At 38.0% G+C, this 114247-nt stretch overlaps 4 protein-coding genes across 11 annotated transcripts; 2 read left to right on the top strand and 2 right to left on the bottom strand.

Moving 5' to 3' along the window:
• Positions 1 to 5112: 5112 nt before the first annotated feature.
• On the bottom strand, positions 5113 to 46544 carry LOC311289370 (fatty acyl-CoA reductase 1). The gene is made up of 12 exons (XM_084407329.1): positions 46419 to 46544; positions 33306 to 33531; positions 22909 to 23084; positions 21422 to 21601; positions 20100 to 20277; positions 19188 to 19232; positions 11801 to 11919; positions 11543 to 11610; positions 10070 to 10241; positions 8792 to 8921; positions 8427 to 8554; positions 5113 to 7573 (listed from the first exon to the last, which is right to left on the bottom strand). The coding sequence occupies exons 2-12, from the start codon at positions 33492 to 33494 to the stop codon at positions 7411 to 7413; spliced, it is 1548 nt and encodes a 515-aa protein (XP_084263455.1). The 5' UTR covers positions 33495 to 33531; positions 46419 to 46544; the 3' UTR covers positions 5113 to 7410.
• Positions 46545 to 52230: 5686 nt separating this feature from the next.
• Positions 52231 to 73019, bottom strand: cpsf6 (cleavage and polyadenylation specific factor 6). Of its 8 annotated transcripts, none has more exons than XM_084407324.1 (11): positions 72890 to 73019; positions 71899 to 72108; positions 69887 to 69990; positions 66805 to 66950; positions 66455 to 66625; positions 63952 to 64441; positions 62983 to 63087; positions 62304 to 62419; positions 61261 to 61414; positions 60577 to 60778; positions 52231 to 60356 (listed from the first exon to the last, which is right to left on the bottom strand). In XM_084407324.1, the coding sequence occupies exons 1-10, from the start codon at positions 72947 to 72949 to the stop codon at positions 60589 to 60591; spliced, it is 1746 nt and encodes a 581-aa protein (XP_084263450.1). In that variant the 5' UTR covers positions 72950 to 73019; the 3' UTR covers positions 52231 to 60356; positions 60577 to 60588. The 8 variants fall into 8 exon arrangements, with proteins under 8 accessions (XP_084263450.1, XP_084263449.1, XP_084263448.1 ...); XM_084407323.1 differs by having other exon boundaries at positions 52231 to 53958; XM_084407322.1 differs by having other exon boundaries at positions 66455 to 66640; positions 72890 to 73011.
• Positions 73020 to 73584: 565 nt separating this feature from the next.
• Positions 73585 to 75645, top strand: yeats4 (YEATS domain containing 4). Its single transcript, XM_084407320.1, has 7 exons — positions 73585 to 73805; positions 73905 to 74024; positions 74127 to 74193; positions 74295 to 74389; positions 74921 to 75010; positions 75090 to 75177; positions 75312 to 75645. Exons 1-7 carry the CDS (start codon positions 73755 to 73757, stop codon positions 75479 to 75481), a joined length of 681 nt encoding a protein of 226 aa, XP_084263446.1. The 5' UTR covers positions 73585 to 73754; the 3' UTR covers positions 75482 to 75645.
• Positions 75646 to 76528: 883 nt separating this feature from the next.
• Positions 76529 to 96206, top strand: frs2a (fibroblast growth factor receptor substrate 2a). Its single transcript, XM_084407319.1, has 7 exons — positions 76529 to 76912; positions 91083 to 91171; positions 91350 to 91441; positions 92804 to 92990; positions 93102 to 93239; positions 93316 to 93479; positions 93941 to 96206. Exons 3-7 carry the CDS (start codon positions 91376 to 91378, stop codon positions 94901 to 94903), a joined length of 1518 nt encoding a protein of 505 aa, XP_084263445.1. The 5' UTR covers positions 76529 to 76912; positions 91083 to 91171; positions 91350 to 91375; the 3' UTR covers positions 94904 to 96206.
• Positions 96207 to 114247: the final 18041 nt, after the last annotated feature.

Raw genomic sequence — 114247 nt, 5'->3', positions numbered from 1 at the left:
ACGTGGTTTAATGTACCTAAACAACGATCAATGATCCCCAAATTTCTCTCTCATATTGCTCCTCATAACCACTGAAAACTGTCAAAAGATCTAACCCAAAGTCCAATTATTATGGACGTTATCTGACATTAAGCGTTTCTGCTTCACATTTTCAGCAGGGCAGCGGAGCGGCTGTGGGTTGACTCCCCACGGTTCTCATGGGCTTTATATATAAGTCCTAACGTGAAAAAGCTTTACGTGGTTTAATGTACCTAAACAATGATCACCAAATTTCTCTCTCATATTGCTCCTCATAACCACTGAAAACTGTCAAAAAATTTAACCCAAAGTCCAATTATTATGGACGTTAAGTTAAAAGTGGAGGGTACAAAATGACTCATGACGAAATCTGGTGGGTGCGCCTATTACCGTCCCCACCGAAATCGGCGCCTATGCTTCCCTGCTATACAGTATGCGAAAAAGTAGTATCATGTCCGAATACATAGTATTGAAAAAACAGTAGGCTAAACGTACCCAGGATGACCTACTACTTCTCAAGTGCGCATTCAATGAACACTTTATTATCCCAATTAGGCCCCGGGAGAGGAGTTGTGAATGGCAGTGAAGTGACGCAGCTGACGCTGTAGGTCACATGACCGTGACAACAGGTCACATGATAGTACCAACTCGGACAGAATGCAATTTTACCGTTGGTCAGTGCAGATGTTGTTGAACAGTGAAGGCCTGTTTAGACCAATAACTATAACGAAAACCTCAACGATACGAAAGATAAACGACTTTTAAAAGAAAACATCCAGCTGATGAACGCTAAAAACATTGACAGCCAATCAGAATCCATCCTGCTGTAAAGAGCTCGAGCATTTAAAGCAGTAGACGACAAAACTGCAGAGCGCACTTATAATAAACAGAACGATAATGTTCGTTGGTGTGACTGTGGACGATATTATTGTTATGATTTTATAGTTATCATTGTTGGTGTGAACGAGCCTTTAGAATGAACTGAAACCTTCAAATCTTTATGCATAACTCAAACACCACAAATGGATTTTTCGAGCAAATTTTCACCAACAAATTGCAATTCTATCATTCCAAACCTGTAGGACTTTCTTTCTTCTGTTGAACATAAAAGAAGATATTTTGAAAAATGTTCCAGTGTTTTTTTCCCTTCAGTGTTAATGGAGTCCAATGATGGGTTTGGTTGCCAATGTTCTTCAAAATATCTTCTTTTACGAACTATCCATATACAATATGAATGAACTAACATTATGATGGACAGAAATTAGCTACTTAATGGCAAATTACTTGAAATAATCAGTAACACTTAAAGTCCCCCTGTATTTTATCCCTTAAAACTCATCCAAAATTACATATTTAAACGTTTTTTTTTTCCTTTAAAATGCCTTAAAATAGTTTGAATATAACTCTATGCAAATTAGCCCCGCCCCCACTCACTCACAGCAGCTCAGAGATCCACTCGTTGACCTGATTGGTTACAAGTTTGTGACGTCAGAAACACCAGCGAATTCAAACTGTATTTTTGAGACTGTCTTTGAACTGCAGTTTCAACCTATTTGTACTACTGTATAAGTTTGGTACCATTCTAGGCATTATTAGTGGGGTAATTTACGAGATACATCCTTGGATCTGTTAGCGCCTGCAATAAGCCATCCGGCTGGTTTCTCTAAAATAAGCTCTAACTTTAATAATGTTCAACCAAGGGAAAAAAAGCTTCTGGGGGGGTGTTTGGCTCGAGGTCAAGGTGCAAAGGACCCTAGGTTGATTTTACTCCGAACCATCCCTTTAACATTAGGTAATGCAAAATTTGTTTAGTAAATGTTGAAATTAACATTAACTAATATTAACAAAGCATTGTTCATCGTTCGTTCGTGTTTACTAATGATAACAATTAAAGCATTACCTAATGACCTTTGTGACCTTTGGTCAGAGATCTTACAGAAAATATAGGGGTCAGAAGTTCATTTCTGTAAAATAGCATGAGTTTGAACAAGAATTTCTTTTCTTACCAGATCAGCAGTGGGAAACGTACTTGACCTCAGTGTGCTGTTTATGTTGCACATTATTTGTGATTGAGAACACAGTCAGCTTCTTCTGGTGTCACACTTTCAGACAGAAACTCCTTTAAAAATAGTTGCTCCTTCTGGAGGGATAAAACACATTACATTTTAAAACATTATTTTTATAATAATGATAATAATTATTTTTACATCAGTGTCTTCATTTTCTATTCAAAATGTATTATTATTTTTTTTCTTTTAAAAAAAGATTATAATTGTAATCAGCTTCATCCAGTGTTTATGAAAAAAAAATGCATATAGTACAATCTCTAGAAAAAGCTGAAGATAAGTGTTTTCAGAAATATCTGAGATGAAATATTGACAAAGAACAATGCTGTTAAATTAACCTCTTCTATTTAGGTCATTAGTAATATTTCAATTAAAAATATTTATATTTCTGTTTTTGTTTTAAGTTTAATATATATTTTAATAAGTCATTTAGGCCTGGTTTCACAGACAGGGCTTAGATTAAGCCAGGTTTGGGCCTTTGTTCAATTCTGACATTTATGTAGCTTTTATATTATGTGCAAGTTGCTTTCCATTAAAACAGCTCAGATTTGCCAGTCTGACTGGGACTAGACTTAAGCCCTAATGGTAATGTCATTACTTTGATAAAGAAAATATAAATGGCACATTTGTGTTCAGAACATATTGCTCTTTCAAAACTAAAGACACGTAAAATTGCAGGCCATTTTGTAGCATGTCTCATGAAGTAGCACTCGAAATAAAGGCAAAAAAAAAAACCCAGCTAAGAGGATGTGAAACACACATTATATATATTTTAACAAGAAATAAATACAAGAGAAGTGTGAAATGGGAAACACTTAAAAAGTTCTGACTACGTGACCACATAGTTGCGTCTGCAATGCATGCTTTTACATGTACATGCTTTCCAGTTATGTTTCACACAGCACATGTATTTTGAAACTGTTGATTCATGCAGCTGCCATTTTAAATAGACGTGTCACAGCCGTAATAGAGTTGATGTTAACACATTAATTATAGAAACAGAGCAGCAGAATCTAAAATTCATTCTGACAGAACTTAGATTCGGCTTGATGTATAGTCTATATCCGAGCAAAACCTGGTTTAATAAGAACGTTTATTAATAACACCATCTCTGATTCGAGCTAAATTAATTCTCGAACAAGAACAAATGTAATGGTTTTAGTCCATGGGGAACTGATTGGATGGTTGTGGTTTGCTATTGGTCGATCTCAAGTGCCCAGCAAACACATTTACGTTGTGGCAGTCTGTGGCACGTTGTTGCATTTCTGCTATGGCAAAGTCACTGTCTACGTGCTCGCAACATAACAACGTATGACGCAACAGGGCTGTAGCAACGTTGTTGCGCTACATTCAGCAACTGAGAGACGACGTTCTGACAATTTTTTTGTTTTTATGCTAGATAGGCCTATAGATATATCCCCCATTTAGCATTTTATATTTTGAGGTTAATTTTTAATTAGTATGTTAGATAATTATATCGTTTTTTTTTTAAATATTGTTTATCCTTATTATTATTTAATGGGGCTATCAGTAGATTAGCCAAATTTTAATCAACACCTGCAAGTGTACACTTTGAAGAGTAAAAATTACAGAAGGTTACGTTAATTCAACTTTATTAAAACTAGCTGCATATGGTAATCATCAAATTGCACTTCCAACAGTCAAACATTTGTGAAAAAAATAAAAGAAAAATAAATGAATATACAAATTTCTTTTAAGTATAATAAATAAAACATAAAAAGCAAAGATCAGAACATTTAATGAACAAAACCGGTTCTGTACATGGCAGACAGTAAGTTAGTCGAAAGTCGGACGATAAAGTTCGGTAAACGGAATCAGTCCAGGAAACATCCACAAATCCAGAGGAGCAAAGAAACGAATGAGACTAAATAGCAGACAAATTAAATGAAAAACTAAACAGTGCGAGCGAGGCTACATTAGTCACAATAGAAAATGAAGTAGGTTGTGTTTGAATAATTACGTGTTATTTAGCTGAGGTAAATAAAACGCAACACTCACCTATCCTTGCTCGATGAAGAACGGGACAACACAATGAGCCCAACGGGCGGTTGAAATTTAAAATGCTGATTTTCGCGCTTCAGGGCAGTGACGAGTACATATGTAGTCCAGTGGTTGTCAAGACACCGTTGGCACAACCCTGAACGGTGGTTTAATGTCAACATTGTGACAACGATGTAACAACCTTCACCACACAACGTATGGCAGCAGCCTTTTGGCCATGTTGATAAAACGTTGTTAGAAGGTTGGGTACGTTGTGCCAACGTTCAGTGGTGTTTGCTGGGGAACCAATTCAAGCCACTTCCTTCACAACCAGTTCATGGTTGGGATTGCGATTGGGCAATACAATTCATCCGTTTGCACAGCTGGAGACGCACAGGACATTCTCATACTATTTAAAGCATTTGAATTTACTGTGCAGTGAATCAACAATATTAGGCTAGTATGTCTTTAGTAGCCTACATGTGCTAAACTTTAATTTGGTCAAAAGTATACAGAAAGATGAGTTCAAGAGCTACAGACATGGACTACAACCAGCAAAAACAGCCATTTTCATTTCATGGGACCATTAAGTTTAAGCTTCTTAACCCTTGTATTATGTTAAACATCTGGGTAAGATAATTTTTCCGATTAAATCATTGTTATTTTTTAATTGTCTGTGCACCTGCCTTTTACCATGAAAATGGCTGGCAAAAAAAAAAAAAACTGACCCATAATATCCAAATCATAATAGGAGTTTCATACAATATCTCAGGGTGTTGCAACTTTGCAGGCATCTTCATGATCCTAAATAAGAAATAGTCACACAAAGAAAAACATGCTAGTATTTTCGACAACTCAAAAATGTGTTGCAGGTCAAATTAAATAGACAGCAAGTGTCACATGCCAATTCTGAGAAAGCATCAACTCTTTATCACAACATTATTTCATGTTTGTGTTGTTTCATGTATGGTGAAATAAAAACTCAAACTGTTGTGTTTAAGTGTGATGAAGACATTCACACATGAACTTGGGTCATTTCAGTTTATTTTCTCATAAACTCTTTCCAACGGTCAAGCACAGAATTTATCAAAGAACAGTTTTCCATTCAAAGACCTCAACCGTACACGTTTGACAGCACAACATGGAGACAAATGTTGAGTAGAGAAAGGTCAGAATCCATGTCAGCCACTTCACTGCTTGTGAACATCTCGTGTGTAAAAAGCAAACATGCACTTGTTACAAGGAAGGAAGAAAGAAACATTTTCAATAGGGGACTTTATTTTTCATTAAAAAACATTTTTACTGCAATCCAGCTGATCAAACCCAATACTGCTGAATCGCATCAGGATTTCACCACACAAACGGCGCTGTAAAAACGTCGGCCATGTTTCCGTGGCAGAGCAGAAACGCTTGAGATTGTAAAGATCACGTTGGCAGTAGAAGCTTCATTTGAAAGCTCAGCTTGGCTCAAAATTAAGGGTTGCTATTATTAAGACACCAAGGTGTTCGATTCTAGTAGAAAAATGGCTGTGTACGGTAGCCTATTTCACGTCTGGAATGATTTTAGTGTGCATGTGCTTCTCTACTGATACAGAGGAGCTTAAATGTTTCTGACGTGCAGGAGAATCCTCTACAATAATCTCTCTACTATTGATAAGTAAGCTGAGGAAGACATGTGGGTGTTAAACATTAATACTGTGTGAAACATACAAAAGACCAGATGACGGAAGGCAGACACGTCTTAAAACGGCAATCTAAAAATACAATTTGGCAAAAGACCACCAGGGGGCAGTCAGTGTAGAAAAACGAAAGCTCATGATGTCCTCAAATAGTGCTGTCAATTGATCATCATGAGGCCGTATGAAAGTCACGAATATTAGCCGTCAATTTTACCTCTGGCAGGGTTGTAGATTCATAAAACTATAAATACACACATATTTGGTTCATCTTCAAAGCAAACGTAAATAAATACGCTTCAGAAAATGAGCAAAGGTTAAAAAGCAAAGGGTAACAGAGCTACAAAACGTATCTAAGGAAGAAGCACAGGCTGCATAGACGCCACAAGAACTTGAAAAGTCATTGATTTAAAAGCTTGTGAGGGATGTTCTCTCCTGAAATACGTTAATTTGTAGGTCCTTTTAGATTCAGAGCACTTTAAATAGTGGTTAATAACAAATAAAACAACATTAAAACAGAGACTCGACACTTTTTTTCTCCACTTTTTCGCTTTTCATCAAAAAATATGGGAAGCCCTCAGTCATTTCCGGAAATAGATGTTCTAACCAGTCATTTGATTCACCCTCGCAAAATATACATTTGTACATTTTTTGGTATGTATATATAATCGGAAAAGGAATATATGTATATACTTTGAATATTTACAGACCGATGAACCGCTCTTATGCCCGTCTGCAGACAGAAATATCCTCATTTAACGCTCACAAAAAGAGACTGACGTTAAACTCATTGTTTTCTGCTGTACAAACAGACAAAATAACAAAACAAAAAACCTGTCGAGAACATGTCGTAAAGTATATATATATATATAATAATTAATATATTCATTATATACAATTTTATTTAAATGTAATAATGGATGCATTAAAGTTGAGGGTAATGTGCTTAATTGTAATAAAAATAATGTTAAACAAATCCCTTTTTGGTTCCTAAATACAGGCAAAATTATTCTTCATGAATAGATATTTTTTTCTTTTGGGTGTTTATGTTAATACATAAACATAAACCACACAGGTGAAGAAAAATGTGTTATGTTAAATATGCATCAGATCTGTGGCCTTTCCCTCTGAATGCACCAAACAAAACATTGAAGAAAAAAAGACAAAACCCAAACCAAAAACACAGGGAAAACGCTTTAGGCTTTAGTACCACACGGTACAAGAGTTTTCCGGCTTGATGAAATGATATTAGACAGGACACAAACAAACCGTCAAAAGATAAAAAAAGCTTTGAGCTCCATCAGTGACGAAGATCTGTAGTCCTGTGACGAAACACTGTCTTTAGTCGAGAAGGCTAAAATCATCCGAAGACACAAAGGCAGCTTCTCCGGATTTTGGACGGCGACAAGAATGTAAAGGAGAAACACTGTAAAATGTGGTTGCATATATAAATGTTATTAAGAAGAGTCGTTATAAAAGAGGACACCTTTAAAAATAGCACTCGCATCAATCATGAAGGAGGGGGTCGGGGCGAGCGGCCGGTGAGGAAAGCTAAAGAAACACCTGTGTGTGTGTGGGATGGCTGAAGACACCTGTCTGGAAGAGGAAGTGTTCGGAGGACGGGGACACACACTTCCTGTCCGCTCCGGTCATTGGGTCAGTGTGCTGGAAGCTCTGAAGTACGACAGGAACTTGAAGCACAAACTCACGACGAAGTACCAGATGTTCCTGGCCATCTGAGAGCGAGCGATGAAGACGCGCCAGATGAAGACGAGCAGAACGGTGTTGAACGTGTATCGGATGTTTCTCAGCCTGAGAACGGGAGGAAGAGAGTTAATAATTCAGCAATTTGATTAAATGAAACACCCAACACACTTACTGACTATCAACTTGCAGACTGAACTCCTGTTTAATCAACCTTCCTCTTCTCTATGGACAGGATTCAGTGTTTTAGGAGTTTTAACAAAGAATTTTTTTTTTTTTTTTTAAATAATTATACATTTTAATTATTATATCAGTTGTAGTTATTTTAGTTCATCAAGTTAAACTAAGTAGAAATGAGAAATGTTGCCTTGGCAAATAGCTAAAATAAAATAAGTTCAAGTTTTTGAAGTTTATTCAAAGTTGAACTATTTTTATGGTTTTAATTGTACTTTTACTTATAATAACCCTGATAGCTGTATATGTTTTGGCTACACTATTTAAAGGTGACGTACTGAGTGATATTAACTACATGTGCTTACTATTGAGTTACAGCAGGGGTTTGGTTTAGTTACTTGTAATTATGCATAATTTACTGTTATTACATGTAGTAACGTGTTACACCTTAAATTAAAGTGTTACCTATATGTTTACTGTAATACTATATTATAGTAATGAGAATCACCTTTGAGAATATTCTGGATGCAATAAATAAATGCAAAAAAAAAAAGTTTGTGATGAAAATACCAAACACAATGCCTTTAGGAAATACTTTACGTTGCTAAAAATAAGCTTTATTTTCTTTTCTTTATTTTCTTTATTCGTCTTTAGATGTAGGTTTTGTTTATGTTTAAACTGTTGGATATAATATATATATATATATATATATATATATATATATATATAGGTGGTGTGAGCTTCTAAAGACTGAAGCACATAAATGTTATTTTGCAGGTGGACGTACTTTCTCAAGTGCTGTCTGGCGGCAGGAATGTCTGACATGTCCTCGTTCAGAACGTACTTCTTGGTGCCGATACAGTAATTCTCGATGTACTCCGGCCAGTTCAGCTGGCGAACGTCAAAGTTGAAGGTCTGAAAGATCACAACGGTGAATTCAACACAGTATCTCCTCTCTAAATGTTAGTATTTGCATCTCATTGATCCTAAAGCTGTGTGTGTGCGTGTGTGTGTGTGTGTGCGTGCCTGCGTGCGTGTGTGTGTGTGTGTGTGTGTGTGCGTGTGCCTGCGTGCGTGTGTGTGCGTGTGCGTGTGTGTGTGTGTGTGGGTGGGTGTGGGTGTGCGTGCCTACGTGTGTGTGTGTGTGTGTACCTTCCTGTCCTCTGCGCTCAGGTGACTCATCAGCATGTTCAGGTTGTCAGAGTTCCACTCCCAGTCCTGACTGCTGAAGTATTCCAGAAGACCGATGGCTTTGTGCAAACGGTTGAAAATACGCATCATTCTGAATGAAAACACACAGACACACTCAACACCTCTCTGAACAACCAATGACAATTACTCTATTATTGTGTGTGTGTGTGTGTGTGTGTGTGTGTATGTATAAGTATAATACAAATAATTATAGTTATGATTATATTATAAGAAATATAATTATATAAATATTATAATTGTATGTATATACAGTATATATATTTTATATATATATATATATATATATATATATATATATATATATATATATATATATATACACACACACACACACACACACACACACACGTTTTTATATTAACAATATTTCTATTTCAACATTAACAATACATGCTGTTTTATTTTACATTTTCAAATTTTACCTTTTTTTCTTTAGGGTCGGGGTTATATTAATAATCATAATATATAGTATTATATAACAGTATAGTGATTAATAATAATATTTATATTTCAATATTAACAATACATGCCTTTTTTCTATAGATATTTTATTTTCTAATAATGTAATAATACATTTTTTTATTACTAAAACATTTTGTTTATTTTTTCTCATTTTTATATTTCCTGTAAATAATAAATTTTGCATGTATTTATGTAATATAATATAATATTGTATTAAATACTGTTGATATTTATTCATATTAAAAATATATTTATAGTATAATAATGAATGATAATTAATTATATTTCTATTTCAGTATTAACAATAAGCACCATTTTTTCTTCTAATTTCAATTTTTTTCTATAGATATTACATTTTTCTACATAATATAATATTATAAAATAATATATTGTTTCTATATATTTTTTATATAATATATATATAATATTCAACATCATTAAAAAGTTTGGAATCATTAAGATTTTAAAATAAATAATACTTGTATTCAGCAAGAATGTATTGAATTGATCAAAAGTGATAGTACAGACATTTATAATGTTACAAAAGATTTCCATTTCAAATAAATGCTGTTCTTTTGAACTTTCTATTCTATATCATGTGACACTGAAGACTGGAGTAATTATGCTGAAAATTCAGCTTTGATCACAGGAATAAATTACATTTTACAACACATCCACATAGAAAACTAATTTTATACCACCGATAGATGCTCTTTTATCAGAACAGAACAGAAATGATTATGTAATTGTCCTCACTGTGGTTTCTGCCCAGACAGTCTGAGGAAGAGGTCATAGATGAGCGCTGGGAACTTGTGACTGACGAGGATCCAGTACTGGTTGATCAGATAGTTGGAGGTGATGTTGGCGTTGGGCCGACGGAAAGCCTGTTCTAGAGGATTCCTTTTGAACGAGGACATCACGTGATGCTCTGCAACGCAAATATGTGTTCAGTCATACTTACTGGAGCTTGAGTTATTATGTAATGTCTTAATGGCACTGCAGATATGATATTTTACTGCTGTCACATGGCAGCGTTCCACACTATGACGGAAGCATGAGATTAGTTACAATTAACTGTTTTTTAATCATGATCACGATTTTCTTCTCTAATAATTATGCATAATCACCATGATCGTGCAGGCCTACGGCTGAGAAATGCTTACAGGAAGAGGAAGATCCTCACTGGAATCTGCTTCTACCTGTTGGCATGGTGATGTTGGCAGCCAGATGTTGCTCATGGTAACCGCACACTCTGCTGTTACCATGGCAATGCCAGACTCCAGCTGCTCTGCCCTCCGGCATCAACATACACCGCGCATACAGTGGCTATGATCCGAATGATATACTATGTGCAATCGTTTAAACAAAGTAGTGCATTTGTTAAAATGTTACGTATACAACCTAAACACTGAGAGGAATACTGTTTCCCACAATGCAATGTCCTCAACTTAAACATTCCACTTCCAGTGTGATATAATATAATATTTCTATTCCTTTTAGACATTTTAGTTTAATATAATAATAATACACATAATAATAAACATAATAAAATAACACGTGCGCTTGTTCTAATTTCTATAGCAAATTTATTTCTATAATATAATATAATCATGTAATATAATCATGTATTATTTATTGTAAATGTAAAATGTAAAACATGCTGTTTTTTTTTATTTGATCATTTCCATTTTTTCTATAGCTAATTTTTTCTATAATATAATCATATAATATATTTTTTCTATACATATTTTATTTATATATCAATAAAAAAAGAAAAAAAATTACATAGCTAATTTATTTCTATAATAAAGTAAAATATAATATATTTTTTTTCTACAGATGTTTTAATTTTACTTCTATAAAATAATATACACTACCCTTCAGAAGTTTAGGGTCAGTAAGAGATACTTTAAATCAGCAAGGATGCATTCAATTTATCAAAAGTGACTATAAACATTTATAATGTTACAATTGACGTGACGAATAAACATGGAACGTTATCAAATATGATTTTTAAACTCCCCTTTGACTCTTTAGTAGTTGATCATGCTGCCAAAAGTTAAAGACCTTTGTGCTCAGAGCTGGATTAGAAATGCAAAATAACTATTCATGCATTTGACTCGACCTCCCAAATGCAATGTAAATGAGCCTGCAGTTAAGTAATTACATTTTTACAGTGCATGTAGATTACAGTATATACAGTACAGGTTAGAAAAGCATGTAACGCACCGATCTCTCCCCAGTGGAAGGGGTTAATGCCTCCTGTTGTGCAGTTGTACACAAGTGCAGTTTTCGGTCTGAAATGTAAAGATAAAAACAAGGAAATCACAGTGTGCTGCATGTTAACATCATCATATTTTCCCCAATGTAAATATATAAACGCAGAGGGATTATCCAAGCCAATCTTCCACGTCTCTCTCCGTTTAATCACCTGCAGGTCTAACATAAGCAAATGAAAGCGGCTTGGAGAGAAAGCTGCAGGTGTACCTGTGCACCGCGGTGTACCAGCCAGCAGTCAGTGTCAGGTTTATAACCATGTCTACGGGAATCAGATCCGCCACAGCGTCATTACTGGCTCTTATGGTGCGCAGGATGCCCTTCCCAGCCTGCATCCAAACACAGAAAACACACGCTCGTTCAAAGAGGATGACACTGGAGCCAGAAGCACCATATGCTTTAGTTTAGCTGTGAGGTCCACAGAGGCGTTTAGGAGGCTAATGAAATGCAGACTAATTAAAAAGAAGAGCAGATTGTTTTCATTGCTTAGGTCAATGAGAGATGTGAGGAGGTGAATTGTGCCAAGAGTGTCATGTTTTTGGATGTTAAAGTGAGCCTTGATTTTGTTTTCGGGCTCTACTAGAATAGGTTTACATGCTTGAATGTTAAAAAAACACACATAATTTTTCCAATATTCTCCATTGTTGCAGCACATCTCTTTCAACGCTCTGTTTAGTTCCTGTCTCTATGAAGCCCCTCCTTCTGAAAAGCACACTGTGCTCTGATTGGTCGGATGGAGCAGTGTGTTGTGATTGGTCAAGTGCTTTGAGTGTATTTGGGAAATGTCCCGCCCCTTACCATAACCGCCAGTTTCAACACATGTTACGGCCAGAGTTATGTTTGTTTGTGTGTGTCTTTTTCGTTGATCCGGTTCTCTCTTTCCTAATAGGCTCCGCCCCTGCGCACCTGCAGCCGGTTTTGTATTTGGGCTGGATAGCTTATTTAACATCGGAGTGAAGAGAGAAGGTGGCGGAAATATGGATACGTTTGTCTTCTACAGCGGCGTGATCGTTACGATCACTGTTTTAGCTCTATAAAGAGCTTGACGTTCACTGAGGGAGAAGGGCTTGAGAGGATTGACGAGGAGTCCTGTGTGCGTCATGAGGTTTCCGCCAGCCGCTGTTCAGCTGTGTTTGAATGTTGTTTGTTTATATGTTGCGTTGGTCTACGTCTGTCTATCTTTGTTCTTTATCAGTTGCCTGCTGATACGTGAGTTTTGATTCCATAATAAACTACTTCAAATTGCTATTTTGTTATCGCGTGTCTTTATGTTGCTTACCCCTTATAACGAGCACTTTAATAACGGGGTTCGTAACATAAATGGGGGCTCGTCCCGGATCGTTGATAGCTGTAAGTAAGTTACTTTGTTCTGAGAATTGAGCTGTGAGTAATTAACTTGATTTGCGTTGTGTGGATCAGGTTTATCCTACGCATTTTCCGGTTAGTTAGAGTAAGCCAACAGGGCTGTGCTTAGCACCAGTTCTGGCTACGGTTTACTGTTTGTTGTTTTCTTTTTTTTATGTTAGTTTGTTGTTTTTGGAGGTACTCCGGGGGAGAGAGAAATCTCTTAATCGGTACCCTCTGAAGACTAGCTAGGTTGTAGCTAGTTTTTTGGGTAGGTAGGTCCGGGTTTTGCGTATGGATTTTCCTTATTTAAATTACTCCGCTTAATAAAAGCAAAATTATAGAATGGCAACTTTTGATTTGGACAGATTTATAGATCAACCTAGTGTTGAGGGGTTAGATGCATGTCGAAAAAATGACTTGTTTTTGATAGCTCAGCACTATGAGATTTCAGTTTCTAAAACGCAGCGCAAAGAGGAAATAAAACGTTGTGTATTGTCTTATTTGACTGATCAGGGGGTATTTCCTTCTGTTCCTCGACAAGTACCTGATCCAGTGACGACAAGTGCTGCGGGAAGTTTTTCGTCACGAGGGCTGGTTGGTTTGCAGGCTACTCCAGGCATAGTAACTGCTGAGGTAGGACCACCTTTTTCAATTCCTAGATTTGAACCGATTTCACTGTCTACTGAAGCATCACCCGATTTTCGTTCTGATGTGCGGTTAAAGATTCGGCTGGCTCGTTTGCAGTTGGAGACTCAAGATCGTGCTCAGGCAAGACAGAATGATTTAAAACGTGAGTTAGAAATGTATCGAATCGATGCTGATACAAAAGTACGACTGCGGGAGTTGGAGTTGCAGGCCGCTTCAGACTCACGAACGATTGTTCAAACAGCAAGTAGTTCGGATGATGGTTCTCAGACAGCTCCTGGGTTGTTAAATTCGAGTACTGTGTCTGTTAGTCCTGGTTCAGCTGGTGCTGAATCCGAGTCTGTAGCTGTGTCGTCATCTATACATTTTGACGTGGCTAAAAATATTGCTATAGTTCCACCTTTCCGTGAAAGAGAAGTAGAGGCATATTTTCAAGCATTTGAACGAATCGCGAGTGCTTTAAGATGGCCAACTGAAGTTTGGGCGTTAATGTTGCAGTGTAAATTAGTCGGCAAGGCGCAAGAAGTGTGTGCATCGCTTTCGTTGGAAGAAAGTGTGCAGTATGATGCTGTGAAAATTGCGATTCTTCGAGCGTATGAATTAGTCCCTGAGCATTACAGACAGCGGTTTCGTACTACGAAAAAACCTGCGTCTCAAACCTATGTCGAGTTTGCTCGTGAGAAAGGCATATTGTTTGATCGATGGATTAAAGCGTGTAAAGTGACAGATTATAATTCTTTGCGTGAGCTCATGTTGATTGAAGAGTTTAAGAACTGTGTGCCTGAGCGTACTGCTCTGTATTTAAACGAACAAAAAGTCAGTGCAGTGCAGCAGGCTGCGGTATTAGCAGACGAGTATGCTTTGATGCACAAAACAGTGTTTGTTAAACCTTCAAGTGATTTTGGAGGCCCTGTACGTAAAGAGAATGAGAATATCTCTGAATTTAAAAACAAATGGGTTCCGTTTAGCTCAAAAACTCGCAAGGAATGTAATTACTGTCATAAATTGGGACATGTAATGACTGAGTGTCATGTACTTAAACGAAAGCAAGAGCGACATGAGTCTTCTATTCAGCCTCGAGGGACTGTTTTGGTCAAAACTTTATCTTCGCCACCTGTTATTTCTTCTACCGCACCTGATGTATGTTTCCAACCGTTTGTGTTCGACGGATTTGTGTCTTTGAACGAGGGTGTTGAAAATCGCAAACCTGTACGAATTTTGCGTGACACCGGAGGATCTCAATCCTTTATTTTATCAGACATTTTAGATTTTTGCGCCGATTCTGCGTGTAACACCAGTACGATTGTACAAGGTATTGAGATGGGGTTTTTAACCGTTCCTCTTCATCGCGTATGGGTTACGTCTGATCTGGCATCTGGGTGTTTTGAAGTAGCAGTTCGTCCTTCTCTACCAGTGACCGGTATTGATTTTATAATGGGGAACGATATTGCTGGTGGTAAGGTCATGCCGGTCGTGCATGTGACCGATGAACCGCACATTGAGCCGCATTCTGATGTACTAATGAATAGTTTTCCAGATGTGTTTTCAGCTAGCGCTGTTACTACACGAGCACAAGAAGAACGTGAGATGCAAGAGAATAACCTCAGTGATTCTGTTTTCCCAGAAATCTTGAGAGACAATACGTTTCCGGAGTCTTTGAATGATGCTGAAATGACTGCGAGGTTACCTGTTTGTTTTGATCTCGTTTCAGATGTATCCATTTCACGGGAGACTTTAATTGACGCTCAGAAGAATGACCAGACGTTAGAAAAATGTCGCGTGAGTGCTGAGAGTGGTTTGTCGTCTTCGCGTAATCAACAGTTTTACTGGAATGAAAATGTTTTGATGCGCAAGTGGAGTAGAACTATAAATGTTGAGCAGGCAGAGGATTGGAATGTGGTGCAGCAGATAGTGGTGCCTTTACAATTTCGACAACATGTTTTGAGTTTAGCCCATGACCATTCTTGGTCTGGACACCTTGGGATAAATAAGACTTATGACCGGGTACTCCAGCATTTTTTCTGGCCAGGGTTAAAAACTGATGTCTCTAGGTACTGTAAAACATGCCACCTCTGTCAGGTGGGTGGAAAACCTAGCCGGCTCGTGCCGCCTGCTCCGCTTTGCCCAATACCTGCGGTAGGTGAACCGTTTGAACGTGTTCTCGTAGATTGTGTGGGTCCACTTCCTCGCGCAAAATCTGGTTGTCAGTATTTACTGACGATAATGTGCGTTGCTACTCGATATCCAGAAGCTATTCCATTAAGGAATATAACTGCTAAAACTGTGACAAAAGCGCTTACGAAATTTTTTACGACTTTCGGCTTACCGAAGACGGTCCAAACAGACCAGGGATCAAATTTTTTATCTCGAGTATTTCGTAATTCATTAAAGGCTCTCAAAGTTTCACATGTAGTGTCAAGTGCTTTTCACCCCCAGTCTCAAGGAGCGTTGGAGCGCTGGCACCAGACCTTAAAATCTTCACTGCGCAAGTACTGTGTTGATACTGCGAACGAGTGGGATGAAGGAGTTCCTCTAGTTTTATTCGCGTTGCGTGAGGCGCGACAGGAGTCGCTTGGTTTTAGCCCTTCAGAGTTGGTGTTTGGTCACAATGTTCGAGGACCTTTAAAAATGCTGAAGGAAGAATTTCTCGATTCAGGTCCTTCTGAGAAGACCAACACTCTTGATTTTATCTCTCGCTCTCATGAACGTTTACAAAAGGCTTGCGCAGTAGCAAAAGAAGCTCTTTCTCTTTCACAGGAGAAAATGAAACGTGGTTTTGATAAGAAGGCAGTTGTGCGTAATTTTTTACCTGGGGAAAAAGTTTTAGTATTGATTCCTAACCCTGGATCTGCTCTTGCTGCACGTTTTTCCGGTCCTTATCTAGTTCAAAACAAGGTGAGCGACACAAACTACATCATACATACTCCGGAACGTAGGCGAAAAACTCGTTTATGTCACGTAAACATGCTGAAGTCATATTTAAATCGTGATCATAAAGACGAGATCGTTAACGTTCCTGAAACAGTGGTGCCGGTGGAAGAGCGAGTTTCATTGCTTACTTATACTTTGCCTACCGATGTGGATGATGGGTTAAACGTATCTATGGAGGTTTTAAATGGTGGTTGTTTGAAGAACTCTGAGGTGTTGTCAACTCTTTCCTCTCAACTGTCATATTTGTCTAGTGACCAGCTGAAGGATATAAGGAAACTGTTAGACAGTTTCCCGAGTCTTTTCAGGGATGTCCCTCCTGGTACTTCTGTCATTCGACATGACATTGATGTCGGTAATGCACGGCCCATAAAGCAGCATGCATATCGCTGCCCGGTGAGTAAGAGAGAGGCAATGAAACTTGAAGTAGAGTATCTACTGAAAAACCGATTTGCTGTTCCGAGTGGTAGCCCATGGAGCTCACCATGTATTTTAGTGCCAAAGGCGGATGGATCTTCTCGTTTTTGCACTGATTTTAGGAAAGTTAATTCCGTTACTGTACCTGACGCTTTTCCTCTTCCACGTATCGATGACTGTATTGACACTCTTGGGGCAGCGAAATACATTACGAAGTTAGATCTGCTGAAGGGTTACTGGCAGGTGCCTCTAACCAAGCGCGCTTCTGAGATTTCTGCATTTGTAACTCCTGATTCTTTTCTTCAGTATACACGTATGGCGTTTGGTCTCCGGAACGCCCCAGCAACGTTTCAGAGATTGATGTCCATGGTTTTAGGTGATGTTTCTAATTGTAATGTCTATTTGGATGATGTAGTCATTTACTCATCTACATGGGCTGAACATCTGTCAACGCTATATGATGTTTTGTCGTTTAGCTGCTGCGTCTTTAACATTGAATTTGAGGAAATGTGAATTCGCTAAGGCCTCGGTTACATACCTGGGAAAGCAGGTAGGGAACGGTCATGTACGGCCATTAGAGGGAAAGGTGTCTGTAGTACTGGAATACCCAGTACCTTCTACAAGGCGAGAACTGCGTAGATTTCTCGGAATGGTAGGATACTACCGATGTTTTTGTAGAAATTTTTCGAGTGTTGTAGCTCCCTTGACTCGATTATGTAGTCCGAAAGTTGATTTTACTTGGACTAATGAGTGCCAACAGGCCTTCTTGTCTGCCAAGTCTCTGCTTTGCAGTGCTCCAGTGTTGTCTGCCCCGGACGTTCTCTCTCCGTTCCAGATGGAGGTAGATGCCAGTGCTGTGGGAGCGGGAGCTGTTCTTCTACAGGAGGGTGCTGACGGAATACCTCATCCTGTGTCTTACTTCTCTGCTAAGTTCAATCGTCATCAGTTCAACTACTCTACAATAGAGAAGGAAACGTTAGCTCTTTTGCTGGCACTACAGCATTTTGATGTTTATGTGGGGGCCAGTATGTTTCCTGTTATTGTGTATACGGACCACAATCCGTTAATTTTTTTGAGTAAGATGTATAATCACAATCAACGTCTGATGCGATGGGCACTAATTGTGCAACCATATAACTTAGAGATCCGTTACAAGAAAGGATCTGAGAATGTAGTGGCCGATGCATTGTCGAGGGTTTAGGTCTATATACTTCTCTCTGATTTTCAGAATCAGTTTTTCACTTATCACCTATACGTTTCTCACTTATCTCAAGTATGAGGAAAGGGGAGAATGAAAAAAAACTGTTTCTGTTTTCAGGGGGGGAAGTGTTACGGCCAGAGTTATGTTTGTTTGTGTGTGTCTTTTTCGTTGATCCGGTTCTCTCTTTCCTAATAGGCTCCGCCCCTGCGCACCTGCAGCCGGTTTTGTATTTGGGCTGGATAGCTTATTTAACATCGGAGTGAAGAGAGAAGGTGGCGGAAATATGGATACGTTTGTCTTCTACAGCGGCGTGATCGTTACGATCACTGTTTTAGCTCTATAAAGAGCTTGACGTTCACTGAGGGAGAAGGGCTTGAGAGGATTGACGAGGAGTCCTGTGTGCGTCATGAGGTTTCCGCCAGCCGCTGTTCAGCTGTGTTTGAATGTTGTTTGTTTATATGTTGCGTTGGTCTACGTCTGTCTATCTTTGTTCTTTATCAGTTGCCTGCTGATACGTGAGTTTTGATTCCATAATAAACTACTTCAAATTGCTATTTTGTTATCGCGTGTCTTTATGTTGCTTACCCCTTATAACGAGCACTTTAATAACGGGGTTCGTAACACACACTACTAACTAACTAAACCAGGCCCCGCCCCTTTATTCTGCGTATGAATTATTTAAATTAGGAATGTTGTGACGTGTTTGTTCCCGTAAGAAAACTCAAGACTACAATGGAGGCGGTTCAGGGAGTTCAGAAACAGTGATTCTGATATAGAGAAGAACTCCCGCTGCAGGGACTTTGTGCTTTGCAGAGCTTTTCAGGCTTAAACAGCAACATTACAAAATAGAAAATTGAACATGCAAAAAGACTCATGAAAAAGTTTACATGATTAAGTATAAACTAGCAATCAGACGACAGAAGGCATGTAGTAGATTGTGTGCAGTCATGTTGATCAAGAGGCCTTAGATATTCACATCTCAAATATGATACAATATGTTTCTGTACTGCTCTGTTCTACTGTAACACATCATGAAGCAGAAAATATGACAATACTTACAGCAATGAAAACACCACTTGGTCCATTAAAATTATCTATCCAACCCTGAAAAAAAAAAAAAACAGAAAGAGGCAATTGTGAGTTTTATTTATATTATTTATAATATTATTTATATTATTATTACTTATATATTATAATTTGTTATAGTATTTTATTTGTGTTTTTGTGATTTTAATTTGTTTTTTATATATAAATACGTCTATATAATTATGAGTTTTTGTTTTTGTAATTTTAGGACTTCAACTTAAATTAAACGGAAAAGAGAAACAATAAGTTTACGTTTAAATTTTTTATTTAAGTTCATTTTTAAAAGCTATTATAGGTTTTGTTAATATTCCGAATTAGATTTATCTTAATTTTTTGTTTTATATTAATTTTAGTTAGTTTTTAGTAATATTGTTGTGTTTTTCTTTTTAAATATTTTTTACAATTTTGATTTAGTTTTTAGTTATTTTAGTACTTACATTTTTCTTAAGATTTTTCTTTATATTTTCTGTTTTAATTTGAGTAAAATGTTGGTACTTTTGATGTGTTTTTTTTATTTTTATTAGGGTTTTTAAATATGTCTATATAATTAGATTTTGTTTTTAGTTATACAATAAACAGAAATCAATTTCTGAAATAAAATAAGTTTATATATACACACAAGCATATATATATATATATATATATATATATAAAATAAAATTTAAATTTTCTCCAAGTAATTAACTGTTTTATAACCCTGCCTCAAAAGTCTTTATGATATTCTGCTATGTAGAAATGCCTATGTTTTATGCAATCATTACCTACAACCTCTGAGTTACCAGCCCAGATCTTTAACCATTAAGCCACATCGCTCAGAAAAGTCCCAGAGCTCTCAAAGTTGTAAACTATTCCGGTGTAGCGTCTGACAGCAGATCCATCACTCACGGGGAATGGCTCCTGCCAGCTGGCTCCGACGATGGATGGTCGTATGATGCCGATGTGGAGTTTGCCGCTCTCCTGCTGGACCACGCTCTCCGCCAGCGCTTTGGTGTAGGTGTATGTGTTGGGTCGGTCACCTATCAGGCGCGGTGTGATGTCACAGATGATATTATCATCCATCCACCTACACACACACACACACACACACGTCAGTTAAGGACGACAGGCAGATAAATCACTGCTCTGCTTCAGGGTCAGTACAGCGTGTCAGACAAAACATCAGCGTTCAGATGCAATATGGCTTGTCAGAGTCAAATAACGTGGAAAATCAGACATGCAATGACCAGTGGGGTTTCAAACAAGAGTCCGAGGAAAAATTCAGAGGGGGAAAAAAAACAAAGACAGATAAATAAAATCTAGTTTTTTTTTTATTTCAGCTAGTTGCATAGGACACATTTCTCATTTTAAAGGATTAGTTCACCTCAAAATGAAAATTTCCTGATAATTTACTCACCCCAATGCCATCCAAGATGGTCATGTCTTTCTTTCTTCAGTGGAAAATAAATGAAGTATTTTGAGGAAAACATTTCAGGATTTTTCTCCACACAATGGACTTCAATGGCAACCAGAATGTTGAAGATCAAATCAATGCCGTTTCAAAGGGCTCTGAAGTGCTTCAAAGGGCTCTGCACGATCCCAGCTGAGGAATGGGGTCGCAGACCAGCACAAGACGAACAATTGTGGTTAAAAAGTATATAAATTTTTTTTTTTTTTTGAAATTGACAGATCGTTTCACTAGATAAGACCCCATTCCTCAGCTGGGATCGTGCAGAGCCCTTTGAAGCACTTCAGAGCCCTTTGAAACGGCATTGATTTGATCTTCAACATTCTGGTTGCCATTGAAGTCCATTGTGTGGAGAAAAATCCTGAAATGTTTTCCTCAAAATACTTCATTTATTTTCCACTGAAGAAAGAAAGACATGAACATCTTGGATGGCATTGGGGTGAGTAAATTATCAGGAAATTTTCATTTTGAGGTGAACTAATCCTTTAATTTAGTTTAAATTGATGTACTAAAATAAACTAAAGCTGAAATAGAATCTAATAAAAACTATATAGGCAATTAGGCATATTAAAAAAAATGCTAAAAAAAGTACTAAAGCTTTAAATTCTAATACAAAATACAAAAACTTATTCAATATATTAAAACCATAAAAGTACCTCAAGGATACTAAAATTTCAGTGCAGTAAACTTTGATATTGAATACACTGTGGTTTCAGTAATTCAGTTTTATATGATGATGATGATGATGATGAACTGAACTCACTCCAGAGAGTCGATGAGCTTCTTGGGCTCGACCGGAGGAGGGTAGATGACCTCATCGATGTGTCTGCGGTTGCAGTTGGCGTAGGCCGTGGAGATGTGGATGAAGGCCTGCAGGTTCTGCATCTGCTGAGCCAGAGAGAGGAGCTGCTGAGTGGCGATGACGTTCAGCTGCAAGGCATGCCTGCGGGACACATGAGCGTTACAAACTCAGCTCGCGGAACAACAGCTTCTATATGGAACCTTCAAGGGTTCCGTGACGTCAGGCGCTTCATATATGGAACCTTTTAGGGGTTCCAATCATGGGATCATTTTATGCATTAAGTTTTGATTCATTTTTAAGTACATTTTATGAATTAAGCAGCACGTAAACAAACTTTTTTGGCTAAAAGGGTTCTTTAAAATTGAGTCAAGAACACTAGAGTTCTATAAAGAACCTCACTGAAGCTTTTTTCCAAGAGTGTGACATTTAAGAGCAAAATTGACACAATAATCATTATTGTACAGTCTGTGACAAATTAAATGACAGTAAACTCATTTACAAAAAATATTTATAAAAACTACAATAGTATATCAATGATGCTAAAATAACAGAGGGCCTTTATGCTGCTAAAGACTAATTAAAACTACTGCATTCTTAAAACACATTCTGTTACTAATGCTGTTTTTATTTTCCTTAAAATAAAAATGATGCAAAAGGTCCCTGGGAACAGATGTGTGAGTAGAGGAGGATCTGTGGGTTCGATGAAACCTTTCATGCTCTTGAGTCAGCGGTTCACTAATAAATCCCTCGTTCTTCCAGCAGTGTGAACATCTGTTCCTCAGCCGGAGATACACGACTCAGCAGAAGTATGTGCTCTCTCTCTGCATCTTTTTCCTCTGATTCTCTCATTCCTGAACCGTCTTTAACAAGTGTCGCTTTCATGTGCCATCATACACTACCATCCAAAAGTTTGGAGTCAGTAAGATTTATTAATGTTTTTGAAAGAAGTCTCTTATGCTCACCAAGGCTGCATCTATTTGATCAAAAACACAGTTAAAATTATAAAATATTATTAAAAGCTAAAATAACTGTTTTCTATGTGAATATGTGTTAAAAAGTCATTTATTCCTGCGATCAAAGCTGAATTTTCAGCATCATTACTCCAGAAAACAAATCTTAATGACGCCAAACTTTTGTCTAAGGATTAATATCTATCTATCTATCTATCTATCTATCTATCTATCTATCTATCTATCTATCTATCTATCTATCTATCTACCTGTCTGTTTGTCTGTCTGTCTGTATGTCTGTCTGTCTGTCTGTCTGTCTGTCTGTCTGTCTACCTGTCTGTCCATCCATCCATCCATCTATCTATCCATCTAAACTCCAAGTTGACGTCCTCATGTAAGCTGATTGTCAATCCCTCTCTGAATGATGACTCCCTTCAGACACACGGTGCAAATATTCTGGAAATGTTGTGGCATGTCTGTAAGGCTCCTGTCACTCACTTCAGTGGTTCGTCGAAGCGTATGGTGGCGGCGCAGTGGAAGACGATGTTGATACGTGAAGTGAGTGTCTGTACATCCTCTGGACTGATGGCCAGGCCGGGCTGTGTGAGCTCGCTGCTGATGGGTATGATCTTCTGATGAAACTCAGGATTATCTTCACGCACCCGGTCAAACAGCTGCAAAACCAACACACACACACTCATGTCAATGCTGATACATCATTATATCACCACAAAGCATGACAATAACAAATTGAAATTAAATTATCAATCATTACATTCACTGGAGTACTCATACAGTTAAAAAAAATACTGTAAAAAAATTTAAATACTGTATTATTTGAAAACCTAATGAGGGTCAACATTGAGAATAATTTGAATAAATACAAAAAATAAGTAAAAAATTTGATTGAATTAATAAAAAAAATAGGTAAATAAATTAAAAAAATAGGTTAAATAAAAATTGTATTCTTTGAAAAATGAGAATCACCATTGAGAATACATAAATACATACTGTATTATTTGAAAACCAAATAAGGGTCAACATTGAGAATAATTTGAATAAATACAAATAAAAAATGTAAATTGAGTGAATGAATAAATAATCACCCAATCACCATTGAGAATAACTAAAATAAATAAACAAATAAATAAATACTGTATTATTTGAAAACCAAGTGCGAATCACCATTGAGATAACTAGATTAAATAAATAAATACTGTAAATATTTGAAAAGCTAATGAGAATCAACATTGAGAATAAGGGGAATCAATAAAAAAAAGATTAAAGATATCACAACACATTTCAATAATGGGAATCTGGGTAGTAAATGAAAACCTTATGATGCACGGTCCTAAAAACAGGCATCATTTTCTTTACACTTCATACAATTTCTCACCTAGTTTGTTTTGATTTTGTGGTAAAATGCGATCTGTACATGTTTTTGAGAGAATTCACCCTTTCAGAAGATATTATGTAATTTTGAGTTGGTCAAACCACAAGATGCAAATAACAAGTCTCATCATATTATGTCACAAATTTCAGCGTTTATGTAACGAAGAAAACTGCAGGCTGAAAAAATAAGATATTCATTCACCGCCTTTTGCATGCGATTTCAGTCAGCGTATAATCTGATATCAAAAGAGGATTTGCAGAGGCTCTGTGTCCTCTCGGCTCGAGCTGACACACATGTGCTGACTTATGCTACCCACAATTCCAAGCGTCTGGCAGTGGCACATTCCCGACAGCCACAGCCAATCAGAATCCTTTCTCCGTAACCCCACCAGCAGGCACCAGCCGAGGGCCGGACAGATGCTGTGTGATGCCTCTGACAGCTGTTTGTCTCTCACACTCTCTCCAGCACAGCCAGTGTGGCGCTTTTTACATATTTATCCAACAGCAGATTTGCATTTCCTAAAGGAAACAGTGTTTGCACGGCATCAAAATAATAGTTCGAGGTGAGTTGCAGTGTAAATGAAACGGCTATTTTGTAATGCAGTTTATGATGCCATTTTTGTGATAATTTAAATGTCTTTTCCCTTCTTTTTGTCTTTTGGATAAATAAAGAAAAAGAAAAAGAAAAAGAAACAGCGGATCAGAGCTACTTTACTGTCATCAGTGTTGAACCAATCAGCATTTAGTATGCACATAAGCACCAAAAAGAAGATCAACTGTAATTTGAAACACTCTTAAAATAAAGGTTCTTTATTGGCATCAATAGCCACTTTTCCACCTTCGAGTCAAACCGTTCAGTCATCTAAAGCTACATTAATATAATTTTGTGGATATTAAGTATTAACGTCATCATGCCTTTAATGTCCGCTTGAAAAATGTTCATTTGCACTGTTGTCCTGAATGTTTCTTTTTCACTGCATGTACTGTTTATGTTTAAATCAAACGTATATGTTAATTAGATTACTTTTATATAGGCCACATAGGTGTATTTTTTATATTTTTGTAATATATTTAAATATATGTGTATTTTTTTTTATATTTTTATCAATTTAAATTTATGTAAATGTATTTAAATTGGTGCTGTCAAATCTAACACACATGGACACAGATATATATACACACACACACACATACTATGTGAACAAAAACTTGTTAAGTTCTCCACTGACTTTCAAAGCGTTTCTAATGATGCTGATTTTTCGAAGGCAACTGTCTGACTCTGAGATGGCGAACGGCAACATGGCATGCGTAACATTAGCAATTCTGACTTAATAACTCACAATTGCGACTTTATCTTGCAATTCTGAGCTTATAACATGCAATCGCGACTTTATATCTCGCAATTCTGACCTTATCACATGCAATTGCGACTTTATATCACATAATTCGCAATTGCGAGCAAAAAAGTCCGAATTGTGAGATAAAAAGTCGCAAATACCTTTTTTATTTTTTATTCAGTGGTGGAAACAAGCTTCCATAGTTTCTGGTTCAAACAAATATGACTGAATTAAACCAATATTTCCGCTTGCCGTTGTATAGCATTTAGTACAGTTGAGCGAGCGGATCAGGAAATCTGAGCTGGTGTGAGTGAGTGGAGGCGGGGCTAATTTGCATATCTGCATATGCACATCCGCATATACTAAATGAAGCATGGGTGTAGAGTTACATTCAAGCTATTTTAATGCATGATTAAAGGAAATAACTTTTGTCATTTTGATTATTAAAGATGGGAATCTTTCCATTCCACAAAAGTTTCTTTATAGTGCAAAAAGGCTCTTTAGATTTTTGGAATGTTCTTCAAAATAAGAAAATATATATTATTTTTTTTCACTGTACACTTTTTCTATTACCTCGCTGTGAAAACCCTCTTTTGGAAGTGCATGCAAGTACTGACCATAATATAAAATGGCATCATTATAGTAGGATTTTGAATTCTAGATTAGATTTTGAAATTTAGGTCAATGGAGATTTAACACTGTAATGAGCACAGCTGTCCTTTTTACTGTAGTTAACCTAACTGTTAAACACCACATCAAAACCTTCCTGAAGGACGAGAACTAGCAATACACGTCACAATCCAGTTCTTCCTGTCTTTTGCCCAGGAATAACTGGGAAATTCTCTGGAAGTACATGACGCCTTATTGTAAAGTCTGCTTGCATGTCAGGACACAGGATGATTTTATTTGCTTTTGCAATGAGTTGGTTCAGTCATGCTGAAGATGTTGTCAAAGGCGTGAGATGTACAAGTTCATTCGTTTCACAAACTCTTTCTTGCACAATTAACAGGAAATTTCAAGATTTCAGTTAGAACAGTTGCTATAGGAGTTTTTTTAATATATATTAAACTATAATGCTTATGGTAAATCTGGCAATATACATATGACTGTCTTAATGTGATCCACAACACATTAAGAGAAAGATGAATAAAAAACAATAATAAAAACAAAATATTCAGCATTTAGACAGCGCATAAACTATTTAGATACCATAACATGACATAACACAGTTTTTGCACCATCTCGTCTTTGACATCAAGAGAATTTCCGGTTACACTTTGTTTTAAGCTGTCCGTGTTACAGTGTAATTATCCATTTAAGTACTGAGTAATAATAAACTACATTTACTTACTATAGGGTTAGGAATAGGGGTTTGTTTAGGGTTAATTGCATGTAATTATGCATAATGTATCATTTATAGTTATTACTACAGTAACTACATGTGACGTGTGTAACAAGGACACTGTAAAATAAAGTGAATTTTCAAATGCAAAAACAAAATCATTGTGAAAATGATTATGGTCAAATATCCCACAGCTGCTGAATCCTCACACACTTAAACATGCAAATACTATGGGAATAAAGCCCAATAATATAATCTGAATGCATAAGTGTGGTCATAAATGCCATTAACTCAGATTACTAGAGAGATCAGACAGCATATGGGCCATGAGTGCAGTCTAGCCAACACACACACACACACAGATTTGGAGAGAATTCAGAGGATGCTGGGCAGAAAAGCATTTAGAAGGTCAAGATGAAGGTAAAACTACAGAGGAAAGCTCTGCTCAACTCAAACTCGAGGGAATGCGAGGCACTGGATCACTCAGACACGTGAAAGTGTTTCAAAAATGCACTAAGTGAAGGAAACGGAGCGCAGCCAAACTTCCTGCTGCGGTGTGTGTCGCCGGGCAACATAAACACAACACACCCCGTCTCCGCATGCATGCTGGCATGATGAAGCTCTATATGAGGAGAGATACAACCACTAGAGATGCTGTTCTTCAACAAGGACGGATCTTTCTATCAACTGTTTACAATTCTTATGTGCAATACTCGCTCTCTCAGAAGCTTTAACATCCTCGCATATGTTTAAATGCACATATACAGTCATCTAAAGCTACATTAACATCATTTTGTGTATATTAAGTATTGACGTCATCATGCCTTTACTGTCCTCTTGAAAAATGTTCATTTGCACTGTTGTCCTGAATGTTTCTTTTTCACCGCATGTACTGTTTATGTTTAAATCAAACGTATATGTTCATTAGGTTACTTTTATATAGGCCACATAGGTGTATTTCTTTAATATTTTTGTAATATATTTAAATATATGTGTATTTTTTAAATATTTTTATAAATTGAAATTTATTTAAAGGTATTTAAATTGGTGCTGGCAAATCTAACACACACGGACACACACAGGAACTATACTCTCATTCCTGCGTAATAATCAAGAAACTTTGCTGCCGTACCATGGGTGCAGCAGGCGTAGTGATATGACGCAGCGCCTGAAAATAGTCCCCAGCTCAGTAACTTCCAACATGACCGGGACTAAGTTTGTCTAACCTATTAGACCTATTTTCAGGCGCTGCGTCATATCATTACGCCTGCTGGACTCATGGTACGGCAGCAAAGTTTCTTGATTATTACGCAGGAATGAGAGTATAGTTCCTAGCCATATCAGCCTAGAAAATCGCAACTTTACATTTTCCGTCGGTCTTAGTACACGATGTAACTACAGAAGAGTCAAGTTTTAAATAGGAAAAATATCGAAACTCTTTGGTCATTTTTTTTGAGAGAGATGCTAATGGTCTTGTCCGATTCAATGATCTATGCTAAGCTATGCTAAAAGTGGTACCGCCAGACCCGGAGATCGGCTGAATGGATTCGAAACCGGTAAAACTCAACTGTTTAACTCTGGGGAAGTTGGAAAATGAGCCTATTTCCAAAAAAAGTGGAGTATCCCTTTATTAAATCATTATCTTGAGCCATTCAGATTCATTAAAAGTAGTTATTACTCCTATTACCAACGTGGTTGAACTACCAATTTGCGACAATATGGTTTCGGGAAACAGTCGTGACTAGCTAGCATCGTACTACGGTAGTGAAGCAGCGAGTTACGTCGTTGAACGGGAAACACACCCCAGACTGTTACTAGAGTCACACTAGGACAAAGTGCATTCAGAAAAATCCTCCAACAGTTTAGACTCATTATTTTAAAACTGGGTTGTAAGAGAAAGGAAGTGGCATGTAGAGAAAGCACAGCACAGCACACGTTCAGCGTACTGAGGTCAGGGGTTCACCGAGGTCGACCACTGCAAACATTTGCTTTCTCTGTGGTGAAAATAGCAAATAGTGCATTGTGGGATGGTGGTATTCTGTGCCAGTCCACCACCAGGCCCTCTGGCACAAATAATCCAATTGTGTGTAAGTGAGGGAGAGAGAGAGAGAGATAATACTCCTTCAGTTGCTTTACTGTTGTGCCCTTGGGTGAGTGGTAAATGTACACAAATGTCCTCAAACTACACACACAAATGGGTCCATTAATTCTCTCTTTCTTATGTGTTTGAAGAAATATAAAGCAGGATCACATTAGACTAGGAATGAAACAGCCTAATGACTAAAAGAAGGATGAAGGTTAGTGACCGAATGAGCTGAAAAGAAAGAAAGAAGTGTGTGTGTGTGTGTGTGTGTGTGTGAGGAACAGGACGATCTGATTGCAGAAGAGGCTTATGATCCTGTAGAGCTAATGTAAGAGAGCCACTTTATCACAGGTAGATCAATATCCCTTCCTGGATGAGACTAATGCATTAATAATTAATTATAAGACTAAAAATGCAGACAACACACATCAAACTCTCCAAAACATGTTCTACAAACATAAGAGCAATTCAAATGAGAACTAAAGTTAGTGTGTCTTGATTCATTGTCTCGCCACAGACGACCACTGTACGTGCACTACTGTAAACACAGTTTTACAAGCTCAGGGACGAGTCAAGATGATTGTCTGTGGTAAATGAACACTACAAGCTACTAATATAGCAGTGTTGTAGTACCCGAGTCTGACATATTTTCATGTTTATGTCTTTGTCTTGTCAAGGATGTACTGTATGTAATTATCTGGCCTCGACTACAACACTGAAGAGTTGTGAAAACTACCTTGAAGCGCTATTTGATTATATTATCAGTATCATTTTAAAAACCAAAGCTGGAACAAAAACAAAGCAAAGTTAGTGAGACAGCATGTGTTTTACCATAAATTACCATTAATATATATATATATATATATATATATATATATATATATATATATATATATATTATATATAAACCATAAACACTAAATATAATTAAACATACCTAAACATCCAGTATATAATTTAATCAAAAAAAATAAAAATCTTTTAGATTCTTTAGATATTAGATATTAAACATGTCTATACTATGTCGTTTTTTTGGACATGTACCCTAGTATTTCTATTGCATTCTTTAAAGTAGTTTGTAAATACTATGGTATATGAATATGATAATCATTTGGTACCACTATAATCCATCCGCCTGTATGTTTGTCTATCTATGTTTTTATTTTTGTCTTTTTTCTCGGAAATGTGTCACTTTGGTTTTCAGTGCATTGCATGGGTTAATGTAGTTTGTACATTAAAGGTGCAAAAGTTCTGATATGATTTATCTTTGTTTAATTTTTTACACCACAAAAACCAGCTGTTTAAACAGGGGTGTGCAGACTTTTTATATCCACTGTGTGTGTGTACACTATACTGGCCAGTGTTTCAGTTTCATTGTCCAACCCCATATATATATATATAAATCTGTTGGTCGGTCAGAATCTGGTGACAGGCCGTTTAAATGACCAAACAATAGACACATCTGTTTGATGAATAGCATCCCACATTAAATATTCTTTACCCCAAACACACAACCAGTCACACAAGCTGCCTGTTTGAGCTTCTGAGCATTCTTTACATGTACGCACACACACACACGGTGGGACCTAATGAGGGCTTATATCAGAGGTCACAGAGTTTGCACGGCGCTGACAGAATCTGTCCATCTGACTCATAATGCTAATCTGCGTCTCATAATATTCGAGCTTCATTCTGGCTCGGGTTCAGATCTCACATCGCTCAGGCACAAGTCACAGCAGTCGAGTGTGTGCTGAGATCAAACTACTCAAACGTTCAGCATTCACAACCAAGAAAACAGTAAGCCTGTCATGACTATGAGTTTTGTACAGACAATTAATTGTCATACAATTAATTTGAATCTATTTTGTTCATATCGTTTACAATGTAAGCCTATTTTTTACTCGGAATCGTATATTTATTATGATAATAATGCCTATTTTTAATACTGTGAAAATTAATAATATTTCTAAAAAAATTGCTATTAGATTGAATAAGATATGCAGATATATATAGATGTTTAATTAGTAATTGTGACAGGCCTATAAAGGGTTATTATAGTTAATTTAAACTAAAAACATACAGAAACAGAATAACCTAACTGAAATACAACAACAACAAAAATTATATATATATACAAACTCTGTGACCTATATGCATCTTTGATATTTGGTAGCTAAATTGTTGGTAGGATGTTGCTGTAGGATCCTAACTGACCCAAGTAAAAAAAAAAAGTCCATCTCTGCGATAAATAACCCACAAATGAGGTGGACAATACACAACTTCCTTACTTGAGTGAAAGTACAGATACTACTGGTCAAATATTACTCCGTCACAAGTACAAGTTGTAAAGACCGATTTTTACTTCAGTAAAAGTACAGAAGTACTTGTTTTTAAAAGTACTTAAGTATCAAAAGTAAATTTCATGCATTGTTATATTATTGTTGCATTGTTGTGTGTAATACTTCAGTCCCTTATGCCTCTGAATCTATGCCTGCCCTCATATTAATATCACATTTATCTCTAGAACACAGTTCCAGTGGGATTGAATGTGAGATTGAATAAGTCACTCAGTAACGTCCACAATGGTTTCGGACACCCAAATGGCTGTACCCTCAAATACTGCCCTATTTAAAGTTTTTTGGCTTTTAGTATGAATATGTTAGCCTTACTGTTGTCTATAAGCTAGTGTGCACCAAAACAATGACAAAATTCACATTTAGAAGACCAAACCCAACTATGAAAATGAAAATCAGGTTGATGTCAGAATCCAACGCCAGATTGACATTAAACTTCAACGTTGGACAGACGTATTGTGGTTGAAAAACTCAAATCGGGTTGACGCCAGAAACCAACATCAGTCGGTTTCTGACGTCAATCCGACTTTCATTTCCAGCCAAAATGCAACCCCTGCAAAAATGCAACCCCTGCGGGTCCCTGCCACCAAAATCATCCCCTGACTGACGTTACTACTTTCTACTCAAGGACCTGACAGAATTGTAGTGCAGTAAAAAGTACGATTTTTGTCTTTAAAATGTAGTGAAGTTAAAGTAAAAAGTTTCCAGAAAAAATAATACTCAAGTAAAGTACAGAGATACTCAAAAAGTGTACTTAAGTACAGTACTCAAGTAAATGTACTTTGTTCCTGTCCACCTCTGCCCGCAATATATACAATATCCCTAATTTTAAGCGTTCCTCTTTGCTGGAATGTTCTGATCATATAAACCATGTGAGCAACTACAGCAAACGGCCATACAAAAATAATTGCTCCATTATTCAGGATATGACTCATCACATAAAAGAAAACACTTATTCCATCCCTGCATTTTCCAAACTGTCCTGAGCAGCGTATGCAGAGAGACTATAGCGCCACTCCTCAAACATAAACGCCTGAGGCAGGCGATCAGACAAACTCTTGTGGCGAAGCATCACCTCACTGTGGTTTCAGGGCACAGTGTGTATGGAAATACTGTTTGACTTCTGAACGATACCATATATGGGTGGCGTTTGTGGTGGGGTTGCCACGGCAACAATCAAAGAGCATTTTACAATGTGGCCCCTAGGGAGACTTTTCCTGCCGGTTTTCAGAGTATCAAGTTCAAGGAAAACAATAAAGATAAACCCTGATGAGCGCACACGTGTAAACACAGATGGATTCAGGGGTTTCTCTGGAAAGCTTTGTGCACCTGCACCGGTTCTGCATGGTTTGACGGAACTAACTTTTTAAGGATCAACGCGTCCTGCAGACTGAAAGTTAGGACGCGATCAAATTCCATCCGTTTACAAAGGCAGAAATATCCTGTGACAGAAAGATGGTCATGAAAGATACCAGACAATGCACTGCATCGGCCTTTTGTTTGCAAAACCTGAAAAGGGAGAAACGCGCAATGTTTTAGAAAGGTAGCAAATGTCTTAAAGTGACCTGTGACACAGTTCCCGACGTCTTAAAGTAGGGCTGCATGTTTAAGAGGAATAAAATGATGTGATTGTCAGTGAAGAGCGGCACGTTTCTTTTACACGCGAGCGGCTCATGATATGGTGAATTTATTTTCTCAGTTCACAGTAAATGTTGCTCCACTTCGAGTCGCTTATTACACGCATTTGGGAACGAAACATGCAACAACCATATTAACCAACTTGTAATGAGAAACGCTTATAAACCGGCTGTGGTCAACAAGACAGAAGCTTTAAGGGATCCGTGTGGTTTTCCACCAAAACAAAAGCTTGATGGATTAATGTTTGAAAATAAAAAAAAATTAATATATAAATATAAGTATATATATATATATATATATATACATAAACATTAGCAATATTTCTTACTTTAATATTATTAATTAATAAAAATAATAATAATCACCATACTGAAAACAACAAAACATTATTACGATTATTATTTTATAGTCATATTAATACATAATCACAAAATCTTTGGACAAATTGTGCAGCCCTACAAAGCAGCAAAGCTTTTTTATTTTTTATTTAGTAATAATAATCATAATGAAACATTATTATTGTAATTATTATTGTTATTACTATTAATAATAATAAAAAAATTATTAATATTTTGTCATATTGACATATAATCACAACATTAAAAAAAATTTTTTTTAAAGTGCAGCCCTACAAACTAGCAAAGAAAGACAATAAAAAAGTACAAATTTCAATACATTTTTTCCCTTATCTCTCCTTATCCTAAAAAGGATGGTGAGTAAATGTCAGACGAGAAGAGTGTTCTCCTCACCTTACTCTTCATCATGTCCTGGACGCGCTCCGACATGGACTGGCCCGCCTTCGGCCTGACGAGGATGTACAGGGCCTTGACCTCGGGGCACGAGCGCAGGAGTTTCTCCACCAGCACCTTTCCCATGAAGCCCGTCGCCCCCGTGATCAGCACGTTCTTCCCCGCGTACCACTCCGAGATCGAGGCCATGATGAGTATGACAGATGAACGCCGGTCCTCCTGGACACTGAGAAACGGAGAGAGAATTTACCAGTCAAAACATGTCATGCTCATCAGCAAGATATACTATTGTTTGACTCAAAGGACACTCTGCCAACCGGAAAAATACAGTCAACTGGCTCTCCAGCAGTGACACTTAAGACATTAATGTGTGCACAAATAAAGCAACTAAGGATTTGTCCCTTTGCTATGCCCCACCCTCCATAGTAACTGTTTGTGGTTGCACAACTGTGGTGTTGCTAATGCTAAGCGGTGGCTTTGTGGTTTCTTACTGGTATAAGAGTTATTTACCATCCGCTAGGTGACAATTGTGCGTCTGCTCATTCAGTAAAGGAACTGCACACATACACTGCATGTTGATACTTAGTGTTCGGTGTTTGTTTAGCACTTGCGTGAGCAATAGAGTAACAGTTATGTTTGACTTGGCAAACACACTAATAAACAATGAGTAGGTGTGTGTGTACAAACGTTTGACTGGTGATGTAGATTCATTCAACCTGGAGCTTTTGCGTTCGTCCAGAGCTGACATGGTTTAGTCAATAACATACACTTATAATATAATAATATAATATTATACATACATGCACACACATATGAACTACATTTTATTATATATATATAATATACTTACTAGAATATATTTGTATAATATAATAATTACAATATATAAAATACATTAAACTAATGTATAATTTATATATTTAAAAAAATATATATATTATTTATATAAATTATATATAAAATACATATATACATAAAAGGTTATTATATTATATATATAAAATTCCTACTAACCAAAATAAAAGGTTTTTTTTGTACCTTTTTAGCCACATTCATTAAAAAAAACTGACAGGAATAAAATGAAACAGTTAATTTGTCAAATTTAAGTAGGCTATATGTTAAACACATTGTAAAAATACAATTTGTTAAATAAAATAAATGTTTTTAAAATCATTTTAGTAATGTATCATCTTTGACAGCCCTAAAAACTAAATATAATAAAACTTGATTAAAATTTTAAATTGAAAACTAAAAAATTGGAATGACAAACAGAAAAAAAAAGAAGTAAACATCCATTTAAAATCGGCATCTACTTAATGCAGTCTGTCATCCTTTCTTCCTCCGGTCCCCTCGGCTTTAAGAGAGTGAAGTAAATCAAGTCTCGTGGCAGCGATTTATGACTCATTACATTTTCTGCCAGCTATTACATCATGACACGAGTCCCTGCGCGGCGTCTGTTCAAGTCTACGGTTCACACACACTCTCATCTGAGCTCTGACCACCACAAACACCCCACCCGGATACTGGGAATACGACTGACTGGGATAAGGAAGACTGCAGGTCAGAGAGGATTAACACTTGAAAACCCTGTGAATGAATCTGACATTACTCTCTCTCACACACACACACACACTCAAAGACTGATACTGTATACGACAGCAACAAGCAATCTGTCCAGTACCAGGGAGCCAATTATCTCAGGTTATTTTTGAAGGTCAGTGAATTTAATTGGACAAGCCGCTTCCATAGTGAGAGGTATTTAATACAGTACATTCAGACACATGTGATGATGGCATGAAAGTGTGTTAACTACTAATAGCTGATCTCAGTACAGTCTCTCACTCCGCAGGTGTCAGGCTCAAATCTTCTCAACTGCTGTTACAGACTCATGGGAGATTCACATTTTTTTCCCCTTCACAAAATTCATTTTTCTAGTGTTTTCTTGCATTACCTTTCCCTCCAGGCTCCAGCTTGCTTTTTTGTTTCATTTGTGTTTACTATATACCGTTCAAATATATATACCACAGTTATATACCGTTCAAAAGTTTAGGGTTGATAAGATGTATAAGTGTTTTTGAAAGAAGTCTCTTATGCTCAGCCAGGCTGCATTTATTAGATTAAAAATACAGTAAAATTATGAAACATTATTACAATAAAAAAAAAAAAAATCTGTTTTCTATGTGAATATATTTTAAAATGCAATTTATTCCTGTGATCAAAGCTGAATTTTCAGCATCATTACTCCAGTCTTCAGTGTCACATGATCCTTCAGAAATCATTCTAATAAGCTGATTTGCTACTCCAGAAACATTTATTATTATTATTAGGGCCCGAGCACCGATGGTGTGAGGACCCTCTTGGAATTGCTCTGTTTATTATTATTATTATTATTATTATTATTATTATTATTATTCTTCTCCGCATTGAATTGCATTTTTGAGGGCCTAAACATGCTCGAAAACTCACGAAACTTTGCACACGCGTCAGAACTGGCGAAAATTTACATCTGATATAGGTTTCAGAATTGGACGGGGCAAAACGGCTCGATAGCGCCACCTATAAAAGTTCAACGGAGTGCGCCTCCCGCAACGTTCCACGTACGTGCACGAAATTCGGTACATACGTGTAATGACCTAATACCTACAAAAAAGTCTCTTGGAGCATAGCCCTAAACACAACAGGAAGTCAGCCATTTTGAACTTCCTCTCAGATTTTTGTGCAGTTTTTGCCATTTTCAGGCCTCGTACTTTAACGAACTCCTCCTACAGTTTTAATCTGATCATCTTCAAATTTGGTGAGTGTAATCTTAAGGCCTTTGCGACGTTAAATTGCGAAGATCTTGAGTTTTCGTCAAAGGGCGGGTCCACGGCGGCCTAACAAATTTCGATGTTTCGCCATGAAACAGGAAGTTGCTGTAACTCAGGCATGGAATGTCCAATCTGCCCCAAACTTCACACTTTTGATAAGCGTTCTGTCCTGAACACATGACCATGCTCATATTCAGTTACAGTCATAGCGCCACCTGCTGGCAACAGGAAGTGACATGTTTAACACTGTTATGGACTCCTAATAACATATAAAAAAGTGCCAGCAAGTGCTAAACATGCTAACAACATACTAGAAGCATGCTAAAACATGCTAGCAAACTCTTAGCTAAGTGCTAAAGCATGCTATTATTGCAATTAAATAAGAATTTACTGTAACTCAGGCATGGAATGTCCAATCTGCCCCAAACTTCACACTTTTGATAAGCGTTCTGTCCTGAACACATCTACATGAGAACATTCAGTTATAGTAATAGCGCCACCTACTGGTAACAGGAAGTGTCATGTTTAACACGTTGATGCCATTCTAGCAACATGTTAAAAATGCCATTGACTTCTAAACATGCTAGAAACATGTTAAAACATGCTAGCAATACTTAGCTAAGTGCTAAAGCATGCTAATTCAATGAAACAGGATGTTGTTGTTACTCAAGAAGGCAATGTCCAATCTGCGCCAAACTTCACACTTTTAATAAACGTTCTGTCCTGAACACTTGACCATGCTCATATTCAGTTACAGTCATAGTGCCACCTGCTGGCAACAGGAAGTGACATGTTAAACACTGTTGTGGACATAAAAACATAAAAAAAGTGCCAGCAAGTGCTAAACATGCTAACAACATACTAGAAAAATGCTAAAACATGTTAGCAAACACTTAGCTAAGTGCTAAAGCATGCTATTGCTGCAATTAAATAGGAATTTGCTGTAACACAGGCATGGAATGTCCAATCTGCCCCAAACTTCACACGTTTGATAAGAATCATGGCCTGAACACATGTCTATGCTCAAATTCAGTTATAGTAATAGCGCCACCTACTGGCAACAGGAAGTGACATGTTTAACACGTTGATGCCGTTCTAGCAACATGTTAAAAATGCCATTGAGTTCTAAACATGCTAGAAACATATTAAAACATGCTAGCAATACTTAGCTAAGTGCTAAAGCATGCTAATTCAATGAAACAGGACTTTGTTGTTACTCAAGAAGGCAATGTACAATCTACCCCAAACTTCACACGTTTGATAAGAGTTATCTCTTGAACACATGTCCATGCTCATATTTAGTTATAGTCATAGCGCCACCTGCTGGCAACAGGAAGTGACGTTTAACACTGTTCTTGACTCCTAATAACATATAAAAAAAATGCCAGTAGGTGCTAAACATCCTACCAACATACTAGAGACATGTTAAAACATACTAGCAAACACTTAGCTAAGTGCTAAAGAATGATATTACTGCAATTAAATATGAATTTGCTGTAACTCAGGCATGGAATGTCCAATCTGCCCCAAACTTCACACTTTTGATAAGCGTTCTGTCCTGAACACATGACCATGCTTATATTCAGTTACAGTCATAGCGCCACCTGCTGGCAACAGGAAGTGACATGTTTAACACTGTTATGGACTCCTAATAACATATAAAAAAGTGCCAGCAAGTGTTAAACATGCTAACAACATACTAGAAACATGCTAAAACATGCTAGCAAACTCTTAGCTAAGTGCTAAAGCATGCTATTATTGCAATTAAATAGGAATTTGCTGTAACTCAGGCATGGAATGTCCAATCTGCCCCAAACTTCACACTTTTGATAAGAGTCATGGCCTGAATACATCTACATGAGAATGTTCATTTTTAGTAATAGCGCCACCTACTGGCAACAGGAAGTGACATGTTTAACACGTTGATGCCGTTCTAGCAACATGTTAAAAATGCCATTGAGTTCTAAACATGCTACAAACATGTTAAAACATGCTAACAATGCTTAGCTAAGTGCTAAAGAATGCTAATTCAATGAAACATGACTTTTTTGTTACTCAAGAAGGCAATTTCCAATTTGCACCAAACTTCACACGTTTGATAAGAGTTCTGTCCTGAACACACATCCATGCTCATATTCAGCAATAGTCATAACGCCACCTATTGGCAACAGAAACTGACATGGTTAACACAGTAATGCGGTACTAACCACATAATTATTGTGTACTAAGCATGCTAGAAACAGACTAAACATGCTAGCAACACTTAGCTGAGTCATGAAGCATGCTATTATCACCATTATACAAAACATTTTGTTACTAACTTTGACATACTCTTACTATATATACCTCCTTAAATGTACATTTCCCAACCATGCTCTGTCTTCCTAAAGCCACCGAGTGTTGATGGCACGGGTGCGAGGGCCCTTTCATCGCTGCTTGCAGCTTTAATTATTATTATTATTATGTTTAAAAAACAGTTGTGCTGCTTCATATTTTTGTAGAAACCATGATACATTGCTATGTTCAGAGTTCAAACAAAAATCAGATTTTTACCCAGATACCCAGATGTGTTTTTGAACGTCTGGACAGCAGAAAAACACATGAAATCGGACACATATGGAGGTGTATCAGATTTTTACAGATGTTTCTCAGTCTGGACGCTCTGGCTGTTAAAAACGTATTTCAAACCGTCTTTTGCATCACTCTTAATGTGACACAACAATAACATCAAAACCAGTGACGGAAATGCCGGAAGTATTCACACGATGTTGAAATGGTGTATATGTCCAGAGATTTCGGCATTTTCCTGTGTGACGGAGGAGTTCTGCACTCGACGGGACACTTATTTGAAGAGCGATTTGATTAGCTCCTAAAAGCTTTTAGTAGCTTCTTTGGGGTTCCCCATTACACGCGACCTACACATGACCATTGTTTCTTCTGTAACTGTGTTTAATGATACAATGATGAAGTATGAAATCAAATTAATTAAATAGCGAGATTTTTCCTGCATCCGTCACATAGCCTATGTGGGAATGCAAGTTTTGGGTATGGGTTTGCCTACGTCATGGTCATAGTGTTAATAACTGAACAGATTTAAAATTCAAGAGAGGAAACCCAAGGTCTATCTAGGACCACGGAAACAGAACCGGAGCACACAACGTTTTTAATAATTTATTAATAAATAGCGACGCTCATGCGTCTTCTTCAGAGTCAAAGAATGGATGGTAACAATGTAGCCTACAGATTTTATAGCAGTAAAGTTCAAATCATTGGCCACAAACCTACATGGGTGTGGTACATCAATTAATTAATCATAATTAAGCACTCAGGTGTAAACCAAGACAGGAAAAAAATAAAAAAAACAATAGTAAGAATAATAATTACAACACCTTCAGAAAAAATAAATAAATGAATAAAAATAGTAATAAAATTAAAAAAAAAAAAAAAAAAAAAAAAATTCACTCAAGCACATTTAACTTCTGTGTTTTAAGAAGAAGTTTACGATGTTTTTATTGCATAACAGCTTCATGGCATTTGATTTTTGGAAGTAGTTGAAGTATATCAGTTCCTTCTAAAGCTCTACGGGTATTTACATCAGAGAATGGCTTCCTCAACTGACCTCAAGAGCACGAAGACGCTTTGAACAAGAGCAAACGCAACATCCTCTTTCCTGCACGGATGCACACCGGCCTCGGAAACAAGACCAGCACGATGAGCTCTGATGTTTGAGGTTTCAAACCTTCAAATGCTTGATGTTGGGTCTTCAGCAAGTTTCCATCCCGTCTGGCTAGAGCTCTTCCCATAATGTTTAGGCATTAGGTCAGTAGGCGGAGAGTAGATGATCTTCTGTGAATGTTCGAACGCATTTACACTACGAAAGCCAATCCGGTCAACGCGTTTTCGACAACCTCTGGAAGTGGTCAAAAGTGAAAGCTCAAAACGTTTTAGACCCTGTATTTAGCGTCGTCCACTTGTGATCCGATCGACTAAAACGCATCTTAACACCAGGTGTAAACAGGGCCTGTATGTCTTGAGTTTGCCCTGTCTTCGCATAAGTGACTATTTTAGGAGCCTTAAACAAATGTACATTTGGCAGCTTTCAGTATAATCCGGCTGAAAAGAAATGCGTTTCCTAAAACTATTCCTAAAGTGATTTCCTCATGATTTGATTCGCACACAACTTGTTTACTGATATAAAGAATATCTCCCTTTGAAGTGACATTTTTCATGCTCAAACAGCAACTACACACACTAAAGAAAGATGAACATGTCAAAAAGCGTAGTAGGTCCTCTTTAACACACATGCAAACATACGTCAGCAACACCGGTGTGATTTATTATGCACAACTTCAGCAGTGTCAGATACGAGCTATATTCCAGCGGCGAGCTGATACAGTCCTGATACAATACACCACAACTAAGTCTTTTTATTTGGGCTTGAATTACGGGAAGTGTCGGCGAGAGCAACTTTATATGGGCATCTGTTTCTGTGTCTCTTCCAAGAATGAAGACACAAACACGAAGCAACCCATCACACAATCACTCTCACCGGCCAACATAACCTCGTCTGGGGTTATAAAGGACACTGCGTACAAAACAAGCATGAACCACAGGAAACAAGCTTCCCAAACAGGAAGAGGATTTCAGATCTGTTGAGATCCGCACGGATTACCGATTACAGTTTAGAGGGCTGTTGCAGGGTCAATGCAGGTTAAACTTTATCATCATCACAGTTGTAGGTTGATAAGAGCTGCTCTGTAATGCACTTGCAGTGGAAGTCTATGGGAAAGACATTTCACTTGTCACTGATGCTGTACATAGATGTTGAGATGTTTTGAAGTCAAACCTTTAGGGAGATTTGTGTGCTTGACCCAACATTGATAATAATCAGAAATGTTTCTTGAGCAGCAAATCATCATATTAGAATGATATCTGAAGGATCATGTGACACTGAAGACTCGAGTAATGATGCTGAAAATTCAGTTTTGATCACAGGAATAAATATCAAAGTTCAGAAAGTTCTACGACAAACTAATGCTCCTGATAGAGGCATGTTGACTCGCTGCCATTAGTCACATTACAGCATTGAGTGTGTGTGTGTGAGTGTGTGTGTTGATTGATTTGCCCTACATCAGTTAAATATCCTCTGGGAGCAGCGAGAGCAGATTGCTAACATCATTAGCTAATGCATGACTCTAACACTCACTGCTCTGCTCAATGTACATTAAGATATGGCCAATAATGACATCTCATTAGAACAATACACTTTAAAGTCTAGCACAATATATCCACGTTTATCAGAGGAGTTTGCAGAGGCAAACATCAATAATATGTCAATCAAATGGAAAGTTTCTGTGGATGTTAAAGGTTCTTCATTAAATCATCAATGCCAATAAAGAACCTTTCATTATTAAAGGGGACCAAAAGTCTTGATTTTGTTTTTGGGCTCTACTAGAATACATAATTTTTCCCATATTCTCCATTGTTGCAGCTCCTCTTTTCCCAGTCTGTCAGTAATGCTCTGTTTAGTTCCTGTCTCTGTGAAGCCCCTCCTTCTGAAAAGCACAATGTGCTCTGATTGGTCGGCTGGAGCAGTGTGTTGTGATTGGTCAAGTGCTTCAATCATGTTTGGGAAATGTCTCGCCCCTTACAATAACCCGCAGTTTCAACACACTACTAACTAACTCAACCAGGCCCCGCCCCCTTATTCTGCGAATGCCTTGGACAAGTTAGAGAATTAATTAGACAAGGAATATTTCTTGACAAGATTGTGAAACACTTTTTCGTCTCATAAATCCTTTCTTAAAAAGAAACCAACTTCACAACATGCCAAAAGAAGTTGCACAACATCCTTCATTCATTCATTCACTTACTGAGCCTCTGTATAATGATTCTCATCAGAGAATGTCGCAGCTCAAGATGCCTCAAAACATGAAAGTCAAACAATTGAGGAGTTCCAAAGGAAACACCGTCCCCTGAGGCTACAGATGAGCGTTTGGCGTACATTGTGTGCTGATTGCAAAAGCAACGCAAGACATACTTTCTATAGCCTGGCCTGCCCTGAGGTTACTGAAGCGAAAGCATTCGTGTTCTGTGAGTCGAAATCAGTCATTCCTGAAACATTTTAGCATGTCAGACACCAAAGGCGACGTTGGGACACAAACAGAAGAGCAGGTATGACTTGAGGTTATGAATTTATTGGGTTACATGAAAACATGGGCATTCATCACTTTTATGCAAATAACATATTTTCCTGCAAGAAGCTGAGGTGTATTTGGGAGTCTGGATTGTAGGGTGCTCACAAAAACTTGCTTTGCTATGCATTTTCAGCTCAAAAAAAGTCATTTATTTTATTTATTCATTTAAATATGTATTTTATCATGAACATTTCATATTTATTACTCTTATTATTCATTTTCTCCTTTCTTTTATTTTGATTTCCTTGCATCGTACGATGAATCCACTATCAATTTAATTTGATTACTATTAATAGGAAAGACAGAATGCATATTATGGTTTTATATATATATATATATATACACACACACACACACACACACACACACACACACACGATTCAGGTGGAGAAATTGAAAAAAATTGTCATTACAATTAGTTGTGGTGTCACTATTGATGATCATAGTTAGTGTTAAACTAAGATTATACAATTAAATATTACAGTTAAACTTACTCATCCAGCATTTTATTAGTTTTGAACTTTAACCGATTTGACTTGTCATTTTAGTCTTGTAGATAATAAAAGCAGGTGAGAAAATCCCATTAACTTTCACTGAAGAAGAAACCGGAGACATCTAGAAACCAGAATATCACAGACACTTGAGACAGCAAAAAAAAAAAAAAAAAAACACCCTAGCAATGCTAGCAACTGAATGAATAAATGAAAGAATGACTATCTATCTATCTATCTATCTATCTATCTATCTATCTATCACCATTTCAGTCATTTCCGACTCTGATTGTAAGGGTGAAACCGGAGCACCCCGAGGAAACCCACGCAGAAACAGGGAGAACATGTCCGGGACCTTCTGGCTGTGAGGCGACAGTGGGCCGCCCCAAAGAACGACTACCTCCTATAAATACATCAATAATTCACCTGTTTAATAGGGCAGCAATGGATTGTTGCTAGTCTAGCGGCTCTGTCAGAAGTGGTTCTGGCTAATTAGGCTTGTAGTATAAATAGCAGCTCCAAGTCACATTAATTATAGTCCAGTCCAGAGGGAAATACACAGTTAAAATGACTACAAAATCTATTATGAGTAAAAGGAGAACAAGACTGTGCGATGTAAATATAGAAGCACTAGGGCTGGTTTTACATCCTCAGCTAATAACTGTAGGCCAGGAACAAAATAATAGCATTCAAGTATCATTTCTTTCTTTTTTTTTTATATACACTCATAACAATAATGGTTCTTTATCTGAATATATGGTTCCATGAAGAACATCTTTAACATTCACAGAATCTTTACATTCCACAAAAGGTTCTTTATTGTAGAAAAGGGTTCTTTCGATTTTTAGAATGTTCTTCACACAAAGAAAAATAAAATGTTATTTTTGGTTATTTTGGTTTATTATTTTTAACTGTTCACTGAATGGTTCTTTGAGGAACCAAAAATGTTTTTTCTATGGCATCACTGCAATAAAATATTGGAACCTTATTTTTAAGAGTGTATTTCTGTTTACATTTAAAGATTTAGTTCAAGTTTTAGTAAAAGTTTTTGTCATTTTTATAATTTTATATATATATATCCATATGCTTTTTATTATTTTATTTCAGTTTTAGTAATTTTAGAGCAACATGATAAACTAAATTCAATTGAAAAATGTTGCTAACTGAAATAAAAAAAGTTGTCATATATTTTTTATATATATTATACACTTTATTTTAAGGTGTCATTGTTACAGTGTAATTATATATTTAAGTACTGAGTAATATTAATTAACTACATGTACTTCCTATAGGGTTAGGGTAGGATTAGGGTTTGGTTGAGGGTTAGTTGCATGTAATTATGCATAATTTACTGTCATTTCTTCGGTAAGTACATGTAACATAATAACAAGGACACTGTTAAATAAAGTGTTACCTAATAAGTTATAACCCTGGTTCAAGTTTAGGTTTTAGGCTTTGGTTCTATGTAAATGAAAGCTGAATCTGATCCGCTTTGCTCCTGTTATGACTTTCAGCTTATGCATAAGAAGCACGACATCACATAACACCATCTTCACAGTGTCAAGATGGTTAAAGCTGCGAGAATTATTTATGCTGCGTTTAATTCCGTGTCTGTTTTAAGAGTGAAAACCACAGATTAACATGTGTAAATATACTGGCGGTCCGCACTTCTTCGGTTCACCCCCCTCATTCGTTCTCAGTGTGACCCATGAAGGCCTGCTGATCATCAAGTCAGCTCTAATCTCAACATCCTCGCCTTGAGGTCTCAGTGCTGAACACTGCTGATATGCTGTAGGAGTGTGTTCAACTTCAGGGTAAAGTGAACGGCTGGAGAACACAGATCAAACTAAAGGACAGAGATACAGTAAGATGACAGATCAGTTGACAATGAGGATTCATCAACAAACGAGAGCCAGGCCTTTCAAATCAGCATGAAAGAGACGTTGCAATCATCTTTTCTTCCCTATTGTGACGTATATCCAAGTGAAATGACTTGTGGAACAAGAACAAATAGTGCTTGATTTTGTCTATGGGGATTGATTAGATGGTTGTGGTTTGCTATTGGTCGATCTCATGTGAGTGACAGGTTGCCCCGCCCTCAGGCAAGTAAACACGAGTTAATGAATTTAGAATATAATGATGTGTACGGATTAATTATTTATAATATATGCTGCAATATTCTATAAAAATATTGGATTTCATTGTGACTTTAAAAACGCCCTCCACACACTTGATCCTGGATCTGTCTCACTCCTGCATGTTTATCATTGGATACATTTCTGAATGAATGATGCAACTGACACTGATTGTGGCCACTATCTGCAGATGGCCCTGTCTGTCTGTCTCCTGCAGGATCAGTATCAAGGTCCAGATAAGGGAGCAGACATCGTATTTAGCACAGCTCTTTTAGTCAAAGCACAGCGTTACGCACGTGCCGTGACTGTATGAACTTGCTGGCATGTCTCCCTATACATTCTACTGTACTTGATCTCTCTATATATACACAGGGGTATGTGAGACTGTATGTTGTTTACGGTCTATTAAATATTGAACAGTTTATATTTAATGTTGTTACTGCTGCACACAAATGTCCCTTCAGGCATCAGAGTATATTAGGTGTAATTTACTGTAACAGTGCAATTCTGTTGAAAGGTGAACCTTTCAAAAACATGTCCAGATCACATATCCCACCGCAAAACCATAAATAAAAAAAAATAGGAAATTAAATTTTGCCAACTAAAAAAAGTATTATTTGGCACTGTAACGACTAATGACTCTTAAGTAGAGAAGATTTTTACTTTATTTTTTAACACAAAACATAACTTTTTCTTTTGATTTTGGGATGAAATATAACCCGGAAAAGATTCATCCTCAAGTGCAACAATGTAGCAAGGATGATTCGATCGCGCCAAACCTCAACAGTTCAAGAATCATTTGTGCTTCACTGTAACATTAGAACTGAAGCTTTGACGCCGCGCGCTCACACATTCATCCACCTTTTTTCTTTTTCTTTTTGCTTTACCCGCCACCGCAGCTCATATTTAAACACTGATGTGACAAGAAACCACAGGAAGAAAGATGACTTTAACCACTTACTATGATTATTATTAGTGACAGCGGTCACCGCTGACGACGCGTCCGTTTCAGCACGCGTCCGCCGACAGACCCGCGTTAAACGCCGCTAACGCGCGCACAGGACGTGTTAGGGAATTTAAAATCAGCTAGAACTAAACGCTTTGCTTGTCAAAGTTGTACTTCTTGACAGACCATCTTAAAACGCAGCGGCAAAAGACGCCCGCCTCGGCCGCCTGACGCACCGCAGACGGAACGCATCAAGAACGCGTCCTGTACACAAGGTTTGAGAGCTGCTCCGGGTCGATAGACTGCTTAATAGATTTTACACCCTTCACTCTTCAAGAATTCAGATCTAAAACAACCTAAATCCGTTGTCAAGCCACATGTGAACGCATCCAGACCGTCATGAGCGCATTCTCTTCCTCAAGGATGCGTCAACACACCGCGACGCCTTTTCTCTTATAACGGTAGGTTATATTCGGGATTAAAAAGTCAAGCTACATTTTGCTCTCAAACAGTAGAAAGCAGAATATCTTGCCTTACCTTGAACATGAATCACGCCGGGTGAAGATGTTCCGAACCTCACTCTCTCTCCTTCTATCAACGCGTGTGCGCGCGCCACAGAGCTGCAGTGAACGCGCCTCTGGCGCAGCGCTGGAGGAGACACAAGCGTGTGTGTGAACTGGGTGTGACTCCAAACACACACTTAACACACTTACTAAGCGTAAACTAAAAGCGTCTGGCTTTGCACTCCCTTATTCAGGACTGGTTAGGGTTGTTAGGTTTAAATTGAAATTGTTGCAGATTCAACCTTCAACAATATAATAAATACAAACGTTATAAAATGCAACTAAACTCTATAAAAGAGTCTCTATAAAGTTTTTACGTTTAAGTTTGTACATTTAAAAGTTTTTCTGTAAAAGTTTTCCCCCACATGCTTATTATACTGTAGCCTTTCTAGGCTTAAAGGCCACAAACCTTCAAGTCTTCAAGCTATTGAAATTGGCCCAGGAAAAAATGCAGTATACTCAAATATACTAGTTGAGTTGAGTAACCTACATTTTTCTAGATGTTGAAGCCACACAAAGCCACTGCTAGAGAAAATGAGACAATGAAAGTGGCTTTCATTACTGAAAGAAAATATATAGGCTATTGAAGGTTTAAACAGACCTGAAGAATGCTTATAGTGCTTTGCTGGATTCTAGGTGAAGACTAAATAATTCATACTCAAAAGCACACTTGCACTTGTTTAGGGTAGCCATAACTCAGCTTGTCCATCAATATTTTGTTCAAACTTTCAAAATTTTAATCTATAAAAAGTCATATGTTTTCGTATCATAAAAGTAATTCATAAGCGCAATGATTAACAGATATAATGGTGGCGCATTCTGCAGTGTTTCACAGCTGAAGCGAAAGAGCATTTTTGTTCTTATCTGAAAACGATTTGTTTCCTGCATGTTGTTTTTTCATTCTTTTACACTGTTGGTACGATGAACAACATGAGATATCGATTACCGGAATAAATGTTATGCAAATATAGCCTGCATGATCATCATAGTGGAATTCCAGACAGCATGACGAAAAACAAGCTGGATGGGAAACGAGCACGATTATTTCACAGAACCAAAAGTCGTAACGACAATAGAAACACCGTGGTGCAAAGTCGACTGAATCATTTCTATGCCACAAGACAATAGAAAAAGACCATTCGGATAATATTCTACACCAGTCCTCTGAATATACTTGCACAATATGCCTCTATCAGTAACGTGCGGTGAAATCTTGTCATGGGTAGGCTGTGACCTATCAATGTGGCATATATGTTTATATATTCATTCGGTTAATGTAGCAACCCAAGTTCATATCAGGCATCATCACGCTGCCTGCATACAGCAAAGTCAGTCATATGTGAGGCTAATGCACAAACAAATCTAATAATCAAATTAATGGACACATCTATCTTATGACTTCTTATACAACAAACAAATGTTTTGTGCGGGAACCCAGTAACGTTAAGAGAGGGAGGCGGCGCGGTGTCAGCGAACTGACAAGCAGCCTAGTCACTATTGTAGTTTGTATTAATGCCATGGTTCAACAAATAATGTAAAGGTTAAATAATAATTCACTTAGACTTTATAAGAAGCAATTGCGACTTTATTTCACACAATTCTGACTTTATATCTTGCAATTCTGACTTTATAACATGCAATTGCGACTTTATTTCACGCAATTCTGACTTTATATCTCGCAATTCTGACTTTATAACACGCAATTGCGACTTTATTTCACGCAATTCTGAGAAATAATGACAAGATTGCGAGATGTAAACTCGCAATTGTGAGATAAAAAGTCGCAATTATCTTTTAAAATGTTTTATTCTGTAGCGGAAACAAGCTTCCATACCTCCTGGCCTCTTCCTCCCATCCATCCTCCCTGACGCGTTAGTAGGGCCGGCCCAGCTATCGGTAGGCGCCGGCGGTGCCGCGGTAGCCTACTCCTGAGAAAACGTTTTGGAAAAGACGGGCTATGGACCCAACCAACTCTATAGGAGGGGAGGGGAGAACTCCCTCACATGGTACAACCCATGCAGAGGCTGCGCGCTGCGGTGTCAGAATGCGGAACGTCCGAACGTGTGTAGCCTAATGTAACTAACGTGACAAATGTGAAAAAAGAAAATTTAAAAGTGAAGCGGCCCACCGGGAATTCTCCCGATTACCCACCCCGGGCCTGTTGACAGCCAACGCTAGGCGCTGCTAGATCGGGAAGCGCGGATTGAGTGAGAGCGAGTGGATCACGTGACATGAAGCAAGCTCGGTCTCTGCCTCAATGTTGATAATTCAAGACAGCATGAGAACTGACTGCGCATGCGCAAACCTACATAAACTACGTTCTATGGACCAAAGAGGCACTGCTAACCTCTGCCTCAATGGCCATTGCCTTGCATTTCCTGCATGAAACAATGGTTTTAGGAGCAAACAATGGCAAAATGAGTATATTATATGTGTATTCCTGAAAATTTTTGTTACAAAAATTAATATTTGGAATAAAATAAATGCAATTAATAATGTGGTGAATTAATAAAGTTCTTGGAATTAATAAATGTAATGTCAACATTTCCTTTGGTGAGGCACTGCCTACCCTGACCGCACGTCCCTGGCCTCTATTTAATAAGACATTATGTTATGTTAGCAATTACTCATGTCATGATCAAGACAGAATCAAGTTTAGAAAAATAAAGGTCCTTTATTGCCGTTGGTCCACGAAGAAGAATCTTTGTATTGCACAACAGGTTATTTTTCAGTTCTTTGTAAAAGGTTCCATAGATTGTTAAAATGTTCCTCGCCCTCTTTTGTAAGCTTTGTTTTTAGGAGTGTAAGCACTTGTTCACATCTTGATGGGTGTGCAAAAAAAAGGGGGTTGGGATTCACTTTGAAACAGTTTTCACTTAGAAACTGCTTAGTGAATTTTTCTAACATTTGCAAAGAAATGGCAAGTAACACGTTGAATTAAAAGTTTGAAGTAGAATTTTCTCCTCCAAGAACCTTTATTTTATTTACAGCTTCAAAAAAACTTTTATCTAGCCTTTTTATTTATTTACAGTGTAACAACTGGCCTCAATGAGTCTCTTTATATACAAATGTTAAGTTAAAACATTATTTAAATGACATTTATAGAACGTTCATATAACATTATAAATATTTAATATGCACTCTTAATACGTTGAGAGAAACGTTCTTAGAATGTCTTTATGATGTTTCTACTTGAACGTTCTCATAACATTGAGAGAAAACGTTCTGAGAACATTTTTAGAACATTCTTATAAAGTTATACTTATAGGCTAATAGTTGAATGTTAAAATGAACCTTCTTGGAATATTACAAATAGGTGTAAACGTTTAAAGAATGCTAATGCGAGTAAAAATAGGTTATTTAACCTTTTAAATAACGTTCTAAATCACGGCAAGACATTTTAATGCTTTAGAAACATTGAAAAATCGCTGTTCCTCAACGTTTTCAGAACATCAGTTTCTGAGTGAGTCCAGAGGACTTTATATGCTCATCTAATGTCAGACGGTCCGAGAATAAAGTTTGTTCAATGCACAATCAAGGTAATCTCTGCGGTTCAGAATGAGGCGTTTAATTCTGGATCGTCTACAGAAAAACCCAGGAACATGCCTGCACTGTTACTGGCTACTTTATGGAAAGCACCAGGGATCACGGGTAGACAAAAAACAGATTAGGCCTACACAGAATGATATCTGACCTCCAGACAAGTTATTGCAAGCCGAGACACATTCTGTGCAACTGCATTAGCAGTGTCTGAATACTGTAGTTTTGTGTTACTGTAGTGTTCTGCCTGCACAATAAGCACACACATAATTATCTTGATGCATTAAGGCGCTTAACTACCGTCAAAAGTGTGCGACCACAGTGCATTATCTGCAGGAATGGACGCTCAAGCAGTCTGTTCAAGCATTTACTCGAGGTGGGCTAGTATTATTATAGCAGAACATTATTTCAGCAACATTCACAGTCCAGTGGCGGGCCGTGCATTTCACACCTAGGCCGACCTGAATTAATAACTTTTAATAGTGTAGCAGCACACAGACTCTCTATAATTGTTGTAAAATTGCTGTTTTATTTTGCACCGGCAGTTATAGGGTTAATGCGGTCGGTGAGTTCGGAAAAGGCCGGGTAGAGAAGTGAGTTTGGCTTGTGTGTTAGTGTTCAGTTGTTCTTACGTTACAATAGTGTGAATGTTGAAAATAAAATTAATCATAGAAGTTCCGATCATAAATTTACAAGAAAAATTAAGAAAATCATATTCACCACGGAAAAAACGGGGGCCAAAAATGCATTATAGCCTACTGCCTACTCACCAAAACTACTGAATTTTTTTTTACACAAAATCCATTCTAATTTCTTTCCTCAAAAAGACTTAAATGACTTGGTTGTACAGGTTATCTGTGCGTTTCAGTCCCAACAACCTTTTCTATCGCCATCGAGACTGATGCTGAAAGTCGAGTCTGTCCCGTCGTTTTCCTGGCACAAGTTTTAATTCGCTTTAGGGCTGAGAGTGTCTGCTCGACACAAGATGTGGACACAGGGACAGCCACCGCAAAACGATGACGATGTGTACAGCTGACCCATGCTGTACACAGATTTTTGGACGAAATCAATGAGATCAGCGAGACTTTTGCCTTCAAAATCAGTCATGGCATACATTACAGTCAGTTAATTCTGTTTTTATTCGGGACAGATCGAGTAGTGTTCCGTGACTCTGCGTTAAGCTGGATGAGGCTGAATAAGGGATTTTTTCCCGGTAGGTTTTAACCTTCTGGGGGTCGAGGAGGGAAAGAAAGATTAATTTGTGGGTTGAAAAACTATTAAATCTACAGGAATATATTTTAGTTTATGCAGTTCGCTATTGCTCTGAACCATCCAATCAAAGAACGTGAAAATGCCGACGTTATTGTACGCCTGCTGGATGGCCCCGGTGCAGTCTAATCGAAATCTGATTGGCTGATTAAATCTGACGGATTATCTGATTGGTTAAAGCAAGTTTCATTGCTGGGCGCCCGCACTATTGATTCTGAAGTCATCAAGGCAGATTTCTTTGGCCATGGCAACACATGATGGCTGAAATATGATTGGATAAAAGCTCTAACATAAACATACACTACTGGAAGCAGCGCAACCAAGAGAAAAGCTATGGAATGAAGAGATTGGACTATTGGGAATAATTTAATAGCCTACTCATTCATGGAAAAAATATATTAAAGTGCAATTCAGTGATTCTGATAGTGTTTAGGCCAGCAGAGAAGGCCTTGCTGGCACTGACGGCCCACTGATTCACACCCATAATTTGACTACACCTTCAGCCTAGTTCCCAAATCATTCCACCCATAAAAAAAAACAAAAACAATTAAAACTTGTTTGAACACATCCTATTGTTTATATTGTATTGGCTTCATTAAGCAAAAGTACATCTTGCAACGTGTTTAGAGTATAAGAAACTAGTTTGTCTAGTAGTTAACCTGACCCATATCCAGGGATCATGTTTTATCAAACATTTGATCAACTAGCCTACTTCAGGACAAGGTGACTTATTTCACCAGGAAACACGTCTTTTGCTGATGAAATCATACCATTGTATATATCTTAATTAGGGTTTAAATGGCGCCCTCATATGGCCATTTAGTTTTAAATATGATAGTCACTTCCTTCAAAGATCTCGTTTTTTATTGCAACCGTTTAATTTAATTCCCCCATATATTATCAGATTGACCAGAACCCCAATTCCCCAAAGCACTAGAAACAGAAAACACATACAAGACAAGAAAATAAGACAAATCTAGTGTGGGAAAAATTTATTGATTGGCAAAAATATTTTTAAAATCAGGTAGCCCACATTAATCACGAATTTAATAATTTGTGGACTGAACCACCTCAAATGTCTATGAACAATGAAAATGCATCAGAGAGAAGGCCATTCAACAGAAGGTCCTTAATAGTTAAGCATAACTGCAATGTATAACTGCATAACTGGCAATATTACAACAAAATGTCCATTCAAAGAGCTGTAATGCTTGGGTCAACAAAAACACAGCCGTATCAACTTCAATAAGATATATACAAGGCAAAATTGACTTACCTCTCAGTCCAGATGATTCAGTCCAGGGAACAGGAACCCACAATGTAGTCGTTCATCCACTTCACCACCAGAGTATTCAGTTGCAAAAAACCACTAGAAACTAGCATTGAACGTACTCTAGTTGCACTGGAAAAACCATTAAAAACACAGGCCACAAGGGAGTAATTGTGTTCACATGACTCTTATATTCTGTTGTTCAAAAGATGAAACCTGACCAATGCACACACAGCGGTCAGTGTGACAAACACCTCATAGTCCAAGTGCATCTCTCAAATCTATTTATGCATTCAAAGTTTCAAAATAAAGTACTTGCATATTTACAGTAAGCAGTGATGGTCACTTGACAAGACTAGTTGCCGACACCGCTCATTACATCACTGGCAAACATTGCCGTAAGTGAAGTGAGACAATTGATCTAAAAACTAACCTTTTTACAAGGGACAGACAAGTTGAGAAATTAAGATAAATCCATACAACGCATTAGTCAATTTGCATAAATTTCGTTGAAATTTTAAATTAGCAGAATCAACAGTAATAAAAGGACAAATTACAATATGGCCTGTATATACACACACATGAACATAAGATATATGCATAAAGAAATGTACACGTGTCAGATACATTACAAATGCTGAGTATTTTTTGTATTAATATTTACGACTCAAATGATGATTTTTGTTCTAAAAAATAAATTGACTACAAAAATTAGAGGAGCATTTCACATATTTGAATTGTGTAATTCCAATTACAATCAAGAAAACCACTGAAAAGTCTCATGGAAAGATAAAACCCTACATGAATTGGCAAATAATTTGGAATATGAACATGAATGATAAATCTACCCAAAACTCCACCTCTTTAAACACTGAGACCACTGCATGGAAACTCTCGAAATTGGGTAAAAACTGGAAAAAGGCACAATGGCACAGCATTATTAGAAAGTTTATGGAAAGAAACAATTGGCTAAAAATGGAGATTGACCCAAATGGCAAGTATAAACCTAAATTATGAACAAGCAACAACCCCAGTACACACTTTATTACAACACAGATTCTATTTAATAATCAAGGCAAAAGACACTTACAAACATTATATGGACGAGGGGAAAGGGGGCGGAGAAACATGAAAAAAAAAGTTCCTATAAAAACAAATCTAGCTAACTGACAATTTACAACATTATAGCAGTCGGAAAGTTGTTCTGTGTTTCTCGAATGAGCAGGCAAATAATTCGTCAAAAGCTGAACTGACTTTAGCACACAGCTACTTCCAAATAAAAGTAAAAAATAAAAGAGCTGTTGGGAATTAAGAGTGAGTGTATAATATTTGACAGAACTCTCCTCGTGTCCGGAGTCCAGCGCTCTGCGATGCGGGATGCTGTCGGATGAATCCACGTTGCTCCTGACGTCTCTCCTCCTCCTCTTGCGTTCAGCTGAAAGGTGTCAAAACGAAGGTGGCAGTTTGTTTTGGGGCACAGAACCCAGAAACACACACAGATGTTTTTCCCCCTCTACATCTACACACGCTCAGACCGTCCCAGACATACACAGGCATGCAAACATTAAAATCAATTTTATAACAGCATCGGCCTAAGGGGCAATTTGCTTCATACTGATTATAGCAATATAGGGTAATACTTAAATGTAATAATTTAGTTTCACATCAGCACAGAATTAGGTACAAATGTATATTAACTGCAGTCAGGGAGAACAGTGACTACGTTCACATGTGAACACAATGAGATTTAGGCAATATCGCGATTAAAATGTAGGCAATTTAAGCTAATAATCACAGCAAAATGTGGTGGATATTGATTTTAAAAATGGCAATAAACAGACATGTAAATACTTTAAATCGCATCTATTCCAGTCTGATCAGAGTGTGCATGTGCTGGTCCTGAAGAAACTTAAAGTGACTAAAATGTTAATTATATAATTACATAAAATGTCGACTATTAGGGGGCATCCCTATAATGCAGTATATTGATAGTCAAAAACATTGAAATGAAGGCGTTTGAGGCGCATCATCCAAAAAAAAAAAAAAAAAAAGAAAAAGGAGGCCGAACTGAACTGGCGAACAAATCGCGCTGGAAGAGCTTGGCCAGTAACAAGCCTACTTTATGTGAGTTTATTATTTGTGGGTAAGTGAATATAGCATTAATATGTAAACATCTTGCTGCAATTAAGACTCTGATTATTGGAAAATATCACATTACTGGTGCACATGTAAATGTAGTCAGTGATAACTGGAAAATGCTAAAAAACATACAACACTATTTAAGACAAGCCCCTGGAATCAGTGCATCAGTACAGTGTGAAAAGATGACACAAAAGCATAGACATTGGCATGCACAACTATGAAACATGTACTCAACACGACAACTGAGCAAATACTTCACTTTCACTCTGATTACTTAGTCAACTATCATTCTTTCATGAAAAATATAAACCTTATTAAGTATCCAGACGCACAATAACTCACATCAAAACTGTAATTCATAAGAGTTAACCAGTTGTCAAAATATGTATTAAAGTCACATGAAAATATATGGCTTTTAGTCCCACTGAGACAAATCAATCAAACACAAATTCATACAAATCAGCATCTGTATTGTCGACATCTGTATTGTTGTATTTTTAGGGCACATTTTAGCTCCTTTAATGAAGATTAAACAAGATAAGATGAGGATAAAAGGACAATTAAAAAACAAAAGAACATGCATTCACTTTATTCAGTTGAATTGCATAAGCTAGAAGTTAGACAATATGCATTGCATAATTCCTGCATTATGATACTGATTTGACTTTATATTGGCTGATTGGTTTGTCTCACAGGGTGTAAAACATGTATGACCTCTTATGGCTTTAAACAAGGTTAACTCATAGTAATTGTTTTTTTGGTTTTTTTTGGCTTGTTGCACAAAATCAAGTTCACAGGTAAATTATAAATCTATAAGCAGAAGTGATCCAGGTCATTAGTGCTAATTTTTTACACTTCATATCTATTTCTAATTGAATATTGTCACATCTAAAAAGGAACAGAACATTCAAATTTAATGTCGCCAAAACAATCCTTCAATCATGGGTAATGATGACTTAACGACTCATCTACACACAAGGTACTACATTTTATTTTGCCTTTTACTGATTTTTTTTTTAGTCATTCAATCATTTAAGTTTCTTTAGAGCAGTTAACTAATCAATTACAAATAAACTAAATTAAATGAGTTCTGTATTTTTGCTACAACAGGAAAAATCTTATTATATCCCCCATAGAGAACAACTTTTTGTGAAGCACATAATAAAATATACAGTGTCCACTGCACCTCTGAGAATAAGCATCAAATCCACATTTCAATTGTGATTACCCTCGATGCAAAAAGCATTTTATTTTTAAGATGCAATGATCGTTTACAGTTTTCTACCATTGAGTTTATGCATAATGTGACCTAGAAGCTAAGTTTCTAGGAGTTGATCAAAAAAACAAAACAGCAAATGAATGACAAGCTTGATTCTAGTGATTCGGTGGACACTGGAGTTTACAGTACACAGGGTTGGACAAATAATTCAGAAACGAATTATTCTTTTGAGCATCTGTTAGTCACAAGAGAAATGGACATGAAATAAAACGCACTGAAGATGTGATTTCTTATTAAAACATTAGCCTGTGTCTTACTATAGCCATAATTCATAGGTCTCAGCCCAATTTACTACAGAAATGTCAAAAATATTAATTTTTACTTTAGACATTAACACATGAAACCTCTCACACTGAATTAAGGATATCACAGTTTAGTTGGTTTGGAATGACAATTATTAGTACAACCTGTAACTACCACAAAAACATAAGTTTGTCCAATCCTGTGACAGAATCTTATAAAGCACAATACTGAACAGAGGAAAAGGGGGTGGGGATTAAACCGTTCAATATGTCAGGACCATTACTTGAGAAAAACCTACACAAACAACCTTGGAAAACAGGCATTTCCGCAGATTAACCCCGTACATATGGACACTACATCCAAATATCCCAATGAACCCCATGTAACAGGGCTGTACGCACGGAGCAAATGCTTTACTCTTTACTCAATCTGACCTGATCTAAAATGCTGTCTTTAATGTCGGGTTCGGACTACGCAATATTTCTGTCTGTTATGATAGTCACTGTGTCAGATTGTGATTTTAACTCCTTAATTCTTCTGTCGTGGACAAGAAACATGTCAGACATGTCTCACAACCAATCATCGCTTGCCACATTTAACGATGTACATGATGTCATTCAGAAGGCGGAGCTATCAAATGGAGCGTAAACATTGGTGAAGCGGCATGTTTATCTTAAAGGGATGGTTCACCCAAAAACAAATATTCTGGCATTTACTCGCCTTCATGTTGTTCCAGACCTGTATGAGTTTCTTTCTTCGGTTGAATACAAAAGATATTTTGAAGAATGTTGGTAATCAGACAGTTGAAGGAAGCCATTTACTTTGATGACAGGAAAAAAAAAAAATACTATGGAAGTCAATGGCTGCCATCAACTGTCTGGTTACCAAAATATTGTGTCAAAAAAATATCACAATATCTTGTGTGTTCAACAGAAAAAAGAAACTCATACAGGTTTGGAACAACAGGAAGGCGAGTAAATGACAGAATATTTATTTTGGGGCGAACTATCCCTTTAAACGTACAGTATGTAATTTTTTTCACCGCTAGGGGTCGCTAACCTCTTACAATAACAAAGGCGTAGTTTGATGACGCAACATTTGCTAAGAATTATGGATCTTGTCGTCAACGTCAAGCCGACCGATCTAATAATGTTTATGGATGAGTGAATACATCGATGTTTTTATCATGACTGTGATATGAAGCAGTTCGGGATTGCTAAGAGACAGCTATCAGCTCCACACGCGACGCGAGTCCTGCGGATATAAAAGGAATATGGACATTTCATTCTACCGAACTAACGTTACACGCAAGTGCAGAATTACAACTCACAGGTCAGTTTATTAGACAAATTAAACTTGTGAGGTAACGCAGCGCTGTTTCACTTGGTCTAACATTACACGAGCACACTAAACTGCATTTGAATGTGTTGAAAATTGTGTTAGTTTGTCTGTATGAGACTAGCAGTAAGCTAGATCAACATTAGAATAACATACAGATCATATTCTAACATTTTATCATTGTTGAACTATATAACATTGATTAGTTTTATGTAAATGTGCTCACCTGTTTAATAAAGTACATGTAGGAGCGGTCGAAGTCTCGGACGTGGAGCTCTCGTTTATATACTGTCTATGGGAGCTCTTGGCATCTCGAAAACACCGCGCTGATATTGATTCTCGTTTTAGTTCTCCTTTTTTATCCAAAGTCTGCTTGCCATGGTCCATAAAGTTTGAACGAAACAACAACAGCGTGCAAATAGACATTGCGAACTACACAGTTGTCCACGTCTGTCGCGGTTACTATCAGAGGGCTCTGGTTCATAGCTCTGGTTGCTATGGCAGCACGAGCGGAAACCAGGGACAACGCGGATATGACGCCATTGACGGCAACAAAACGGAAATAAAGAAACGGGACGTGTCTTCGAATTAAATTACAAATTTCTCCTGGTTTGAAAGTTGTTGGAAACAGTCGGGATAATGTAAGTACACAACTAAAAAAATATATATAACAGTGATTTTTGCTATTTTTAAAGCAAAAAAAGTTACATATTGTGCCTTTAATGCTAATTCCAGCATTAAAGTGCCTCTGCTATTATTCGCTAGGCATCATCCATCCTGGTAGCCCTAGTCTTTTGGACACGATGTCGGTTGTTGTCTACGATGACGCTATACAAGACGTCACGTCTCGATGGCCATTGCCGTTTAAGAACCACCACGTCAAACGGATCGAGCCAAAATCGGGCTGATATTATGTAGTCTGAACCCGGCATAAGAGAAACAGCATGTATTAAAAGTGCAAGGTAAATTCTGCAGCTAATGGCTTTGGTACCCAATAGTCTTTCCCTGATTAGTGTTGCTGCAATTATAGATTGTACATTAAAGTTAACAGTTGATAATACAGAGAAAAAAAACAAAACAAAAAAAAAACACCCGATTAATTGGCAATTTCAGATTTTTTTTTTGGCTAGGAGGCCAGAACAACAATTTGGTTCAAGTTTTTCTTGCCAGAATTACATGAAACAAAATGGACAAAGTAATTGTGCTTAAGTTTATGCATTTACAATGACTGCAATCTATTTGCTAAAAATGAGTTTTAGTTCCATAATTTTGTCTATGGACAGTTATGATAACGTCTATGCATCTAAAATCAAATGTATGTGAGGTCACTCACAATGGATCACACATGATATTATGGTGTCCTCAGCATTTACATACAGTACAAAATGTAGCCTGTAGGAAACAGTCACACAGTGCTATGAAGCAACAGGCCACCAGTGAGACAGTGACAGTAATGTGTCTCAAGTCAGAAATGTAACTAAGACCAACAGGGTTTGAACTGAGGACATGCTACATAAATTTAAATACTGACTGTGAAAATATTTATTAAATACTGGTTGCATATTAAATAAAAAAGCAATCGTAAATCATTACAAACATGAGTATGTTTACCGATAGAACAAAAATAAAACAAATAAAAACGTTAAAATGTTCACTTTGGAAAAGCTATAGCAGTTCTTCTCCATTCATAAAAGCACTATAAGGGATATATATTAATATGTAAGGCATAACTTTGTATTATTTGCATTCTGACATTGCAGATCTGTCGTTTTATTTTACAGTTAAAACAAATGAGTGAGTTAAGTGTAAATGGTGAAGAACTGCTACATCTGAATTATCTGAGGTGTAACATTAACAAACATGGAAAATAAATGAATAACGAATTGATGTCAGCTGAGAAAATGTCAAATTCAGATAAATTAACTTTTAAGATGGAATAACTTTACTACTAAAACCCTGCAAATATGACTTTAAACCTTGCAGGAACACTAGGACGCACAGTGACGTCTGAAATACCCTTCACAGTAAAAGACATTTAACTTGCTCTGACAGAAGACATTCAGAATGCTTTTCTGAAATTATACTGTACAGATGTTCAAGACTAAATACGTCATTCATAAGGCACAACATGAAAAAATGTGATATGGCCAACACCATGCACAGCTCAACCTGGCATAAGACTACAGCAAACGTATTTTTAAATGCCAAAGCAGATCAATTTGACTCCATTCATTTGTTTTTCACAACATTCAGTTCAATGTGGAACTAAACACTAGGAAAACCATTATGTCAATATCAAATCTGCCTACAGGAATGTCAATGCACAACCTGAGAAACATGATTTTGCTCATTCACTGAAATCAGTAAATGTTTCAATGTGAAATACAAACATTCATTTTCTCTCATCCAACTACAACCAAATTTCTCTTCACATTTATGATCACAGGTGGAATTTATATTTCAGAATTGCAACCCTAAAGACATGCAATACATCCTGAATTTGTGTGTCAAACAATTAGTCAATTAGGCAAAGTATGCTTTCTGTTTGACCTTGACAAAATTGGCATAGTCTTTAAACTTGCAGCAAATCTCAAGCTAAAATGGACAGATACTAAAGTGCAATATTTATGAAAGGCATTTGGTTTTGTTTTCTTTAAAAACATTTAAATACACATAAAATCCCTCCAAAAGACAAACTGGATTGTGCACAACACAATTGCTTTTTTTCTATAACAGTGCCGGACAGTTTATAGTTTCTGGAGCTGATATTGTACAATAAATGGCTTCATGACCGGTACACATATTTAAAGGATCAGAGTACTCAGATCATGCTACATCCATAAAATAAAAGAGAGAAAAAAAAAATAAAATAGATTAGCCGTAGGGAAAATTACAGTACTTTGTCACACATTGTAGGATCAAAGGCTCACCTTTTCCGATCACCTACCTGTGATATCCCAGACTCTGCAGGATAAGATGCAAAGTACATCTGAATCCTGAAGGAAGAGAGGAGAAAGACAGACAGACAAGAGAAACAAACAGGATACACACCTTCCTCTCCAACTAACGGTGGCGATATTCCCTTTCACGTTCTCGGTCTCTCTCGCGGTCGCGGTCTCGCTCGCGATGGCGGTCTCTCTCTCGGCTACGCTCCCGGTAATAGTCCTCGTGCCGGTCTCGGCTGCGAGACTTGTGCCGGCGGTTCTTTTCACGAGAGCGACTGTGGTCCCTCTCCCTGGACCTTTCCCGTCTGCTAAAGGGTGAAAAGCATTAAAGAGAATATGAAACCACATGAAATTATTTTGCTGCAATGCATTCAATTATTTCATGCATGCAAATTTAAAATCCATGCACTGAATTAATGCATTGATGCAAATGGAAACAATTCATGCACTAATTTGATGCATTGAGGCAAACTGAAAATGCATGAAGTAATTTTAATTCAACAGACAAAAACAGGGCAAGACTGTATTTGATAAGATCATGAAAAAAGAACATGTTAGGCTCTGATATTATTGGTTGATTTTACTAGGGCTGCGCAACTTTCAAAATTGAACTGAGAATGCTCATTCAATCCTTATTTGGTTCCCATCCCTGATTTTTACCTGCCCTTGTGGCGCTGGTTACATCAGCAAAAAGTGGTCTTAAAACACATTTCACTTAGACGAAAGATCATGCAATGAAATGAATCATCCTCCACAACAAAAACCCCATGCAGATCCACAAGATATTTACCTCGACACAGATCCATAGGATTTGGATTCAATTCCATGTAAGCAATCCTGCAGTGAGCTGATGAGAACCTTACAGCGGTCATCAGCGGAGACCTTCGACTGCTTGATTAGAGAGATGGCCGTCACCAGAGTCTCTATCGCACTGCCGTAATCAGCTGCAAAATTATTACATTTAGTTTTTTTTTTAATGTCATGTTAATGTTGAGAACAAAGTGAATAACTAAAGTCACACAATTAACAAACATTTAAAGTCCCCCTGTGGTGAAAAATCAAGCTACTAATGGTAATTTATGCGTCTATGTGGTGTTATTAACATGCTTTAAGAAAAACCATGTGCAAATGCATTAGTCGACACCATTGCTGAGTATTTTCTCCTTAAAACTGCGGTGAACCAAAGACAGTCTCAAAAACACGGTTTGAAATCGCTGGTGTTTCTGACGTCACAAATTTGTAACCAATCAGATCAACGTGTGATCGTCAACGAGTGGCTCTCTGAGCTGAGTGAGTGAGTGGAGGCGGGGCTAATTTGCATAATCATAGAACCGCATATACTAAATGAGGCAAGGGTGAAGAGTTACATTCAAGCTATTTTAAGGCATGAAGAAATTAAGGAAAAAAGTTTAATTATGTCATTTTGGTGATCAAAGAGGAGTTTTAAGGGATACAATTATTGACTACAGGGGGATTTGAAGATTTAAACTAGACAATTTAAAAATACATTCAGGTGAAGCATTAAATACATCAGCCATATTCCTAAATAAAAACGTTGAATATTAACATTCAGTGCAGTCCTGTTTGTTTAACAGTTATTGGAAAAGGCATGATGACAAGGAAGGTTTTTTAACCTTTCAATAAATTACCACGTGTGAATCTTGAAATGACAAGCGGCACCTAGTAAACAACTTATTATCATGTGTGGCTTTGAAATTGCAACAAAAAACCCCCACTAATACTAAGATTTATTTTATATAACTTATCAGCTGCAAAAAAAGTTACTAAAGTTAAAATTTAACTACCACCATACAAACTAAACCACGTTCGCACCTGCGCTCGCATCCGACACAGCCCTTGAGATAGCACTACTGGAGATTGCTCGGTTACGATTCATGATCTCCTCGAACTCTGCTTCGCTCAGAGGAGTGCGAGACGCATCCATGTCCCTACAAGAGAAAAAGCAGTTGCATTAAGATACGCAAACTAAAAGCATAAGTCAGAATAAATAAAAAAATGCACCGAGGGCCAAATTCACACACAGTGCAGCAGTGCTGTTAAGGCTGAATCATATTGCATTGCATCACGTTAAAATTAGCGATGCACCAAAATTTCGGCAACCAAATATATTCAGCTGAAACAGTAAGAAAAAAATATATTTTTGGTTTCGGCGGGCCAAAATAATTGATTGAAAATTGTTTTGAGCATCTATTTTGTGCACACAATGTGGATAAACTGTGAGGATGCATTTTACCAAGTGTTTATGTTTAGCAATACTTAAAATGTTGCCAAAAAAACTTCTACTAGGACTCATTTATCACCTGAAAACACGAGACCCTGAACAGCATTAAGTTAAAAATTACTGTAACTTTATATTTGGATTTCGTTTTCTGTGTTTCGGTGCATCACTAGTTGAAAAATCACTGCAGAAATGCTGCACACTCAACACTCAAGCCTGAAACGAAGGTCCCATTTCGGGATCCTGGTCTCAGCGGACGGTTACATCACTAACCCTTGATCACTTGTATTGTGCAAGTGCTGGCCAGAGTTTTTCACATCAACCAACCCCTCGTTTATCCAGGGCTCAAAGCCACATACTACAGGGGGTCTGAAGTTACTGAAGAAAGGCCAGAGAGGAGATTCAGGGTCAGTTTGAGGCTACACATTTCATTTTTCTCTTCTTTTTTTTTTTACCAACATTGCCCAATTCTGGAGTATGCAGTAGGTAGTATGCAGTAGGGCTGCACGATTAACTGGAATAAAACCCATTTTGCAATATATCGCTTAGTGCGATTTAACTTGGCAGTGTTTTTACACTAGCAGCTTTGCACACAATAAATATTTGAATTGTAATTTTTACAGTTGTGCATTAAAAAAAATGTTGGTTACACTATTTTAAGGTGCAATTATATACTTATGTACTGAGTAATTTTAATTAACATGTACTTGCTATAGGCTAGGGTAGGATTAGGGTTTGGTTGAGGGTTGAGGATTGAGGATTTACTGTTGTTACTATGGTAAGTACATATAATGTAAAAAAGGACACTAAAAAAAAGTGTAACCACATTTTTTAATATTACAATGTAATTTCAATAACATTTTAAATGTAATATTTAATTACTTACTAAATATTAAAATAGTCATCATATAGAAGTATTCTTATTATTGTTATAGTTATAACGATAATCTCAATTACAGGCCAAAATTGTGCAGCCCTACAAACAAGCACAACAAACCCGCAGCTTAACAAAACAACAACAACAACAACAACAACAACAGCAACAATAAAAAAACTGCCTAATTTTAAATCACTATTGCAAATGTTTTTAATAGATATAGCATTTTTTTATATACAGATAAATAATAATTAAATTAAATTGTGCAGCCCTAGTATATAGTCAACAACAAATGAGACAATTCAGTTTCCACCAATAAGACCCCAGATCTCATTACAGTACAGTGAAGGTGAGGCGTTTATTACCTGCCACCCGGGCCGTAGTCTCGGTCATAAGGAGGAGGGCGGCCGTAGGGGTCGCCGGGTGGAGGACCCCTGCCGTCGGACGGTGGCATGTTGTTGTTTCCAGGTGGAGGGAAAAAGGCTGGGTTGACGTGAGGAGCTGGTGGTGGACCTCCAGGTGGGGGTCCCTGCATGTGAGGTGGAGGTGCAAGGCCAAGCGGGGGTCCTAAGGGCCCAGGTGGACGGGGTGGGAAGGGGCCGGGAGGGGGCGGACCTTGTTGAGGTGGTGGGGGGCCTGGGGGAGGCCCGTATCCTGGTGGAGGCGGGCCAGGAGGCATCGGACCCATTGGAGGTTGACCAAACTGACCAGGAAAAATGACAGGAGGTGGAGGGCGGTCTCCTCTGTGAGGAGGTCCACCGAGGGGTGGCGGTAGACCTTGTCCTGGTGGAGGGGGGCCTGGGGGTCCCGGGGGCCCAGGTGGGCCAGAGGGAGGACGCGGTGGTCCTTGCATACCTGTAAAAAAGGGGAAAATGATCATTAACAACTTGCATTTTGATGAAAGACTGCATAAGGAGTGTGGGGCAGGGAAACCCCTTTGTATAGCGCTTTTCACAATACACATCATTTCAAAGCAGCTTTACAGAAAATGCATGAGTCCACATTACAATTTAGAGTGATCTGTTATCAGAGGTAACCGTCTAAAATATATTCTGCCTGAGATTTTAATAAAGTTAATATTTTTATGATTCAACACCACATTTGCATGGTCACGGTTCTCGGACATCGGTCAAATGACATGCAGCAAAATTCCTATATAGTAAGTGCTTTTTAAATTTTATTTTTAAATTATTTAATTTTCTATTAAACATTTTTAGCAAGTGCTTTATTTTGACTGTTGGTTCTTTTTATGATTGACCTTACGACAGATAAATTACTGACATCCTAGATAGCCAACCAAATCGCTGCACTGAGATGCCATGGTGCTTTCCTGAAATCAGCCAGTAAGCGGTGGATCAGATCATTTTTAAATTCCAGTTTTCTCCATCAAGTAAAAACACAATGCGAATAAAGCGTGTGCATTTAGGTAGTTTCCATTAACACTAGATCCAATTTAGGAAATTACTTGGAATTTGAGGAGAACTTGGTTTATTTCCATCTCCATCTACAGTAGGGATGGGACTTTTTCTCGACAAAACGACCGACATTCGACACATGCTCCACTCGACAAAAAAAATAGAGTGTCGACATGTCGAGGGGGCGGGGCTTGTGGGATTTCCAAATTGCAAATTTTTTTTTTTTTTTGGCTTTTAATTTATTACATTTCCTCGGTTACTTTAACCTCGGTTCCCTGAGAGATAAGGGAACGAGTATTGCGTTGCAAACGCTATGAGAAAACTCGAGAAAAGAACGACCATGGTGTGTAAACAGAAGCAGCAGCGGAAATATGCACGATCCGCGAGTGCTGAAGACGTTCTGCACGGCTTTGATGGGTGCGCAGGAGGACACAAATGGGCGGCGACAGCTTCTTACAGTGGCGGGAGCTTTTTCCTCAGCGCCGTCAACAGAAAGAGCGTTAACTGTAGGTACGTACACACCGCCGCCGACTTGAGCTGCAAAGAAGCTCTGGCCGCCCTGTCAAGGACGCTTGTCAAAAAGTACGGGGAAGCTTGACCGCTCTGAATGATGAGTGCGCGCGCGCGCGGCCGGGACTCGCTCTCTCTCTCTGCTCGTGCGTGCGCGCTTAAAATTTCATATTTTGTTATGAACATTCACCCGCCAGTGTGGCGGATAGCCTTTTGAGATTTACTCGCCAAACAGAAAATCTACCCGCATTTGGCGCTTGGCGGGTGTTAATTTCGGACCCTGATGTAGAATATTTTCCACCCTCCGCATTGCTGCTGCTCTTTAAAAAAAAAAAGAAAAAAAAGGCCGACAATCCGACAAAAAGTCGACACATGGGCCTCGACAGTCGATTTCCCAAATCCCGTGTCGTTCCCATCCCTAATCTACAGTTAGGGTGAACATCTGTATACTAAAATCTTCATCCAAGATATTGTGCATTTGTTGATTTCATCTTGATTATTTAATTTTATTTGAAAACCAGAAGCATGCTGAATGGACTCCGGTATGAATCTCCAGTTTCAACAGCTCTGATAAGTAATAGAGACATGCAACCGAAGTTAACTATTTTCAGAAAAGCACATTCTTTTACCCAGATTGCATCTGCAAAGATATCTGTTAATATCAATGTTTATGAGGTCGTCTGTCCCAACTTCTTTTCTCCTTGTGATTTCACCATTTTCTTGTCTTCTAGGTTACATTTAGAGTTTCAACAAAACCTGATACACAAGTTTGTCCTTGATTTTGCACAAAAGATAAACTGTATAGTGGTACATCAGCGAGCGAGCCAACTCGTGTTGTCATTATGTTTGATAAACATAGAGAGAGTAGCATTTCATCAACTTACAAACCACTTGCAGTTCTCTCACAAACCTCATTTTAGGACCCAAATTTAGAGATTTGTACCTGGAAAGTGTGGCGGAGGTCCACCAGGTCCAACTGGACCAGGGAAGCGGTCTCCACCGGGGCCAGGTTGGCCGGGGAAGCGCCCTCGACCTCTGCCGAGAGGGAAGCCACTGCGACCTCCTCCTGGAGGCCCAGCCTTGCCCTCTCCTGACATCTGCCCTGACTGTGTGCCTGGGTGGACAAAATCTGATTTGAATAGAATTTTTAATTGCAGCACACACACATACACACACACACATACATACATACACACAGACACATATATACAACAGTGATTTGACAAAACCATGTTCAATCAATAAGTCTGAGTAAATGGAAACGGTTGAATCATCTGCGAATTATGGTCTCACTTTTTCGTGACTGCATCTCAAACTGGCTGAGCGACTGTTTGTTGCAAGGAGTGACGATCGGGTTTTGTCCGTGCAGCTCCCGTTTAGACAGCAGATCCATCAGCTTCCTGGACGAGGAATCTGAACCCACGCAGACCAGCGCAAACCTGTTGAGCACAGAGCGGATGAGAAACGGTCGCGGAGAAAATAAATGTCTTTGCAGGAAATCGATCAAGTCACAGAGCTCCAGATGCCAAAGCTTAGACTATTGATGGAGACAACAAAGCAGAGATGCCAGCAGAACAACTAACGATTACACACATAACTCAATTTTATACTGTTTTTTAGAGGTCGACCGATAGTGGATTTTACCGATAACGATAGCTAGGTTGGGCCATACTTGCCGATAACCGATTAATCAACCGATAGTTTTTAAAATTGATACTGGATAAAAACAAATTGCACCTTGATCATTCATGTTAGTTTGGTCATACATATCAGTTGGCTATCTTACGTCTCTAGCTTTAAATATGCAACTTCTCTGCATATTTAATGCATAAAAGTGACCAGCTGGATATAAACTAATACAAATAGATGGTAACAATTGTGACATTAAACATTCGGGTCGGACTTACGTTTATTTTTGTCAGTGTTTTAACCGCTTGAGGTACTACTAATGTTAGCGTCCTCTCAGCCTCGAAGGCAAACAAACATACTGTTGTGCTGTTCTTTCTCTACTAATGCAGCATTTAGTCAACAAATTAATCACTTTATAATGATATGACAAAATGTTCTGTATACATACATTTTAGCTGTCTGTGTTTAAACGCGCATCTGATGTCGGCGCTCTCCACGCAGCGTGTGCTCTCAGTGCAGCACGCAGCATCACGTGTCGAAATAAACAACACGAGGCATCAGTGATAGTTTTTATTACACCTCTAGAGGCCGCTCTTGTACTGCATGATGCCAGCAGACCCTTCTCAGCTCTCTCTTACTGTGTAATGAATGACAGCGCGCGCTTCTCAGCCGCTCCAGCAACGGACGCAACCAGGAAAAACTATCTGTATGTATTTTTGCCGATAACGATAGTTCCACCAATCAACTATCGGTGCTGATTAATCGGCAAAACCGATGAATCGGTCGACCTCTACTGTTTTTGACCAGTGACCTCATACACAGCTGTTTGCCTCTTCATCTGCAGACAGTCTGTCCAAAAACATTCAGTTGGGCACTTTCAAGCTCATCCAGTTATCAAACCCTCTAGCGACTCCCTACTAGTGGCATAGCCTGTTTTGAAACATTTATCACATGCTGAAGGCCAAAGAAAAGATTACTAGGTGCAAGTTCAGCTAAGGTGAGGCCTACAGTATCACTGTGCATTGTCTCTTTGTTGCCCACATTCTGAAGGTCAAAAGAAGAGCTTACTATCATTATGCAGCTGCAAGTTCATAGCAAGTTCAGTTTAAGGGAGACGTACAGTGTAAATCACAGAGGCTGTTCATATTAGAGTTGAGCCGGATACTCGGCTGAAACGAGTATCCGGTACGGATAAAGCACTTTTGTCGAGTACGAGTATTATACGAGTAATACGAGTCAATATCTGTGCTCGGATAAAAAAAAAAAAGAAAGTTATGTTGAGATTAGGGCTGGGCGATATATCGATATAAAGAATATATATATATCTTTTTTTTTTTTAAATGCGATATGGAATTAGACCATATCGCATATCTCAATATAGTTCAAATTTGCGCTGTGATCCTTGCTCCAAGCAAGCTGACCCGGAGCTCTCTGCACTGCTCCCCGCGCCCCCGCCCATCCTTTTCCACTTTGCGTGCGTGTTTAGAGCATGTTATGTTATAACATGAAATAAAGTCTTTCACCTCGGAAAAACGGACTTTCTTGTCCTGTCAGCCGTTATACTGTAGTCGTAGTAGCGCACACTCAATTGCACGCGCAAATGCGGCGGCGCGCGCTGTGTATCGCCTCACTGTATATAAAGGGCAAAATAAACTACGAGCATGCAACGCCGTTACGTTGTAAATTACACGAAATAAAAGTAATGCAGGTATAATTCTCATTCTATTCACCAGGAGCAGTTTCCATGTTTCATTAACAGTTCTTGTTAGTATTGTGTATTCACCATGGTAACTGTCGTTTCAATATTAACCCCAAAATGCCACTATTTTTCTTTGTGTTATTTTTTTATATTTTTAAATGACTGTGGTGGCTCATACCAACATTGTATTAACAAAAACTAGTTTGGGACTGCTATTTAATACCTTTAGCATAGACCAATGTTTATTAGTACTAGTCTTTACTATTAGTCATATTCTTACAATTTATGTTAAGTAAAGGGGGACAGTACTTCAGTGTGTGTGTCAACAAATTTTGAAAAAAATAAAACATGAAAAATAAAAAAATATCGGGATAGCCTATATATATCATATATCGAAATTCAGCCTAAATATATCGGGATATGACTTTTGGTCCATATCACCCTGCCCTAGTTGAGATGAAAACTCTTGTTCATTACATTTTACTTCATAATTGCAACCGCATGTGTTGTATTCATTGTTGCAAAACTTGTTCTGTAGTTCGTTTGTTATCGTGATCAAAACCATTGATCTGAAGCTCAATGCTGATGCTGTCATGTAAATAGTTTTCTAATCAGCAATAAATATAACAATTTCTGATCAACCCATATCAATTGCATGCTTAAAATAACATACCGGTTAAAGCCCCGCCCATTTCAAGACAACCCAACCCACTTCCGGGTTAAATCCCGCCCACTTCCGGGTTAGGCCCCACCCAGTCCGAGTACAGATACAGATACAGATAATTCATATGGTTAACAGATACAGATACAGATAATGCTGTACTCGCTCATCCCTAGTTCATATATTATGCTTGAAATGTCCAAATAAAAATACACAATAAACCCCAAACCGTAATGCTTTAAAAAGATAGCGGTCAACCAAATTGGAGTTGTTAAACGTTCGGTGCAGATTATCTAGAAAGCCATGCAGTCGAAAGCCCAAACAGGGCTGATCTGTACATGAACTAACCTAGGCAGTGACGTGCTGACGAAACAGATTTGACTTACCCCTTTGACTGGCCATTTGCTCTATTCTCAAAAAACTTTATCTCCAGCACATCATTGATGCCTATGGAGCGAATCGCATCTGTCAAATCTTCATCAGTGGTCCACTGTAAAGAGGAAAGCACAACGTCACAATCTGAACACTGGAAAATAATATTATACATATACACATACGCAGAGTAATGGGCAAAAGTGATGATATTTGTCGTTAATGACCGTACAAGTTTGATTAAACCATCTATATCTATATCTATATCTATATATATATATATATATATATATTAGGGGTGTAACGATTCATCAACTACATCGATGTATCGATTTATATTCCTACGATCCAACTGGATCGATCTGTGCTCGGCAAGTTGACCTTCCGGACGACATATATCGATCTAATATCGTTTTAAAAGGTAATGAATCGATTGTATCGATACTAGGAAATAGCGCATTGGATTTAAGCACGTCAGACTTTATATGGATGTTTTTTCTTAGCACTTTTAATGATAAAGGCGTTAAACGTTACTCGATTCAGTCTGCCTATCTGTGTCGTCGTCGCCATGCGTGACGCGCCAGCAGCAGCGCAAAGACAACAAGCAGCGCAAAGTCTCTCGCCTCAGAAAAACGGACTGTCCTGTCCTCTCAGCCGCTATACTGCAGTAGCGCGCACTCTTCAATTGCACGCGCAAATGCGCCGGAGCGCGCTGTATCACTTCACTAAAGCGCAAAAGAAATACGAGCATGCAACGTCGTAAATTAGTAAGTTAAGAAATAAAAGTAAAATACCAATAAATTACGTTATTGGTACGTCATGTGTGTTGCTATTTATCAGGAGCAGTTTCCATGTTTCTTTACCAGTTCTTCTAAGTATTGTGTATCACCATGGTAGCCTAATTGTTGTTTGTTTCCATAACAAAATGCCACTTACTGGTTTTGTATATTTTTATATGACTGTGGTGGCTCATATCAAGATTGTATTAACAAAAACTAGTTTGGGACTGCTATTTAATAGCTTAACCTCGCAGTGCCTACTGTCTATCAGTATTTGTCATATTCTTAAAAAAAAATTGTTAAGTAAAGGGGGACAGAACTTGTGTGTCAACAATTTTTGTGTAAACAAATGTATTATAGGCTTATATAATTCCTAAAAAGGCGGGTCGCGGCTTGATGACCATGCGGAAATGTGGGTCCCATGGCCAAACTATTCAAAACATCATTCTATGTTGTGATAATCGTAATTAATAATCACAATTACAATTTCAAGGGAATAATCAACAATTATCATTTTTGTCATAATCGTTCAGTCCTACTTATTAAAATAAAATGTGAATGCATTTGACATTAATTGTTGTTTACTTGTTTGTTTATATCTATAATTAATTGATACCTGATTCCCTTACAAGAATTTTTGGCTAAAAAGTTACTGAATCGATTTCAAGTCACTGAATCGTTTCGGATCGGATCGGATCGTTCTAAATGAACCAATATCGTCCTTGAATCGTATCGACAACCATGAATCGCGAATCGAATCGAATCGATGTTAAAACGAATCGTTACACCCCTAATATATATATATAGATATGTTTGTTTGTAGACTGAATATCATGGTTCATGGTTTCCACAAATACATGAAGTAGTACAACTGTTTTTAACATGGATAAGGAAAATGTCTTGAGCATCAAATCATCATATTAGAATAATTTCTGAAGGATCATGTGACACTGAAGACTGGAGTAATAATGCTGAAAATTCAGCTTTGATCACAGGAATAAATTTGCTTTAATAAAATATTTCTCTTAAAATTGTAAAAAATGATTCCACAATATTACTGTTTTTAATGTATATTTGATCAAATAAATGCATCTTTGTTGAGCATTAACATACTTTTTAACAGCATGTAAAAACTTATTTCAAACTTCTGACCAGTAGTGTGTATAGATTCTGTGAGCAAAACATTGTGGAGATGCCAATGATCATTGTGTCAAGATATTTTGTAAACGAAGAGGCACAAGACTAACCCATGTGAGGTTGCCGATGTACAGAGCGATTCTTTTTCCAGTGTAGGTGTAGACGACGTTAGGTGGAGCTCCTTTGGAGCCCTCATTGCCTCCAGGTGCAGGAAGGTTATCCAGGTAATCTCGGTCCTCAGGTGCGTCCCCGTTGTTGGCAGATGGCGAGATGACATCATCATACAGGTCAATCTGCTCATGGGCAGGATAATCTGATTCCTGTACAAGGGAATGGCATACATTTCAGAAATATGACAGAAACTCAACCATGAGCAAATTCTGACCAACATTGTAAGAAATCAAGCATAATGCCCAGTATTATGGGTAGTATCAATAAAGAGAATCGAAATTTAAATAAAAGTAATAAAATGTTTAAAATACGGCCCCTTTATGAAAAACGCGTAAGTGCATATACGATTATTTAAAGCACACAATAAGGGAACCTTAAAAGCAAATACTTGTAAATAAAATAAATATCGTGATCAATCTGATTCCCCGTTTCCAAATTCAATTTGCATTTTATTAAAATTCCCGGTCCGTGGGAAAATAAAACCTGCAACAACCACCTGAGTTGATTTATGCGCGTTAGATACAACGTGAACATGTTTGAGGTAGCATTTATTGATCATAACTACTAATCTGCCCAGTTGACGCGATATTATGCCTCGCGCTAGGCCTGCTGTATTTGCACGAGACCACAAACAATGAACGCACGAGACGCAGAGTTCGTTTCGCGCCACAAACACGCGTTCCAAATGCATACTAACATAGAACACGCACTATTTCGGTAAACAACAACAAAGAAGATATATAACCATTTTAACCTCTATATTAGCGTATACACAAACGCGGCTCGATAGCTATCGTTGCCTGCTAAGAGTTAGCAGACGCTGTAATTCCTCAGAGAGCTGCATGTTACTATGGAGCTTTCTTTAATCTTTATGTGCAACACGTAAGATATATATTATTAAGCAAATCTGCATATTTAAAGTAAACCAACCTGATTAAATTCCTCTTCTACATCAGCGTAAATATCGATGTGGTCAACGCCGTCCGCCATTTTCTGTTTCCCTCCTCCTCCTCGGTCCTCGCGTGAAGAAGAGACGTCGCCTATTCGTGAAGTCAGAAGCACGCGGAAAAAAAGAAGAGCCTGAAGAGCTATACACAATTTCAAAATAAAGTTTGAGGTTTTTTTTCTCTTAACCTCACGCTCTTTTGCTGTTGAGATTCACTTTAAATGATCTGTATTTGTGGTTCTTAGTGTATGAAACTGTGTATAAATTTAACAATAAACATTTCAAAATTAACAAATTATATTCCCTTTCAATGTTATTAATATGGTCCTCTGCTCTGTCCCAGTCAAACCATTTAATAGCTATTATTGAAACTTTTCTTTTAACCATGATTTTATACCAGTGAGTTGACTAGATTAAATTATATTTTTTTGCAATTGTGCGCTTATATATTTTCTCAAAATTGCGAGTTTATATCATGCGGTTTGGACTTCATAACTAGTTAAACAGCTCTGGAAAAAAAAGTCAGAATTCCGAGATATAAACTCGCAATTCTGATTTATTTTATTTTTTCTCGCAATCCTGACTTAAAAAGTCAAAATAGTGGGATAAAAAGTCACATCTAAGTCACTAGTAAACATGTGTTAGGACTCTTAATTTGAAATGTTGTCTAAAAACTTCTGTTCTTGTCGTAGACGCAATCAAAAGAGCGCTACATACACAGTGTCTTTCTTCATAGTAGATCATTTATATTGTGCTTAATGGCATTTCAATACAGTAATTTAGTTAATTTCATACCTGTACCCATTTCATAGAAGCCAGAACGAATAAACACGTTCCTCTCTGTATACTATGTTTAAGAGGATGGCTGAATTTGGTCCAGATTCGGGGGGACGGGTAAAGGTAGGTAAAGCTATCATAAGGCTAATGCTGATGCCATTGGTGTTCATTTACAATAACAGCAGGTGATTTATGTATTTACCATAATGACTTTATTCTCAGGGAGTCACTATCGTGAAACCCATCGTGTTTGGAAACGTTGCACGATATTTTGGCAAGAAAAGAGAAGACGATGGTCACACTCATCAGTGGACAGTTTATGTGAAGCCTTACAGAAATGAGGTTGACACTTATATATTTTTGTAGGCATTTTAAGTGCTGTATATAAATGGTAAACTTCACTAACAAAGTGTTATTTTTCTTTCCCCCTTGATATTCCCCCAGGATATGTCTGCTTATGTAAAAAAAATACAGTTCAAACTGCACGAAAGTTATGGGAATCCTTTAAGAGGTGTGCTATTCAGTTGATCTTACTGTATTATAGTACAGTATCAATATCACATTTCATGGCTTAATTAACACACATAGCTGATCAAATACTCTTTATTTCAGTGGTTACGAAGCCTCCATATGAGATTACAGAGACTGGATGGGGAGAGTTTGAGATCATCATAAAGATCTTCTTCATCGATCCAAATGAGAGACCGGTAAATGGCATTATGTGACTTTTTCCCTCAGTGTCTTGAGGATGGGAATAAAATGTAATTAATTAATTTTAAAATATATATATTTTAAGCTGTATTTATTTTAATCAACTTTTATTTACTTATAAAAAATTTACTTAATAAATCAAATCAATTCATTTATTTATTTATTTATTTTAATCAAACTATTTACTTTTTAATTCATTAGTTAATCTTATTTTTATTTATTTTAAAAAAATGGTTACACTTTATTTTAAGGTGTCCTTGTTACAGTGTAATAATTATACAATTAAGCACCAAGTAATATTAATTAACTACATGTACTTACTATATAATTTAAGTTAAGGGTTAGTTGCATGTAACTTTGCATGATTGACTGTATTACTATAGTAACTACATGTAAAATACACTGTAAAATAAAGTGTTACCAAAACATTTCTACTGCCCCCCACCCGGACCCCCTTCATTACTGTACCTTCGTATTAAATGAATAGAAAAAGCAAAAAGGATTGATGTTGTGGTGTTTCTCTTCAGGTCACCCTGTATCATCTGCTGAAGCTGTTCCAGTCAGACTCCAGCGCCATGCCGAAGAAGACTGTTGTGTCCGAGTTCTACGACGAGATGGTGTGAATTTGATCAGAGCATGCAACATGACATTATAGCATTAATACAATCATAAAGCCTAAAACCTGTGTTTTTGCAGATATTTCAAGACCCAACAGCCATGATGCAGCAACTTCTGAACACCACCAGACAGCTGACGTTAGGTGCTTACAAACACGAGACCGAGTGTGAGTGCCTCACTTGCCTTTACAGCTGCTTCTGAACCGCCCTGTGAATGTGCTAAAATAATAACACCCTGAACATACTGTAAATTAGACTGTTCTAATCACGTGAACTAAACATTCAGTGGTCCGTGTTGCAGTTGCAGAGCTGGAAATACGAACACGAGAAAAGGTGGAAGCGGCAAAGAAGAAGACCAGCCTGGAGATCGCAGAGCTGAAGGAGCGACTGAAAGCCTCCAGAGAAAACATCAACTTCCTGAAGGGAGAGATACGCAGACTGGAGGAGGAGGACCAGATGAAAGATCACTGAGGATGTTACGCTCACCAGCCTTCAGCGCTGTGGGATTTGTTATGCAATTGTGGGACTGATCAATTTCGGTTTCTGGTTCAAAGTTTGACAGCATATTTAGTAGTGAACTGTTTCTTGTCCAGCTCTTTTTTTTGTATGAATAAAACTTTGTTTGTTTTTTACGAGTCGGGCTTACCATCCAGTTTTGAGTATGATATAACAGTACGTTGTCAATTATATTTTAATAGTGCTCTTTTTAAATGCACATCGTTTCAAGCAGCTTTACAGAACATCATTACTCAAAGCCCACAATGAACAAGACCAAGGTGGGGGAAAAAAACCTCCATGGCTGCATCTAAAAGCAAATTGTCTGCATCCGAAATTGCACACTTCTCTACTATATAGAAGGTGAAAAAGAGTGTGACAAGAGAAGTATGTCTGAATTCACAGTACTCATAAAAGAGTAGGCAAAAAGTAAAGTACCCGGATGACTTACTACTTCCTCAGAGATTATGAAGTGCGCGTATGATGGACACTTTACTATCCCATGAGTAGGGAATCTATATAGTAGGGAAGTATGTGTTTTTGGGTGCAGCCCATGGGATGTTTAAAAGAGGAAAAAACTACTGGTTTAAGTGATTAAAATGCTTGTGCTTCCACTAGAGGCTGCTAAAGCACAACCATACAGCAATTGCCAACCACTTTTTATGGTTGTATTAATGATATTTAAAGGGAAAATATTAAGGACAAGACTTATAGTATATTGCACATAATATAACAATGATCTTATATTAAAAAGCAAAGATGCATGTTTTTCAAGGTTTCTTTTTGATGCAGAAACAGATAGCCTATATAAACTATTTCAGGCTACCTTTGCAAAGTTAAAACTATTTAGTTGGCTTTGATGTTTTGAAAGGGTTGTCTAGGAATGCTCTTTCTTACTCATAAGTTTTTCAGTATTTTCAGAAATGAGTGCCTCACATATATACACACACACGACCCGGATGCAGTAGTAATGGGGCATCTCTCTCTCTCTCTCTCTCTCTCTCTCTCTCTCTCTCTCTCTCTCTCTCTCTCTGGCCTGATGAGAGTGAGAGAGCGGAGCTGCGCGAGCTCACAGTGAGTCTGCGCGAGCGCCTTCACTTTCTGCTGCTGCTCAACGAAAATATCGCATTTATTTACATAGAGTTCACAGTGAAAACGGTTAGACTTCAAAATCAGTATCGGAATAACATTTTCAAGCGTTTTCCTTTTGTTTTCCCAGCCGTTTCGGGACTACAGGACATGGATAGATGGAAAAGTTTCGCTGTTTTTTGGTGTCTGTGAGGGAGTTTGATTCGGGCGATGAGTCCCGTGAAGAGATTTTACACATTTGACTGGAAAACACTCATTTACTACGCTTATCTACACAATTAACCACTTATTAAACTCATCAGTGGAGATATGACTATAGTAAGTACACATTTACCCTATTTTTTCTTAAATCAAATCTGTTCTGCTGTGATTAGTTGTTAGCTGGCTACGTAATTAGCATAGTAGCTTCACAAACTATTATATAATGTAAACCAGCCAAGACTTTGGGTTTTATGACATATTTTCTCCTGTTGGTTTGTTATTTAGGTGCAAAAAAAAAGAGTTTAAAACTTGTTTGACCTCTGATGTAATGAAGTATGGCATCGGTGTGTTCAAACAGTGTGTGTGTGTGTGTGTGTGTGTGCAGTTAAACTGGAGTTTATCAAAACATTCTGATAAAAGCTTACAAATGTGATGTGCTTGGTTCAAATATACACAATAAACATGAATTCGCTAGTAAAAGTTAAACTGGTGTGTGTATTTATCCTGATAAGTGATGATGAACTAATATTGTGTTTATAGAAAATAAAACACACGAAACAACTCATTGTAACTTACAAATGCATTTTAAGTGCATTTGATGGTGATTTCATGGCGAATAGTTTCAGGTCTGGTGGTTTGGGTCAATCAAACCATCATACCCCACTTACGTGGTTGTTTTATTTATAATTAATTATATTAAAGTTACAATCTGTGGGTTTTCAGATTTTTAAATGAACCTATATAAACACATAATTCACTAGTTTGACTTTCAGAGGGTAATCAAGGGTATGCACTGCTTATATATATATATATATATATATATAAAATGGACTCCCTCCATTCTCACTTACTGGTATTTGCATGCTTTATCACATTTTAGCTCAAGCTATGCACACTTTCTGATGTTTTTCTGTGTAGTGTAATGTAAACAACGCATTGAATACTTCTGTATACTGTTACTGTTAGTATACTGTTCACCTTGACCGTATATGCTAAAAGACACACGGCTTGTATCTTAACTAACATGATGTGATTCATAACGCTCCATCAGCGGCATTGATCCTCAGAGCTCCTCAAGGGTCGTGTGTTTCCAAGAACCTCGCTTGCAGTCTGGCAATGTGTTGTTTCTGGGAAAGCAGCGGTCAGCAGTGATGCAGCAATTATGCCCTTCACTTTTCCTACGTGATGAAATTCAGCAGCAGGACCCTATCGCACCGCAAATCACCCAGGTTGACATGCACATGTCTGGTGGGTTATTTAGAGATATAGATTTGGTCCATGCAAATGTAGGAGTAGGTATTGGTTTGCTTCATAGTTAATAACTCCAGATGTCACCGGCCTGGTGATGGCATGAGCTGAACGGAGGACATATTAGTCCCTTTTCTAATGGGTGTGGTGTATTCTAGGTCACCACACCTGGAGTCATGACTGCGCTTAAGTGAAGAACCGTTGGGTGTAACGACCAAGAACATCTCCACCCATAGGATAAAGCTTTGGCAGAAGTCTCTAACGGCGCCTCGTGCTGCTGATAGATATCAAAAAGCAGGACAGTGTAAAGACGTCTCATACACACGCTCCCTCAAATCTGTGTGTGTGTGCTGATGATGACTGTGTTTCTCCTGTTTGCCCAGTGACTCAGCAGCACTGCCTTTATGGTTTCCCGTTATTGCATTTGACGTTTTCTCTGACGCACTTTTGCGTCATGAACTCTTAGCAGCGAAAGGATGCTTTAAACGCATTAACTTAGTATTGACATTGGGTTAGGTGTCCATTCTCTTAAGCAAGTAGCCTAGTTTTAAAGCACTACACAGTAATGTTCACAAATCTCAGTGAAATTCAGCATTTAGTGTTGTGGCTCTCTTGGCACGTCTTCTCATCTACCAATCGTTTTCGTGCTCGGTTTATGCAAGATTTTTCTTCTTCTCCGTAATGAAGAATAAATGTTGATTTTGAGGCTGTGTTGAATTGCAGATAATGGAGCAAAAGTTCTGAAGGCCGTCCAGTTCTTTTCAGCGGCTCAGTGAAATAGCTTTGCTGCTCTTATGAAAACACTTGGAGCAGCTCGGCAGTTTTCTTTCATTCTTCTATCAAAATAACCATGTTAGAAGAATTGAGCTGAATCATCATCATCACAATAGTTCGATGACGCAATAGATAACCAGAACTATTCAGTGTTTAGCCTTCAGTTTGATTAAAGCTTTTGCGGAGGTGTAAAGTCCAGGGGTCAGAAAGTAGAAGTCCTGCCATATGTTTATTCCACCCATGAACTCGGCCAGCTGATTTCACTAATTAGTTATATCTCCTCCTGGCTGAAAAACTGCTAATTAGCAAATCCTTGTGATTGGAACGAAATACTGAGGACTTTTACTTTCTGAACCTGGACTTTACATCTGGAGTTTTTGTTTAGAGGAGCATAAACAGCTGAGCTCCTTTTAAAAGTTTTGTTACTTGACACTAACAATTTGTTAATGCATTAATGAGAATAACAACATACTAACTTGTCTACAAATGATTTATCTCAGACATAAGAAAAAAGTTTGTCTGTACAGTGAAAGTCAATGGGGTCCTGTGTTGTTTGGACCCCAGCGTTCTTCAGCATTCAGTATACCCAACGTTCAGATCAACTTTATGTATAAAGCACTTTATACAAGATTGTTTCAAAGCAGCTTCAGTAATAAACAGGACAATAACAGAATCAATAATGCAAAATTCATCAAATATGAGAAATTCTGCTGTAAAAAAAAGACAATAGTGTCAACATCCAGCTCTAGTCAGTTCAGTGTTGATTCAGTTCAGTTCAAGAACAGTGTCATGTTGTAAAAATGTTTCAATTGTGAATTATTATTATTATTTTTTGATTCAGCTATGAAGCAGATCTACAGAAAACAAGTGTTGTTGACGTTTTCTGCAGAAAAAAAAGTCATACCATTTTGGAGAGTAAATACATTTTTTTTGTGTGTGTGTGAGACCACAGAGTGTGAGTTTTAAAGGCTCCGATATACTTCAAGCGTAATTGAAAAACTAACTGAACAAAAATCTGGTCAAAACGGAGTTTGAAACTTCTTGCCAAAGCAAACTTTCCGGAAAAGTTTGCTCTGGCTGGTAAACGACTGCCATTGGTCCGTGGCGATCACGTAATAGGAAGTTGTGGCTCTGAGGCTCCGCCTTCATTGACGTGGAAATCTTCTCCAGTTCATTTCTTCTGTTCAGTCCGTCGAGGTCAGACGACGTGAGTAAAAACATGAATACACTGACTTTGAGAGCTGCTTTATCGTAGAAACTGAAGTTGTAATTTCAATTGAAAGAGACACTGACACTGGTTTTTAATGTTTGATACTGTAAAGTAGTGAACAATCTATTGTATAAAACGTTTGGCCTATATAAATAAACGTGAAGTGACTTTACTGGAGTGCCGAATTGCAGAACTCGTGCAAACATCCACATCGGACGCCCTCTTAACTAGTTTTCTCACCACTGTCAATTTTCTTTTATTATTTTGTTATTGAAAGGAAAAGCGCGCAGTACATATTAACATCATCCAAACGACGCTCTCTCTACGTCGGGATGTTCTTTAACAGTATACCTCTGCTCACATATGTTGAACTTCTTTTTACCCCAAAGCGAAGAACGAAAGAAATCTTCACTGTGAGTGTTACAGGGCTTTAAAGGGGTGGTATAATGCCCTTTTCACAAGATGTAAAATAAGGCCACGTCCACACGAAGCCGGTGCGTTCCCGATCCGATATTTTTTTTTCCTCGTTCTAAAAAAAAATTCCGTAAACACGGCGTCGTCTCAAGAAATATCTGCGTACACACGAAACCACTGAAACCGACTGAAAACGGTGTAGTATATATGCCAGACCAGTATGGGGCGCTGTAATTCTGCCACAGAGATACACTATACACGGAGAAGAAGACTTTGAGCATGCGCATAACCTTGCGCGCTGTATACGAACCAAGAAGAAGACAAAGATTATCGCTTTTTGCTCACCACAGTTGCAGAGAAGCAATAGATTTTGCTGTAATAAAGCTAGTAGGCTTAGTAGCTTCTGCAGCACGAATACAATCATATAAGTCCGCCTTTATTGTTGTTGCTGTTACTCGTGACACAGACGACACGTGATGTGATGACATCATCGTTTCACAAAATATACGGATTGGCTGTACACACGAAACCGCAAGGGTGTCGTTTTCAGATTTATCCACTTTGGGACCCGGTTTAAAAAAATAGCGGTTTCAGTCTCCCAAAACGCCGGATCCGTGTGGACGAAATGCCAATACGATAAAAAATGTATACGTATACAGCGAAACGCGTCTCCGTGTGGACGGGCCCTAAGTCTCTGATGTCTCCAGAGTGTGTATGTGAAGTTTTAGCTCAAAATACCCCACATATATTTGTATATAGCATGTTAAAATTGTCACTTTTTGAGGGTGAGCAAAAACGCACCGTTTTGTGTCTGTCCCTTTAAATGCAAATGAGCTGCTGCTCTCGGCACAGGGGGCGGAGCTTCAACAGCTTGCACTCACACAGACATGCACTGAAAATGTCAAAAACTTTTAACCTTTTATGTTCAAATCGGAGTCAGACAATGATGGAGAGACTCAAGAAGAAGTGACAACATGTAGAATGCAACAGAATGTTTAGTTGATGTACTTATGTGTAGTTATCTTCTAGTCATTGATTAGCATATTCTGTCTTGATAATCTATAAATCGTGTTCTGGGGGCGGGGTTTATGTAAATTCTAGGGTTAGTGATGTCACTAACCCGGGAGGAATGTCGTGTAGTCTCTACCAGCCGTTTGTTGTAGTCCTGAAAAAGCAATTTCTCCCTTTGCTTTGAACTTTGAGCGTTGTAACTTTGCAGATGTTGTTTATGCTCAAACAGCAACATTACACACTAACTAAAGCTAGAAAAGTGGAATCATAATCAACCACCCCTTTAAGACTTTCCCCTGACTCTTGAGGCTTTACTGTCCTCATGCGGGTCAGCGGACGGCCTCTGTGTCCTCAGTGACTGAACTGACCTGTGCTTGATTTCTGTATTTCAGTATTCAGATGGACTTTCTTTATCTTTCTCTCACTCCCTCCCCCTTCTCTTGTCCTCTCTTGAGAAGGATCATGCAGCGAGGTCGGCCGCTCTCTTTCTGATCTTGCGCCTCCCACACGAGCTTAAGCTTGTTTGCTATGTGAAGAGCTAATAGCCACTATTTCATAGTTTCACTGGAGGCTCCTCGTTTTCATCATGGCCCTTTATTGGAGACCCGAGTTCAATTTATTTACTCCCATTTACGGGATGAATCTCGCAAAAGCTTTCAAGATCATGCTTAGTTAGGCCTGCCACAATTATCAATTAATCGTCTGATCTGATTATCCATTCTGATCGCAATTATCTGTGATAACCGCAGTTATTGTGCAGTTTAAATTTTAATCATGTTTTGCCAGTTACAGTACGTTATATTATAAAAAAGTCATTATACAAATATTATGAATTTTCACAGCCTTTAAGTAAATCATATGGACCTATTTTGATTATAAGTTGTATCATATTTTAAACTATTCCAAGTTTAAAAAAAAAACATAAACTGTAAGTGATATGAACAATTAATCACAATTATTTATAACCATGACATGCCCAGGTCATATTTCAATAATTTTCAAAATTTTATTTTGCATATTTCTTTGCATTGTGACATTAATTTGAGTATTCTAATATTAATATTAATAATCATTTGTGAATCGCAGTTAAATAAAATAACCAATTAAAAATTGGTCATTACTTTCTTCAATCATGCAGAACCTAATTTCTAAGTTCTAATTTATTATATGAATTTAGGGTGAATTAATAAAGTACTGGCTTTAAAATAGGTTTCTTTTTATACACAATACTTTTTTTTTTTTTTTTTTTTTGGTGAATTGTGACCTGGAAATGTTTTTTTGTGAGATTAATTTTACAATTAAGGAGAGAGGAAGTGTTAAACAAGTTTAAAATAAAAAAAAATATACATGCTGCATGAACCAATTGTAATACTCGGATATTGCAAGACAAATATATAATGTCTGCCTTGTTGTAGTACATTTTTCTTTCAAACCAGAGTTGGTATGAGTTAAAAAATAATCTCCTATTTTACCTCCCCCGCTCTGACACGGTGTCTCTCGTCCTCTGTGTTTCTGGTGGGAGGTAAAGTAAACTCTGGCGCTCGTTTGAAGTGTGCGAGTCGCTCAGCGTTCACCAGCTGGCCATACTGGGAGCGCTGGGTTACCAGGGTGACACAGCCATACGAGGAAGAACTCACTCACTCTCTCTCTCTCTCTCTCGTATGCCAGGAGAGCTCTCTACCTCCCACCCGTCCCACACACTCATTGCAGCTGCTCTTAAACATATGGCTGATCATACTTACAGCATAACTTTAGCTCTGTAATTAGCCTGTTTAGTGAACACTCATTAAAGCTTGTCAGTTCTGCATCACTGTTCATAATGCAAATAGTCCTCTAGAGGACTGCGACCTCAGGGAACCCGAAAATCAATCATGCTATTGCTTACTAGGGAATTGCGACATCTGTATCACGTCTCAGGATAGAAATGTCCAGTCTCCTTCTAAATGTTGCAAGTCTAAAATGTTGAGTCTTGTTTTTAGTCAGGTTTAGTATTGTCAGTGTTGTTTGGGGTTTTGTTGCATACATTTGTTGATGCTTTTTTAAGGGATGAAGGCACGTCATCCCGTATGTCCATGATCCGTCTAACTGAATGACTTCTACCAAGTGAGAGACCAAAATAGAGAAGGTTTTGATCAGACACAAACAATTTTTAACATGATTTTTATTTTTTATAAAAAAAATAATGGATAATCAAGTGTTTGCTTCAGTCCAGTAAATGTTCATCTTGAAATAATACTAACAATATAAAAGTCAATCTTACGTTTGCTTGATAAAAGTCTCTAACTCTAAAAAAGATGGATGTTTTTTGCGATTACGTCGTTTTACTTGATAAAGTATAAAGTATCAATTATGTTGAATGCAACAGGTTTTGATCATGTTGATTATTTAGAGGCCTTCGAAATGTGCACATCAAATGTAATACAGTAGGCTTGTGTGGTTAAAGGCTGATATTTATTTAGCTATTCTCACTGAACAAAACCCATGGATTTCCTCCTCTTTTCTACAAGCCTATCATGAGTCTCTGATCAATGGATCTGATTTATCCTCCTGTTTTTGGATTGAGAGCTAAAGCTCTTTTCTCCCCCGTCAGCATCATCTGATGCCTGTCTGGACGGTTTTGCTGTCAGAGCCATTAAAGTTGTAATAAATCTTTGTCCTAATGAGTGGGTGTGCCCGTGGCGCTTATTCATTGCCAGTTGGAGACGAGCTGTCTGTCATATCAATAGCCCTCCCCTGGGAATAGACGCTTTAAAGCAAGCATGCATTTCTGTATCCTATTTTTCCAAACCAGAAAGCCCAAGAAACCCAACGTTAAATGGTGTTTACATTCCAGCGTGAAGGGAAGGAGTGTATCTTTATTTCAGAGTTGGGACTCTGGAGAATGTAGCTTTGTGTAAGGAGTTACTGGAGGGTCGCTGCATCGAGACGTGTTTTTTTTTTTCCAGGCTTGGAATGCCGTGTTCAAAGGTGTGGGGTTAGTTCATGCTAATCCCCCACTCATGACTTTCCACCATCATTCTCACAGTGCATGTACAGTGCACATCCCTGTACCATGCTAATGCATTCCTGTAGCAACTGTACAGTGTGGCGCTAGAAACACCAAGGTTTCACACGTTCGATTTCCAGGGAATGCATGATATAAAAATGTATACCGTGAATGCAATGCAAGTTGCTTAGGATTAAAGCATCTGCCAAATGCATGAATGTAAATGTAATTCAGACCCAGAGCGTTTAAATTAGGCTTGCCTTGCACAATTTGGAGAATATTTTAAAGGTCCCATTCCATGGATTATTTTTATTATTTTATAATGTTTCCAGGGGTGCCCTTATAATGTTAGTATGTTTTTTAGATCAAAAATTGTTATAATTTAGAAATAAAAGGCATATTTCCTAGCCTGATTTCATTCCCTGGTTTGAACACTCTGTTTGAAGGGGCGTGTCTGCTGTGAGACTTCAGTGTAAACGCCCTCTGCTGTGATTGGCTGACATGCTTGCATATGAAATATCTGGCATTACATGTGGAACTATCTGGAAAACTTTTACTATTACAGCTATTATACGTTTTTACTATTACAGCTATCTGGATTAACGAATCATGATAAGTTTTTTAAGTATTTAGATCTATTACCATCACATAAAAGGTTGCAGTTATGAGCACTGAGCAGATGACAGCCTGTTGATCGCGTGAAAGATCTTATCATTGCAACGCAGTTTCTGCACTATCACTAATGATTTCACCAATGCAAACATGAGGCATATAAATACAGTAAGAGCTTCGTTGTGCAGTGTAACAGCGTCATTGATTTCATAACGAGTTTTGGCAAGTGTCCAGATAAACTCGCGCTGTGTGATTGATAGCTTGGGCGATTGGAAAGGGATTGTTCTTTGATCGCTTTCTGTATATTAATCACAGTTTAAGTAAGATTATTTTCATCCTACTAAGAGAAACGAACGATGTGAAGAGTGATCGCTACTTCCATATTAAATCACTACTTACCGCTTGCTGGAATATAGTTGAAATAGTCCCCTTCGTCAGTATGAAACGCTGAGAGAAGCCTGCTTGATATTATTCCAGGTTAGAAAAACAGTCCGTGGTGAAATGGACAGAGCAAACTAACAACTTCGAATTAAACTTTTGCGGTATCCGATTATAGATAAACATCAACCACGTCTGTTGACATTTCGCCATCAATACGCCTGTGTTCCTGTGGGCGGAGGTTACGGTTCTAGTGACATCATTAAAGCAGGATGTAGAGGGGTGTAGTCCAATCCAGCCGTTTTTTGTAGTCAACTTCTGTTAAATAAAATATCTCGCTTGGCATTGAACTTTGAGCTTTATAATTTTACAGATATTATTTATACTCTAACAACAACATTACACACTAACTAAAGTTTGAAACATGGGATCACATAGAACGGGACCTTTAAGCATTTTTTTTTATTTTTTTTTTATCTCCAGATTAGTTGTGCTTGGTTGTAGGGCTGCTGTTAACTAAAATTACAACCAATAAAAAAACATTTCTGTTAATTGAAATAAAGCCAAAATAAAATGTAAATATTAGTTGAAAAACTTGCCTTGGGAATTTTTTTTTTTTTATTAACACAATTAATACAAATTAAACAAATTAACATGAAAACTAAAGATATAAGAAAGCTAACTCAAAATATTAATAAAACTAAAATACTATGATAAACATATAAAAAATAAATATATTAATGTAATAATTCACTTTTAAATAAAAATTGAGTATTTAAGAAAATTATGATTTTATTTTACAGTATTTTACTGTAAAATTTCAATACTAATGTATCATCTTTTTATCATTTATATACTAATACTAATGTCTTAATTTCTTCATATTCAAAATGTTGAACCATTGAGATTTTATTTTGGGGATAAAACGCCCTTAAATCTTTTCTGTTGTTGCAACAGCCGGTTAAAAGTTAGGAAAGTTTGTGTGAAGCATTTAATGCGAACATTCAGTGCATAAACTTATTTAATAAAATCACAGCCTTGGCCATTTACCTTTTTTTTTTTGCAGTTTAAATGGTCTCAAAAAAACATGCTTAAAAAAAAAACATTTAGCATCTACAGCCCATAGCAACACCCTGGCAACCATTTACTGAGCAAAAGACCTATTGAATAGCACGTTTTACATGCGTTAGAAGCACTTAAAACCGATAGAAAACATCTTTTCTCAGCAGAATAGCTGTTTATAGCCTCAAATGTTTCTTCTGAATGCCCTTTTATTTATTCAGCAGATATAAATAGATGCAGTTACGCTGGAATTTGCGAAGCTGTCTGTGTCATGGCATGGCACACGATAATGCTGCATTGTGGTGCTACAGTTCAGTTACCTGTCAGGGTTGTACGTTTCAATTTATGTGATAGACCGCAAGTAACAAGCAAATTGGCAAGATGTTGAACCAAATTGCATGTGATGGCTTCAAATGGCTGTTAATACGAGCTCTAAAGTGCTTGTTAAGAGCGTCTCCTGACTCATTCTTTCCAGCGCGCTGTTTATACTATTAGAATTCTTTACGAATGCAGAATAACACTTCAGTGCTCCAGTGACCCCACACCGTTCCCAGAATGCAAATCCAGTGAGTCACAGATTGGCCGCCGTATGACAAGCCTCTGCAGCACCAGCAGAGGAGGAGTGGGTGAGCCGAAGATGAAGAGAGAGAGATTGAAAGGCATTTTTGTGTATGAAAAAATCTACCTCTGTATCCACACCCTGTGCCCCGTGGAATGCGAACATTGTGCGGGGGAGAGACACAGTGGCTTCAGTCATCGCATGGTTTGTAACACACACACACAGCCCACAGCCCACGAGTGTGTGTGTGTGCGTGTTTGAGGGCGATGAAGTCAGAGGAGTGCAATCTTTACCCGCAGCGGTTCCCCTGTGTTTTCAGTGAAAGTGTTTGACTTGTCGTCCATCTTTCCCTGGAGGTCTCAGTATGTAGTCTGCGTGCCTCATGACCCCTCGCCTCTCACACTAAACGTGTCTGTTTTTCCTGCTTTCTCTTACAAATACTAATAATTCGGCCTGCATTTGGATCTAATTGCGATTTTTAAAATGTGATTTAAAAAGAAAATAAATTAAAAAAACTCCAGGTTTGCTGCGTTTGTTTGTAAGAGCTGCACAATTTCACAAAAAAATGTGTTAGAAAATATGAATATTACTATAATAATAAATAATTATTATCATTATTATTTATTACAAAGTAAAATTATTCATAAAAATACAAAATAATAAATATGAATATCATTTCAATTAAGAATGTAAAATTGTAATAATATATAATTTTTACTAATACTAATTATTATTATTATTATTATTATTATTATTAAATAAATAAAAACATAAAAAAAGAGAAATATTAATACTGTAATATTTGTGAATGTCAATATGATTATAAAATAATTAAATATTATAATAATAAATAATATTATAATAATTAGTCAAAGATGGAGAGAGATATTATTAAAAATCGTAGTAATAATAATATTTATTATAATGATTACTAAATAAAATATTAACTGTATTGTAAAATAAAAAAATGATACAACTGTAAAACTACAACAATACAAGTTTTGGCTTTCTTAATTTCTTCCTTTTCAAACATTAATCTATCAAGCTTTTGTTTTGTTGGAAAACCACACGGATCCCTCAAAGCTTCTGTCTTGTTGACGACAGCCGGTTTATAAGCGTTTCTCATTACAAGTTGGTTAACATGGTTGTCGCATGTTTCGTTCCCAAATGCGTGTAATAAGCGACTCGAACTCAGAACAGACGCAGAGACGAGTGGAGCAACATTTACTGAGAACTGAGAAAATAAATTCACCAGATCATGTATTTAAGTAATTAAATCACGGCCTTTGCGTTTTGAAAATCGCACTGAGCCATGACTCGTTTTTTGGGTTTTATTTCAATTACAAATAATTGATTCAGGCTTTTTAGCACATGATGAAAGTATGACTGTATAAATGAGCATTCTTACTGAAACCAAAATGGTTTATGATTTGACATTCAATTTAACGTTTCCTGCTTAATCTGTTTGACAGAACATCATACTAAGATATTTCTCGCATCACACCCTAAGAAATCATGCTTTAGTTGAGTTGTGAGCTTAAATTGAATGCAGTGGGAGAGAAAATAAATGATCAGCTCAACGTTCTCCGGCTTTCTTTTGCATGATCCTCGTTGGTTGCACGCAGCAACGAACAAACATCTGCAAGCAGCCAATTTGATCAAATACGCACCAGTCTTAGGCTTATGAGACTCGTCCAGGTAGAGCCGCGATAATGACCTCTTCAGGTTGAGATTGGCGCTGTGATATGACTCGGCGCGAGGCTGACTCATGCTCGTGGTTTAGCAGGGTATTGCAGGCTAGTCATGACCTCCCTCATTATGTGGGGTGATAATTGCCCAAACATGCAGTAGGAATGAGTGAATCTCGACGTGCCGCTGCTAATCTGTCTCGTACGGAGAGCCAGAGATGCTGTGCGCTCTGGTGAGTGTGTCGTAGGCGTTTGGACTTGAAATTTGCAGTGGGTGTCACGATGATCCTTAATGCTCATTCTAATGTTGTGCAAGTTGTGCAAACATGCCTAAATGTTTCGAGTCTTTTGATTTGAACCCACAAGCGAGTCAGATTTGACACTGTGAGCGTTTGCATTAGTAGTTCTGGTTGATGGATGTTAAACTGATGGAATGCGAGCAGTGCGTGAGCTGTTGGTCACATGACCTCCACATGTACCTGGGCAGGTGGGACACATTCGGGCTGGTGCCAGGTTTTGCCGGTGCAATTCCCTCCACGCTACGCCCTACATTCTTCACTCATTAAATATAGAAGAAAAACCGAGCGCTGCAGTGCTGACTGTTAATTTTGCATAAAGGAGGTGTGACGTATAACAAGGTGTGCAGACTCTTGTAGCCTGAGCGGGTCAGAGTGTGTTTTTAGTGTGTGTGTGTGTGTGTGTGTGTGTGGTGTACACTAAAACCATTTTAGCATGTATGATGAGTGATCATGTGAGGGGAAAGAGCGGTTTGTTTCCTGCAGGAAGATGAACTGTAAACTAGAGCAGAGCTTTACTGGAGCTCATGAATTATTCACGTTTCATCCTCATGAGTGGCGATAATGAACTGAGCTTTAGGTCATGCTGCAAATTCTTATTTAAAATCATCTGGTGCCATTTTTTTGTTAAAGGTTGAGCCACGACATTAACTTTGCTATGAATGCTTGTAGTTTTGGGTGCAGTTTTTCATCATGTTGTCCGTTTTTTTGACGGATTGCTTTTGCTTCTCTTTTGGAAGTTGGATTTAAATAAAGCATCTGCTAAATGTGTAAATTTGTCAGGGTTTTTACACCTGGTGTTAAGAAATGTTTTCGTCAATCCGATCACAAGTGGAGTGAAACTAAATACAGGTGTAAACGGGGTCTTAAACGTTTTGAGCTTGTCCACTTTCAGACGTAAACATATTCGACCGGATTGCTTTCATAGTGTAGAGACGCTCGTGTGTTCGAACAGCAGCAAAAGACCGGCGTCTACTCTCCGCCTACTGACCTAATGCCTAAACATAATGGGAAGCGCTGAAGACCCAAGTTTGGTTTGACGATGAGAAACGTACCAAGCACAAACGTCTCAATCATAAATTACGCGAGCTTGTTTCGTCCATTAGATCGAAAGATCTGCCTATAGACCCTTCCCTCGAAGAAATCAGGACAGAAGAGGATGAAAGTGGACTAAAGAGATGGATTAAAACACCAGGTGTAAACGGGACTGTGTCTCCCTCGTTTACTTGTGATCCGATCGACCCAAACGCATCTTAATACCAGGGCCTTTTTTTAAAGATGCCGTTGCATTTAGTCCAGCGGTTTTTAAACGCAAAGACACGTCTCAGTAAAAGCCTCCCAAGAAATGCATCTGATGAACCCCTGAACCTGAAACTAGCCTAATTATACAGTTGAGACAGATGAGTTTCATCATCCGCATATCACTCATTATGTAGCTGGAGTGCATGACCTCTTAATGACCCCTGAAACAGACTCAAATGATGTAAGTCGCAATGTTATTGATCACAGAGAGAGAAATCGGGGCCAACAAAAGCAGCAAGATCAAGCGCACAACACACACAAAAAAAAACATCCTCTCGTTTAAACCGATGGTAATGGCATTGAAATCAAACAGCTGTTATGATCTGGGAAGTATTTCTCATGTAAAAGAAGTGCGTGCATGAATTATAAATGCGCAGGGCGGCCGGGGGACTCGAGTCAGAATCCGGTCTATGCTTACGCTTGTTTTAAGTCCTCAACACTAGAAGAAAAAAAAACTGGATTTGCTTTGAAACTATTGTCACTCAGGAATTAAACGTGAATTAATTCGTAAATTAAACGTAAAATTTTGAAGTAGAAAGACTGAAATGGTATTTTCTTGTAAAATCTGAAGAAAAAAAAGTGTTTATCCTGAACTTAGTACATCTCTGATCTTTATATATACTCATCTCTGACGACTCGGTAGGGCTTGACTATGCCAGAGACGGGGGAAGAATGGCAGATTACAGTATATGCATGATAACAAAATGTGTTCCTAAGTTTGTTTTGTGTGTGTTTTTGCCTCCACAGGAAGCTGATCTCTGTCCCTCACACACGCGTACACATGCTGGAAGTGCGATGTTGAGCTGTGAAGCAGAACTGTTGAAGGCTGGATGTAGGTGAGCACTGGAGCGCTCTCTGCTGGACGATCACAGTTAACACACATCTACAGAAATGGGACAGATGGATGTTTTTGGCTTTTCCATCCTCTCTACTAATAAACAACAGCATAGCAAACACAACATGTGTGATGTTTCTCAACTGTTTCTCTCTCCGCACATCTTTTCTTTTGCGCAGGGGGCCAATGGTGTGTTAAAGGCGCCATGGGGAGCTGTTGTAGCTGTCCCGATAAAGAGATCATCCCTGACAACCATCACAACAAATTCAAAGTGAGCAACGAAGCGGTCTGAAGGTGTCTGTCTGTCACACATGTACCGCGGTGAACCGATTCCATGCGTTACAGAGAGTAAAGTTAATATACCAAATGCTCTAATAAGAAAATAAATCAGCTCTTGTGTTCTCAGAGGATCAGAAACCGTTCTTACTTTACCCAAGATGCCTCTGTGTGTGTCTATGGTGTCCAGATTCTTACTATATGCCATATACATTTACTACCAGGTAGGCTTGGCACGATAGTCGGTGTTACCGGTGTTACACGGTGTTCAGTCGCAACACCGGTTTCATCACTTGCCCACCGCAGCACCGCAAAAAAATCCGTATCCGTATTTTCTGTCACCAGTTGACTAGCGTTGTATGATCACGCTCAACCATTCAAGCGCGACAAAACAAGAGACCGCGCTGTGGAAGTCCTGCCTATTACACACACTTGCGCGCACACACGGAAAAGACGCGCGTCAGTATCGAGTTCTCTTTTAGGCCTTGAACAAAACATAACACACACAAATTATGCCAAAATGTCCGTTTTGTTGTTGCGTTTTTCATGAATAATAACGAATAATAACGAACCCACCATTCAAAACACTGTGGTTGAATCCGAAATCGCGCCCTATACCCTCAAATCGGGCGTTATTGTTCTCAATCTCAAGCAGTGAAAAATAGAGGACACTGACAACGCGCTGAAGGACAGGACCGAGCAGGTAATATTTAATATGAAACAAAGTCTCAACTTTCAAATTTGGTCAGTCAAACAAAAATAAAATAGGCCTACCGTTTTTTGGCTCTTTAATGTGTCGTGACAGATTGCCTCAGTTAAAGCCAAGTTCAAATCCACCGAAGTTAATCAATAACTCTTCTGACTGCTTTGTCGCACAAAAATGGTGGAATTCGATTGGTCAATCAAACTCAATACATCATGTTAGATGACGGAACGAGTCCAAAAAGTCACTTGATTTGTCGCTTATTAGTCGCTTTTTGGAGAAAAAACAGTTGCTCAATAATGATGAATTGACGGCATGTAAAAAAAAAATTACGTCACTCTAACACCCCCCACCCCCCACCCCCACGATGAAACCGGTAATACCGGTGTTGTCACAATTCGATTAACCGGTGGGAGAATATTATCACCGTCACATCTCTACTACCAGGCAGAAGTTCGGACGTTCGTCATTCTAAAATATGAAGTAGGAAAATAAAAAATAATCCCAAAACTGTGAAATAACAGTGTAATATGGGAATTATGTCGTGACCCCCCAAAAAAACTAAAGTTGTATTTTTATTTTAGTTATTTTAACACATGATTTAGAGTTTAGAAGTGTGCCGATGCTGAAAGTGGTGTGTGTGTGTGTGTGTAGGTGATAAACGTGGATGATGATGGTAATGAGCTGGGCTCGGGCGTGATGGAGTTAACGGAGGAAGAGCTCATTCTGCACACGCGCAAACGAGACGCCGTCAAGTGGCCCTACCTCTGCCTGCGTCGATATGGCTACGACTCCAACCTCTTCTCCTTCGAGAGCGGCCGGCGCTGCCAAACCGGTCAAGGTGAGACTCACGAGCTAACTTGGTCTCTCTCCATCAGATCTGCTTTTACTGTATGACTGATATTTGTTGCTTTACTTGTGTCATTCACATTCATTCTTCCCTCCTCTTCAGGGATATTCGCGTTCAAGTGTGCACGGGCCGAGGAGATCTTTAACATGCTGCAGGACATCATGCACAACAACAGCATCAGTGTTGTGGAGGAACCAGTGCTGGAGCCTGAGCTTCCAGTGACGCCACACACTCCCACCAGTAAGAACAGACACACTTCCAGCCCTCACACTCATACTGGACTCTCTTACTAACTCTTCAATCGCTCTCTCTACAGCTCCAGGTTACTCTGTCCCAACAGTAGCCAATGGAATCGGCCGTTACCCGTCATTTGGCGACGCGTCCTCGCGCCCTTCGAGTCGCCATCCTTCAGTGGGCAGCACTAGGTTACCATCAGTAGGGGAGGAATCAACACACCCACTGCTGCTCAATGATGAAACGGTACGCAGACGACAGGCTAACACTTTACATTAAGGTTTCATTTGTTGCCTGAGTATCAAATCAGCATATTAGAATGATTTCTGAAGGATCATGTGACACTGAAGACTGGAGTAATGGCTGATGAAAATTCAGCTTTGCATCACAGATATAAATTATATTTTAAAGTATATTAAAATAGAAAACCATTATTTTGAATTGTAATAATATTTCACAATATTACAGTTTTTTTCAGATTTTTTTATCAAATAAATGCAGCTTGACGAGCATAAGAGACTTCTTTCAAAAACATGAACATAGTAATGTTTCCAAACTTTTGTCCGGTACTGAATGTTTTGAATGAAGAATGTAATGACATGTTATTAAAGCAGGTTTTGTGCGTACAAGCACTCCTCGCATTTTTATAAGAAAATGTAAAACTCTTAATTCATATTTTTCTTCTGATGAATGTACTGTCTGTGCAGGTGCACACTTACGTCAACACGACGGGTCTACAAGAGGAACGGCGCTGTCGTAGCGGTGGCCACGCCCCTCTGGAGCTCCGGACGTCCAATCCCGAGAGCGCACTCCCAACGCCGGCCAATGAGACTGAGCCGCACGTGGTTTTGGACTCAGAGGGTGTAAAGTTTGTTTTAGGCCCTACGCCTGTCCAGAGACAGATGCTGCTCAAGGAGAGCCCGCAAGATCTCAGCGAGCAGGACGCGGGAGTGGCCGGCTCTAGTACAGATAACGCCACTTCTCCTGCAAAGACAGTGAATGGCTGCACAGGCCTTGCGACAGACTGTGACACCGGTTACGATAGCGACGAGCGCAAAGAGACGCCCCACGAGCAGCAAAACGGCGTGGTCGCACCCGTCGGGTCCGGAGCGAGACGAAACAGACCTCCTGTGCCGCTTCCCGACGCCCACAACGCCAACAACTCGGCCCAACGGCGGACCGCGCTGCTCAACTACGAGAACCTGCCGGCGCTGCCGCCCGTGTGGGAGACGCGCAAACCCAACAGCGAGGCGGAGGACGAGGACGATCTCAAGTCGCCCTCTCTGAACGGCTTCCATTCCCTCGATCCCCAGCACAACTACGTCAACACGGAGAACGTCACGGTGCCGCTCAGCGCGCACAAACTCCACTGCTCCAGCACTCAGCCCACCGTATTCAGCTTTGACCTCCGAAGGCTCGGGGTGGGCGACCCGCTCCGGCAGCTCAACTACATTGAGGTGGAAATGGACAAAGTGTCGGACTCCAGTGGACCTCACACCCCCAAAACACCCACCACACCCTTACCACCCACCCCCACGCGCCGGACTGAGCTGTACGCCGTCATCGACATCGAGCGCACGGCTGCCATGTCCAGCCTGCAGAAAGCACAGCCACGGGATGACGGCACATCCAGGAAGACTCGACACAACAGCACCGACCTGCCCATGTGACCCGACCAGCACTGATCCAGCAAACCAGTCGGTTTACTCGTCCCAGAATGCAGGAGTTTATCTCACGAAAACCTGTCAGGTCACATTTCACTGTGATATCTAAATAAATAAATTATTATATTCCACATTCACCCTATTTTCACACCAGCAAACCCGTCGGTTCAGGTCGTATTTTTATACAGCATATACATTTTAACTGGTGTATGGCAATAAAAAAAGAGGCTAATGTGGATCCTAAAAATCAAAATCATCACATTTAATCACATATACACTAATGTTCTTCTCATGCTCACCAAGGCTGCATTTAATTTGATCAAAGATACATATTTTTACAATTTAAAATAACTTTTCTATGTGAATGTATTTTAAATTGTAATTTATTCCTGTGATCTAAGCTGCATTTTTCCAGTCTTCAGTGTCACATGATCCTTCAGAAATCATTCTAATATGATGATTTGCAGCTCAAGAAACATTCCACAAAAATATTAAGCAGCAAAAACTTTTTCAGTAACTCAGCTCCAAATTAGTAAAATGATTTCTGAAGGATCATGTGACACTGAAGACTGGAGTAATGATGCTGAAAATTCAGGTTTGCATCACAGGAATAAATTACATTTTAAAATGTGTTCAAACAAAAGTTGTAATAACATTTCAGAATATTATGACCCTTTTCTTAAAAAATGCTTTAAAGGTTTATCATTTTATAAAACTTTTTGTTTTTGCCAAAACCTGCATTAATTGAACTTTAAAGTTGTTGTTTTTTCAGTCATTTTATGATTTAGGTTTGTTATCATAGACATGCTGATCCCAATTATTATTATTTAGAAGAAGAATTTAAAGAGTATTAATAAGTATCATTAGAGTTGATCTCCTCCTCCTCCTCCTCACAAACCCAGGTATGAATTTCTGGATGATAATGTGCTTGAAAATGCAGAATATCTTCTTAAATGGTTAAAAAAAAAAATTCGGTATGCAAATATAAGCTTGTATTTCTTTAGATTCAGGATGAAATATGATCTATGTGCGACAGGTTTCGTGAGATTCACTCAGTTTAAGTATATGTACTATATAGTTTTGTACTTTCCAAGCGTGCTGACCTGCCTTCGTACGCTCAGGTCTGACACACAGGTACAGATGAGGAAACACTAAACGCTTTACCAGACCTCATTCATCAATGCTGTGATGTTTTTCTCTCCTTTTCAAAAAATATCCAAGTGTTCGAGATACGTCTTTTATGTGGTTACTTCATTGATGTAAGTCACTCATTTTGCACTTGAGAGCAATAAAAGATGCTCGCTACGGTATTCTAGAATCACATGGTTCACTGCAGTCACTTTAAACACTCGCTCTCACTCCACAGCCCTTCTGCTAGCGTGATCCCAAACGAGAGCCCGCCGCGTGTGTGTGTGTGTGTGTGTGTGCGTGTGTGTTTTCAGCTGTACGCTCACGTCTGTCGACCAAAGACACGCTTCACTGCCCGCCGGATACACTCCAGTGTGTGTGAGCGCCTCTTTTCTTTCTCCTGGCTCTGTTGCTAAGAAACCCTGATATTTGAAGTGTTTAGTGCTACAGGTGTTTAAAGGGTTTTCAGGTGTAGAATCTGTACATTTAACAATATTAGTGATTATTTATCAGTGATTATGTCGGTAATGGACAATTTTGCCGTATTTTAATTATTGGACGATATTGGAAGCCGATCAAATCTTGGCTTATTTTTCCCTCAACTTAAAACCTGTTTCTTAAAATCAAATATTGGTATATAAAATATTAAATAAGGCCATATTTTGGGCCAAACTTAAAAAAAAAAAATTCTTAAAATAATAATAATTTAAATATCTACCCATGGCAGGTTCTTTTTTACATTTTTTTATTCTTTCAATTATTGGCCGATATCAGAATCCGATAAAATCATGGCTTATTTTTACCCCAACTTAAACATACTTCTTAAAATAATAATAATAATAATAATAATAATAATTTAAAATATTTTCCTGACAAGGTTACAAATATTTATATTTTTTCCAATAATTGGCCAATATTAGAAGCACATAAAATCAGGGCTTATTTTTACCTCAAAATTAAACACATTTCTTAATAATAATAATAATAATAATTTAAAATATTTTCCTGACCGGTTACAAATATTTATATTTTTTCCAATAATTGGCCAATATTAGAAGCACATAAAATCAGGGCTTATTTTTACCTCAAAATTAAACACAGTTCTTAAAAATAATAATAATAATAATAATAATTTAAAATATTTTCCTGACCGGTTACAAATATTTATATTTTTTCCAATAATTGGCCAATATTAGAAGCACATAAAATCAGGGCTTATTTTTACCTCACATTTAAACAGATTTCTTTAAAAAAATTATAATAATAATAATAATAATTTAAATATTCTCCAATGACCAAAACTGGAAACCGATAAAAATCAGGGCTTATTTTCCCTTGAACTTAAACAGGTTTCTTAAATAAGTAAATAAATAAATAAATAAATAATTTAAATATTTTCCTATGACAGGTTTTTTTTTTTTTTGTTTTTTTATTGGCCAATATTGGAAGTATATATACAGCCTATGGGGTTACACACATTACAATATAAAATTCTACACAAAAGAGCAAAATGTTAAGATTAGAGGTTCATTGTAATTTTTTTTTACTAGATTCATAATATAAAACCAGCAATCAGAGAAATTGAATCAGTGCATCCCTATCAAACACTTGACTGTCCTGATGACTATAGGCCTGATTTCTTCAAGTATTTGCTGAACACACTTCAGCTGGTCTCGTGCATCACGCTGTTTCAGAAGGACCTGGAGGATTGTGCGGTGCTGCACATGTGATTGTATCGCTCGTCTGAATGCACTCCGATGTCCTCAAGGGTTTCCAGACAAAAGACAAATCTGTTTACGGCGAGCGGAGGACTGTTCTAGACATCCAGCTTGTGTAAAGCTTCTATTGTAAAGTTTATTGCATTATTATCATGTTATTTTCTACCTTTTTGAGAGAGTGTGCAAATATAGGAACGTTCACATGTTAAAAAAAAAAAAATTGACATTCAGTAGTTTTAGCAACACATGAGTGCTAATGAAATAACTGTATAAATCAAGATCATTTGCCAAATCTGAAGAACTGAATGATTGTCGGGATCTTTCAGGAATGATGCATTACGTGTGTGTGTGTGTGTGAGAGAGAGAGAGAGAGAGAGAGGTTACATTCCTATGCGAGTATTTCACAATTACGGACGTTGTACTGAAACTAGTTTTGATATTTGCATTTGATATATTGGGTATTGATATCAGTTTAGTAAAATGTTTTTTTTTTTTTTTTTTTTTTTTTTTATTACTTAACTTAGTTACTTAAAAATGACAACTATTACTTTGCCATCAGTGCCAACTCTATTTTTGTAGCATGGCAAAAAAATCATTAAAAAAACAAAATGAAACTCTGAGTGTCTGTCAGTTTAATCTGAAAAAGTCAAGATGATGTGCATCGGAACAACTTCCATTTAATGCATTTTGGCAACAGAATTGTCTGATTTATGAAAACATCAATATGAAGACGCCGCCTCTCTTTTTGGGATGGAGTTTATATTTGCACACTTTGTTACAGATGCATTGGATTTCCAAGCTAATGCAACACCATGCTTTTTTTGTTCTTGCAGTGTGACAAGCATATATTTTAAAAGAACCAATTCTCCATGTCAACAGAAACCCAATTACACACAGCCCGTTAAACAAGTTTGATGATAAGAGATCTGTACTGTAGTCTAATAAATAAGGTATTGGGGCACAATCTTGTGTAGACTGAGCCATAATTACAGAAACAGCCAATAAGCTGGTGATTAAGAGTTCAGTGCTGAACATGGGGCAGGAGCTGAGGATAGTTTCAGCTCTGACCACCAGAGGGCGCTGTGACACAACTGCCTTCATAACACTTGCTCAAGTTCATCCTTGTGTCTGTTTTACAGTAATGTATCATTTAGGATTATGTATTTAACATATATATGATTATTAATAATAATAATAACTAAAAGTAAGATTATAAGTGTTATAAAGCACTGGAGATTTTGGTTTATTTGGATTTTCTTTAAAGAAAACATCCCAAATACAACACTTGATCTATTTGCATCTGTAGGTTGTAGTTAAAAATACATATCTTTAAAGCGGTAAGTTTGAGACAGAAATCTTTACAGTTTTATTACAATCCACATTCTGAAGGATTTTACAAAGACTTTAAATATATAAAAAGCTATATATATATATATATATATATATATGAAAAAAAAAGCTAAATCAGGCAAATTATATATATATATATATATATATATAGGCTATATATATAAAATTTGCCTGATTTAGCATTTTATTCCAAACATTGTGATTTTTCCAGTATTCTCTGATTAAAGGCGTAATAAAAAGATATAAAAAAAAAGCCTTTAACTCTGTTAACAAAATTAAACAAATTTTTAAACCTGGTTAAACATGTTCAGGTTTTCTGTTGTGGAAATTACATGCAAATTATTGCATGATTGATTAGATGCATTATTTACACATTTAAACATAACATTTCAGAAAACTTGTAATACAAGACAATGTCTTAATGTGATTAAACAACCGGGTAGGTATATGGTGATGTATATTAAACACATTTTTCACATGTGAAGCCTTAATTATTGAAATTATCGGTAACACTTTGCAATAAGGTCTCATTTGTTAACATTAGTTAATGCATTAACTAACAAACTAACCAATAAAAAATATATTCTTAGTTACAGAACTTACAGCATTAACATTTATATTTGATAATGTTGGTTAATAAAAAAAAATCATGTTAGTTCAAAGTGCATTAATTTATGTTAACAAACTACTTTTGATCTTAATATGTAATAAATATTGAAATGAACATGAATTAAGATTAATAAATGCTGTACAATTATTGGTCATAGGTCTATTAACTAATGTTAAGAAATGAAACTTTATTGTAAAGTGTTACTAAATAAACATTACCATTAAGTGCCCCATTATGCTATTTTGCTTTGGAGTCTCTAACAACAGGTTTACAAGCATCCAAGGTCAAAAACACTTTCATTTTCTCATAATTGCAGCATCAGCTCTTTTCTCACAGCATCTGAAATGGTTCAATAAAGGATTCAGTCTCTAAACCCCGCCTTTCCGAGAGCTTCCTCTGCTCTGATTGGTCAGATGGCCCAGTCTGTTGTGATTGGACTACTCTGTTCTGATTGGTCAGATGACCCAGTCTGTTGTGATTGGTCTACTCTGCTCTGATTGGTCAGATGACCCAGTCTGTTGTGATTGGACTACTCTGTTCTGATTGGTCAGATGGCCCAGTCTGTTGTGATTGGACTACTCTGTTCTGATTGGTCAGATGGCCCAGTCTGTTGTGATTGGTCTACTCGGCTCTGATTGGTCAGATGGCCCAGTCTGTTGTGATTGGTCTACTCTGTTCTGATTGGTCAGATGACCCAGTCAGTTGTGATTGGACTACTCTGTTCTGATTGGTCAGATGACCCAGTCTGTTGTAATTGGACTACTCTGTTCTGATTGGTCAGATGACCCAGTCAGTTGTGATTGGACTACTCTGTTCTGATTGGTCAGATGACCCAGTCAGTTGTGATTGGACTACTCTGTTCTGATTGGTCAGATGACCCAGTCAGTTGTGATTGGACTACCACTTACAGCGTGTGCCGGAAATCAATCGCACATTACTGTAACTGAATTTCTTTTTATCACTTTCAGTTTTATTACTTCATACACAGTGATAATGGTAATAATAAACAGTAATAATGGCATCGGTTTTACCGTATCAATTCCAGTGTGAGTCTTCTCAACATGTCAGCAACAATAATCAAACTTTGAAGACCTTTTACATTATATCGACACACTGCATGAAAAATAATATAGTAATGGCACTTTAAAAGCAACACAGTCCAAGCCTTTAATTGAAAATCTGCAGGCAACAGAAACTTTTATAGCATTACCAACAGTAATGATGTCAGACTCAATTGCACTTGTGATATAGTGTGTGTGTCAGGTCAGATCAGAGCAGAGCATCATGGGAGGCTGTAAGCAGAGCTCATTATCTGTTTCTCACGCTGGGCGATCAATGCTCGGCTCTGATGAAGTCTGCTGCATCTTCTTTGATTCTGTCAGAAGCATCTTGAGGAGATGATCCCAACCCGTATTCCATTAACATTCTGCACCTGATCTCAGAGGTGAGTTCAGAGTCACATCGCTCAGACGAATCTCTGTCAGCGGTTTGACTGGCAGTTCGATTTGTCTCTCGCCTCCTAAGAAACACCAAACACACCCTTTCTGCTCTCAGGACCTCGTGTCTGTCACCTGGCAACCATCCTGTTGCTTAGATACAACACGCCTCTCCTTACGCCCTCCGGATCAAACGGCTCTGAGTCGAGAGAACTGCTGCGCACGAGTGACGCCGACCGCGCACGTCAAGCAACACGCCAGAAAACACACGCAAAGCTCCGTCCGTGACGACAGACTCGATGTTCTGGCAAAAATATGATTATTACTTGTGATTGTTTCATTGCTCACGGTTGGAGTTTGACCCGAAGCATCAAACTTTGGCCTGTAACTCGTTTCTAGCATCATGGCGGATACCTTTGCATGAGAACGCATTACTCACATGTGCTTCAGAACATGGACAAATGTTTACCAACACACCAGAAGTGAATACGATCATTTAGACTTGTGTGACATCATATCTGTTAAAAGCATTTCAAATTAATTCTATATTAAAAGGAAAGTTCACCCAAATTATGTCCAGTCTGTCCAAAAATGTCCCAGTCTGTTGTGATTGGTCTACTCTTCTCTGATTGGTCAGATGGCCCAGTCTGTTGTGATTGGTCTACTCTGCTCTGATTGGTCAGATGGCCCAGTCTGTTGTGATTGGTCTACTCTGCTCTGATTGGTCAGATGGCCCAGTCTGTTGTGATTGGTCTACTCTGCTCTGATTGGTCAGATGACCCGGTCTGTTGTGATTGGTCTACTCTGATTGATCAGATGACCCAGTCTGTTGTGATTGGTCTACTCTGCTCTGATTGGTCAGATGGCCCAGTCTGTTGTGATTGGTCTACTCTACTCTGATTGGTCAGATGGCCCAGTCTGTTGTGATTGGTCTACTCTTCTGATTGGTCACATTTGACCCAGTCTGTTGTGATTGGTCTACTCTGCTCTGATTGGTCTACTCTGCTCTGATTGGTCAGATGTCCCAGTCTGTTGTGATTGGTCTACTCTACTCTGATTGGTCTACTCTGCTCTGATTGGTCAGATGACCCAGTCTGTTGTGATTGCTTTCTAAGTCAAACTTCACAGTTAATCTTGTTCATAATGTTAGTGATTTAAATACATATAATCATAAATAGCAGCAAGCAACTTATTCAAAGCAATCAATTTGATTTTTCTCAGGTGGATAAATTGAGCAAAAGCAATTCAGTAAATTCACACACTTCAGCAACTACAAGGCAATGTTTTGGCTATCAAAACATCTTTTAATTTGTACCAGCAACTTCTGTTTTGTTTTGTACCTAAAAACACTTCTTAAACCTGGTAAAACCACTGCAACACACACACACACTCGCGGTCTGCCGAGATTCATGATGCTCTCAGTGTTGTTTTAATGAAGCTTTACGTGAGCCGAATGACCGATAATCTTTGTGTTTCTCACACAGAAGTGTGTTATCAGCCGCCCGGCAGCCCAAGGACATTTGCTTTGATAAAACGCTCTTCCTCTCCTCACAATGTCAGCCGGTAACAGGAGGCACGTTTGATAGACTGATCATACACTCGCGCTGTAAAGTTTGCTCCAGCGATGATCGATGGAAGCCCATTATAAGCCCGATTCAGCCTGCGAGCCCAGACCATTTGCATACAAATAGTGTTCCTCAACAGAGACGAATGAGACCCTCAACCAGACGCCCAGCCAACCCGGAGAGAACAGACCTTCATGAAGGTTAAACTCGCTCAATCAGGCTGTGTGTAAATCCACATCCGACACATTTCAGCTTCATCGCCTGTTTTTGGTGTGTAAACAGTGTCAGAATGATATTGTTCAACTTTATTTGCGAGCTGCATACATTCATAGCATTTTAAGGCCTCCGAGGTGCACAATCGACACGAAGACTAAGGTAGACAGGAACACATGCTGTCTTTTAAGATACATTATTTTGGCCAAATTCTAATGTATGCTTCACAATCCCAGAATGCACTGCACAATAATTGAAAAAGTTGAATAAGGGATAGTTCACCCAAAAATGAGAATTCTGTCATTATTTACTCACCCTCATGTCGTTCCAAACCCGTAAGACTTTCGTTCATCTTCAAAACACATTATGAAATCTGAGAGCTTTCTGTCCCTCCATTGACAGCTACGCCATTACCATTTTTAAGCCTCGAAAAACTAGTAAAGACATTATTAAAGTAATCCATGTGACTCCAGTGGTTTAACCTCAACTTTATGAAGCGACGGGAGTGCTTTGTTTGTGCAAAAAACATTATTTACCACTTTATTTACAGTGGTAGACAGAAACAAAGTATTTTTTTACTTCAGTTTGCAAATAGCACCGAATGATTCATTTGCGAATTGGACCGTTCGGGGGTCAACAACTCACTGATTCAATGATCCATTCAGAGCGAGTCTCCGGGTAACTGAACAAGTCTGACTCCAAATGAGCCGAGAACCGGCAGATCCTCGGAGTTCAAGTGTGCGAACAACCGAGGGTGCGAAAGGTACCAAATGACGAATTAAAACCATATTTAGGTAGGGTGACCAGATTTCTCATGGTGAAATACGGCCATAACCGACTGCATTTACGTGAGATACTCCACATGATGGGCGTTTTGACAACTGTGTCTGTATTTGACCATTTAGGCGCAAACAGAAGTGAATTCGGGATCGGGTACTGTGTGACAGAGCACTTCTGGTGTAGTCATTCAGCACCATATTACATTTTCACAACTTCCATAATAACTTGATAAACTCTTTTTGAGATTTCATACACTAGAGTTGTGTGGGATGGGGGAAAATTAGGCGTGATCTGCTGTGACGTCACAATCATGTTGCATTGTGGTCTATGGATTTGCCTGAAGTGTGCATGTTCAGTAGACTCAAGGGGTTGAAAATCAAGGGTCTGTCCAAATAAACGTCCCTCGTCCACTTGACGAAGTTGAGCGCACTTCAAAATGGCTAATAGGGAAGTTTGCAAGTGTATGTCTAAAAGTGGAGTTAAATGCAGTGGCAACCATGTCATAATATGTGAAAAAATTATGTGTTTTTCACTATGTGCATGAAAACCTATTTTAGTAGAGGCCAGAAACAAAATCAAGACATAGGTCATCTTTAATCGCGCTAGCCGCCAGACAACTTGATTTGGCGCTTTAATGGCTGTAAACGCTTGACCGATGGGTGGAAGCCTTGCTCACTTTCTCTCTTTCCACCCCGTTCTTTTAATAGCCTGCTATTTTTATCCCTGCCGGGGGAGCGAGGGGGTTTTCCTCCGTCGCTTATCAAACGCGAGCAGACGCGTGATGGATTTCCGCCAGAGAGAATACTCATTTCTGACATCACGCGTCCAGCTTCGGCTCTGGTGTCTGTGCGATGAGGTTTTATCCCAAATTAAAATCTTTGAAGTGGCTTTGTTCTTGTGAGCTGGCTGAGGGCGCTTTGAGTCTCCGGGCGGCTTTGCATACTCCAAACTCCACCAGAGAAAAGATGCATAATTAAAAGGGAAAAAGAAATTATAAATATGTTTCTGTAACGCATGTTTGGGGAATTTAGCACATGTGTGCTTAAACACCCAATGCAACGCCACACCGTATAAGAGAAGAGGTGATCTGCGGATGGCATCATTGAGGGAGATGTATGGTTGCTATGGCAACAGATGGAGGCCTGTGTGATGCGATACCTTGAAAACGTTTAAAAGCACTTCTGGAGGAAGCGGAACCCTAAAGCAGCTTGTTGGATTTCACAGTCCATGAAAACATGCATTTCATCATGCATCACGTCTCTTTGCTGTTATTCTGTGATTTCTACATGATTGCGTTTACACCTGGATTAGCATCCGTTTAAGCTGATTTGGGTGGAAACTGTAAATGTAGTCCAAAACTGAGATTTGATCGCTAAGACCGAGGGAATGCATGAGCTGAGAAAACACACAACATGAATGCAAATGCAAGTCGCTTTTGATAAAAGCATCTGCTAAAATTTAGAAATAAATGTGCAATGTAAAACAAAAAAATCTGTGAAATTTATAACAAAAAACAGCAGCTGTGGTTGCATGAAAAATACAGCAGCACAATGTTAAGTTTTGCAGTTTGAACTTACATTTATTGTAAAAAAAGTTTTTTTCACTGTAAATAGTCAACTATTTTTCACCCAATAGTTTGGGTGAAACCCAAGTAGTTTCTTTTTCTCTTCCAAAAACTGTACAATAAAATATGAACTGAAATAAAATGTATTAAAACTGAAATTAAAATGAATACAATTAACTAAGACTACTATGAAATAAGTTTAATAATAACTACAAAAAAAAAAAAAAAAGGTAACTAAAATTAAAGTGAAAACAGAAATTACATTAAATTTTTTTTGAAAATATTAATAAAAACTATCTCAATCATACCAGAATAACATTCAAAATTATATGAAATGTCTCAATAGGACTTTTCAACATATACAGTATGGGAACATACTGTTAATAGCAATTTTACAGTTTTACCATAGTTTTTTTTTTTTTTTTTTTTAAACAGTGTCTGAACACACAGTGAGTGATGTATAAAAGCAGACACTGTTCACTTGGAAATCTCACTGGAAACACATTTGAGACGGACCTACACCGCTCCTCAGCGACTGAACTTTTGACTCAAACACTCCTTTAATACCTTCATCATGCTGGAGAGTTTAAAGCTGTGGCAGAAAAGAGGATGAGGAGCGACACGAGAGACAACGCGATTATCTCGGGTTTACCGAGCACAATCCAGGCTCAAAACAATGACTGTCTGAGTATTAGATCCCTCTTTTTATTTTCCCCTCGTTTTTGCCATCCTGTGGCTGTGTGTGTGTGTGTGTGTGTGTGTGCGCGTCTGGAATTGTGCTTTCATTTTTCAAATAAATTGCCCGTAATCTGCACGGCTCGTGTGTTAAACATTAATTGGTTCATTAGTGAAACGCTTGTGAGCTGAAATGACAGATTAATTCTCTCTAATCTAGTCAAGCGAAACATACGCTGCGCTTCACTGACAGACAGAGCCATCTGGAACAAAATAATAGTATATAGCCTAGCTTATATACTGCATATGTGACTGATCTTGTCACTTTTGTAACAGGATCTGGTCTCTCTTCCGTACTCTGCGTTGTGATTTGACCAAATGTTCACACGTCCTTCACGCTCTCTGATGAACAGGAGTCAGAGGGCCCAATTACCCAATAAATGCAGGGACACGTCATTTCTGTTGATCTGTGTTTACTGAAAAGTGAAGTAAAACATCCTCTCAGTGGTGTTTCGCTGCAGACATTAGACATCAACCCATAGCAACTGCTGTTTCACACAACAACAGTATATAACCAATAGTAGAACCGCAACAAGAAAGACCACATTTCCTGTGAAACATGATGTAGGCCTAATAATAAAAGCAAAATCAATAATAAACACAAACATATATATAAAAACATACATGAAAAGTGAAATAAAACATTCTCTCAGTGGTGTTTCGCTACAGACATCAGACATTTAAATAAAATATAACATAAAATGAACAACCTCGTGGCCTTGCTAAGGAGAGCACTGTCAGACGGAAGTTCACAAAAGGACATAACTAATAAAATATACGTTACTACTCGGATTTAAATGGTTAAAACATTGGCTAAACCAAAACCTAAACACAAAATACTCGAAATCGCTAGTCATTTTGCGTTATAATCTCAAAAATATTACCAAAATACCATGAATGCCATGAATTACCAGCATGCCATGAATATACCCACCAACAGCGTGCATTCCCTGCATTTTTGTCTGCAGCTCCCAAACAAATCACACGAGGGCACTATTTCAATATGAAATTAATAACTGCTGCTGAATTCAGGAGGGTTCACAATAAAACTAAATACAATTCTAACTGTTGCACGTACACTACCGGTCAAAAGTTTAGAATAATTCAGATTTTTTGATGTTTTGGAGAGAAATCTCTTCTGCTTTCCAAAGCTGCATTTATTTGAGATTTAACTTCACTGAGTTGCATGCTTGTTTGCTAAGGCTTTCATTGTGTATTTACTGTAAACATCGTGTATTTTGTTTGTGGTAAATCAAAAGCACGGCACCGGTAGACAAACTCGTGATTATCTAATCATCGTCAGCGTGTCGTGCAGAGACTACAGTCTCACAGAGAGATTTCATTAGCAAATATTTGAAGAAAAGCCACCCTGTAGATTCCTCCAGCGCTTGTGTACATATACTCAGAAGGAACATGTCTCGAGTCGACGGCATTAGTATGCGAGCGCACTTCCCATATCAGCAGCTGGAGTAACGTATCCCGCCTGCCACTGAGGTATTCAACATTAAAAAAAAAGTCTTAAAAAGTCTTCAATAATGCAGAGCACTCGGTCTCAGAGCGAGAAGTGGAAAATCCGAAGTGACAAATTATGTAAAGTAACACACATGGAGCTTTTTTTAGCTTTGACTGACTGTCACTATGGCAACCGACCGCCATAATCGGTCTTGACTTAAAGCAGCGGGAGTTTTTAATGTGGCATGGGACATATGTATGCATTTTCACACATACATCTGAGTAACCTAAAATAGTTCAGTTTAAACTTAACTTTGCAACCATAAAACATGCTTTATAATGTATAAAAGTTATGCAATGTCTGGATGTATAGATTGCACTTTGGATTTCCATATATTTACAAAGTACAATCTATACATCCAGACATTACATAATTTCTATACATTATAAAGCATGTTTTATGGTTGCAAAGTGAAGTTTAATCTGAACTATATTAGGTGACTTATATAGTTCTTATATTGGTGACTTATATACTATATATATGTTCTGGAATCTGATTGGCTGAGACCCTTCTCCATATTCAACAAATATGGAGACCGTTTCACAACTTGTATCACTCCACTTGTTTCTGCCGGATCTATACTGGCAGTATTTTTCATAGCAAGTGTTGGTGGAGGAGCAAACCCACTACAACTATACTGTATTGTGTCACGGAATGTAGTTTTAAGCGTTTTTTAGACAAGAATATAGTTGTTTAGACCTCAAATATGTAATTTATATACAAACATAGCGCTTATTTGAACATTTGTTTAGACGTTTTTGGAGACATGAGCTCCAGGTCATCAGCGCTCATGTACCCGCCGAGAACAGCTTCATCCCACCCATGTCTTTATAGTGGTTAAATATGAGATATAATTTGATATAAAATGGCAATATTTGGTCTTAGTAATCTATTACTTTCCAGAGCAAATCGATTTGGCTAAGGGCAAAGTAAAAGTTTCATAACTTTATATTTTGATTTAACTTAAATCCTGTATTAACTAGAGTGCTGCCTTTGTACGTTTGACTGAATTGTTTGTTTCTTAAACTTATGCTTTTATAATGGCTATTATTGTTCATTTAAATATTATTGTTCTATTGACATTCATGCATCAATCCTTAAAAAAAGCCTTCTGAACATATAGCATGAATAAAACATGGTTTTTGACATGGTATTCTAATACTTTAAAGTTAATGAAAATACCATTATATATAAATGTGTCCATCACCACCAAAGTAAAAGAATAAACTCATATTATCTTTTGTGCATAGTGTCCTGTTCAAGGTCAAGTCGTTACTGTGGCTGCAAACTCTATTATTAATTCAAAACACATTTGTTTACCAATCACCAAACTCTCAGATGGCACTGTACTGAACTCATCTAAAGTCAGTAACTCTGAGTGAATATGAATATATTACTGCGGACATGTTCTCCCTCAGCATTGACTCATATACAACTCATTTTGTCCGTATTCCCAGAGGTTCTGGACGGCAGCGAATAACTAAACTACCAAAATATTCCCATCAGTCAAATGAAATACCCCACCCAGCTTTGATATCCCGCCATTCCTTATATTTAAGCCTCTCGCTAATGATTAAGCCATAAGGCATAAACACAACACCATAAATCATTTTACAGGTGGAAGTCGACAAACTCTGCATAATAATGAGGGTTTGTGAGAACACTGTTGCTGGAGTGATTCAGTTGGTCTTGTTTCCAGCTCGGAGAGAGGCTTTATTCGGCTGTAGCACACTGACCTTTAGCCTCTGGAATAAATATTTACAATCGCCTCGCAGAGAGACTGCTTTTATCAAAACACCACTCATTTCCCATTCCAGACACACACTGCATACAGAACGACAAAAATATACAACAACTAACCACAGGGTTAATGCAGTGCTCACAATGAACACTAGCAGATGGAGGAAGAATAGGGCTGGACTTTGAAAAATATTTGTATCAGTATTCAATATATGTAAGCCTTTTGACTATTTTTTATTGGCCTATATATGTTGATATGTATGTATTTGCTCTATGGTTTAAATAAAAAATAGTTTTTCTTGTTTCTAATCACATGCAAATAAATGAAAACAATATAAACTATTTAGTCATATTTATTGATATGCAATAATATAACATAGTGATTTTATAGACACGATGATGGTGAGATCAAATCTTACCGGCTGTTGTCAGACTCCTGGTGCATACAGAAATCTCACTGGATTATTACAATTAATGGCAAAATGAATGTTTGGAAATGTAAACTGATATTTCTTACCGACAGACTACAGCAAAAGATGGCTTAAAACCATTTTTTGGGATGAAAATACTAACGTGCCTAAGACTTTTGCACAGTACTGTATAAATATATAGCCTATATATGGTGTTTGTTACTAAAAATGGCTAAAACAACTTTAATATATGATGGCATTCGTGGATGTTTTTGAACAATGGTGAAAACGAACACAGGAATCGTTCCATTTTTAAATGATTGAATAGACTGAACTGATTCACAGAATTTCGTAGTAGAATTAAACTTCCCGAAATTATGCTTTTGCTACTAAAAGTTAAATTTGAAATGCTATAAAAATATCTTTATGCAAGTCACGAGACAAGGAAGACTTTAATCTTATAAAAAGCACTTTTTGCTCTTAAAATAAAATATTGTTTAATAAAAAATAAAAAATATTTGCTTGCAAAAATGCATAAAGCATCCAGTCCTTTCAAGGAGATCGAGATGAAAATAAGAGGTCTGTGTTCAATAATCATTGTGCCAGAATAATAATGCTGATGAGCTAGAACGGTTCAGCCTCATAAACTCGTCCCAGCATTCAAATCTCTCCGTATGACCTTCTATCTCAATGATGTGATCCTTTAACAGCTGATCCAGGATCAGTTTGACCTTCAAGACACGACTGCAAAAGTGATTTTCTCATCGCTACATTTGCTGTATGGAGAGCCGAAAGGCTGTGGGTCTGGAGACGATGACAGTACAGACGCAATGAGTCGGATCGCTGTCGGACGAACAATTAAAAAACAATTATCATTGATATCATTTAGCCAGCGGCAGACATATATGAGGATACGCAACGAGAACTGTCTCCAGTTTAGTCCTAGAGATCTGTAAAATATAAAAAAATTCTCTAAATTTAAACATCTGTTGTGGAGAACCTCTATTTGGGGTTGACAAGGTTTTATTTCAGCAGTTCTCCATATTGAGGTGATGGATGGAAACAGCTTCACTGGCAGGTGTTCCAGCCCTTTTTATCTTTGTATCTCCATAGTAACCAGGCTACTTGCTTTACTAAGTACAATACCGAAGCCTTGAGAAGCTGCTAGTTCAGTTTTTATTCCATTGGCTGCTTTGAAAAGACTGTAACCCCATAACTAAACTGAACCCATGAAGGTCAACACATACGCACACACTCTCAGGCTTTCCCTGGTTGCCATAGCACTGTGTGTGTGTGTGTGTGTGTGTGTGTGTGTGTGTGTGTGTGTGTGTGTGTGTGTGTGTGTGGTTGGACGCGGCTGAATCTGATGGAGACTCGTGCGGTGGAGGTCTCGTTCTCTTGGCCATTATAGTCAAGTGCAATTTAAACCAGCGTCAGTCTCCAGAATGTGTTTTACGCATCTGAATGACCTTAAAATGATTCACTTAATGGGGATCTGGGGAGTTTGGTGCCTATTGTTTTGACATTGAAAACATAATCAATATGAATGTCCTTTTACAGACACCGATAATGAATATAAAGCACCAGGACATGGACTAAAGTTATCTTTCTTGGCATTCTGTTGCTATGCGGTTGCTAGGGTGTTGCTATGCTGTTGTTAGGGGCTTTTGTGAACTGTTTGGTATGCTGCCATTCCCCTGCTAATTGCTTGCTATGCAGTTGTTAAGGGTTCTGAGAAATTTTTGGCATGCTGTTTTTATCCTGCTATAGGGTGTGTTTATGTGGTTTCTAGGGTGTTGCTATGCAATTGTTTAGGGTTCTGAGAGCTTTTTGGTATGCTGCCATACTCCTCTAGGGTGTATTTATGTGGTTGCTAAGGGGTTGCTGTGCGGTTGTTAGGGATTTTGAACAGCTTTTGGCATGCTGCCATACTCCTCTAGGGCATTGATATGAGGTTGCTAGGGTGTTGCTGTGAAGTTGTTGGGGTTCTGAGAAAATTTTGGCATGCTGATATTCTCCTGCTAGTGCGTTGCCAGGGTGTTGCTATGCAGTTGACATGCAGTTGTTAGGGGTTCTGAGAACTTTTTGGCATGCTGTTTTTATCCTGCTATAGGGTGTGTTTATGTGGTTACTAGGGTGTTGCTATGCAATTGTTTAGGGTTCTGAGAGCTTTTTGGTATGCTGCCATTCTCCTCTAGGGTGTATTTATGTGGTTGCTAAGGTGTTGCTGTGCAGTTGTTAGGGATTCTGAACAGCTTTTGGCATGCTGCCATACTCCTCTAGGGCATTGATATGAGGTTGCTAGGGTGTTGCTGTGAAGTTGTTGGGGGTTCTGAGAACATTTTGGCATGCTGACATTCTCCTGCTAGTGCGTTACCAGGCTGTTGCTATGCAGTTGACATGCAGTTGTTAGGGGTTCGGATAACTTTTTGTCATGCTGCCATTCTCCTGCTAGTGCGTTTCTAAGTCGTTTCACAGTTATTGTGTCTCATTGCTCAGATCAAACTGTGCTCAGATTTATCAAGATAACTTTGTAACCAAAACTCTAATATCTTAATATGAACTTAAACATTTCTTATCAAATGATCTGATCTGCTATCTACATTCATTTCATAGCTGTATGACAATTATTGACTCATTTGGGTCTATTTTACCCACAAGATGAAGGTGAAACTGAGCTGAAACTGATACATAAAACATAATTGAGAATAAGTCGGAGCAACAAATCCTCCTCTGGGGGGTTGTAAATATTTGCTGTGTGGTTTTTAGACACCAATTATCGCAGCCCCTGAGACCCTCAAAGCAGGATTTTACAGGCCACCACCAAAATGAACAAATGCAAATAAAGGCAGAAAACGCCTCAGACACGCAGTCAGACTGAAAGTCACCCCGTGTGGCTGAACGCTGGAACTGGGATCTGTGAGGACAGAAATAGTCTTGCAGGCTGTCAGCAAGACTGATGATTTGGACCTGACGGACATACCCAGAAAACAGCCCAGAGGAAAACAGGTCATCCAGAGACCAAATACACACACACACACACACACACACACACACACACACACACACACACACACACACACACACACACACACACACACACATTGTGTGCACTCGAAATACCACACTCATCTTATCCCTCATTTATGGCTTTTTAGATAGAAATCAGTAGAAATGGCATTCCGGGAGTTAACGCTGGATTTGCACAAAAGTTGATTTTGAAAGATGAATCAATACCAACATCCTATACAGTTCCCACATGACGGATGATGTTAATGATGATCATGACGGAACATGCTAATTGATAAGTTGAATAAAGTTAACTCCACAACAACTACATGAATTCATCAGCTAACCATTCAGAAACGTCCTGTTGCATCTAAAACTTCTTCCCGAGTCTCTCCATCTGTGTCCAAACATGTAAGACTTGAACCGCTGACAATTTCTGACATTTTGGCTGTGTGAGATTCTCCAGTTTTGTTGTTGCCGGAGTATCCGAAGCATGAGCTGTAAAAATGTAATGTAATATTTAACACAAATCCTGACTTTTGGGCATTGACTTCATTTTCATTTCAGGATGAACTATCCCTTTAGAGGTAAAGTGTGTAATTTCTTCACCAAATCCTAAATGCAAAAACTTTTTCCTAATCGATTTTGCAAAACATTCCCATCTTCCCAATGTTTGGGCAAACAAAAGAAAATAAAGTGCATCCGAGTCGTGTTGTAGTTACAATGCAAATTATGATCTGGCCAATAATTAATCATTAAAACAGGCCTGTTGACACTATGGACCCTATCTTGCACCCAGCGCAATTGACTTTGTACACCAACGCATGTATCATTCCTATTTTGCACCCGCGCACAGCGGACTTTCCCCTCCACAGACGCACGTCGGTAAATTAGGAAATGAACTTGCGCTCCCGGGGGCGGTTCAGCGAAAAGAGGAGGCATGTTCCGGCGCAAACTTTCCCTGGTGCTATTTTGCAGGTTTAGAAAACAGACAGACCAGGAAAAACCGAGTCTAAAGTCAGTGGCGCATGTTATTCAGATGCTATTTTAAGGGCGCATGCTTGGCCATAATCAATGTAGCGTGTGCACAACGCGCATACACTTTGATTCTCTCATCTACACAGACGCAGCAGTTCTCATTTTTAGAAAATCATACATTATTACAAGGAAAAATATTACCACACGAGGGAAATCATTGTTGTATCCATGAAGATGTGAAAAATAGGCATAAATCTAGCTTACACATTTACCCAAATTATTATACGCCTGTTTAACCGAAGCTAATTTGGGTATGTTTCTCCATCCCCAGACAATGTCACTTCTCTGTGTTTTACGGCCCTGACGAGAATGTCACTCTCCTCGGCTGAGAACCGCTCCTGGCGTGCGCCTGGCAAATCCGCCGTTATAATAGCAATCCGCCATGGAACAAGCGCGCCTGCTCTTAAAGGGAATGTGAGATGATGCTCTGATTGGTTTATTTCACGTTATGCCCAAACCACACCTATGAGTAATGAAGCTACTTCAGACCAACCCATTTTAGATTTGCGTCGGGAGCAAGAGTCATTTATCCCGCCGGTAT

Source organism: Rutilus rutilus (genome assembly GCF_951802725.1).
Source record: "Rutilus rutilus genome assembly, chromosome: 4".
In the NCBI taxonomy this organism is placed as follows: domain Eukaryota; kingdom Metazoa; phylum Chordata; class Actinopteri; order Cypriniformes; family Leuciscidae; genus Rutilus; species Rutilus rutilus.
Note: the sequence above shows the minus strand (reverse complement) of the source record. Positions and strands in the feature narration are given on the sequence as shown.

Coding starts and splice junctions, on each gene's coding strand:
- LOC311289370 (XM_084407329.1), bottom strand. CDS start 33,494: ATGGCCTCGATCTCGGAGTGGTACGCGGGGAAGAACGTGCTGATCACG. Junction 20,278..21,421: donor AAGCTCATCGACTCTCTGGA/GTGAGTTCAGTT, acceptor GTGTGTGTGTAG/GTGGATGGATGATAATATCA. Junction 8,555..8,791: donor TGAGCGCAGAGGACAGGAAG/GTACACACACAC, acceptor GTGATCTTTCAG/ACCTTCAACTTTGACGTTCG.
- cpsf6 (XM_084407322.1), bottom strand. CDS start 72,949: ATGGCGGACGGCGTTGACCACATCGATATTTACGCTGATGTAGAAGAG. Junction 69,991..71,898: donor ACATCGGCAACCTCACATGG/GTTAGTCTTGTG, acceptor TCCTCTTTACAG/TGGACCACTGATGAAGATTT. Junction 66,641..66,804: donor TGAGATGCAGTCACGAAAAA/GTGAGACCATAA, acceptor TATTCAAATCAG/ATTTTGTCCACCCAGGCACA.
- yeats4 (XM_084407320.1), top strand. CDS start 73,755: ATGTTTAAGAGGATGGCTGAATTTGGTCCAGATTCGGGGGGACGGGTA. Junction 74,194..74,294: donor TTATGGGAATCCTTTAAGAG/GTGTGCTATTCA, acceptor TCTTTATTTCAG/TGGTTACGAAGCCTCCATAT. Junction 75,011..75,089: donor CCGAGTTCTACGACGAGATG/GTGTGAATTTGA, acceptor GTGTTTTTGCAG/ATATTTCAAGACCCAACAGC.
- frs2a (XM_084407319.1), top strand. CDS start 91,376: ATGGGGAGCTGTTGTAGCTGTCCCGATAAAGAGATCATCCCTGACAAC. Junction 93,240..93,315: donor GACGCCACACACTCCCACCA/GTAAGAACAGAC, acceptor CTCTCTCTACAG/CTCCAGGTTACTCTGTCCCA. Junction 93,480..93,940: donor TGCTGCTCAATGATGAAACG/GTACGCAGACGA, acceptor CTGTCTGTGCAG/GTGCACACTTACGTCAACAC.